A 121,896-nucleotide genomic window follows, 5' to 3' on the forward strand; every position below is an offset into this window, starting at 1 on the left:
ACATGGTGACAAATATGTACTTCAATACTAAATCAACTTTGTATTTTTGAACTTTGAAAAAAAAATCTACTCAGTGCCCAGTTTATTAGGTACACCTGTACACCTGCTCATTAATGCAAATATCTAATTGGCCAATCATGTGGCAGCACTCAATGCATAAAAAACATGCAGATATGGTCAAGAGGCTCAGTTGATGTTCAGACCAATCATCACAGTGGGGAAAAAGTGACTTTGATCATGGAATGATAGCTGGTGCCAGATGGGGAGGTTTGAGTATCTCAGAATATGCTAATCTCCTGCAATTTTCACATACAACAGTCTCTAGAGTTTACAGAGGATGGTGTGAAAAACAAAAAAAAAACTCCTTCTCTCTCATTCTCTCCCTATCCTCAGCCATAACAAATGATGCTGTTTGACCCGCTGATTTCTTCAGATGTACCGTGGAGAGCAATCTGACTGGTTGCATCACCATCTGGTGTGGGAGCTCTGATGTTGAGGATCAGAAAAAGCTGCAGAGGATTCACCAGCTTTTACGTCAGTACTAGCATCCCCAGCATCAAAGGCACATTCAAAAGATACTGCCTCAAGAACGACTGCTTCTTTTACACTGTATATCAGTGATTTAGGTGATGGAATGGATGGCTTTGTTGCCAAGTTTGCAGGATACAAAGATTGGTGGGGGGGGGGGCGAATAGTGTTGAGGAAAAAGATAGGCTGCAGAAGGACAAAGAGGTTAGGAGAATGGGCAAAAATGTGGTAAATGAAATACAATGTTGGAAAATGCATGGCCATGCACTTTGGTAGTAGAAATAAATGTGCAGACTATTTTCTAAATGGGGAGAAAATCCAAAAATCTGAGACTTGAGAGTCCGTGTGCAATACACACTAAAGGTTAACTTGAAGGTAGAGTTGGTGGTGAGGAAGGCAAATGCCATGCTAACATTCATTTCAAGAGGTCTAGAACATAAAAGCAGGGATGTGATGCTGAGGCTTGATAAGGCACTGGTGAGGCCTCACCTTGAGTATTGTGAACAGTTTTGGGCTCCTCATCTAAGAAAAGGTGTGCTGGCATTGGAGAGGGTCCAGAGGACGTTCACAAGGATGTTTCCAGGAATGAAAGGGATATCAGACGAGAAACATTTGATGGCTTTGGGTCTATACTCACTGAAATTTAGGATGAGGTGGGATCTCATTGAAAGCTTTTGAATGTTGAAAAGCCTAGACAGAGTAGATGTGGAAAGGATGGCTCCCATGGTGGGGGTTTAGGACAAGAGGATAGAGGGGCATCCATTTAAAACAGAGGCATGGAGAAATTTCTTTAGCCAGAGGGTGATGAATTGTGGAATCTGTTACCACAAGCAGTTGTGGAGGCCAGATCACTGGGTGTATTTAAGGCAGAGATTGATAGGTTCTTGATTGGTCACGGCATCAAAGGTTATGGGGAGAAGGCTGGAGTGTAGGGCTTAGGAGGAGAAAAAAATGATCAGCCATGATTGAATGGCAAAGCAGACTTGATGGATCAAATGGCCTAATTCTGCTCCTATATCTTATGGTCTTATGGTCTATAATAGGCCAGTGAGTCTTAAAATGGGAGCAATCAAGAAATAATAGGGCAGTGAGCATTAAAATGATGGGAGATTAATTATGGGGGGAAAGTTCTTAGGAATAGGATATTCATGTCTGGAAAAGCGTGAACATATTACGGATAGCCAGTATTGTTTTGTGCAGGGGAGGTCATATCTTTGAAATTTAACTGAGTTTATTGAGGAGGTTTCAAAGTGGATTGATGAGGGTAAGGCAGTGGCTGGGCTTTAGCAAAGGCTTTGACAAAGTCCCTCATGGTAGGCTGGTCCAGACAATTAAGATGCATGGGATCAATGGGGAGTTGGTAGACTGGATTCAAAATTGGCTTGGACATAGAAGTTGGAGTGTGATGTTGGAAGGGTGCTATTTTGACCACAGGCATGTGATCAGTGGTGTTCCACAGGGGTCAGTACTGGGGCTCCTGTTGTTATATATACATGATTAATTGTGGATTCATAACTGTTTTTGAGTCCACTGACTCTGGAGCAGATGCTACGCACCCTCAGAAGGAAGCTCTGTAGCTTTCACCAGACAGAGACTTTCCGCAAGCAGCAAGATTGCTCAATACATAATCAACCACTAACCCACCCTTCACATCCCCAACCACCACTACTTCATCATTTCCTGTTCATCACCTTATGTACAGACACTCCTGTGCCTGTATATAAGCTATCTTGTGTATTCATATATATTGTGGGCTTTATCTTATTAAGTTTTTTTTGTGCAGCTTCAGATCCAGAGTAACAATTATTTCGTTCTCCTTCACACCTGAGTAGAGGAAATGACATTAAGCAATCTTGAGTCTTGCAGACAACTCAAAGATTGGTGGTGTTGTGAATAGTTGGAGGGTTGCCGATGGATACAGCAGGATAGAGACCAGTTAGAAATCTGGATGGAGGAATGGCAGATGGAGTTTCATCCACACAATGTCAGGTGCTGTTCTTGGGAGGTCTAGTGTAAGAGGAAGTGTACAGTAAACAGCAGGACCCTTTGTGCATAGACTGACAGAGCCATTCCTGATACAAGCCCAGTGCCGTTGAGGATGTTGGTATAAATGATGCCAAGACAATTCACCATTGTATAAAACTATGGTCAGGCTGTACTTGGAGTATTGTGTGTTGTGCTACTCACTGCATTATAGGAACGATGTGGGCACTTGGGAGAGGCTGCAGAAGAGGTTCACCGGGATGTTGCCCAAATTAGAGAGCATAAGGAAAAGTAGGGCAAGCTTGGATTGTTTTCCCCGGGGTGTTGAAGGAAGAGGGGAGACCTGATAGAAATTTATAAAACTTATCGGAAAAAGCTGCAGAGGGTTGCAAACTCAGCCAGCTCCCCCGTGGCCACTAGCCTCCCCACCACTGAGGACATCTTCAAAAGGTGATGCCTCAAAAAGCTGGCGTCCCTCACCCAGGGCGTACCCTCATCTCATGGCTACAGTCAGGGAGGAGATACAGGAGCCTGAAAACGAACTTGCAATGCTTTCGAAACAGATTCTTTCCCTCCGCCATCAGATTTCTGAATGATCCATGAACACAACATCACTATCTTTGCTGTCTTTTTGCACACATCTATTTTTTATATATATTCTCATTGTCAGTGATAATGAACCTGATTCCAATTCTGAAAGGGATAGAAAGAGTAACTGTCAAAGTGTTTTCCTGACACTGGGCACCTAGAGAAGGGGGAAGGGGAAAAGTTTGAAGAAAGTTTTCACAGTAGGTTTTACTTTTAAACGAGTGGTGGTTGCCTGGAACACACTGCCCAAGGTGGTAGTGGAAGTAGATATGATATTGGCATTTTAGAGGCTGTAAAACCCATGAACATACAGGGAACGGAGAGATATATATCGTGAGAAGGGACAAGGGGTTAGTGTAAAAACAAAAGAGATCCTGCAGGTGCTGGAAATCCAGAGCAACACATACACAATGCTGGAGGAACTCAGCAGGTCAGGCAGCTTCTATGGAGATGAATAAAGAGTTGAAACGTTGACAGTTCATTCCTCTCCACAGATGCTGCCTGACCTGCTGAGTTCCTCCAACATTTTGTGTGTGTTGCTCTGGATTTCCAGCACCCGCAGGATCTATTATGTCTATGATTTGCCTCTTCAATGCATGCCTTCCCTGAAGAAATTTAAACCTTCTCCCCCACCCATCCACCTTCCTCCTCCCCTGATCTCGCCTATCACCTGTCCGCTTGTCCCCCTCCCTTCCTTTCCAATAAGATGTGGACTGTTTATTCATTTCCATAGATGCTGCCTGACCTGCTGAGTTCCTCCAGCATTTTGTGTGTGTTCCTCCTCTCTGACCCATCACTGACAAAGGGGCACAATCCAGAAACATTAACCATTCCTCTTCCCGCAGATAAACCTGCTCAGTTTATTCCTGATTTCCAACAGCCTTGGGTTCAAGGTGCTACATAAATGCAGCATGTCAGACAATAGGTTACAGGCACTACATGAATATAAACTGAATCGAGGCGGAATGGAATTGGTACACAAATGCAAGCTGTCACCGGTTGGTACCAGGCGACACGAATGCCAACTGTCACAAGCTCGGAAGGGCAGAGTTAAAGGAATCGGTTCTGCTTCTGTTTCCCCGAGTGTTGAGACTGGAAAGTTGACAAGAAGTTGAGAGTAGGGAGAGAGAATTTCCTGCCCTCCCGGGGGCGTCTCCCGGATAATTAATGGGCCCAGCATTCACTGATGCTGCCCTTTTGCGAAGTGTAAGTTGAGACATTTCCTGACACCTTCATAAACAAAGGAATGTTGGATGGGATTGAGCTAACGGGAGTCAATTTCTGCCCCTGGTCCACCCCCGCACTCTGGGCTGGAACGGGGCCCCGTCTTTACAGCGGAATCTGATCAGGGCGATTTCCGGGAAGGATCATCGTTGTTGGCGGAGTTAACTCCGGACTCCCGTTTCGTCAGATTCAGCAAGTGGTCCACGGAGGAAAAGCGAGGGGAGGGGGTTGTCACTGGGGCCCCGGGACTGGTCGCCTCGTCTCAGAACTCAAGTGCTGTCTTTACCCCCCACCCGGTAGGATAACCCCATTCTACCCCGTGAGTGAGGCCAGGGGGGTTAGTGGTTCCCTCGCTCCCGAAGGGTGAGACACTTACCTAATGAATGGTACGAGCGGAGAAACGTGCCCGTCGCTCATAGCGATGATGAATGATATAATGAAGGCTGTGGATGACCAGATGACTAGTGCGGCCGGTAGGCAAGATATCTCGCACTTGAAGCGACACATCTCCTCTGCTCTGCCTGTGTTTGCCCCTGTGTTTCGCTGGCAGCCGCTCTCCTTCCTTACCTCTTCTTCCGGGTCTGGTACCGTCTTCACATGGAGCAAAACTTTAAACGGGTCAGCTCGCCACAAGACAGCTTCAGATTCGACAGGGAGTTTGGATACTCAGCAACTTCCTGCTGGCTCTCGCGTGATTTAATTGTAGCGGTAAAGAACTCTCAGTGTTCCGGGCAGCCCTGCGGTCTCTGCAAAGCTTTAGGTTTGCCGAAGATCTTCAGAACTGACAGGGCGATGGTGATGACAGGGACAATAAATCTGAAATAACAGAGCAGACGATGGGCCGATCGGCCTAATGCTGCTCGTGTGTTTTATGGATTACCGTTAAAAGGGTGTATCGATTTCAGTATAGTATCCCAATGCACCGTGTAATGGATTAAGCAGCCTTGCCGTTCAGGACACGCCCTTTTCCCATCACTGTCAGCGGGAACCTGGGGAAACACCAACGCCCAGGAATGGAAACGCTACAGAAAGCGGTAGATAGAGGCAAATGAGCATCCACAGGGAGTGCTCCCCCTAGAAAGCAGGGACCCCACCACCCAGGCCATGCTCTCTTCTCAGTACTACCACTGGGGAGGGAGGTTCCCACACCACCAGGTTCACCCATCAGGCTCCTGAACCAGTGTGAATAACTTCACTCACCTCAACACTGAACTGATTCCACACATCAGGCTCCTGAACCAGTGTGGATGACTTCACTCACCTCAACACTGAACTGATTCCACACATCAGGCTCCTGAACCAGTGTGAATGAATTCACTCGCCTCAACTCTGAACTGATTCCACACATCAGACTCCTGAACCAGTGTGGATGACTTCACTCACCTCAACTCTGAACTGATTCCACACCTCAGACTCCTGAACCAGTGTGGATGACTTCACTCACCTCAACACTGAACTGATTCCACACATCAGGCTCCTGAACCAGTGTGAATAACTTCACTCACCTCAACTCCGAACTGATTCCACACATCAGGCTCCTGAACCAGTGTGGATGAATTCACTCGCCTCAACTCTGAACTGATTCCACACATCAGACTCCTGAACCAGTGTGAATGAATTCACTCACCTCAACACTGAACTGATCCCACAGCCTACAGACTCACTCTCAAGGACTCAAAGTTCAAAGCAAATCTGTTATCAAAGTACATGTTATCAGCTTCTCTGGATGCAGAGATTGAGTCAAGAAGCAGAAAAGCCTGCTTTGTCCTTTGGCCAGCTGAAAGATCGCGTTTGGTCACAGAACATCAGGTTGGCCACCAGTTGCAAAGTATGCAGGGCTGTTGTCATATCAGCCTTGCTGTACAGATGTGTGACATGGTGCCCGTATCAGAGTCACTTACGCCAGCTTGACCAACTGCAGCAGCATCACCTACGTTCTCTGATGAAGATCACCTGGCGAGACAAGGTCTCCAATACCGAGGTCCTCTCTCAACCCAGAGTGCCAGCAGTTCCAACCTTGGTGATGTACGGCCAACTGTCCAGTGGTACCCAAAAACGAGGAGGACAGCAACTACGGTACAAGGATGTTCTGTGCAGGAGCCTCAAGAAAGCTGACATTGCCCCAACAACATGGGAGGATCTGGCTCAAGGTCACTCACAGTGGAGGAACACCATCAGAAAAGGTGTGGACGCTGCTGAGAACAAACTCATAGAGGCAACAGAGGAAAGGCACAAGAAGCACCACAACAGAGCTTCTGCCCCTGCTGCCCCTCCAGGCCTCACCTGCCAAGTATGTGGCAAGTAGTGCCTGTCGAGGATCGGCCTGTACAGCCACTCCAGGGGACACTCCACTGACTGACTGAAAGGAACCGTCATCATCCTATGGGATAGATAGCCAGAGAGACATGTATATCACCATATTCATTCACTTCCTTGTGGGCATACTCAACAAATCCATAGAGTGATAAACAGAACAAAACTCTACAACTCATGTTCTCATTATTTTTGCACAACTGGTCTTCTTCTGACAGTCTTTGTAATCCATTTTCATAAATTCTATTGTATTTCTTTATTTCCCTGCAAGAAAACAAATCTCAGAGTTGTATATGGTGACATATACCTACTTTGATAATACATTTACGTTGATTTTCATGTGAGAAAATATTGGAGAATTGGAGAGAGATACAGAGGCTGAAATCCTGCAGAAACTTGCAGTATCTATGGGAGACAGAGCTGACTACTTCAATGTAGTCCCCATGAAGGGTCAGCTCCTTAGTTTCTCTCTCCATAGTCACCACCCACCCTACAGCGTGTTCTCCATCTTTTCTTCAGGATCGTAGCATCTGCAGTTCTTGTTTCCCACTCGCTAATTAAATTGGAAAATTAATTCATTATTGTCACAAACATCAAGCTGTCATACCGGGGGGAGATGGGGTGGGAATGTAATGCAAGTAAATTCCCGCTACCTATTAAATGCTCCCAATGGGTGCCAGGGTGGAGATATGTCTCTACCAAAGGAGGTGTAAGGTGCTCCTTCCCTCCGCTAGCCTGCAGGTCGCCCTTGGGCAACATGTAGCACACCTGCTTAGCCCCCCCACCCCCCGATCATGGTCACCCACATCACATGACATGGCATATAATGAATGAATGAATGTCATGCATATCAAGTAGCCTCTGACAGCCAAGTCTGACTCTTGGCCTTCATCTGGGGCTTAGCTACTAAGCCCAGCAGAACTGTTCCTGCTGGTGGGAAGGGGCGAAGGTGGGTTACTGGTGCCTTAAAACCAGTTATTACAGGCAGATGGGGCTCATCAGCCATGGTTGGCAGCTACCTAGGAGAAGAAAAACTCTGATCTCAAAGTTCCACTGCCTTGTGGCTAGACCCACTCATGGGGCAGGCTGTAGCAGTAAAGCCTGAGGAAAAACTGGGAGCTCGAGTCCCAAAGCTGCGTGGACAACAGCTTGCTCTCCAAATCGTACTGCCCTGGCTTGCATATCATAGCTAGGACCCAATGTCCATGGTGGACCCGGACCAACAGTGGGCCTCAGAGACTGAGGTACAGTGAAAAGCTTCTCTTCTATACAGATCATTTCATTGCACTGAGTTAGTGAAGCAGAAAAGTGCAGCAAGTGGAACAGGTCTAGGAGTTTAATGATTGGTTTTGATTTACTGATTGTGTTGAATACTGAGCTGAGTACCCAGCTGTATTCATCTTCGCTGTCCAGACGTTCCAGTGCTGAGTGAAGAGCCAATGAAATGGCATCTGCTTTTGACTTGCCCTCTCCTTTCCAATCAAAATCCTCCTTCTTCAGCCCTTTAGCTTTTCCACCTATCACCTCCTAGCTACTTACTTCATTACCCTACCCCCTCACCTGACTGCACCTATCACCTGCCAGTTTGGACACCTCCCCTTACCCCACTTTCCTAACCTGGCTTCTGCAGAATTCGGCAATTTGACCCATTGAGTCTGCGCCACCATTTCATCATGGCTGATCTGAGTTTCCTCCCAGGCCCAATCTCCTACCTTCTCCCCGCATCCCTTCATGTCCTGACCAATTGAGAATCTATCAATCTCTGCCTTAAATATACGTAAAGATTTTGCCTCCACAGCTGCCTGATTCACCACTCTCTGGATAAAGAAATTTCACCTCATCTCCATTCTAAAAGGACACCTCTCTATTCTGAGGCTGTGCCCTCGCCCATCACAAGAAACAGCCTCTCCTCATCTATGTAGTGCTTGCAACCTGTTGTCTGATAGGCCTTTCACCATTTGATAGGTTTCAATGAGGTCTCCTCTCCATTTTCTGAATTCCAGTGAGTACAGGCCCAGAGCCATCAAGTGCTCTTCATGTGACAAGCCATTCAATCCTAGAATCATTTTTGTGAACTTCCTTTGAACCCTCTCCAATGTCAGCACATCCTTTCTTTGATAAGGGGCTCAAAACTGCTCACAATGCTCCAGGTGAGGCCTCACCAGTGCTTTATAAAGCCTCTGCATCACATCTTTGCTTTTGTATTCTCGTCCTACAAAATGAATGTTAACATTGCGTTGGCCTTCCTCACCACTGACCCAACCTGCAAATTAACCTTTGGGGAATCCTGCACAAGGACTCTCAAGTCCCTTTCCACCTCAAATTCTTTGAATTTTCTCTCCATTTGGAAAATAGTCTCTGTGTTTATTTCTATTTCACCACAGCCCCTGCACTTTCTCAGTAACTGTAACACTACATTCTGTCTCTGTTCTTTCTCTCATTTCTACTACCTCAATGCAGTTATGCCTGCAATGATCTGACTGGATGACATGCAAACAGAATCCTTTCACTATGTATGTGGCAATAATAAGCCAGCCTTCAATTATCAGAAGAACGAGGGGTGACCTCAGTGAAACCTATCGAATGGTGAAAGGCCTTGATAGAGTGGATGTGGAGAGGATGCTTCCTTTGGTAGGAGAGCCTAAGCCCAGAGGGGACACACTCAGAACAGAGGGGCATCCTTTTAGAACAGAGATGAGAAGGAATTTCTTTAGTCAGAGAGAGGGGAACCTATGGAATTTGTTGCCACAGGCAGCAGTGGAGGCCAAATCTTTATGTATATTTAAGGCAGAGATTAGTAGGCTCTTGATTGGTCAGGGCATGAAGGGATACGGGGAGGAGGCAGGAGACTGGGGCTGACAGGGAAAATGGATCAGCCATGATGAAATGGCCTCATTCTGCTCCTGTAACATATGGTCTTCTCAATTAAATGAAAAATTCATAATTTCTGATGACATAGAAGGAGGCTACCAGTCACATCAAGTCTAGGCTCGCTCCCTGTTACTCACTCAGTCTATCCTTAGATCAGGAAGGGCAGGGCAAGGCTGGCAAGAGTAGAGAGGTTGGATTGTGGTTTAACTGATCTCAATACGATGGAAGGACAAAACCATAAATCAGAGCAGAGGATGGGGGAAATAGCTGTCTGGTCACAGAAAGCCAAATCCCAACCATCAGGCAGTTAAACACAATCCCTGCAGAAAGAGACCAGAGATGCAATGAAGAGTGGGCCGCTGATAAATTTGTGACATCTGTGTGTAAGTATTACATTACAAATACAAGAAATTGTTCATCTTCTTTCTTAAGATCAAAGAAAACTCCAGGGCTGGTTTGGTGTATAACAATCCCATTGTTAATGATAAAGAAAATAAGACTATGAGACATACAGTAGAAGTAGAGTTAAGCCATATGGGCCATTGAACCTTCTCCACCATTTTATCATGACCCATTTATTTTCCCTCACAACCTCATTGTCTGCCTTCTCACTATAACCTTTGGTGCCCTGACTATTCAAGAACCTCTCGACCTCTGTCTTAAATATACCCAAAGACTCTACAGTTGTCTGTGACAATGAATTCCACAGATTCACCACCCTCTGTCTAAAGAAATTCTTCCTCACCTCTGTCAAAAGGAATGTCCTTCTATTCCGAGCCCGTGCCCTCTGGTTTTAGATTCCCCCATTATTAGAAACATTCTTGGCACATTCACACTCGAAGCCTTTCAATATTCCTTACTACCGACTCGATCTGCCAGTTAACATTCAGGAAATCCTGCACGAGGGCTCCCAAGTCACTTTGCAAGTCTGATTTCTGAAATTACTCCTCATTTAGAAAATAGTGCTACGCTTCTGTGCTAAGTACAGAAAGAGAGTGGGGAGGGCTTTACCCAGAAGTTCAAGAAATCGATGTTCATGCCATCAGGTTGGAGGCTACCCAGACGAAATATAAGGTGTTGTTTTCCAACATGAGTGTGACCTCATTGCAACAGAAGAGTGGACATAATGGAATGGGAATGGGAAGTGGAATTAAAATGGTTGGCCACTGAGAGATCCCGCTTCTTCTGGTGGACAGAGCGTAGGTGCTTGGTATTTTTAGATGGTTTTTGAGTGATCCAGCATGTCTGATATCTGTGTTGGGCGGTGGATTGGCGACCCTGCCTCATCAACATTTCTGCAGCTTGCATGACACAGATGATATACACAGCCAAGCTCTTGACACCAGTAAGAAAGCTGAGGCCTTAAAAGGCATTGGTCAGTCTGCACTTGGACTATTTATTTGGGCCTTCTACATTCAAAGTTCAAAGTAAATTGTATTGTCAGAGTACGTATACAGTATGTCACCACATACAAACCTGAGATCTTTTACCTGCGGGCAGACTCAGCAAATCTATAGAATAGTAACCATAACAGGATCCATGAAAGATCAACCAGAGTGCAGAAGACAAACAAACTGTGCAATTGCAAATATAAATAAACAGCAATAAGTAATGAGAGCATGAAATAACAAGATAAAGAGAGTCCTTAAAGTGGGATCATTGATTATGGGAACATCTCAGTGGATGGGAAGTGAGTATAGTCATCTTCTTTTGTTCAAAATCCTGATGGTTGAGGGATAGTAACTGATGGTGCTACAAGAGAGGGACTTATTGAACCTCTGTTGAAGAGAAGATTTAAACTTTTTCAGGGTAGACATCCCTCAAGGAGACCTCAGCGGAGTAGCAAAACATAAACATGAAAGATTCTGCAGATGCTGGAAGAATCACTGAAATTGTTGTAATGTACATTTGCACAAATACAAAATCTCAGTTTGGCACATCACTGCTGACCTTCGATGATCTTGCACATAGAAGTCACAAGTTGTTTCGTAATGATGACCTATTCAACCTGAAACTTCAGTTCATTTCTTAAAAGGAACTAAACCAATCTCAAGTTAGCTGTATTTCAGAATCGAAAGTATTCACAAGCTTGACCAGATGTTCTGATGGATCTTAAGTCAGATATCAGAGAACTTGGCTATTGATTGAAAGAAAAGTTTGCAATCCAGCTGCTAGATGGTCATAGTTGTGCATGTGATAATAAACCAAACTTTGGCATTGTTTTGCAGGCAGCAGAACAGGGCAAGTCATAAAAAAGTTAAGTTACAACAAGAAATAAGTAGTGCAAAAAGAGATTAAAATAGTGAGATGGTGTTGATGGACCATTCAGAAATCTGATGGTGGGGGTGAAGAAGCTGATCCAGAAGGTTCGGCAGGGTTTAATTCTAGCCATGACCAACCTCTCAAAGCACTTCATCACAGTAGATGTGAGTCCTACTGGGCAACAGTCGTTGAGACAGCACACCCTGCTCTTCTTGGGCACTGCTATGATTGATGCCCTTTTTAAACAGGTGATTCCTGACTGCAGCAGTGGAAGATTGAAGATCTCTTACAAGGCTATTGTCATGGCTACCAACATCTCCACAGCTTGGAAAGAGTTCAAGTTTATTGTCATTCATCAAGGACTCCAGCATCCAAGCCATGTTCCCTTTTCACTGCTGCCATCAGGAAGGAGGTACAGGGGCCTCAGGAACCGCACCAGCTTCAGGAACAGTTATTACCCCTCAGCCATCAGTCTCCTAAACCAGAGGGGATAACTCAACTACACCCACCCCATCACTGAACTGTTCCCACACTATGGTTTCACTTTCATCTCATGTTCTTGATACTTACTGCTTATTAATGTATTACTATCTTTATTTTTATTTTTTCTCAGCTCAAGCTGGAAAAACCTGACATTTGGCCATTTCCCAGCACACTCATTTCTCAATTGCTAGCAACTGCCAGACTATTTGAGCGGTGTTTACTATTGTGGCTTTCTGGAGATTTACATAAATATTACTGTGTAGGCCCAACCGTTTGATGTTATTGTGTAGTGACTTTGGATGATACCAGTTTGGGACAATATTGGGACCATCCATGTTTCATAATCTTTCAATTTCTGGTGGTTTTCATTTGCTGATTTCTGTATGTTGTTATTGTTATTAGTACTACTTTCTCTCTTGTATTTGCACAGTTTGTTGTCTTTTGCACACTGGTCATTTGTCCATCTTCTTCATTGTAGTCTATCATTGATTCTACTGTATCTTGGATTTACTGTGTTTGCCCACCAGCAAATTAATCCTAGGGTGGTATAAGATGACATATATGTACTTTGAACATAGAAATCTACAGCACATTACAGGCCATTTGGCCCACAATGTTGTGTCGATCATGTAACCTACTCTAGAAACTGCCTAGCCCTCTATTTTTCTAAGCTCCATGTACCTATCTAAGAGTCTCCTAAAAGACCCTACTGTATCCAATAGGATACAATAGATACAACTTTGATAATAAATTTTCTTTGAACTTGCAACTGCCATAACAGATGGTGATTCATCTAGTCAGGACTGTAAGCTCGGCCAACTCCGCCATGGGCACTAGTCTCCCCAACATCCAGGACATCATCAAAAGGTGATGCTCGAGAAGGCACCATCCATCATTAAGGAACCCCATCCCCCGGGACATTCAAACACAAGGAAATCTGCAGATGCTGGAAATTCAAGCAACACACACAAAGTGCTAGTGGAACGCAGCAGGCCAGGCAGCATCGATAGGAAGAAGTACTGTCGATGTTTCAGGCCGAGACCCTTTGTCAGGACTAACTGAAAGAAAAGATAGTAAGAGATTTGAAAGTAGGAGTGGGAGGGGGAAATGCGAAATGATAGGAGAAGAAAGGAGTGGGTGGGGGTGAAGCTGAGAGCTGGAAAGGTGATTAGCAAAAGGGATACAGATCTGGAGAAGGGAAAGGATCATGGGATGGGAGGCCTAGGGAGAAAGAAAGTGGGGAGGGGAGCACCCAAGGGAGATGGAGAACAGGCAAAGAGTGATGGGCAGAGAGAGAGAAAAAAAAAGGAGTGAAAAATGAATAAATCAGGGATGGGGTAAGAAGGGGAAGGAGGCATTAATGGAAGTTAGAGAAGTCAATGTTCATGCCATCAGGTTGGAGTCTACCCAGACGGAATATAACACATTGTTCCTCCAACCTGAGTGTGGCTTCATCTTGACAGTAGAGGAGGCCACGGATAGACATATCAGAATGGGAATGGGACGTGGAATTAAAATGTGTGGCCACTGGGAGATCCTGCTTTCTCTGGCAGACAGAGCGTAGGTGTTCAGCGAAACGGTCTCCCAGTCTGCGTCGGGTCTCACCAATACATAAAATGTCCCAGGACATGCCCTCTTCTCATTGCTAATATGAGGGAGGAGGTACAGGAGCCTGAAGACACACACTCAGTGTTTTAGGAACAGCCTCTTCCCCTCTGCTGTCAGATTCCCAAACAGTCCTTGAACCTGTGAACACTACCTCACCATTTTTGCACTTATTTACTTTTTATGTTGAATTGAACTGAATTGACTTTATTTCTTACATCCTTCACATAATGAGGAGTAAAATTCTTTACGTTACGTCTCTGTCTAAACGTGCAATGTGCAATTTATATGAATTTATAATAAATAGTATGTACAACAGGACAGTCAATATAGCATATTGTGACTTATATATTGCACTGTCCTGCTGGCACAAGACAGCAAGTTTCATGTCATAGGTCAGTGATAATAAACCTGGTTCTGATTCCACTGGCCAGGTCAATAGAAGGAGCACCAAAATCTGCAGATTCCTTTCCATTACATGCCATTCCCTCTTGGAAATATCCACACTTGGAAACTGACCACAATTCCTTGATTGTCTTTTGGTCTAATTCCAGAACTCTGATCGCAGCGCGGGAGCATGCTCACCAGGTCAAGGAGGTGTCTGAGCACCGGCTGTTGAAGGTTTGCTATAGAGATCGGTAATGAGCCTATCTTGAGAGTCTTTTAAATACACCTGAAGTATCTGCCTCTAAAACCACCCCAGCAGGGTGTTCCATGCACCCACCCCTCAGTATGTAAAAAAAAATACTTCCTTCTGACATCTTCCCCCCTATACTTTTTCCAATCTCCTTAAAGTGATGCCTCTTGGTATTAGCCATTTCTTCCCTGGGAAAAAGATTCTGTCTTTCCACTCTACCAATGCCTCTTATTATCTTGTATACCTCTATCAAGTCACCTCTCATCCTCCTTTGCTCCAAACAGAAAAGCCCTGGCTTGCTCCACCTGTCATCATAAGATGATATTCACACAGCGAACCTCCAGGAAAGAGAGAATGCAGGAGAATGCTCGAGAACCTCACTCTTCCGACAGATTTACAGAGATGGAGAGGAATTTCTTTAGCCAGAGGGTGGTGAATCTATGGAATTCATTGCCACAGGCGTCTGTGGAGGCCGAGTCTTTGGGTACATTTAAAGCAGAGGTTGATAGGTTCTTGATTGATCATAGCGTGAAGTGATGCTGGGGGAAGGCAGGAGATTGGGGCCGAGAAGGAAATAGCAGAGCAGACTCGATGGACCAAAAAGACTAATTCTGATCTTATGGATGTTTTATACATCTCCAACACAAAGGTAATAATAAATGATTAGGCAACACACACAAAATGCTAGAGGAACTCAGCAGACCAAGCAGCATCAACAGAAAAAAGTAAACAGTCGATGTTTCATGCCGAGACCCTTCATTGGGATTCTGTGAGCCTGGCCTGCTGAGTTCCTCCAGCATTTTGTGTGGGTTGCTCTGGATTTCCAGCATCTGCAGATTGTCTTTGTTGTAATAAATGATAAGTACAGTTTCAATGGCTATAAACATCTACTTAACATTAACTTTTGGAATCTAGTCAGGTAAATGTACAGAATTACATGTTTACGTTGGTGGCACTTCCCAAAAAATCCCTTTTGTAACAGTGTTGAAGGAAGGGAACACCAATGTTATGAGTGGAAAATCATACACAAGGTAGTAAATTCGGCCCAGTACATCACAGGTAAAGCCCTCCCATCCGTTGAGGACATCTATGTGAAATGACAAGGTATAAAAGCAACGTTGGTCATCAAAGCTCCTCACCACCCAGGCCGTGCTCTTTTCTCACTGCTGCTGCCATCAGGTAGAAGGTGCAAGAGCCTCAGGACTCACTCCATCAGGTTCAAGAACAGTTACTACCCCTCAGCTATCAGGCTCTTGAACAAAATGGGATAACTCTACTCATTCCATTTCTGATGATCCCACAGCAGATGGCCTTACTTTAATAACTCTTTAAATTGTTATTTCATGCTTTTGTTGTTTATTGCTATTTACTTATATTTACATTTGCACAGTTTGGTATTCATTGATCCTGTCTGCAGTTACTGCTCTATACATTTGCTAAGTATGCCCACAGAAAAAGAATCTCGGGGTTGTATGTGGTGACATGTATGTACTCTGATAATAAATATTAGTTTGACTTTGAATTTCAGGTTGTATATTGTATACATTCTCTAATATTAAATGGAATTAATGAATAATTGTTACTCCAGATCCAATGCAGCACAAAAAATACAATTAGATAAAGAAAAACAACACAAAAAAAATCTATTGTGGTTGTACATCCCTAAGGTTGTGGGTGTAGTGGACGGCAAATGAGTCTATCAAAGCCTACAGCAGGATGTGTACCAGCTGGAAAAATGGCAGATAGAATTTAATGAAGGTTAAATGATAAACAGATCTGCCCTGAACTGTGCATTAATTGGTCAGAAGAGACAATGGGCTACCAGCAGGAACATTCATCTGTTGTTTCCCCATTGTTTTTCAGTGGGACTGAATCAGAATGTCCCATTACATTGTGAACAGGTTTCATTTCCTAAGAATTGGTTCTCATTTTAGTTCACCCATTATTATGCTGTCCATAATTTCATCACCCCACAACAATCAGTAACAGGACACACTGCAGTTATTAAATGAAGTGAGATGGATTAACAGGACTCAACTTAGCTTGACCTCGAAGAGGACCACAACCTTGACGTGGTTTGGAGGTTTGTGTGCCTCAGTGACCCAGAGAGCTATGTTGTCTGGAGTCAGGGCTTTATGCTCCGACTCCTGATAAGGTCACCCTTGCCAAACAGGCCAAAGGGTAGAGGTCAGACTAAGAGTGGTCCTCTGGTCCTCCAGGTTCAGGGGCTCAGCTCAGAGCTAACAACCCTGACTGGTAAAACAAAATTGTTATGGAATCCTTCTACATCTGAGTGTGACAGTATTCCTGAGTCTCCACCCAGGACTTGCATGACTGACAGTAGTGAAAACCGAGAGGAAGCTACTGGCACGTTGAAGGAAGCTGTGATGGAGAGCAGAAATGGAGGACGTTGCTTTCTGCCCCCAGTGCCAACGGTGTAACAAACAATGCTGCTTCTGCAGCTGTAACCTACGTAGCTTGACTGTTAGGTATCACAGAATAGAGCTGGAGGAACTCTCTGGGTCACACAGCAGGTAAGGAGGGATGAAGAGGCAATGTTCACTTCCCCTGAATGTGGGTGGCAAATGCAATGTTAGCATTCATTTCAAGAGACTGGAATAATAAAGCAAGTGTGTCATACTGAGGATCTGAATATACCTTAACATATCATCATCACATCATCATTATGTACTGTGTCATATAACGTAGGTGATCACAGTCTCATGACCATGTCGGTTATTGGCAAATTTTTCTATGGAAATGGATTGCCCTGATCGGGGGGGCTAGGCGGATGATGCACCTTGCCTGCAGGCTAGCAGAAGGAAAGAGTGCCTTACGCCATACCCAATCATATAGCCTCCAAGGCCATCTGTGGTAATGAATTCCACAGATTCATCACCCTTTGGCTATAGAAATTCCTGCTCCTATCTGTTCCAAATGGGCATCTTTGTATTCTGAGGCTGTGCCCTCTGGTCCAAGACTCTCCCATTATAGGACACATCCTCTATCTATGCCTTTCAGTATCCCATAGGTTTCAATGAGATCTACCTCATTCTCCTAAATTGCAATGAGCACAAGCCTAGAGCCATTAAATCTTCCTCAAATGTTAACCCTTTCATTCTTGTCAACCTCCTCTGGACTGTGACAACAACGAAGAATTCAATTGACCTTTGTTTGGCAACTTTCAGTCTTGAAGCACAACGGATGATTGTTTTCATCATCACAAGCCTGAGCGGAAGGTATGGACATCCTGAGATCCCCAGTTCTCAAGATCTCCCTCTCAGCCTCACCAAAGGAAAACTTATGAAGCGATATGTTTGGCACCAGCTTGGCTGCAGGAGCTGCCGGAAGGATGTTCTGTGATGCCCAGCCATCTTAGGGGCTCCACTCCAGATTTATTATCTGGGTTTACTCCCGCAGCCTTTGTCTGTCCCAAGGCTGCCCACAAGTCAGTGGGGCTATTTACCCAGAGCGAGGGATCTGGTTGATGAGCACCAGGGCCTGAGCACACATCATTGGGCCTAGGGGCTACGTGTGCAGGGGCCAGACCTCCACCCTGTCCTCTGTAGTTCAGCCTGAGTCCAAAAGGAGTTCAGTTTCCATGTGTCGCCAGAACTTTACAGTGTGAAGCTGACCTTTACTAGCTGAAGAAAGGGCAGCAGAGTCCACTACAACTTGAAGTCATTGAGTCATAGAAAGTACATCACAGAAACAGGCCCTTTGGCCCATCTAGTCCATGCTGAAAACATTTAAATTTTTTTCTCCCATCAACCTGTACTGGGACCATAGCCCTCCATACCCCTATCATCCATGTATCTACACAAACTTCCCTTAAACATTGAAATCGAGATCATATGCACCTTTCACCCTTAACCTATGACCTCTGGTTGTAGTCCCACCTAACCTCAGTGGAAAAGGTCAGCTTACATTTACCCTATCTATACCCCTTTATAATTTTGTATAGCTCCATCAAATCTCCCCTCAATCTTCTACATTCTAGGGAATAAAGTCCTAACCTATTCAATCTTTCTTTATATCTCATGTCCTCCAGACCCAGCAACATCCTTGTTAATTTTCTCCGTACTCTTTCAACATTAAGCATTGCTTGTTGTTTACGTATTTCATTATGGTTATTTTAAAAATACTTGAATTTCTGCCACAAAACAACAAATTTCACAGCATATGCCAGTGATATTAAACCTCATTCTGATTCTGAATAAAAAATAAATTAAAACCATCCCAGGATGGAGGGAGTGCCCCTCGCTCAGAGTGAGTCACCATGGCTTCACGTGACTCTACGCGTCGGCTCAAGATTCATTTTTCAAGCATTCGGCTTACTAAACCGGCAGATTGATTCAAGGTCTCTGCCAAGAAAATATGACACAACCCTGGGTTAAAGGGAATTTGAAAAACTTACTTTACACAAGAATTGGAACGTAGAATTCTCTGATGCAAAATCTACTTAAGTACACAACGCTGTTTAGCTGTACACTCCAACTCAATACACAATGCATCTCAACTATATACACTGTATAATACAACTACCATATACAGACATACACAGCATAGTCATTTCTAAGTTGTTCCATTCAGGTCTAAGCACTTAATCACTGCTCTTGTGGCATAACGTCTTTCCGGACAAGGGGTCTGTGAAACGACCTCAGGTCCTGGGGCCTTCTCCACGGTGGTTGTAGCAGTTGACTCTGAGACTGCAGGAAGTGGTTCAGACAGCCACAGCAGATGCTATTTTGTGCAATTTGATCTTGGGAAGGTGCATTTAGTTCACTGGAGTTTTCTCTTATTAATCCTTCTTTATGATATGATGTCTCCTCTTCGTTTCCGCATCCACAACATCATCTGATGAATCCTCTGTTTCCGTATCTCCATTGATTCCTTTATTTTTGGCCTTGCATTCATCCAGCTGGGCTTTGGTTTTGGCATTGACTTTTACAAGCAGCATTTTGTCTCCCACTTGCAGTTCATGCAGTAACCTGAATGCACACAGGGTAGATTCTGGTTCTTCATACTCACAAAAAACAAATGCCTGCAACTTTCCTGAAGCCCCTTGAACTCTTGAACAAAACCAAATCACATTTTGCAATTGCCTCATTCACCTATCAGAAACTTTCTCAGAAAAGTTGCCGACAAAGACTGTTGTAGACAGACCACTGTTATCATCATTCTCAAAATCCCTCTGAGCACCATGGCTCTTTCTTGAGCCAATGAGCTCTCCGACCAGAGGCACAGATGCTGACACCACTTGTCTCAATTGGCCAATGGTTCATGGCGTACGGCTTGGGATAGTCATGGCATCAATCAGTATCCTTCTTAGCAAAACACAAAATACTGGAGGAACTCAGCAGGCCAGGCAGCATCTATGGAAGAGAGTACAGTCGACGTTTCAGGCCGAGATCCTTCTGTAGGTCTGGAGAAAAAAGATGGAGTATATTTAAAAGGTGGTGGGAGAGGAGAGAGAAACACAAGGTGATAGGTGAAACCGGGAGGGGGAGGGATGAAGCACAGAGCTTGGAAGTTGATTGGTGAAACTGATACAGGGCTGGAGAAAGTGGAGTCTGATTGGAGAGGACAAAAGGCCATGGAAGAAAGAAAGGGGGGAGAAGAACTAGAGGGAGGCAATGGGTGGGCAAGGAGATAAGGTAAGAGAGGGAAAAAGGGATGGGAAATGGTGAGGGGTCAGCCATTACCAGAAATTCAAGAAATTTTGCTACGTGTATTTTGTCAGTTTTTAATTCATGCACAATATCGAAGATTGGAAGTCCAGACCTGTCAGATTCAAATTCACATTTATTTACCACCAGTGTATTGACACACACAGTGAAATGCAACATTTGTGTCAACAACCAACACAACTAAAGATGTGCCGGGGGCAGTCCACACATTCCAACACCAATATGGCATGTCCACAATGTTCCGCACAACACACAACACAACGAGCAACAAAGCAGCAACAAAACAAGCTCCTTTCTCAGCTCCCCCCCCCCACACACACCCTCCTTCCCACCCATAGACATGGACAATCCTGCAACCCAAGGAGAGGCCTCTGGTCTCCAGTCTGCAGACTAAGGCCACTGGGACTTGACTGCCAGACCTCTGACCTCTGATTGACACATAAAATGTCACAAGTTGAAAGTTGTGCAAAGAGGACCAGCGAGGCAGTGTTCCTGGACCGTTCAGAAATCTGATGACGAAAGGGAAGAAGCTGTTCCTGTACTTCCTCCCTGATGCCAGCAACGAGAAGAGGGATATTCCTGCATGCTGTGCATCCTTAATGACGGATGCTACCTTCTGGTTGGAAAGAATGTCACTAGGTTTTCTGTCGCCTCCCTATACTCCGATTCGTCGTTATTTGAGATATAGCCCACTACGATGCTATCATCTGCAAGTCAGAGATGGAGTTAGAGCAGAATGTGGCTGCGTAGTTATGAGTGTACAGGGTGTGGTGTAGGAGGCGGCAGTGAACTTGGGAGGCATAAGTATAACCTCAGAATATACTTCCTTCTTCTCTCTCTCTCTCTCTCTCTCTCTACTTCTGCTAATTTAGTTATGTGTATCTTGTTAGTTTTTAATTTATGCACAATATCGAAGACCAGTAGATTCAAATTCAGATTTATTTAGATAAATCTGAATTTATTTATTTATTTATTTATTTAGATTCAAACTAGAGGACATGATTTGAGAGTTAGGGGGCAGAAGTTTAAGGGAAACACGAGGGGGTATTTCTTTACTCAAAGAGTGATAGCTGTGTGGAATGAGCTTCCTGTAGAAGTAGTAGAGGCCAGTTCAGTTGTGTCATTTAAGGTAAAATTGGATAGGTATATGGACAGGAAAGGAGTGGAGGGTTATGGGCTGAGTGCGGGTAGGTGGGACTAGGTGAGATTAAGGGTTCGGCACGGACTAGAAGGGCCAAGATGGCCTGTTTCCGTGCTGTGATTGTTATATGGTTATATGGTTATCACCAGTTGTAATGCAGTGAAATGCAATGTTTGTGTCAACAACCAACACAACTAAAGATGTGCCAGGGCAGCCCACACATTCCAACACCAATATGGCATGTCCACAATGTTCCGCACAACACACAACACAACGAGCAACAAAGCAACAACAACAAAACAAGCTCCTATCTCACCTCCCCCCCCCCCCCCCACACCCTCCTTCCCACCCATAGACATGGACAATCCTGCAACCCAAGGGGAGGCCTCTGGTCTCCAGTCTGCAGACTAAGGCCACTGGGACTTGACTGCCAGACTCTGATTGACCTTCGGGCTTTGATCTTCGGTATTGATCCTGGCCCAGCCGATAACGTGACTCTGAATGCCGGGCTTGAGCTCCATGCGCACCATCTGACCAGTCCGTCAGTCTCCCTGATCCGATCTGGGATGCATCGTCCTGGGTCGGGCAACATTCACAGATGGCCTTCATCACTTGCTCATGCTGCTGGCTTTTGAAGACGGGGCACAGAGCTGAGGCCTGACGTCCAACTGCTCAACATCCCCAACCTGCCCTAACTCACCTCTCTGTCCCCAAATCCAACACCTATCAACTAAAAAACAAATAAATCTGAGCCACGAGTTCAATACACACTGCAGCCCTGTGACATCTTGGGTCCATAAGTTATGTTAATCTCCTGATGGCCACCCATTTCAATTCTACTTCCCATTCCTGTTCTGACATGTCAGTCCGTGCCCTCCTCTACTATCACGGTGAACCCACACTCAGGTTGGAGGAGCAACACCTCATATTCTGTCTGGGTAGCCTCCAATCTGATGAGATGAACATCAATTTCTTGACTTGATTATTTCTCCCTTCTCCATTCCCCATTCCTGTTTCCCTCTCTCTCCTCATCACCTTACCTGCCCATCACTGGTGCTCCTCCTCCTTCCCTTTCTTCCGTACTCTTCTATTCTCTCCTATCAGATTTCCCCTCCGCCAGCCCTTTACCTCTTTCACCAATCGACTTCCCAGCTTGTTACTTCACCCGCTCCCTCTCCTGGTTTCCCCCTTCACCCACCACCTTGTGCTTCTTTCTCCTCTCCCTCCACCTTCTTACTCTGGCTTCTCATTATTTTTTCCAACCCTGAAGAAGGGTCTCAGCCTGAAACGTTGACTGGTTATTCGTTTCCATAGATGCTGCAGAACCTGCTGAGCTCCTCCAGCTTTTTGCTCTGTTGCTCTGGAACTCCAGCATTGGCAGAATTTCTCATGTTTGTTATGTTTACTTATGTTTCTGTTAACTGTGTTATACTTACAATAAACTGTTGTGCTGCTGTGGAATGCTAATTTTCCTGGCATTTTGCCGGGTGTAGATGCCTCAGACAATAAAAATAAATTGAACTTAACTCAAGTATCTTATTGGGTATTTGTCCAAGCTTCCTTTGTGCTTATCGGCTGCCATAATTCTTCCCTGGTGACTTCACTTTGAAAGTATATCATCAGCTTTGGGTGGTCCTGAGGTTTCACAAGTCATTAAATGCTAAATTTCTCTTTTTAATCCCACTCACCAGTATTTGTTTCCCAAGCTTCTCCCTCCTTGTAGAAGTTTTTTTGAAAACCATTTTTGGGTTGTGATAGAACATCAAATAGGACACACAGAAACAGGCCCTTCAGCCTACAATGATGTGCCAAAATAATTAAATTAGGAGTCAAATAGCCAACTATACTATTACTCTCTGCCCACACAATCTTCACATCCTTCAATTTCCTCACATTTATAAGCATATCTAAACGTCTCTTAAAAATCTTTAACGCATCTGCTACTATCATCAGCCCAGGCAATGAATTCCAGACATCCACCACTCTGTGTAAAAAACTTGTCCCCCACACCTCTTTTCAAATTAACTTCCCTTATCTTAAGTATCTGTTAGAAGACATTTTAAAAAGCTATTGTCTGTCTACTCTATCTATGCCTCTCATGATCTTATAAACCACAATCAGGTCACCCTCAGCCTCAGCCTCACCGGAGATTTGTCTGTCCTCTTGTGATAGCACATGCCCTCTAAACAGGCAGCATCCTGGTAAATCTCTTCTGCACCCTCTTCAATGCCTCATCATCCTTATAATGGGGCAACCAGAACTGTGCGCTTTACTCCAAATGCAGCTTAACCAGAGTTTTATAAAGCTGCAGCATAACTTCCTGACTTTTGAACTCAATAGCTCAACAAATAAAAGCAAGCATGCTGTTTGCCTTCTCAACCACCTTATCAACAGTGTAGCCACTTACAGGAAGCTATGAACTTTAGTTTTTGCTTATGTATGTCTTTTAGTCAACTCCTCAAAGTTTGTAATTACTGAAATATTAAATGCACAACAACTTTTATGAGCAAGTTCCCTTCTATTGAAAGCATGTCTTACATAGAGTTAATGAAAGCTGCAACACAGAAACAGACGTGGACCATAGTCCTCCAAACCCCTCCCATCCAAGCACATTTGTAAACTTCTCCTAGTTGTTGCAATTGAACCTGCAACCTTCACTTGTTCTGGCAACTCGGTCCACACTCTCACCACCCTCTGAGTGACAAAGATCCCCCTCATGTTCCCCCTCCTCTTTCACCCTTAACCCATGACCTCTGGTTCTAGCCACACCCAGCTTTAGTGGAAAATCTTGCTTGCATTTACCCTGTCTATACCCCTCATCATTTTGTATACCTCCATCAAATCTTCCCTCAGCCTTCTTCACTCCAAGGACTAAAGTTCTAACTTCTTCAGCCTTTCCCCATAACTCAAGTCCTGGCAACATTCCTGTAAATTTTCTGTGCATTCTTTCAATCTTATTAATTTCATTCCTGTAGGTAGATGGCCAGAACTGCAGACAATACTCCAAATTAGGCCTCAACAACGTCTTATGCAATTCCAACATAACATCCAAATCCTGTACTAAATACTCTGATTTCTGAAAAGCAATGAACCAAAAGCTCTTTTTAAAGGTTCAAAATAAATGTTATTGTTTTGTGGTCCTATCGACCTGTGACACCGCTTTCAATGAATGATTCATCTGTGATCCCAGATCTCAAAAAACAAGGACAGGAACACGCAGTCGGCGTTTCAGACCGACACCGTTCATCAGGACTGGAAAGGAAGGGGGAGGATGCCAAAGTGAAAAGGTGGGGGGAGGGGAAGGAGGAGAGCTAGAAGTTGACAGCTGAAGGTCACGGGTTGGAGAAGAAGGAATCTGATAGGAGAGGAGAGTGGGCCATAGGAAAAATGGAATAAGAAGGGGCACCATGGGGCGAGGGGGGAGTGATAAGCAGGTGAGGAGAAGAAGTAAGAAATGGGTGAAGAGGGAAGGAGTGGGAGAAATGACCATCAGAAGAAACCGGTGTTCATGCCCTCGGGTTGGAGGCTGTATGAGGAGCTGCTCCTCCATCCTAAGAGCGGCCTCATCATGGCAAAAGAGGGGTTATGGACCGACATCTTGGAATACGAATGGGGGTAGGTTTTTAAATGGAAATTCTGCTTTAGGTGGAAGGAGTGGAATTGCTTGATAAAGCTGTTTCCCAGTTTATGACTGGCATCTGGATTAGAGGACACAATATTCAACCCCAACTGATACATAGATGTAGGCCCTAGAATGATTCACCAAGAAGGCCCTGAATGGAGGTGAGGGAAGAAGTGAATAGCAGGGGTAACATTTCCGGTGTTTGCAGGGATGTGCCAGAAGGGAGAATAGTGGGGAGGGATTAATGGACAAGGAAATCACAGAGGGAGCAATCCCTGCAGGAAGCGGAGAGTGGGGAGTGTAATAATATCATAAGATATAGGAGCAGAATTAGGTCATTTGGCCCATCGAATCTGTTCTGCCATTTCCTCACGGCTGATCCAATTTTCCTCTCAGCCCCAGCCTCCTGCTTTCTCCCTGTGTCCCTTCATGCCCCAACCGATCAAGAATCTATCAACCTCTGACTTAAATATACATAAAGACTTGGCCTCCACAGCTGCCTGTGGCAAAGAATTCCACTGATTCACCACTCTGGCTAAAGAAATTCCTCCTCATCTCCATTCTGAAAGGACACCTCTCTATTCTGAAGCTGAGTCCTCTGGCCTTAGACTCTCCCACCATAGGAAACATCCTCTGCACATTCACTCTATCAAGGCCTTTCACTATTCGATAGGTTTCAATAAGGTCACCCAAAAAGCTCTTCGGGCTTGTGAGGGGCCAGATGGTGTTGAGCTCCAAGGCTTCTGGAGCACCTGAATAGGTTAATTGTTGTTTAACTAGAGTCATTAATCATTTAGAGTTCTTTGTGATTTTCTCAAGTGACCCTCTCTTTGTAATGTGGTCTCCTGGTGCCTTCAGTTTAAACTTGTTTATTTTGATAGATATGGGGATTCTGTGTTATTTAAGCAGATGCCCCATTAATTGTGGGTCTCCAATTTGAGAATCTTACATCTCATGGTGTCACTCAGCCGAGCACTCGATGTCCTGTTGGAATTCTTATGAATAAACTCTTGTCAGTGTCTCTACATCAGAGTTCATAGTTCCTCTGCCCGTGGGTTCCGACAGGGGAGGAGGGCAAGATGTGTGTTAAAGATGGCGGAAGTTGTGCAGAGACTCATGGGGCTGTGGGTGAGGACAAGAGGCACTATGCCTGTTAAGGAAGTGGGAATATGCGGTAATGGCAAATGTCTGGGAAATGGAGGACATGTGACACCCCATATTCCATCTAGGTAGTCTCCTACCTGATGGCATGAACATTGATTTCACCTTCCGATAATTTTTTTTTCCTTTTTTCCCCCCTTTTCCTTCACTCTTCTGTTCCCCAGTCTGGCCTCTTAACTCTTCTCAACTACCTATCACCTCCCCTGGGTCCCTTTCTCCTATAGTCCACTCTTCTCTCCTATCAGGTTCCTTCTTCTCCAGCACTTTATCTTTCCCACCTACCTGGTTTCACCTATCACATTCTAGCTGTCCTCCATCCCCTTCCCCCCACCTTTTTATTCTGGCATCTTGCCCATTTTCCAATCCTAGTGAAGGGTCACAGCCTGAAGCCTCGACTGCTCATTTATTCTCATAGATGCTGCCTGACCTTCTGAGTTCCTCCAGCATTTTGTGTATATTGCTCTGGACTTCCACCATCTGTGGAAAGTTGTGTTTCTCAAAATACATGGTTAATTTTGGAAAAACTTTGATCTCTGCTCACCTGAGCAGAATAAATTCCTGATCTATTAATAAGAACAGCTGTTGACAATGCACTTCCAAATTTTCAGTTATAATTGGTAATCTATTAACCTTGAACTTCAATAAGTCCTCTAATTATGGAACAATATTTGTTAATGATTGAGCAGAACACCTAATTCATGACTGAGGCATGGCCAAGGTAATACGAACAAGCACTGCCCACAGTTTTTGGAGAATTATGTCCCATGTTTTCTCATTTTTTTGTTCTATGTGTTTTTATTTAGAGATTCAGTGCTGAACAGGCCCTTCCGGCCCAATGAGCTGCACCGCCTGACAACCCAGAAAATTTAACCTGAGCCCAATCTACGATGGTTAGTCAACCTACTAACCAGTACATCTCTAGGCTGTGGGAGGAAACCCATGCACACGTGGGAAAGAACGTACAAACTAACTTATTAGAAGACCGTTGAACTCTGATGTCCGAGCTTTAATAGTGTTGCATTAACTGTGATGCTACCAGGGCACCCTTATGGAACTCTATTCTAAAGAATGGGGGCTGTGCAGGTATTGTTGGTGCTAGTTTATCTGGTAACCTGATAATCCAGGATATTTATAATCAGAGTCAGATTAACTATCACTGATTTATATGACGTGAAATTTGTTGTTTTGTGACAGTAGTACAGCACAGTACATTTAAGTTACAACAGATGGTGCATGAGAGGGGTTTGTGGACCATTCAGATATATGAAGTTTGAGGAGAAGAAGCTGTTCCTGACTCATTGAGTGAGGGTCTTCAGGCTTTTGTATCATCTCTCCAATGCGAAAATGAGAAGAATACATGTCTTGGATAGTGAGGGTCCTTAATGCCTCTTGAAACATCATCTTTTGAAGATTCAGATTCAGTTTATTGTCATTTACAAACCACAAATGCAATGCAGTTAAAAAATGAGACAATGTTCCTCCAGAATGATATCACAAAAACATATGACAAAACAGACTACACCAGAAAATCCACGTAACGTTTGGCAATCCCCAATCCAGAGTCCGGAGAGGATGCTGCGTATTAATATCACGCTACTGTCTTAGCATGTTCCCCGGAAAGGAGCTCCAATCCCACCAGGCAAACAAGACCAAAAACTAAAGCTACAAGACCGGCACAAAACCACATAATTACAACCTATAGTTACAACAGTGCAAACAATAGCATAATTGATTAAAAACAGACCATGGGCAAAGTAAAAATAGTCCAAAGATGTTAAAGAACTATAAGTTCAAAAGAAACCACCACACAGTTTCCACAAGTCCTGAGGGTCCCGACAGACTCGCCATCCCACGCCGGCAGCAGAAGGGAATACCCCCGCTATGGACTTCCATGGAGCCGCCCGACTCAGCCTCGCAGACGCAGCACACACTGAAAGCGACCTGACTGCAACGGACTCCGAGTCCGTCGAACCTCCGAGCCGAGAACCATCCCCTCCAGCACAGCTTCTCCGAGCACCATCCTCTGCCGAGCGTATTAAGATGGCCCCACCAACGGCCACCGGCAATGTGACCCTGAGGACTGGGGGCCTGTTCTTCCCAGCAGAGTCCCGGACCTCACAGCAGCAGCAGCAACGAAGAAGGTCTTCCTGGAATTTCCCGATGTTCCTCCGTGCTCCCACGTCCATTTTCAATCGATTATGATTGCGCACGGCACCCCACTTCACAAACAGCAGATAATCAGCACCGGAGCGGGCGCTGCAAGCTGTGTCGTGCCGCCATCTTGGAATAGAAGATGTCATTGAAGGCAAGGAGGGTTTTGCCCGTGATGGATCCTGTTGAGTGTACAACACTCTGTAGCCTCTAGCCGTACTGTGCGGTGGCCCCTCCGTACCAGATGGTGACGCAACCAGTCAAAATGGTCTCCACTGTTCATCTGTAGGAATATGGGTGTAATTGGGCAGCATGGACTTGTTGGGCTGGAAGGGTCAGCTGTATCTCTAAAACAAATACTGGCTCAGGCAACTCTTGAGGTTCAGCACTCTCTGAGAGAACAGAATGTAGGTCTGTACAGCACAGGAAAAGACCATTCAGCCCACAGTGTTATGTGAACCAATAGGATGGGACCTCAGGTAATGTGTGCACAGCTGCAAAATGGAAGCATGGTCTTTCTCTTTTATTTATCTGACTGGCTGGGTCAGATGGAATAGAAGCAATTGTAAGAAGCAGCATACATCAGAATTAGAACAGGAACAGGACACATTCTGATACAATGTGTATCCTTGGATGTTAAAAAACCGAACTCTGGTCTCCTTTCAGCCACAACTCAGTGATGCCCACAATACCATACCTGCCAACTTCTAAACATGCAACATCTACCCTATTCCGTATATAGTGTGCATTCACATATAACACTTTCAGTCCTGTATTCATCACCCTTTGCAATTTTGCCTCCTTGTTACTGGATGTTAAATTCTTTTCTCTTTCTAAACTTAGTCTTTTTATTTATTCTGGCGACTTTCATAACATCTCCAGCACTCTCCTTCCCTTTTACCTTACCCTCACTCTTCCAAACTTGAACTGTTGAGCCAGCTGTTCTGTTTAAAGACCAATCCCATGGACTGCACATTTGCCCTGTTATCTGCCTATTCCTCCTCACACTCTCACTACACACTGCATCTACTTGTACACCAACTTCCCCGTGGTCAGCTCTATCACTCCTGTCCCATCCCTCTGCCAAATTAGTTTAAACCCTCCTCAACAGCTCTAGCGAACCTGCCTGCAAGAATATTGGTCCCCCCTCGAGTTAGGGGTGATCCATCCAGGACGGGTCATCTGATATGTTAACACCAAAGAACGTAAAGCTGCTGACTCTGTCCCCCACAGCAGACTGGTCCATGGTCCTCAACAATCAGATCCTTAGTTTTACTGGCATTGTGTGAGAGCAAGTCCCAAAGAGGCAACCACTGATTACAGTGGGGTTGCAGGGACAAGCAGACAGAGAGTGGCACTGGATCTTAGTGCCATTACAGCACCAGTGACCAGGATCAATTCCACTACCTTCTGCAGGAGTTTGTATGTTGTCCCCATTAGTGAATCCTCTGGATGCTCCGGTTTCCTCCCACATTCCAAAGACATACAGGGTGATGGGTCACATGGTGTAATTGGGCCCGAAAGGCCTGTCACTGTACACTAAGCCCCCTCCTTTACTCCCAGTATACCCATGACTGTGTCGCCACCTACAGCTCCGATCTGCTAATTATATTTGCCAACAATACTACACTGATTGGCCTTATCTCAAACAATAACGAGGTGGCCTACAGGAAAGAAGTCATTTCTCTGATACAGCGGTGTCAAGAAAACAACTTCAATGTCGCAAAATCAAAGGAAATGGCTGTGGATTACAGGAGGAATGGCTAAACCCAATTGACATAAATGGATCTGGGGTTGAGAGGGTGAACAGCTTCAAGGTCCTCAGCATCCACATCACTGAGGAGCTCACGTGGTTTGTACACACCAGCTGTGTGGTGAAAAAGGCACAACAGTGCCTCTTTCACCTTAGACGGTTGAGGAAGTTTGGTATGAGCCCCCAAGTCCTAAGAACTTTCTACAGGGGCACAATTGAGAGCATCCTGACTGGCTGCATCACTGCCTGGTATGGGAACTGTACCTCCCTCAATCACAGGGCTCTGCAGAGATTGTTGCGGACAGCCCAGCGTATCTGTAGTTGTGAACTTTCAATGATTCAGGACATTTACAAGGACAGGTGTGTAGAAAGGGCCCGTAGAATCATTCGGGACCCAAGCCATCCTAACCACAATCTACTATCCAGGAAGCTGTTACCATCTGGAAAGTGGTACCACAGCATAAAAGCCAGGACCAACAGGCTCCAGGACAGCTGCTTCTCCCAGGCCATCAGACTGATGAACTCACGCTGATCTGAGTGTACTCTATATTACATTGACTGTTCTGTTTATTATAAATTACTATGATTGCACATTGTACATTTAGATGGAGACATAATGTAAAGATTTTTACTCATGTACGTGAAGGATGTAAAAAATAAAGTCAATTCAATTGCATCTCTAAATAGGTAGATAGATAGAAAGATAGATGTCAAAATTCAAATTGTTTAATGTCATTTCTAGTATGCAAGTGTAAAGGAGAATGAAGTAATTGTTACTCTGGATCTGATGCAGCCCAGAAAAACAACACAAGATAAAGAACACAATAATTAAAAAAGCTCAATAAATAAATACATAAGATAGCTTATATTCATAGATTGATTGTTTGTCCATAAAGTGACACTAGGCACAGGAGTGTCAGTACATAAATCTGAGCAACACACACAAAACGCCGGAGGAACTCAGCAGGCCAGGCAGCATCTAAGAAAAGAGTACAGGCAACGTTTCGGGCCGAAACCCTTTGCCAGTCCTGCCTAAAGGTTTTGGCCCAAAACATTGACTGTGCTTTTCTCCACAGATGCTGCCTGGCCTGCTGAGTTCCTCCAGCATTTTGTGTGTGTTGCTCAGATTTCCAGCATCTTGTTTGGCATTGACAAAGTGGGTGGGGTCCTTCATGACATTACTACAGATAAATGAAACTTAGATTCACAATTTTTATCTAGAACTGTGCTGATAATACTGGAGGATTAAATACATACTGTGGATAAATATACTGTAAATAGATAGATAAATAAATAAAAATGGAAGGCTTGGGGAATGGAGAGGTTTATCAGTGCGCAGATGACGAGGGGAGATTTCGCATCAGAAGGTTTGCCTTTCTGTTACGAGACCACAGGTTCGAGGGCTGACCCCTGGCTGTGTTGGAGACAGAGACGCAGCTTCTGAACTCCAGGTTTGATCGTGGCTTTGGCACTCTCTGTGCGGAGTTTACACTCTCCCTCTGTGACCATGTGTGTTCCCACATCCCAATGCGTGTGTGTTGGTGGATTAACCGCCCACTGTGACTTGTTGCACATGTAGAGCTCTTTATTTTTTTCCTTTTTTTCAACAGAAACAGAAGTTCAAAGATTAACATAAATTTATTATCAAAATACATATATGCCACCAAATACAACTCTGAGATTCATTTTCTTGTGGGCATACATAGTAAATACAAGAAATACAATAGAATTAATGAAGAACTGTACATGACAGCACCCAATGTGCGTCTACAAAAATAAATAATAATAAATAAGCAATAAATATCAAGAACAAGCGATGAAGACTCCTTGAAAGTGAGTCCATAGGTGGTGGAAACAGTTCAGTGATGGAGCAAGTGAAGTTATCCCCACTGTTTCAGCAGCCTGATGGATGAGGGATAATAACTGTTCCTAAACCTGGTGGTGTGAGTCCTGAGGCTCCTGTTCCTATTTTGGCCCACAATGTCTGTGCTGAATATGGTGTCAAATCAACTCAACCAAGTGGTAAAACCTGGAGTGGGGGCAAGAGTTGACGGATGTGGGGAGAATAAAACAAGGTTAATGTGGTGAATAGTGGTGTGCCACAAGGATCAGTGCTGAGTCATTTGTTTGGCATCTATATCAGTGACCTTTTTGATAATGTGGTTAATTGGATCAGCAAGTTTGCAGATGACACCAAGATTGGAGGTTTAGTGGACAGTGAGAAAGTCTATCGTGGCTTGCAGTGAGATCTGCCTCAGCTGAAAAATGGCAGATGGAATTTAATGCAGACAAGTATGAGGTTTTGGATATCGGTAGGGCCAACCAAGGTAAGTCTTATACAGTGAACGCTAGGTCACTGAGGAGTGTGGTAGAACAAAAGGATTTGGGAAAACAGGTCCATAATTCATTGAAAGTGGCATCGTTGGCCTTCATATTGAGCACAGGAGATGGGATGTTATGTTGAAGTTACATATGACATTGGTGAGGCCTAATTTGGAGTATTGTGTGCAATTTTGATCACCTACCTACAAGAAAGATGTAAGCAAGCTTGAAAGTTGCCTGGTCTGGAGGTCTTCAGTTATGAGGAAAGATTGAACAGGTTAGGACTGTATTCTTTAGACCATAGAAGATTGAGAGGACATTTGATAGCGTTATACAAATTAACAAACGGTATAGATAGTGTTAATATCAGCAGGCTTTTTCCACTGAGGCTGGGTGAAAGGTGAAAAGTTTAAGGGCAACATGGTGCAGGACGATGGGAGTAGGCAGCTTAACTAGTTTTAGCATGGACTAGATGGATTGAAGGGCCTGTTTCTGTACTGTACTCTATATGATTCTATGACTTTGTATATGATGCACCATCAGTAACTCTTGGAGATGTGAGGCGAGATATAGGCTTTTATTGGCTGGAAGAAAGAACAAGCAGCAATTGACCACCACACAACATCCAGGAGACTGAGGCCAGGGCTGTGTCTCCAATCGCCTTTATACCGGGGTCCGTGGGAGGACCCACGGTGAGTGGGAGGAGCCACAGGAGCAGTCAGCGGGGGGGGGAGGAGGCATGTCCAGACAGGTATATGTAGTTCACCACATTCACCCCCCCCCCCTTTGTTTTAAAAGAGAGTCCCCATGGGATGAAGTTTCTTACAAGTATATTTACAGGTTAAGTCTATCAGGTGGTCGAATCTGTCGCTGCGATCTATGTAGCTCCGGCTGTGATTGCACCGGAGACGGTGGTTGTGCTGGTTCCGGCCTAACTGGAGGTATCAGCCCACTAGGCATCAGTGATCCCTCATGCGTGTGCGAGACGCCCGGTATAGGAGTGTCGTGAGGAGTCTGTATAGGGCTCGGTGTGCGTGGTGTCACCTCGGGTACAGGGTTCATAGTTACCATGGAGTGTTCAGGGTAGTGGCCTGCTGCTCCTGTGGGCGCCAGGTCGCGGATAGAGACCGTGTCCTCCCGCCCATCAGGTAAGACCACGTAAGCATACTGGGGGTTCGCATGTAGAAGGTGAACCCTCTCGACCAGCGGGGAGTATTTATTGCTCCTCACATGTTTCCGGAGCAGCACTGGCCCTGGGGACGTCAGCCAAACCGGTAGGGTGGTCCCAGTGGCAGACTTCCTGGGAAAAGAGAATAGGCGCTCTTGAGGGGTGGCATTGGAGGACGTACATAACAGGGAGCGGATAGAGTGGAGTGCCTCGGGGAGGACCTCCTGCCATCAAAAGACTTTTGACTTAAGGGCTAAAAGTGTGGCCTTCCACACTGTGGCATTCTCCCTCTCCACCTGTCCATTTCCCCGGGGATTATAACTCGTGGTCCGACTAGTAGCAATGCCCCTAGCCAGCAGGTACTGGCGCAGCTCGTCACTCATAAAGGAGGACCCTCTGTCACTGTGGATATAGCAGGGATATCCGAACAGAGTGAAGAGCTGGCGTAGGGCTTTTATGACAGATGCGGCAGTGGTGTCGGGGCAGGGGAAGGCAAAGGGGAACCGCGAGTACTCGTCGATAATGTTGAGAAAGTAGACATTGCGGTCGGTGGAGGGAAGGGGGCCCTTAAAGTCAACACTCAGTCACTCAAAGGGGCGGGTGGCCTTGATAAGTTGCACCTTTTCAGGACGGTAGAAGTTCAGTTTGCACTCAGCGCAGACTTGGCAGTTCCTGGTCATCGTCCTGATGTCCTCAAGGGAGTACGGCAGGTTCCGGGCTTTCACAAAATGGTAAAGTCGGGTGACCCCCGGGTGGCAAAGATCTGCATGGAGGGCGTATAACTGGTCGAGCTGTGCGCTGGCACATGTTCCCCGGGATAGGGCATCAGGGGGCTCACTGAGCCTTCCAGGCCAGTGCAGGATATCATAGTTGTAGGTGGAGAGCTCTATACTCCACCGCAAAATTTTATCATTTTTGATTTTGCCCTGCTGTTGGTTGCTGAACATGAACGCAACTGAGCGCTGGTCGGTCAGCAAGGTGAACCTTTTGCCGGCGAGATAGTGCCTCCAGTGCCTAACAGCCTCCACTATGGCCTGGGCTTCTTTCTCCACTGCGGAGTGCCGAATTTCAGGGCCTTGAAGTGTACGAGAGAAGAATGCTACTGGCCTGCCTGCCTGATTGAGGGTAGCAGCCAGCGCGAAATCGGAGGCGTCCCACTACTTGGAAGGGAATGGTCTCGTCCACCGCATGCATCGTTGCTTTGGCAATGTCCCCTTTAATGCAGCTGAAGGCCGCGCGGGCCTCAGCAGAGAGGGGAAATGTGGTAGACTTGACCAGGGGGCGGGCCTTGTCTGCGTAATGGGGGACCCACTGGGCGTAATAGGAAAAGAAGCCCAGGCACCGTCTGAGGGCTTTGAGGGTGGTGGGAAGTTCCAACAGGGGGCGCATACGGTCAGGATCGGGGCCAATGATCCCGTTCTCCAAGACATACCCAAGGATAGCAAGCCGGGTGGTTCCGAACACACACTTGTCCCTGTTATAAGTAAGGTTCAGGGCTTTGGCCACTTGGAAAAATCGTTGGAGGTTGGTGTTGTGATCCGGCCAGTCGTGACCACAGATGGTGATGTTATCCAGATATGGGAGCGTGGCCTTCAGTTGGCACTGGTCCACCATCCGGTCCATTTCCCTCTGGAAGACCGAGACACCATTTGTGACACCGAAGGGGACGTGCAGGAAGTGATAGAGCCTGCCGCCCGCCTCGAAGGCAGTGTAGGAGTGGTCCTCTGGGCGGATGGGGAGCTGGTGATCAGCGGATTTCAGATCTATTGTCGAGTACACCTTGTACTGAGCTATCTGGTTGACCATATCCGCGATGCGGGGTAGGGGGTACGCATCAAGCTGCGTGAACCTATTGATGGTCTGGCTATAGTCCACGACCGTCCTATTTTTCTGCCCGGTCCGAACAACAACCACCTGGGCCCTCCAAGGACTTGTGCTTGGCTCAATGATCCCCTCCCTGAGCAACCGCTGCACCTCTGACTGAATGAAGGCCCTGTCCCCCGCGCTGTACCTCCTGCTTTTAGTTGCCACAGGTTTACAGTCGGGGGTCAGGTTGGCGAACAGTGGTGGGGGAGGGATCTTGAGGGTGGAGAGGCTGCAAGTGGTGTCGGTAGCGCAGCTGTCGGCCTGGTGCTGGGTGGGATGTGTGGGTCGGTGTGTGTGTGTGGTCAGTAGCAGGGTATGTGGCGAAGTCCCACAAAACTGAGGATTCCTGACAGTGAGTAAACTTTGGGGCTGACCCTCGAAAAAAGGATTCTGACTTTATGTCTGGAAAAATTAGACTTGGACCCCCAAACTCCAGAAGCAGCTCTTGCCTTTGAACTCTGGCTTGCATGCTTCCAATCATACTTGGAAGTGATTCCAGTGACTGAGCCTGCCACAAGGTACAAAATCCTCCTATCCAGAGTAAGTCGGAAAGTATTCTCCCTTATCAGAGACCTGCCGACCTACCAAGGGGCACTGGACGCCCTCAAAAGACAGTATCTGCGGCCGGTGAACACCGTCTACGCAAGATATCGCTTAGCAACGTGGCGGCAGCGACCCAATGAGTCGAGCGTCGGGTTTCTCCGAGCCCTACAGACACTCGTGTGGACTTGCGACTGCAAAGGACTGACGGTGGAGCAGCATTCGGAGCTCCTCGTACGAGACGCCTTCATTACGGGGATCAGGTCAGTGTACGTGCGCTAGTGGCTGCTGGAAAATGCCGATCTTACCTTACGCTCGGCAATCGAGACGGCCGACATGCTGGAGGCTGCTCTGCACAACACTGAAGCTGTCCAGCCATGCGATCTCCCGCCGGTCCCGTGGACACTGCAGACCCTGCCACCCGTGAGCGAATTCACTGCCGCTGCTGCCAGTCGCGAGTCCACGAACTCCCCGAATCCGACCATAGCTGCAGCCAGTCACAACTCCGCGCAGTGTTACTTCTGCGGTCTCGAAAAGCACCCCCGAAAACGCCGCCTGGCCCGAGAAATGACCTGCTCCTGCTGCGGGAAGAAGGGCCATTTCGCCCGCCAGGGTCTGTAAGTCTGAACCATGAGCGGGGTCGGGCAGCACTGCGTGCGATGCATGGGGGCTGCCATCTTGGCCGCCGCCATCTTGCCTGCCCGCCTCATGCGAGGCATGGGGGCCGCCATCTTGCCTGCCTGGATGGGGGTGGCCATCTTTGTCGGCGCCACCTCGTCCCGCCCCCCAACCCACCGGTGCTTACCGGGCACCAAGACGGCAGTTTAACTCTGGCCTCCGTAACCTTCGACTAAAGCGCCCCACACCAGCTTGCAAGGTCAGTGATGGACATCCTGGTGGAGGGGCACAGGACTAGCTGCCTGTTTGACATGGGCAGCACTGAGAGTTTTATTCACCCAGACACGGTGTAACGCTGCGGACTCATGACATGGCCGGTAAGCCAGAGGGTCACCATGGCTTCAGGGTTGCATTCCACAAACATCCGGGTGGGTTGTGTAGCGACATTGGTGGTGCAGAGCACAGAATATCGGAACTTTGCGCGCCTGTGCTATTGGGGCTGGACTTCCAGAGCCACCTCGAAAGTGTCACTATGGTATAGGATGGGCCCCTCCCACCACTCACTGTCTGGAATCCTCATTTTTGTGGGACTTCGTCATATACCCCGCTACTGACCACACACACACACCGACCCACACATCCCACCCAGCACCATGCCGACAGCTGCGCTACTGACACCACTTACAGCCTCTCCACCCTCAAGATCCCTCCCCCACCGCTGTTCGCCAACCTGACCCCGACTGTAAACCTGTGGCAACTAAAAGCAGGAGGTACAGCGCGGGGGACAGGGCCTTCATTCAGTCAGAGGTGCAGCGGTTGCTCAGGGAGGGGATCATTCAGCCAAGCTCAAGCCCTTGGAGGGCCCAGGTGGTTGTTGTTCGGACTGGGCAGAAAAATAGGACGGTCGTGGACTATAGCCAGACCATCAATAGGTTCAGACAGCTTGATGCGTACCCCCTACCCCGCATCGTGGATATGGTCAACCAGATAGCTCGACAATAGATCTGAAATCCGCTGATCACCAGCTCCCCATCCGCCCAGAGGACCACTCCTACACTGCCTTCGAGGCAGGCGGCAGGCTCTATCACTTCCTGCACGTCCCCTTCGGTGTCACAAATGGTGTCTCTGTCTTCCAGAGGGAAATGGATGGTGGACCAGTGCCAACTGAAAGCCACATTTCCCTATCTGGATAATATCACCATCTGTGGTCCCGACTGGTCGGATCACAACGCCAACCTCCAACGATTTTTCCAAGTGGCCGAAGCCCTGAACCTTACTTATAACAGGGACAAGTGTGTGTTTGGAACCACCCGACTCGCTATCCTTGGGTATGTCATGGAAAACGGGGTCATTGGCCCTGATCCCGACCATATGCGCCCCCTGTTAGAACTCCCTCTTCCCACCACCCTCAAAGCCCTCAGACGGTGCCTGGGCTTCTTTTCCTATTACGCCCAATGGGTCCCCCACTACGCAGACAAGGCCCGCCCCCTGGTCAAGTCTACCACATTTCCCCTCTCTGCTGAGGCCCGCACAGCCTTCAGCTGCATTAAAGGGGACATTGCCAAAGCAACGATGCATGTGGTGGATGAGACCATTCCCTTCCAAGTAGAGTGACGCCTCTGATTTCGCGCTGGCTGTTACCCTCAATCAGGCAGGCAGGCCAGTAGCATTCTTTTCTCGTACCCTTCAAGGCCCTAAAATTCGGCACTCTTCCAGCCAATAAAATTGATGCACCATCAATAACTCTCTGAGGCGTGAAGGCAAGATATCGGCTTTTATTGGCTGGAAGAAAGAACAAGCAGCAATTGACCACCACACTGTATCCTGGAGACTGAGGCCGGGGCGGAGTCCCCAATCGCCTTTATACCGGGGTCTGTGGGAGGAGCCACAGGAGCAGTCAGCGGGGGGGGAGGGGGGGTCCAGACAGGTATATGTAGTTCACCACAGTGTAGAATGGTAGAAATAGATGTTTGAATGTTGTCACAGTGTTCAAAGGCCAAAGGCTCTCTCTCTCTCTCTCTCTCTCTCTCTCTCTCTCTCTCTCTCTCTCTCTCTCTCTCTCTCTCCCTCTCCCTCTCTCTGTCTTGTTTGACACTAGCTGAGAGACATAAAGCTGACACAAATTGTAAAGAATGTTACTCGCTGAACTACCATTCAGTTTTGTGCATCATCCTGTTGTGATGGGTTACGCTGGTTGTCGGGAAGTTCCCACAATCTTTCCTGAATCAAATTGCAGCAACACACATGGTTTAATGGTAAGTGCTCGTGTGTCTGAGTCACGGGTCATTGCCAGTCCTCAGCATTAGAGGAACTTAAAATCATCTGACATCCCTGGTCCTGTGGAAGATCCCGTGGCATTGTCTGTTTCACCATTTAAATTCATTACATTTAAACTTGGCTCAGTAACACTGACACCACTAGGCTATGGTGGTATGATGAAGATGTAGAGAAGCTGCAGGAATGATCGTCTATCTGTTACTCTGGATTTCCTGCACCTGCAGAATCTCTTGTGTTTATGATTTGCTGCTCCACTGCGAAGTCTCTTTGAAGGATATCTACCCAGAAGAAATTTAAATCTTCTCTTTGACGGGAATTCAGTGAAACCCTCTCTCACCGCTGCTGCCCTCTGACTCTCCGACCATGTGCTCAGCCAGAGTCGCTACCACAGTCGTGTATCTCGCTTGTACCCCTTCTCCTCCCCCACTTTCTTATTCCGGCTTCTTCCCCCTTCCTTTCCTGTCTTGATAAAGGCTCTCAGCTGAAAACTGTGACTGTTTATTCATGTCCATAGACACTGATTTCCTCTGGCATTTTGTGTGTGGGTTGCTCTGGAATCAGAATCAAGTTTAAAATCAATGGCAAATGTCGTGAAATCTGTTAACTTTGTGGCAGCAGTACATGATAATAGAGAAAAAAAGAAAATTGTGAATTACATTAAGTCCATACAGGGTGTAAGGCATGGTAGGCGTGGTAACACATGATAATGTATGAAGGTAAGGAGAAAATTTACATAAATAACAAACTCAAATGCATTAATATTGAATATTGTAAGGTACAGAACATATTAATCAGTAACACCTCGAACACGATGTGGCCTAACGGCCTGAGGAAGAAACTGTTTCCCTCCTGACTGTTCTTGTTTTATGCATTGTAGTCCCCTGCCTGATGGTAGAAAGTCAAAGAGGACACTGGATGGATGGGTGGGATCCGTAATAATACTAAGGGTCCTGCGTATGCAGCGCTCCTGATAAATGTCCCTGATGGACGTTGGGGAGCCTCCCATGATCCTCTCATCAGTTCTCACTGTCCTTTGTAAGGTCTTCTGGTCCGATGCTTGACTGCTCCCATACCAGACGGAGATACAACTTGTCAGGACGCTCTCAATGATGCTCCTGTAAGTGCAGTTAAGATGGGGGGGTGGTTGATGGAGCCTTGCTTGCCTCAATCTTCTTAGGAAGTGGAGCTGCTGCTGTGCCTTCTTGTTCAGGGAGGTGATACTACGGGACCAGTTGAGGTCTTTCATGACGTGAACTCCCAGGAACTTGGTGCACTTCGCTCTCTCTGGAGGAGTGATGTATTCAGAGGGGGTGGTTTGTCTGCACCTTCCTGAGTCCACAGTGTCTCCTCCACATTCAGGCTTAGGTTGTTTTCTCATACCACTCCACTTCCTCTCGATACTCCGTCTCGATAAGGCCAGCCACTGTCGTGTCACCCACAAGCTTGATGACCTGGTTTGAGCTGGATCCTGCGGTACAGCCGTGTGTCAGCGGTGTGAACAGCAGCAGGCTGAGCACACAGCCCTGCGGAGCGCCGGTGCTCAGTGTAATGGGGCCGGAGACGTTGCTACCCACACGGGCGGACTGTGGCCTTGCTGTTCAGAAGTCCGATATCCAATTGCAGAGGGAGGTGTTGAGACCAGCGAGGACAGTTTCCCCACTAGGTTCTGGGGTATGATGGTGTGGAATACCGAACTGAAGTCTAGAAACAACAGTCTGGCATATGAGACCCCGTTTTCCACGGGAGACAGGACAGAGTGGAGGCAGAGGCTATTACAGAAGGCGTGTATCAATTTGAATGATAAGTGAACTGGAAAGGGTCCAGTGTGGCTGGAAGAACGGCTTTAATGTGCTCCATGTCCAGCCGCTCAAAGTATTTCATAATGGTTGATGCTAATGCCTCTGGACGAAAGTCATTTAGGCAGGTTACTGTCATCTTCTATGGCACCAGAATGATGTTGCTACCTTGAAAATCAAGGGGACAATGGATTGTTCCAGAAAGATGATAAATATATGCGTCATCACTTCCGTCAGCTGGGCTGCGCAGTCTTTCACAACCAGACCTGATATGTTATCGGGCCCCAAAGCTTTGAGTGGGTTGACTCTGACCAGGGTCTTCCTGACCTCAGCTTCAGCCAGACAGAGTGTCTGCTCCCCTGGGGGAGGGGGGCCTTCCTCACCAGCACTTTGCTCTGTGCATCAAACCGGGTGTAGAAGACATTCAGCCTGTTGGGGAGTGAAGCATCCTGGTCTCTGACATGCAGGGTAGACTTGCAGACTGTAAAATCTTCTGAATTTCTTGCCACATGTGCCTCAAGTGTCTGGTGTCACAGAAGTGACTGTAAATTCTCTGAGAATGCTCCCATTTCATCTTCCTGATGGAGTGGGAAAGCAGAATTCCTGCTTCCCTGTTGCATCCTCCGATCTAAAAGCTGCATCACGATTAGTCAGCCATGCACGGACCTCTGCAGTGAGCCATGGCTTCTGATTTCCCTCACCAGGATGAGCTTCATGATGGTAACATTCTCAGTACACTTCTCTATGTAGCTGGTCACAGAATCCACATATTCCTCGACGTTAACATGGTTTCCATAGCCAACAGCCTCCCTGAACATTCTCCAGTTTGTATGATCAAAGCAGTCCTGCAGTGCAAAGGTTGCACCCTTTGGCCAGGTTTTCATCACCTTTAGAACTGGTTTGACCCATTTGAACACCGGTTTGCATGCTGCGAGTAATATTTCAGATAAGTGATGTCAAAGTCCAACGTGGGGTCGAGGGACTGCTTTATCGTCACCTGGTATGTTAGTGTAAACCAGCTATCGTGTATTTTCACCTCTACTAGCAAAAAACAACTAGTGAAGTTTAGGCAGGGATTGTCCTCAGGTTCACATAGTTAAAAGCACTTGCAATAACAGTATATATTAAATAGCTAAATTAAAAAAGAAGGTGCAAAAATAGGATATAAAAAAAGTAGTGAGGCACACCTCGGACTTCAACTACTGCACAGAGTCTTGCCATTTTCAGAAGTTTTCTGATGACTCTGCCATAGTTGGATGCATCAGCAAGGGAGATGAGGCTGAGTACAGGGCGACGGTGGGAAACTTTGTCACATGGTGCGAGCAGAATCATCTGCAGCTTAATGTGAAAAGACTAAGGAGCTGGTGGTGGACCTGAGGAGGGCTAAGGCACCGGTGACCCCTGTTTCCATCCAAGGGGTCAGTGTGGAGATGGTGGAGGATTACAAATACTTAGGGATATGAATTGACAATAAACTGGACTGGTCAAAGAACACTGACACTGTCTACAAGAAAGGTCAGAGCCATCTCTATTTCCTGAGGAGACTGAGGTCCTTTAACATCTGCCGGACAATGCTGAGGATGCTCCACGAGTCTGTGGTGGCCAGTGCTATCATGTTTGCTGTTGTGTGCTGGGGCAGCAGGCTGAGGGTAGCAGACACCAACAGAATCAACAAACTCATTCGTAAGGCCAGTGATGTTGTGGGGGTGGAACTGGACTCTCTGACGGTGGTGTCTGAAAAGAGGATGCTGTCCAAGTTGCATGCCATCTTGTACAATGTCTCCCATCCACTCCATAATGTACTGGTTAGGCACAGGAGTACATTCAGCCAGAGACTCATTCCACCGAGATGTAACACTGAGCATCATAGGAAGTCATTCCTGCCTGTGGCCATCAAACTTTACAACTCCTCCCTCGGAGTGTCAGACACCCTGAGCCAATAGGCTGGTCCTGGACTCATTTCCACTTGGCATGATCAACTTATTATTATTTAATTATTTATGGTTTTATATTGCTATATTTCTACACTATTCTTGGTTGGCGCAGCTGTAACGAAACCCAGTTTCCCTTGGGATCAATAAAATATGTCTGTCTGTCTGTTCATGGGTTCAATGACCATTCAGAAGTCAGATGGTAGACAGGAAGAAGCTGTTCCTGAATTGTTGAGTGGATTTCCAGCATCTGCAGAATCTTTTGTGTTTAAGATTTTCATGTTCTGTGCAAATTTCAGCAGAAACCTAAGACAATGGAGACTTGCATCGTCCTCCTTGCAGGGGATATTGATAATAGATCAGGAAGAGATGTACAAAATTCTATGATATGCAAAACTGTAACTCATTTACATATGATGAATCAGAATCAGGTTTATTATCGCAAATATGTGTGGCGAACATGTTAACCTGAGCAGCCATGTTCAGTGAGCTGTGGAATTTGGATGCAATGTCACTTAGTATATCAACATGAGAAAATCTGCAGATGCTGGAAATCCGAGAACACACACAAAATGCTGGAGGAACTCAGCAGGCCAGGCAGCATCCGTGGAAAAAAGCACAGTTGACATTTCGGGCTGAAACCCTTTGGCAGGACTGGAGAAAAAAAGCTGAGGCGTAGATTTGAAAGGTGGGGGGAGGGGAGAGAGAAATGCTAGGCGATAGGTGAAACTCAGAGGGGGAAGGATGAAGCAAAGAGCTGGGAGGTTGATTGGTGAAAGAGACAGAAGACCTTGGAAGAAAGAAAAAAGGCGGGGAGGGATCAGTGGAGGAGCACCAGAGGGAGACGATGGGCAGCAAGGAGATAACATGAGGGAGGGACAAGGGGATGGGAAATGGTGAAGGGTGGGGGGAGACATTGCTGGAAGTTTGAGAAATCAATGTTCATGCCATCAGGTTGGAGGCTACCTGATGCACCATCAATAACTCTCGGAGACATGAGGTGAGAGATAGGCTTTTATTAGCTGGAAGAGAGCAGTCAGCAGCAAGAGACCATCAAACAACATCCTGGAGACTGAGGGAGGAGCAGTACCTCCAATCGCCTTTAATACAGTGCATTATCCAAAGCAACGCACAAAATGGTGGAGAAACTCAGCAGGTTAGCAGCATCTATGGAGAGGAACCTATGGAGTTGACATTTCAAACTGAGACCCTTCACCAGGACTAGGACCCATTATTAACTCTGCTGGATCTGAAGACCACCATTTCAAATGCAATTTTGATTATTTAATAATCTTTATATTCTATAATAAGATTGAAGTCATCAAGACGAGTGGGTGTTCAGTGCTGTCTACCAGCCTCTTGCTCGCTGCCGCTGGAGTGAGGTGTCTGCGTGTGACAGCCTCTCCCTCTCTTTCCTTCTTGCTTACTGCACCGAGTCGGTCCGTGTCTGAATGGTCTCTCTCTCCCTCGGTAGTGTCAGAGGGTGGTCCCGGAGCCCCAGCTTTGATCAATACGGTTTGTGGGTTGACAAACCGACAAATGATATTCACGTAATGATGTGTTTCTGATTTTCGGTCACTCCATTTGTTGTTATTTTATGCGATTTTGATTGGGGCAGTCTGCAGATAACAACTGACGCAGCGCTAGATTAAACAGAAGTGAGCTGAGCTGAATATGCCTGTGCTGTGTTTTATAATCTGTGTTTTTTGCTCATTTTCTTTGCCGTTTGTGCGATTTGTTTTTCTTTTGTGCGGGGTTATGGGGATGGGGGGGGGGTGATGTTTTTTTTTGAATGGGTTGCTTCCATGGATTTCTTCGTTTTGTGACTGTCTGTGCAGAATACAAATCTTATGATTGCACACTGCAAACATGCGTTGATAATAAATGTACTTTAAATTTTTGAATCTTTTTGCACCAGGTTTTATTATCTGTGTGTATGAATGCTGATTGGCTCCATGGGTTCTACACGCTGTACGTCCAGCTTCTCCCATTTGGAAAACGTTCATTCCTTAACTTTCTAAGCTTGAAGCTTGAACTGACAAACAAGCGAAGACAAATTGTGCAAATAGAAAAAATAATAAATAATACTGAGAACATGAGTAGTCGAGTCCTTGAAAGTGAGTCTGTAGTTTGTGGAGTCAGTTCAGTGTTGGGGTGAGTGAAGTCATCCACACTGGTTCAGGAGCCTGATGTGTGGAATCAGTTCAGTGTTGGGGTGAGTGAAGTCATCCACACTGGTTCAGGAGTCTGATGTGTGGAATCAGTTCAGAGTTGAGGTGAGTGAAGTTATCCACACTGGTTCAGGAGTCTGATGTGTGGAGTCAGTTCAGTGTTGAGGTGAGTTATCCACACTGGTTCAGGAGCCTGAAGTGTGGAATCAGTTCAGAGTTGGGGTGAGTGAAGTCATCCACACTGGTTCAGGAGTCTGATGTGTGGAATCAGTTCAGTGTTGAGGTGAGTGAAGTCATCCACACTGGTTCAGGAGTCTGATGTGTGGAATCAGTTCAGTGTTGAGGTGAGTGAAGTTATCCACACTGGTTCAGGAGTCTGATGTGTGGAGTCAGTTCAGAGTTGAGGTGAGTTATCCACGCTGGTTCAGGAGCTGGATGTGTGGAGTCAGTTCAGAGTTGAGGTGAGTTATCCACGCTGGTTCAGGAGCTGGATGTGTGGAGTCAGTTCAGAGTTGAGGTGAGTTATCCACGCTGGTTCAGGAGCTGGATGTGTGGAGTCAGTTCAGAGTTGAGGTGAGTTATCCACGCTGGTTCAGGAGCTGGATGTGTGGAATCAGTTCAGAGTTGGGGTGAGTGAAGTCATCCACACTGGTTCAGGAGCCTGATGTGTGGAATCAGTTCAGTGTTGAGGTGAGTGAAGTCATCCACACTGGTTCAGGAGCTGGATGTGTGGAATCAGTTCAGTTTTGGGGTGAGTGAAGTCATCCACACTGGTTCAGGAGTCTGATGTGTGGAATCAGTTCAGTGTTGAGGTGAGTGAAGTTATCCACACTGGTTCAGGAGCTGGATGTGTGGAATCAGTTCAGTTTTGGGGTGAGTGAAGTCATCCACACTGGTTCAGGAGTCTGATGTGTGGAATCAGTTCAGTGTTGAGGTGAGTGAAGTTATCCACACTGGTTCAGGAGCCTGATGTGTGGAATCAGTTCAGTGTTGAGGTGAGTGAAGTCATCCACACTGGTTCAGGAGCCTGATGTGTGGAATCAGTTCAGAGTTGAGGTGAGTGAAGTCATCCACACTGGTTCAGGAGTCTGATGTGTGGAATCAGTTCAGTGTTGGGGTGAGTGAAGTTATCCACACTGGTTCAGGAGCCTGATGTGTGGAATCAGTTCAGAGTTGAGGTGAGTTATCCACACTGGTTCAGGAGACCCGGCTAATAATTGTATGCATGCCATGTGCTTTCTTCACCGCCCTGTTCCGCGTTGAGCGAGCTGTGGACTTGGTCACTTGGTATATCAACATGAGAAAATCTGCAGATGCTGGAAATCCAAAGCAACACACACAAAATGCTGGAGGAACTCAGCAGGTCAGGCAGAATCCATGAAAATGAATAAACAGTTGACGTTTTGGGCCAAGACCCTTCTTAAGGGCTGAATGGTAGGGCGAAGATGCCAGAATAAAAAGATGGAGGGAGGGGAAGGAGGTGAAGTTGCTGAAGGTGAAAGGTGAGGCCAGATTGGTAGGAAAGATGCAGAGGAAGGAATCTAATAGGAGAGGAGAGTGGACCATGGGAGAAAGGGAAGGAGCAGGTGACCCAGGAGTAAAGTGATAGGCAAGCAAGAAGAGGCAAGAGGCTACAGCGGCAATAAAAGAAGAAGGGATTTATTCTACTGGAAGGAGAAATCACCATTTATGCCATCAAGATGGAGGCTACTGAGGCAATTATAAGGCATTGCCCCTCCACCCAGAGGTAGGCCTCATCTTGGCACAAGTGCAAGTCATGGACAGATATGTCGGGATGGGAATGGGAATTAAAATGTTTGGCCACTGGGAAGTTCTATCTTTGGTAGATGAAGCGGAGATGTTTGATGAAGCGGTCCCCCAATTTGCAACGGGTCTCAGCAACGTAGAGCAGGCCACATCGGGAGCACTGACACTATAACCATATAAACCATATAACAATCACAGCACGGAAACAGGCCATCTCGGCCCTCCTAGTCCATGCCGAACTCTTAATCTCACCTAGTCCCACCTACCTGCACTCAGCCCATAACCCTCCACTCCTTTCCTGTCCATATACCTATCCAATTTTACCTTAAATGACACAACTGAACTGGCCTCTACTACTTCTACAGGAAGCTCATTCCACACAGCTATCACTCTCTGAGTAAAGAAATACCCCCTCATGTTTCCCTTAAACTTCTGCCCCCTAAATCTCAAATCATGTCCTCTCATTTGAATCTCCCCTACTCTCAATGGAAACAGCCTATTCACGTCAACTCTGTCTATCCCTCTCAAAATTTTAAATACCTCGATCAAATCCCCCCTCAACCTTCTATGCTCCAATGAATAGAGACCTAACTTGTTCAACCTTTCTCTGTAACTTAATTGCTGAAACCCAGGTAACATCCTAGTAAATCGTTTCTGCACTCTCTCTAATTTATTGATATCTTTCCTATAATTCGGTGACCAGAACTGCACACAATATTCTAAATTTGGCCTTACCAATGCCTTGTACAATTTTAACATTACATTCCAACTTCTGTACTCAATGCTTTGATTTATAAAGGCCAGCGTTCCAAAAGCCTTCTTCACCACCCTATCTACATGAGACTCCCCCTTCAAGGAACTATGCACTGTTATTCCTAGATCTCTCTGTTCCTCTGCATTCCTCAATGCCCTACCATTTACCCTGTATGTTCTATTTGGATTATTCCTGCCAAAATGTAGAACCTCACACTTCTCAGCATTAAACTCCATCTGCCAATGTTCAGCCCATTCTTCTAACCGGCATAAATCTCCCTGCAAGCTTTGAAAACCCACCTCATTATCCACAACACCTCCTACCTTAGTATCATCGGCATACTTACTAATCCAATTTACCACCCCATCATCCAGGTCATTTATGTATATTACAAACAACATTGGGCCCAAAACAGATCCCTGAGGCACCCCGCTGGTCACCAGCCTCCATCCCGATAAACAATTATCCACCACTACTCTCTGGCATCTCCCATCTAGCCACTGTTGAATCCATTTTATTACTCCAGCATTAATACCTAATGACTGAACCTTCTTAACTAACCTTCCATGTGGAACTTTGTCAAAGGCTTTGCTGAAGTCCATATAGACTACATCCACTGCCTTACCCTCGTCAACATTCCTCGTAACTTCTTCAAAAAATTCAATAAGGTTTGTCAAACATGACCTTCCACGCACAAATCCATGCTGGCTACTCCTAATCAGATCCTGTGTATCCAGATAATTATTAATACTATCTCTAAGAATACTTTCCATTAATTTACCCACCACTGATGTCAAACTGACAGGTCTATAATTGCCAGGCTTACTTCTAGAACCCTTTTTAAACAATGGAACCACATGAGCAATACGCCAATCCTCCGGCACAATCCCCGTTTCTAATGACATCTTAAAGATCTCCATCAGAGCTCCTGCTATTTCTACACAAACTTCCCTCAAGGTCCTGGGGAATATCCTGTCAGGACCTGGAGATTTATCCACTGTTAAATTTCTTAAAAGCGCCAGTACTTCCACCTCTTTAATTGTCATAGGTTCCATAACTTCCTTACTTGTTTCCCACACCTTACACAATTCAATATCCTTCTCCTTAGTGAATACCAAAGAGAAGAAATCGTTCAAAATCTCTCCCATCTCCCTTGGCTCCACACATAGCTGACCACTCTGATTCTCTAAGGGGTCAATTTTATCCCTCACTATCCTTTTGCTTTTAATATAACTGTAGAAACCTTTCGGATTTACTTTCACCGTATTTGCCAAACCAACCTCGTATCTTCTTTTAGCTTTTCTAATCTCTTTCTTAAGTTTCCTTTTACATTCTTTACATTCCTCGAGCAATTCCTTTACTCCATGCTGCCTATATCTATTGTAGACATCCCTCTTTTTCCAAACCAAATTTCTAATATCCCTTGAAAACCATGGTGCTTTCAAACCTTTAACCTTTCCTTTCAACCTAACAGGAACATAAGGATTCTGTACCCTCATAATTTCACCCTTAAATGACCTCCATTTCTCTATTACATCCTTCCCATAAAACAACTTGACCCAATCCACTCTCTCTAAATCCCTTCGCACCTCCTCAAAGTTAGCCTTTCTCCAATCAAAAATCTCAACTCTAGGTCCTGTCCTGACCTTCTCCATAATTATATTGAAGCTAATGCTATTGTGAACACTGGACCCGAAGTGCTCCCCAACACATACATCTGTCAGCTGACCTATCGCATTCCATAACAGGAGATCCAACACTGCCCCATCTCTAGTTGGTACTTCTATGTATTGTTGCAAAAAACTATCCTGCACACATTTCACAAACTCTAAACCATCCAGCCCTTTTACAGAATGAGCTTCCCAGTGTACGTGTGGAAAATTAAAATCTCCCACAATCACCACCTTGTGTTTGCTACAAATATCTGCTATCTCCTTACACATTTGCTCTTCCAACTCATGCTCCCCATTAGGTGGCCTATAATACACTCCTATCAGTGTTACTACACCCTTCCCATTCCTCAATTCCACCCAAATAGCCTCCCTAGAGGAGCTCTCTAATCTATCCTTCCAGAGCACCGCCATAAGATTTTCTCGGACAAGCAATGCAACACCTCCTCCTCTTGCCCCTCCTACTCTATCACACCTGAAGCAACTAAATCCAGGAATATTTAGTTGCCAATCACACTGTAGACTCTTAACACAGTTATAAGTTCTGCCATTAGCTGAGAACTCTTCCATTACATTTGCTCTTCCAAAGTGCAGCATCTCGCATTTACTTTCCCTGGGAAACTTTGTTGTGGAGGGGCCCCGTGGATTTAGGCACAGTGCTGAGATAGGACCAGCAATATATTTCCAATATTGTTGATGTCTTTATTTTTCTTTGAGTTAGAGGGGTCTGGATTTGTATTGTTGTTTTTTTTTCTGCGGGGAGGTGGTGGGGGATTCTGGGGTCCGTGAGTTTTGGTTCTTTTTCTTTTTGTGTGTATTTCATGGCTATCTGGAGAAGATAAATATCAGAGTTATATTGTAATGGATACTTCGACAATAAAATTAACCTTTGAACCTTTGACGTGAGGAGGGTGTGTGATTAAAGGGGAACCTGCAGGTGGTGGTGCTCCCTGCTCCTGCCACTCTTAGTCCTCTTAGTGGTGAGGGTCACCGCTGTTGGGGCAATCACCACAGTCAGAACCAGAATCAGGTTTATTCTTAACATGAGAGATTCTGCAGATGCTGGAAATCCTGAGCAACACCCACAACATGCCAAAAGAACTCAGCAGGCCAGGCAGAATCTATGGAGAAGAATAAACAGTTGATATTTTGGGCCAAGACCCTTCAATCAGGACAGATTAAAGGTAATATTGATAGTATTTTAAGATTAACTTTGGTAGTCTGGTAATTTAATTTATCAGAATTCTGGTAATATCTGCCCCCTCCCCATCAATTTGTATTCTGGCTCCCGACTTACCCCTTCTCTTCACCTCACCTGGCCATCACCTCCCTCTAGTGCCCCCTCCTCCTTCCCTTTTTCCCATGGTCTGCTCTCCTCTCCAATCAGATTCTTTATTCTTCAGCCCTTTACCTTTTCCACCTATCCCCTCCCAGCTTCTCATTTCATCCCCTCCCCCACCCACCTACCTACCTCCCCCCTCATTTAGTCTCACCTATCACATGTGAGCTTGTCCTCCCCCCCCTCGCATTCTTACCAGACTTCTCTCCCTTTCCTTTCTAGCCCTGATGATGTCGACTGTTTATTCCTCTCCAGAGGCACTGCCTGACTTGCTGAGTTCTTCCAGCAGTTTGTGTATGTTACTCAGGTTTATTATAAGTGACAGATGTCCTGAAATTTGTTGTTTTCCTGCAGCAGTACAGCCCAAGATATAAAATAACTATAAGTTGCAAAAACAAGTAAATGTTCTAGGTCAAAAGAGGAATAATGAGATAGTATTCATGGATTCTTGGATTGTTCAGAAACCTGATGGCAGAGGGAAGAAGCTTAGATGTTTAGCTAGGCACGTGAATGAGAGAAATGTCCATGTGCAAGAGATTCGTTTAGTTAGCCATTTAATTGTACAGCAGAACATTGTGGGCTAAAGGGCCTGTCCCTGTGTTGTACTGTTCTATGTTGAAGTTGTATAAGATGTTGGTGAGGCCTAATTTGGAGTATTGTGTGCAGTTTTGGTCACCTACCTACAGGAAAGATGTAAACAAGGTTGAAAGAGAAAAGAGAAAATTTAAAAGGATGTTGCTGAGACTAAAGGATCTGAGTTATCAGGAAAGATTGAATAGGTTAGGACTTGATTCTTCGGAGTGTAGAAGATTGAGATATTTGATAGAGGTATACAAAATTATGAGAGGTATAGATAGGGTAAATGAGAACTTTTTTCCACTGAGTTTGGGTGGGACTACAACAGAGGTCATGGGTTAAGGGTGACAGAGAGTGGTGACAGTGTGGAATAAGCTACAAACTACAAATGGTGTATGAAAGCTTGATCTCAACATTTGAGAGAAATTTGGATAGGTACAGGGATATGGAGAAATATGGAGGGCTATGGTCCAGGTGCAGGTCGATAATTTAAACGGTTTAGCATGGACTGGTTGGGCCAAAGGGTCTGTTTCTGTGCTGTAGTTTTCTATGACTCTATGTTCGAGGCAATTCCTAAATCATTGCGTGTAAAGCACTTGTCGCTGTTAACACTGTCACTGTTTGCATCACCTCGAAAGTAAATACAAACTGCAAGTGGGCATGTAGATAAAATATGATAAAGGTGGAGATGACTACGTTATAGTCACATGAGAGATTTTGCCTTTGCAGGCTAGTTAGATGATTACCGTCAAAATTGCGGAAACTTAACCAAGTTGCTGTTTATAGAGATAATTGTTATACTTTTGCAAGATTCAAGATTCCAGATTATTTCCAGTACACAAGTGTAAAGGAGAACAAAATACCCAGAAAAGATAAAGAACATAATAATATTACTCAAACATACACAATAAATATCAATGCATAAGATAGTTTTTATACATTGATTGTATGCCCATAAAGTGACACTAGGCCGTACATAAGGTGACTGACAGTAAGTTTTAAAGTAATGGTGGAATTAGTGGGTGGAGGTATTGATCAGTCTTACTGCTTGGGGAAAGTAACTGTTTTTGAGTCTGGTGGTTCTGATGTGGATGCTATGTAGCCTTCTCCCTGATGGGAGTGGGACAAACAGTCCTTGAGCAGGGTGGGTGAGGTCTCCATGATGTTCCTGGCCCTTTTCCAGCACCTTTTTGTGTGGGTAGGCTGGTGCCGGTGATGTGCTGGGTGGCAGAGCCTTCCTGTGCTCCGCCCAAGTGCAGTTTTCATACCGAGCAGTGATGCTCTCTGCTGCACACCTGTATTTACATATTTATCGATATGCAGAGTGGAAAAGGGCCTTTCAGCCTTTTGAACTGCTCTGCCCAGCAAGCCTCCGATTTAACCGCAGCCTAACCGCGGGACAATTGACAATTAACCCACATGGGGAGAATGTACAAACACTTCACGGGCAGTGGCGTGAGCATGATGTAGAGTATGGATGTGCAAGTTCCAGCTCTCTTCAGCCTCCTCAGAAAGTAGCGGACTCAATCGGCTTTCCTGGATGTGTCTGGGACCATGAGAGGTTCTGTATGATTTGCAGTGACAGGGGTTTGAAACTATATATTGTTACAATGTCACAGTGCTCCAATTATAAACGTATCCAGGAATACAGCTGGAAGAGAGTTCTCCTAACTATTCTCCATTCTCCTAACTAATTTGTCTAAGTCAACCTGTGTGGATAACTTAACTCACTACACGTGTTGAGCTGATTCCACACTTTGCAGGTTCACAAGGACTCTACAACTCATGTTAAGACCAGAGACCATAAGACATAGAAGCAGAAATAGGCCATTTGGCCAATCGAGTCTGTTCCACCATTCAATAATAGTTGATCCTTTTCTCCCCTCCTCATCTCAGTAGTATTTATTTAATTTTTAAATGTGCGCTAATTGTCTTCTTTTGTGCATTGGTTACTTATCAGTCTTTACGTATAGTTTTCATAAATTCCAATGTATTTTTATTTTCCTGTAATTACCGGAAAGAAAGTAATTTTCAAGCTAGTGAACGGTAATATATACACCTTTTGATAATAACTTTGAACTTGGTCGGAGACGAAGCCAACGTCACCGCGCAACTTGCTCAGAAGCCCCGCCCTTACTCCGATGCCACACCCAAGATGACGGCTCCAATCACATCACTACTAATAGAGAAGAGTGGCATCGCAGAACAGACATGCGCTTACGTTGGCGACTGACAACGCATGCGCATGTTTTGGACAGTCTGGTGACCTCTGACGTAGTGCGTTGATGGAGTCACGTACCGTCCGACAGCGCCGGTTGGCAGCGCCGTTTGAATCCGGTGAGCCTGCGGCCGCGGCTTTAGTAGAACCTGGGGAGGAGAACGGGTGGTGTGAGGAGATAGGAGCGAACTGGAGGGGATAGTGGTGGGAGGGGGAAGACGGAAACGACAGAGGAAGGGAAGGACAAGGAGGGAACTAGATGGAGGGTAGTAGAAGGGAGATGAATGGAGGGTACTGAGGGAAGAGGAAGGTAAGTTGAGGGATGGGGACCTGAGACGCAGAGAGGGAATCTGTGAAGAGGAGATGATAAGGTAACCTGAGATGGGATGAGGGCAGGAGATTGGGGAGAACCTTAGAAGAAGGAATCAGGGGAGGGGGTTTGAATGGAGTCATTGGTTGTATTTAAAGCTGAGGTGACTTCCTCTAGCATTTTGTGTGTTGATAGGGTTTTGATTAGTCAGGGTATCAAAGGTCAGGACGAAGGTAAGAGAATAGGATTCAGAGGGAAAATAAATAACAATGATGGAATGCTGGAGTAGACTTGATGGGCCAAATGGCCTAATTCTGCTCTTATGCCTTTCGGTCTTAAATGTTTAATTCAGGTAATTCTAACCCCTGCTCCCATCTGCTAGGCAGAATTGAAACAGAGCATCTTAGTGAATCTCTACACCCTCACCAGTGTGGCTGTGGAGATCACATGTACACTAAAGCATTGTGAATTGTGTAATTTCCATTAACGACCAACACAATCTGAGGATGTGCGAATGTTGTCACACACATTTTTGCACCAATACAGCAGGTGTACAATGTTCAGCTGAGCAACACACAGCCAGCATACAACAAGCAACATTAACCCTCACCATCACTCCACCCTACTACAGACCGTAGTACTCTGGCTATGGTCTACCCAATTTTTTGTGCAGTGGCACCATTACCTCCCTGATCAGGTACTTAGATAATCTAACTAATATATCTCATGTGGTTTCTTCCCAACATTGACACCTTCTAGGGATCTTTGGATTTAAATACTGCAGTTTCCCTGTTATTTATTATTTGGCCCTACTAAGGGGAAGGGTGGAGTGCAGGGGACGTACAGGAAAAGTTATGGGGAAGGTTGACATCAGGGTGGGTGGAGTCTCAGTGAGAGGGATCAGAAGACAAAACACAATATGTTTATGTGTGGAGGGGGTGTAACCAAGGTGGAGATTAGATTTGGTGTAGGGGAGGGAAAATTGGGGTTCAATTTATAGCCTACTGTTCAATTTGGGTTTTTTTTAAAGGATGCTGTTGGTCTGCAGACCTGGATTTTGTTCTGCTGGAATGCTTAGTTGCTTTTTGAAATATTTGTATAAGGTTAAGTTTGGCAGAACAATTGGAGTGACTTTCAAAAAGGTGTGTTCGTGCTGCATGAGAACATGATCTTCAAGAAATAGCAGAGCTGTGAAGAAAATGCTGAGGAACAGGAATCAGTGAATTGGCTTGGAATTAGGCTGTGATTCTGTGCTCTGTCCTTTGGTCTGTTTGCACAACTTTTGCTGTTTTAAAACAATGAAGGAGGCTAGGCAAATACTGTAACATTAATGTAGGAAGTGGTTCCATTTTGCAGCAGTTTCTGTTCTCTGATGCTTGATGCTTCTAGTTTAGGAGTTTCAGTACTATTGAATGAAAAATGTTAATGGTTTTATCTCCATCAGTGCAATCAAATGTTACCTTCATCTTACTCAAACATTAAAATTAACGACAGAAGAGTTAAAACCATCAAGAGTCTTGAAAGCAATAGCTCTCCATACATAATTTTTTAATCTGCATTCAGCATTTAATTTAGTTTAAACTCAAAACATTGCTGGGTGTTGGATTTTACCTTGCCTAGGATTTTGCCGCTGAGGTTACATACAGAAACGAGTATTTTAACAGCACAGAACAAATCTTCTGGCCTTCAAGCCATGTTGCCAGCAACTCGCCGATTTAACCCTAGCCTAATTACAGGACAATTTACAATGACTAGTTAATCTACCAACCAATATGCCTTTGAACTGTGGGAGGAAGGCGGAACAACTCTGGGGAATCCACACAGTCAGGGAGAAATGTACAAACTACTTACTTTTGATAAGGGTGATTGAAGGTAGAGCAGTGGATGTTATCTATATTGAACAATGAATTCTGGCACCTTGATCCATTATAGCGTTGTGCTGGCTGCTACGCTGTACGTAATGTCTTTAGACGTTCCAGTGTGTTTGTCACACCTGCATTTTTGTAATTGGAGTCTCTGTCAGCAATCTTTCCACAACAAACAATGAAGACCAGATAACCTGGATTTTGATGCTATTTGCCAGCATACTGGAGAAAATGCTGTTTGCTCTTTGAAGAAGAGCCTTGAGAGCTTTTTCATTCATCTCAGTGGAAATGAGGTGTGGGCTGAATGCTTTATCCTCTGATAGTGAACAACTTCCTCATGACTGCACTGCAGACTGTTGAGGTCTCTGTGGTGCCATGTCCAAGTTAGAAGGCAGCTCTAGATTGACATTTAGTCCTGACGAAGGGTCTCGGCCCAAAACGTCAACAGTGCTTCTCCCTATAGAAGCTGCCTGGCCTGCTGTGTTCCACCAGCATTTTGTGTGTGTTGCTTGAATTTCCAGCATCTGCAGATTTCCTCATGTTTGCTCTAGAGTGACAAGTATGGTTTCCAAACAATTGAAGTGCTAAAACGGGCTAGTAGCTTGGCAAACTATTGAACAAGTTCAATAGACTGTTGACAAATAATTTTCATTAAAAGGGGTTACAGTTTCTTTATTTGCAGTGGATTAAAAAAAATCCTTAATTTCACACATTTATTAAACCCCCGGCCATTTTGGTTCCCTTCAGGTCCATGAGAACAACAGCAGCTACATATCTTCCTCTGGACTTGTACAGTCGGCCCTCCTTATCCGCGGGTTCCACATGCGTGGATTCAACCAACCTGGATCGGGAAAACCCAGAAGTTCTCTCTCCAGCAACTCGTTTGAGCATGTACAGATTATTTTTTTCTTGTCATTATTCCCTAAACAATACAGTATAACAATTATTTACATAGCATTTACTTTGTATTAGGTATTATAAGTAATCTAGAGATGATTTTAAAGTACAGGCAGTCCCTGGGTTATGAACAAATTCCGTTCCTGAGTCTGTCTAAGTCAGATTTGAAGTCAGAACAGTTACATCCGGTATTATTTAGCATCAGTTAGTCAAACATTTGTCTTAGTATATAGTATATATTTTACCTTTCTATGCATATAAAACACTTAAACGTATGTATTTCAATAATTAAACCACCGCGTTGCTTAGATATAATTGTAACTTTCATCGGGGTAGGGCCTTTCATATGCTGCATTAAAATTGTTCCAATCGTTGACCGACTAGCCTAAAGCTTTTCCACTGACCGATGGTACTTCAGCTCTTTCTGATCGCTTTATTACTTCCACTTTATTTTCAATCGTGATCATGATTACTTTCGCGAACAGAAACACTGCTGATTTAGAGCTGTGCCTGGTCCACTGCACTGAGACAGGTTAAATAAGGTCCGGGGTAAATGGTAGGGCATTGAAGAATGCAGTAGAACAGAGTGATCTAGGAATAATGGTGCATAGTTCCCTGAAGGTGGAATCTCAAGTGGATAGGGTGGTGAAGAAAGCTTTTGGTATGTTGGCCTTTATAAATCAGAGCATTGAGTATAGGAGTTGGGATGTAATGTTAAAATTGTACAAGGCATTGGTAAGGCCGAATTTGGAGTATTGTGTATAGTTCTGGTCACCGAGTTATAGGAAAGATATCAACAAAATAGAGAGAGTACAGAGAAGATTTACTAAAATGTTACCTAGGTTTCAGCACTTAAGTTAAAGGGAAAGGCTGAACAAGTTAGGTCTTTATTCTTTGGAGTGTAGAAGGTTGAGGGGGGACTTGATAGAGGTATTTAAAATTATGAGGGGGATAGAGAGAGTTGACATGGATAGGCTTTTTCCATTGAGAGTAGGGGAGATTCAAACAAGAGGACATGAGTTGAAAGTTAGGGGGCAAAAGCTTAAGGGTAACACAAAGGGGAATTTCTTTACTCAGAGAGTCGTAGCTGTGTGGAACGAACTTCCAGTAGAAGTGGTAGAGGCAGGTTCAGTATTGTCATTTAAAGTAAAATTGGATAGGTATATGGACAAGAAAGGATTGGAGGGTTATGGGCTGAGAGCGGGCCAGTGGGACTAGGTGAGAGTAAGCATCGGTATGGACTAGAAGGGTCGAGATGGCCTGTTTCCGTGCTGTAATTGTTAAATGGTTAATAAGGGACTTGAGCATCTGCGTTTTTTGGTATCCATGGGGGTCCCGGAACCAATCCCCCGCGGATAAGGAGGGCTGACTGTACATGTGTCTTCAGGACCACCTAGTGACTTTTTGAGAGATTAAAAGGTGCCGTGATCAGAAACTTTTGGGTGTCCCAGTGAAAGAATCACTAAAAATTAATATGCTGGCTCAACAGCGGTAAGACAAAAGTTACGTGGCCTTTACTGCATAAGGATTTGGTTTCTAGCGTGCTTCAATTATACAGAGCCCTAGTGAGATTCTGGTATGGAGTGATATCTGAGAGATTGTGTGCTGATCGATCATTCCTACCTTGGGAACTATATTCCTAAGATGGAGAGAATGAAGCAAAGGGTCGCTAGGTTGATTCCCAGAGCAGTGTGCTTTTCGCAGGAGCCAGGATTAGCCTCAGGAGAAATTGACAAATGTTCAGCGTTAAGGAGCTTGAGAGGGTAGATGCAGGGGTGATGTTTCTTTTGGCTAGGAGTATCAAATAGTGGCCACTGTGACAAAATAAATGGCCAGTCATTCAGGATGAAGCTGAGAGAAACTCCTTCACTCAGCATGATGAATCTACTAGACAAGTGGAAACTGAATTGCTGTTAATAAAGACAGATCAATAAATTTTTAGCTGGGGACTTAAGGTACAGTATATGGGATTAGAACGTGAAAGTGGCACTGGGGTAAAAGATCGATCTTGATTCCATTGGACAGCTGGCATGACCTACGTGCTCCTGTTTATGTTATTTGGGCCAAAATCCCTACCGATTAGTACTGTGTAGGTATCTCTACCATGGACAACAGTTCAAGAAGGAAACTCAGGTTTTTTTTAGAGAAACTTAAGAGATGTCATCACTGCCCTCATCACCTCTGGAGATCTCTCAACTACAGACTTTTGTCTGCATATCTTGACTCTATTTTGTACCCCTTAGTTCATTCCCTTCCCACCTCCATTTATGCTTTATATCAATTCAACTTTCAGTTTCCTGGTCCTGACTTACTTATTTTTACGTGTCTGGTCTCTGTGCACTTCCACCTTCCCCTTCTCATCTGTACTCGCCTTTTACATACCAGCTTGTGTCCCTCTCCCTCCCCTACCTTTTTATTCTGGCTTCTGTCTCTTCCTTTCGAGTCCTGATGATGAGACTTGGCCTGAAATGTTGACTGCTTATTTCCCTCCACAGGTGCTGCCTTCTGAGTTCCTCCAGCATTTTTTTTTGTGTTGCTGAAGATTTCCAACACCTGCACAATCTCTTGTAACTGAGTTTTTCATCTTTAACTGCAAATGATTAATGATGTCTGCACTGGCATGGCAACTACCTATGGATGAGTAGCAATTTTAGACATAGAACCAAAGGACACCAGGCCCCTCAAGCCCGCTCTGCTTTTCAATATGATCTTGGCTGGCCCATGCCAATCTCAATTCCTTTTCTGTGTTGACACCTCAATGAAGATTGGTGCATGTTCTCCTGACTTCTCTTTCCTGATGTCCACTATTGCATACCTGGACTTGCTGATGTTGAGTGCGAAATTGCTGTTGAAATGTTCTCACTCCTATGCACCCACCTTGTCTGTATTTATCTATCCTCTAATATTTATTCCACCTTAAGTATATCTAATGATATATTTAACTCTAATATATTTAGACTCTAATGATGGTGGAGAATTCTGTGATACCCTCAGAGGTAATTTCACTGTACTTCACTCTTAAATGACTAGCCCATTATGTTGTAATTATGTTTCCCTGTTCATGACTGTGTAGACATAAGCTAATGTTACAGCAGGGGTTCCCAACCTGGGGTCCATGGCATTAAAAAGGTTGGGATTGGAACCCCTGCTTTAGAAGGTGTGCATCATCATTGTGTAGCCAGTATAAAATATTCATTTGTGTGGATAACATCTTGAATCTCTTTTCCACTCTGTAGTAAGCGGCCTCTGGTCTCCCTGCATTTGTGACTGTTGGACTTCTGGTTTGTAATGAGTATGCTGGCTTGGTCATGGTCCTCAATTCAGTGCTGAAGTTGGTTCAGAGGCAGACTTACACCTGCCTGTCCCACCGATATGGCCTTTACCTTTGTTTCGGAGGAATAGTGCTCATGATTGTGTCTGCCTTCCAGTTCGGAGAGGTGGGTAACTAAACTATTATCTGGGGGTTTGGCTGTTCAAAAGGTGCTACATTAGAAGCTAGATGACGTAGCCATGAGGAGGTGAAAATTGGATGGATGATGCTGAAGGCGGGTTTATGGGAAAGGGGACAAATTGGACCAGAGATGAGAGCGGGTAACTGAGGGTAAAGATTAACTGAAATTTAAGAAGTCAGCATTCAAAATCTTGCGTTGTAGGCGTTAATTCCAACATTTGCTCCATTTGATGCTGTTGATGTGGCCTTTTTAAGGCTAAATGTAGACTAGGCAACCTTCAAGCTGCTTCACAAATACTTCCAACAAAAACTTGGTGTTCCATATACACTGACAGCTAAATGAGTCAATTACAAGTCAGAAAGTATTTAGTTTCCCTAAGGACCCAGTAGAGTTAAATTCTAGGCTGTAATTCAGATGATACTGAACTGCGCTTGGAAGTGTGTGTTAATAAAAAAAACAATTTACATTCATTTTTTAATTTGATTTTGTTTTCATAGGTGTTCTTGGAATGGAGTCGGGATCAATATCATGTCATGTTTGATTCATATCGTGACAATGTAGCAGGAAAATCATTTCAAAACAGGTAAAAGTAAAATCAAACCCTCCTTGATTACTGGTTTAGAGCATTAGAGTCAGAGACATACACCACCACAGAACAGAAACAGGCAGTTCCACCCATCTAGTACATGCCAAGATATTAATCTACCCAGTCTTATCGACCTAAACCCGGACCATAACCGTCCCATCCGTGTCATTATCCAAACTTCTGGTAGTTCATTCCATGTTCATACCCACCTCTGAATGAAGGAGCTTCCCTTCAGGCTCCCCTTCCTTTCACCCTTAACACAATCTCTAGTTCCAATCTCACACAACCTCAGTGCACTTACTCTATCTATACCCCTCATACAGATGGCTTGTGTAGGGGCTGACCATAGTGTAGCAAAACTAATAACCTTGTATCCTTGAATCTTCTGTGCCAAACATTTCTGGTCCACTGAATGGTGCAACTATTAATATCTCCGAATCAGATTTATCATCACTGGCATGTGTCATGAAATTTGTTAACTTAGCAGCAGCAGTTCAATGCAATACATAATATAGAAAAAAAAAGTAAATTACAGTACACTTATTTTGAATAGATTAAAAATCGTACAAAAAACAGAAATAATGTATATTAAAAGTGAGGTAGTGTTCAAAGATTCAGTGTCCATTTAGGAATCGGATGGCAGAGGGGAAGAAGCTGTTCCTGAATTGCTGAGTGTGTGCCTTCAGAGAGGGGATACTCTCTGGAGTTCAGAAGAATGAGAGCGGATCTTATAGAAACATACAAAATTTTGAAAGGGATAGATAAGACAGAAGTTGGAAAGTTGTTTCCATTGGTAGGTGTGATTGGAACTAGGAGACATTGCCTCAAGATTCAGGGGAGAAGATTTAGGATGGAGATGAGGAGAAACTGTTTTTCCCAGAGAGTGATGAATCTGTGGAATTCTCTGCCCAGGGAAGCTGTTGAGGCTTCTTCACTAAATATATTTAAGATACAATTAGATAGGTTTTTACATAGTAAGGGAATTAAAGGTTATGGGGAAAAGGCAGGTAGATGAAGCTGAGTTTATGGACAGATCAGCCATGATCTTATTGAATGGCGGGGCAGGCTCGATGGACTGGATGGCCTACTCCTGCTCTTATATCTTGTGATCTTGTGTGTTTTTGTGTTCAGGCTTCTGTACCTCCTACCCAATTGTAACAGTGAGAAAAGCGCATCTCCTGGGTGCTTGAGGTCCTTAATAATAAACACTGCCTTTCTGAAGATGTCCTGGGTACTTTGTAGAACAGTAGCCAAGATGGAGCTGACTAAATTTACAACCCTCTGCAGCTTCTTTCGATCCTGTGCAGTAGCCCCCCCCCCCCCCGCCGCCCCCATACCAGACAATGATGCAGCCTGTCAGAATGCTCTCCACGGTACAACTATAGAAGTTCTTGAATGTATTTGTTGTCATCCCAAATCTCTTCAAGCTCCTAATGAAGTATAGTTGCTGTCTTTCCTTTATAAATGCATCGATAAGTTGGGACCAGGTTAGGTCCTCTGAAAACTTGACATCCAGGAACTTGAATCTGCTCACTCTCTCCACTTCTGATCCCTCTATGAGGATTGATATGTGTTCCTTCGTCTTACCGTTCCTGAAGTCCACAGTCAGCCCTTTCGTCTTACTGACGTTGAGTGCCAGGTTGTTGCTGCAGCACCACTCCACTAGTTTGCATATCTCACTCCTGTACGTCCTCTTGTCACCACCTGAGATTTTACCAGCAATGGTTGTATCATCAGCAAAGTTATAGATGGTTTTGGGCTATGCATAGCCATACAGTCATGGGTATAGAGGGAGTAGAGCAGTGGGCTAAGCACACACCCCTGAGGTGCACCAGTGTTGATGATCAGCGAGGAGAAGATATTATCACCAATCCACGCAGATTTGGTCTTCCGGTTAGGAAGTAGAGGATCCAATTGTGGAGGGAGGTACAGAGGTCCAGGTTCTGTAACTTCTCAATCAGGATTGTGGGAATGCTGAGCTATAGTCGATGAACAGCATACTGACATAGGTGGTTGTGTTGTTCAGGTGGTCTAAAGCCACGTGAAGAGCCATTGAGATTGCGTCTGCCGTTGACCTTTTGTGGCGATAGGCAAATTTCAATGGGTCCAGGTCCTTGCTGAGGCAGGAGTTCAGTCTGGTCATGACCAACCTCTCAAAGCATTTCATCACTTTGGATGTGATTGCTACTGGGCAATAGTCATTAAGGCAGCTCACATTATTCTTCTTAGGCACTGGTATAATTATTGCCTTTTAAGCAAGTGGGAATTTCAGCCTAAAGCAGTGAGCGGATGAAAATGCCCCTGAATACGCCTGCCAGTTGATTGGCACAGATTTTCAGAGCATTACCAGGTGCTCCATCAAGACCTTCTGCCTTGCAAGGGTTCACCCTCTTTAAAGACGACCTGACATCAGCCTCTGAGACAGGCCACAGGGTCATCAGGTGCAGCAGGGATCTTCACAGCTGTAGTTTTGTTCTCCCTTTCAAAGCAGGCATAGAAGGTGTTGAGTTCATCTGGTAGTGAAGCATTGCTGCCAATTATGCTATTGGGTGTATTGTCACTGATGCATGTTGTCTTGTGACAGCAGTACACTATCATACATAAAATATACTGTGACTTATAATGAGAAACATTAAAACTAAATGCAAAAAGAGAGGTAAAAATAGTGAGATAGTATTCATGGGTACATTGTTCAGAAATCTGATGGCAGAGGGGAAAAAGTTGTTCCTAAAATGTTGGGTGTGTGTCTTCAGGCTCCTGTACCTCCCCTCTGATGGTAGTAATGAGAAGTGGGCATGTTCTGGGTGATGAAGATCCATAATGATGGATACCAGCTTTTTTGAGGCATTTCCTTTTGAAGATGTCCTCGATGCTGGGGAGGCTAGTGCGGGAGCGGGTTAAATTTGCTATACTCTGCAGCTTTTCTGATCCTGTGCAGTGGCCCCTTCATGCCAGACGATGATGCAACCATAGAATGCTCTCCACAGTACATCTGTAGAAATTTCCTAGTCTTTTGTGACATACCAAATCTCTTTATGTTCCTAATGAAATATAGCTGCTGGTGTGCCTTTGTAATTGCATCAATATGTTGGGCCCAGGATAGACCTTCAGAGATATTAACACCCAGGAACTTGAAACTGCTCTCTCTTCCCACTGCTGACCACTTCATGAGGACTGGGCTTTCCCTTTCTGAACTCCACTATCAATTCCGTGGTCTTATTGATATTGAGTGCAAGATTGTTGTTGCAACACCATTCAACGAGCCGATCTGTCTCACCCTTTTAATGCCACCTTGTCACCTTATGAAATTCTACTTACAGCAGTTGTGTCATCAGTGAATTTATAATGGCATTTATGCTGTGCCTCACCACACAGTCATGGGTGTAGAAAAAGTAGAGCAGTGAGCTAAGCACACATCCTTGAAGGCGCCAGTGTTGATTCAACACATTTTTAATTTACTTAGTTTTAAGGTTTATATTGTGATATAATAAACATAGCAGTCAATCCATTAAGTTTAAAAGAAGCATTAGAAATGGGGTCCAAGTAATTCGAAGCAAGGATGGATAAGAGACCTAGTGACTCAGATGCAGAATCATTGGGATTACTGAACAATGGGATAAAAGGTTATCAGAATTTTATTGTACTATTTGCTTCAGTACTGACATATGTAAACCTATTCCATATCTCTTGTTCATTTTAGCTAATGGGCTTATCACAAGTTTGCTCACTTGAGGGGACTTGTCAATTTATTCTAATAAACAAAATGTGGTCTTTTAGAAACCATGTTATCTATTTCAGAACACGGCTTATTGAGGGCTGTACAGAAGAGAGAATGTGAACCTGTTGAATGAATGAGGCCTCTGTTGGTTAGGGTTGACTATGGATGTTGCATCCTAGCTGTCTAGACACACAGCCTGATTAATAAGATATGAAGAGCAAGCTGTTGCTCATGTAGCAAGTTCCCCCCTCTCCACACATCTGATGAACCCAAAGGAACGGCAGAGACTGATACAGTTTGGCACCAGCAGCTTTGGAGGAGTTGCCAGTCAGCGTTGAACTCAACGTAGGACTGCTTTAGGGACTCCAGCTCTGGAGTTTTTTCTTGGGATTTACTTCTGAAGCCTTCCCCATGACTGGATGAGGCTGCAAGGCAGTGAAGGTTTGAGATTAGAGTTCTCCTCCTTCTAGATGAACTGCCAACCACAGTTGACGAGCCCCATCTGCCTGAAGCAACTTGTTTTAAAGCACCAGTAACCTTCTGTCAGGAATGGTTCTGCCGGGTTTGGTAACTAAGCCACACATGAAGCTGGACTTGGTTGTCAGAAGTTAACTGAGTTGCACACCACTGGGAGCATTTAATAGGTAGTGGGAGCTTGTCCCCACTATCACTCCCGGCTATAACAACCGTAAAGGAACCAAGTGAGCATATTAATGGAACATAAATTGAACCTTTAAAGCAAATAGTTGCATTTGTGTAGGAATTACAGCTCCAAAAGGGCCACAAACTTGTGGTTTAGAGGCTCATGTGCCTCAATGACCCAGAAGGCTACGTTGGCTGAAGTCACAGCTTTGTGCTTTGACTCTTGGTTGTGTCACCCATGCCAAATAGGTCAAAGGGTAGAGGCCAAACTAAGAGCGGTCCACTAGTCCTCCGGTTTCAAGGGTTCAGCTCAGGGCTAACAACCCAGATTGATCAAGCAAAGCTGTTACAGAAACAGCAATAAAAAAATCCTATATCTGAGTGTGGCGGTATTCCTGAGTCTCCACCTGGGATTTGCATGGCTGACAGTAGTGAAAACTGAGAGGAAGCTACTGGCACGATGAAGGAAACCCTGAACATTGCGGAGACGATGACCAAAGGTGTTTTCTGGATAGAAGACTGAGATGGAGGACCTTTATTGCTGTCTGATATACCAGCAGGCGTAACGGGCAGTAACTAAGAAGGAAGGAATTCAGTGGGTTGATCATTGGGGGAAAGGGAAGGAATTTTAGATTGAGACTGTCAGGACTGCGAACGGAGAGAGAAGACAGCCAGAATAAAGAGAAGAGTGGGGACAGGTCTTTCAGGAGCCGGTAGTGATAGGTGGACCAAGTAGCGGTGATGGGCAGACGGAGCCAGGTGTGTGTGGTGGTGTGGGGGGGGGGGGGGGGCAGGGGTTTGGGAGAGGAACCGGACACTAGATTCTGCAATCTGGAGCAACAACCTATCTGCTAGAGGGCTTCAGTGGGTTCAGCAGCATCTGTGAGAAGTAGATAGTAAGGAAGTCTCATTCCTGCATCAGGCCAGAGACGGGAGAAGGCTAGTATAAAAAGGGGAAAGGGGGAGTGATGAGGCAGGAGCCTAAGGTGATTGATGGACTGAGGAGAGGTGAGGGCTGATGGGTTGATCAAACTAAGTGGGGGAGGAGGAAGATATAATTAGGAGGCAGCAGCTGGTTGATAGGTGGAAGCAGACAAAAGAATTTGTGTATTTGCATTTAAATAGTTTCTTACCTCCAAACCACCCAAACTAGTTTGCACACAGTCCTCATTATCCAACAAATTGCTCTCTATCAATTGGTATATAAGCAAAAGCTCCTTGTGTGTAGATGTGTGTTTAAAACAAAAGTGTTTAATCATTGAAGAGTCAATTTGTTTAAATATCTGTTTCTAAACCACTATTATTGATGGTTTTCTGCTGTGTGGATTCTAACAGAAGGGAAAGGGGTGGAGGGTTCTGGCCTGGGTGCAGGTCAATTGGATGAGGGAGAATAATAGTTTGGCACAGATTAGATGGACTGAAGGGTTGGTTTCCATACTTTGTGACCCTAAGCGAGTGCATTCTTGACACAACTGCACAGTGATTTTTTGAAACCAATCCTGCTTGTAAGCTTCAGTGGAAATCATTTGTTGACCAATATCATTTCATTTTAGGTGTTTAAGCATTTTAATGTGTTTATTAATTTAGGCCGATTCCATGAGGACAATTATAAGGTACACTTGTGCTCATTTGAAGGTTGGGTTCGGTAGGAAGCAGAAGATCATTTGTAATATTGTTGATTTTGTTGTATGTGCGAAGTCCATATCCTTATTCATAGAGCCAATTAAGTAATTTTGAAGTGGAGGCAATACTGTAAGAAGAGGATCTAATTAACATGTGGAAGTCTTCATGAAAAAGCAATGTGGAAATAACATCACTAATGTAGCTTGTGGCCATCTGAAATAAATATCGGGCAAGATATTTGAGAGATTCCCTTTGCATTTCACTGAAGTGCAACTGATTATTTTCCTTTGGAATGGAGCTTAGTATTTTGTAACTCAACACTTTTGATTGTGGATGGCTTCTTGAATGCTGTGCTGGAGTCTAAAACTACTCTGAAACTGGGTGGGACTCTACTTTCAGCCTTCAGGCTAGAGTTGGTTAGCTACTACTGAGCCATTTCAATTTGTGGTAGCTTTGATTTATGTGTCAGTATATTCAAAATAACATGATGGATTTGGAGGTTGTATGGATGGGTGGTACCATAAATATTACTTCATACAAGTATGTGTGGAATTCTTGAAGGAGTGGTTAAGAAACATGGAGCCTTGCTGAACATTTGACTCTTGATATCTGGTTTAGTGAGGAATAACTCTTAAATCGAGTTTGTTGAAATGCTTCAAATAAGACATTGAGTTTATTAATATTGAACTTATCAAGTCAGTTTTACTGTAATGTAGCAACTTTATAGCTGCTTTGAGGAGAGGAAAGTGTGAGATTGTACTACAAGGCAGGACCTCTGTATGGGTCTCCAGCTTTCAATTCTTAGGAGTGAACATCAAAAGGGGGATCCCTTGGGCCACCACCAATACTTCCATGATAGTAGGGAAGGCTCAGCTGTGCCTATACAATTGTAGGAGTTTAAAGACAGCAAATCTGCCTCAAAAGCTGCTGGTAAACTATTGATGTGTGATTGAGAGCATACTGACCTACTACAATATGGTATACTAGCTGCCACAAGATCGACCAAAAAGCATTGCATCAAGTGGTCAGGACTGCACAAAACATCACTCAGACACAACTATCAGATAGGGAAACCATCTACAGCTCGCGATGTCTACAGTGGGCTTGCAAAACTGGGATGGACTCATCCCATCCTCCCTCCCAGCAATCACCTGTTCAATTTCTTACCATTTGGCAGAAGTTACAGAAATATCTCTGCACAGACATCCAGACCAAAAAACAGCTTTGTCCCCATGGCTGTTCTGCAACTGAGCAATAACCCCCCCCCATAGTCCAAAGGCATTATAGACAACCTCTATGTGCAATATATGGGTATGTGCAATATTTGGGTTTAAATGAGACAGCTACCTTCCTTTGATATCAAAGCTCTTTTTTAAAATCTTAGATTTAATTCTTGATGCTATTTTATATTTAATCATTGTATTTTATAACATGGATATGTGCAATAATTAAATGGGCTGTGACTGTTTCTTTTAATTTTAGATTTGATTGTTTTTAATCCAGTTGTAATTTAGATGTCATTCTAAATAACTCGGACATTATTTTAAATGTAGTCATTGTGATTTTAGTAATTGAATTGACAGTATGTTGTGACTGAATGGAGTAGCACTGCAATCTGGTTGTCTTTAGACTGAACTGAAATTAACAGTATACTTTCTTATTACCATTTTTGTTATACCAGGTTATGTCTACCAATGCCAATTGATGTGGTATATACGTGGGTCAATGGTACAGATCCAGGTTTGCTAAAGGAACTACAAGAATTAAGGGAGCAGATGAAGAAAGACCAGCATAAGCTGAGGTATATTTTTCCTTCAACTTTTTAAACATGTCTTTTGACATTTTATTGCAAATGTATGTATTATTTTCACTGTCAGTGTTTCTGCATAGATCTAGGTTTCTGTGGCAGGTCGGTACTGATCTGAATGCAATAGTTCCTACTTTTGTTCATTCCATTAACATCATTTTCTTTCTTTTAGAGAAAGTCTTGGAAATGTCACAGAAGCTACTATGAAAAGGTAACGTATGTTAACTTGTTTTACTGTACAGACATTTTCTAATGTTAAATTTTGTCTCTTGGTTTGTATTATTTTAGGTAAGGAAGCAGCGGAGACATCTTTGTATATACCTTGTCACTGTGAATATTTTTCACAATAGTACTAGCAGTAAGATCATTTGTAAAAGATGTTACATTTTGTAGGATGCTTTGCTTATTTTCAAATGCCACGATGATGCTAAATGATATCAAGTCCTTTTTAACCTTGCTCTTTTCAGAATGTTTTGTAAATACATACTGTAGTTTACTAATGACTAACTATGTGACTAGTTGCTTGCAGTTTTTGAGATGGCATGAACAGGGACTAAAGTCAATTGGTTTAGGATAGGCAGGCTTTATTCTTAGTTCAGCTGAAAGCTAGAAAAGTTCTCATTTCATAAACATAAGAGATTCTGCAGATGCTGGAAATCCAGAGCAACGCACATAAAATGCTAGAGGAACCCTGCAGTTGAGGCAACATCTATAGAAGTATAAAGAGTTGACGTTTTGGGTCAGAACCCTTTATCAGGACACTTCTTCTGTCCTGATGAGCGATCTCTGCTCAGAACGTCGATTGCTTATTCCCCTCAATTGATGCTGCCTGACCTGCTGGCCTTCAACATATTGTGTGTGTTGCTCAAAAGTTCCTGTTTTCTCATTTGAATTAAAACTTTAAGCTGTGGGGATCAAAATAGATTAGTGCATATAGATTTGAAGTGGGCACTTCTCTCCTGGAGTGGAGAATGCTTTACTTTTATAAAGAATATCTTGACTGGGGGGTCTTTGATTTACCAAGTTCTTTAGAGGTAGAAGCAAGCAAATCTCTTTGTTGATTGGAAATTGAATTGAAGCTGCCTGCTCCAAAACTAATCATAGCAACAAACATTTATTTAGGACTGAGGACACTAAACAGTGAGTCCAGTAATTGCTTTTAATATGACTACAATAAATGCGGTTTTGTTTATTACAGTGAGAAGCAACCAGAATGTTTGTTATCGCACTGTGTAAAGGGACCCCTGATCGTTTTGGATCCAAGTTTACCAGCAAACATTACAGTCAAGGAGTTGCCTTCAGTCTTCCCTCACTTCCGTGCTGTAAAGCATCTGTTTCAAATACCAAAGCTGAAAAGCCCATCATCCAATATTACTGTAGTTATGTTTGATAATCAAAAAGAGGGTAACTATAACACAACTTTAAACCATATATTTGGTAAAGTAGGAAGTTGATAAAAATTGTTGGCATTTTATTATTTTTTAAAGCTATAAATCATCGAGAAAATGGATGTAAAGTTAATCTTTGAGATATTGGACAGTGTAAGAGAAATTTTTTCAAAGTTCTAAAATTGTAGAGTCCACTGTGGTTGAAGCAGAATGTATGTGAATGAGATTGTAGTTTTGCCCATTATATAAGATCTTGTGGAAGTGTTCAAAGGAGAGTTCTGCAGAAGATTGGTCGGTTGGTTTATGGCTTTTGTGGGATGTTGCTTTGAATGATTATCTCCATGATCGCCATGACTGAACTTCTACACTAATTTATGTGAATTGTTTTTGGTTTATGCAAAATTTGGCTTGCTAACTTCTAAATTCATCTGTGAAACTTGTATTGGGCCATAAAGCTCATTTAATACAGGTACTTGAGCAGGTCCAGGCACGATTCATATAATTTTATCTCCACACAGAAATGTAAAGCTTTAAATTACCAGTGACCAACGTTAATTTCCCTCCGCTGTCTGTAAAGAGTTGGTACCACCTTCCTGTGACATGGATTTCTCCAGGTGTGCCCACATTCCAAAGATATATGGATTAATAAGTTAATTGGCCATGTGTTGTCACTTTCAGATAATCAATGGGATAAAATTTTTCATTTGGTAAATATCTCTTCAACTTGTGCCTGTCTCTCCTTGGTACAGTTCAAGGTGTAGTGCATTGGGCCCATATGTCAAAGGACAAATTAGCCTGTATTTTTTCTAATATTAATCGTATTTGTGACAGATGTAATATTGAGGTGGCTACTTTAACACCTGTTCTGGTCTTGTATCAAATTAGATAATTTTTGGAAAGAAGTCTTCAAAATTTTGTCAAAGGTTCTGAATTGGGATCTACAACCGAATTTACTTACAGCAATTTTTGATATCATTCCTTTGGAAGCAGGAGATATTCCTGCTTCCGCTCAATGGATGATAGATTTTACAACTTTATTGGCTAGAAGAGCCATTTTGCTTAAATGGAAGGATTCTAATCCAGCTACTGTTATTCATTGGCTTACCTCCATTATGTCCTGTTTAAGTTTAGATAAAATAAGAAGTTGGACATTTGATACATCCTCTAAATTTGAGGAAACTTGGTGACCTTTTATTCAGTATTTTCATATGCTCTGACTTATGGCCCTTCCAGTTACCTTTTTGAAGTTTTGGATTTGATCAGAAAGATTTTCCTTTTTTTCTTGGCTTTCACTCTCAGTTTGAGCTGCCTAGTTCTTTTTTCTTTTGTTTTTTTTAAATGTTTTGGGTTTTTTTTTACTGTTTATGTCAATTATAAAAGTTTCTTTATCTTTTTTTTCTTTTTATGGATAAGAGGAGAATCAATTACCTTATTCTTTATTATATACTATTAGATTAATACTTTGATCCTGATAATGTTTATTTTTCCTGCATTCAAACTGTTATTGATGTAGATATTTGTGATAATTCTCCATATGTGTGTGTGTGTGTGTGTACTTTTTTATTTAACTAGTAAAAAGATTGATAAAGGAAAGGAAAGGCCATGTGTAAATGGGCAGAGAGGGCTTGTTGGGTCAGAAGAGCCTGTTACCATGCTTTGTCTGCAAACAAACAAGTAATGTAATGGTTGTATTAAGAAGCAAATAAAGCTTTATGCAGTCAAAATGTATTATCGATAAATCTGCATGAGTATAATAGTCAATATTTTTTTTAGTGGATGATGCCCTTTCAACAACACAAAACCAAAATGATAAACAATTGGCGTGGAGAGGTTATCTGGTATGTGCTTGTTTTCATATCTAATTCTTGGAGCAATATTGTTATTCCATTTACTTAAGTAGGTTCATGCTTACAGTGCTTGCTTAAAAAGCTTAAGTTATTACAGATTTATTGAGTATGCCCACAAGAAAATGAACCTCGGGGTTGTTTAAGGTGACACATACTTTGTTAAGTTTACTTTGAAGTATTGTATTCTTCTAATAGTTTTGAAACCTTGCTAAATATTGTATTGTATTGTGGACATCCTATGTTGATGCCAGAATGTGTGGCATGTTAATACAACTGACACATTTCATCATTTTTTGATGTACATGTGATAAATAAATCTGAATCTGAACTGATTACATGGACCTGAATATGATGTGAATGAATTGTGATTGAGGTCCTGCAATCTTATCCAACAGCTCACTGTATGAAATGAGCAGCCTCTTGAGGATGGAAGGAATTATTGACTTTTACACAATTCCTTTCCTCCCACAGACACTGCTCAACCCACTGAGTTCCTCCAGCAGATTGTGTGTTGCTCCAGAGTCCAGCATTTGCAGTTTCTTATGACTCCTATCATATTTTGTTAGATTTTGAAGAAGCAATTTGCCAGTACTGTCTTTGCAAAGCATACACCAGAGAAGCATGGATAACTATTAGGTCAAATATGATGGCAGAATATTGTATTAATGGTAAGACTCTTGGCAGTGTGGAGGATCAGAGGGATCTTGGGGTCTGAGTCCATAATATACTCAAAGCGGCTGCGCAGGTTGACTCTGTAGTTAAGATGGCATACGGTGTATTGTCCTTCATCAATCATGGAATTGAATTTTGAAGCCGAGAGGTAATTTTACAACTCTATAGGACCCTGATCAGACCCCACTTGGAGTACTGTGCTTAGTTCTGTTTGCCTCACTATAGGAAGGATATGGAAACCATAGGAAGGGTGCAGAGGAGATTTACAAGGATGTTGCCTGGATTGGGGAGCATGCCTTAAGAGAATAGGTTGAGTGAATGAGGTCCTTTTCTCCTTGGAGCAATGGAGGTGACCCAATAGAAGTGTATAAGATGATTAGGGTCATTGATCATGTGGATAGTCAGAGGCTTTTTCCCAGGGCTGAAATGGCTAGCACAAAAGGGCAGTTTTAAGGTGCTTAGAAGTAGGTACAGAGGAGATGTCAGGGGTAAGTGTTTTTTTTAAATGCAGAGAGAGGCGAGTGCATGGAATGGGCTGCCTCGGCACAGCTTTGTGAGCCAAAGAGCCTGTGTTGTGCTGTAAGCTTTCTGTGTTTCTCTTAATTTATTTTATTTTTGGTGTATTTCACATTAATATAATAAGACCATAACTCATAGGAGTGGAATTGGGCTATTCAATCAAGACCGGTTTACATTCTGACTGAACCCCATTCTTCTGCCTTTCCTGGTAAACTTTCACACCCTTACTAGTCAAGAACCAATCAATCAGAGCTTTAAATATACCCAATGATGGCCTCCACAGCCGTATGTGCCAATGAATTCCACAGATTCACCAAACTCTGGCTAAAGAAATTCCTCCTCATCTTTTATTCTGAGGCTGACATCCCTCCACACTATCCACAATGACTGAACTCATCATCATATGAAGTGTTAAATCTTTGATGACCTTATCAGCCTACAACTGTATTGCCCTGATGTGTAAGCATAAATAAACTAAAAGTTGAAATAATGCTACAGTAAGGCTTTTGGGTAGATGAATGCAGAACTTGAGCCAGTTTCATTGTACCTTGAGCTGCACTTGGTCACTTTATTAGGTACGGGAGTGGAACCCAGTGCTACTGTCACCTATCCACTCAAGATCCAACGTGTTGTACATTTAGAGATACTATTCTGCACACCACTATTCTAACGTGGTTATTTGAGTTACTGTTGCCTTCCTTCTTATTGAACAGCGGAGGAGGCTCGACGGGCCAGATGACCTACTCCTGCTCTGATTTCTTATGTTCTGTCAGCTTGAACCAGTCTGGCTATTCTCCCCTGTCCTTTCTTTAATAACATGCTTTGATCCACTGTTTGCTCATTGGATGTGTATTTTTATTTTTAGCACCATTTTTTTGTAAACTCTGGAGTAGGGGTTCCAAACTTTTTTTATGCCATGGACCCCTACCATTAACCAAGGTGTCCATGGACCCCAGATTGGGAACTCCTGCTCTAGAAACTGTTGTGTGTGAAAATCCCAGGAGATCAGCAATTCCTGAGATACTCAAACCACCCCGTCCAGTACCAACTATTATTCCACAGTCAGAGTAACTGAGATCACATTTCTTCTTCATTATGATTGGACTGAAGAATAACTGAACCTCTTGACTACACCTGCAAACTTTTGGGTATCGCGTTGCTGCCACATGATTGGCTGATTAGATATTTGCATTAACGAGCAGGTGTACCTAATAAAGTGGGCACGGAGTGCATTTTACAGCTCCGTTAGGGAGATGGAAGTTATTTACACCTATTTTGTATAACAAAATAAAATTTGCTGAGCTTATTTTTCAATTAAAAAAGTTTTTGCCAGTTACATGAGAATTGTGAATAGCAGTGAGAGTTTTCTGTAACTCTACACAATTAACAGCAAGTAACTGTTTTTGTCTAGACCACAGATAAAGACTCTCCTGGATCCATTCTAATGCAAAATCTTGCTTTCTTGAGTGGTTTTCCAGCATCCTGCAAAGAGGAGGAGCAAATTCGAGCCAAGCTTCCACCGTTTATTGCAGGCAAAATGAAACAGGTAATATCTTTACAATTGTTTTGAATCTTAAGGGAAATGTGTTATTTCATTGATTGCAAAAGGAAATCAGACTGGTACTAGCTCAGTATTCCATGGGAACATAAGAATAGAAAGGAACAGACCCATAGTCGTCATTCTTTATGTAACCCATAATGCTCTATATCCTACCGGTTCAAACTTTGATCTCAGCCCTGAATATATTTAGTGATGTGATTCAAGTGCTCTAGTAGAAAACTTTCACAACACTAGCAAGGTTCTTCCTTGTTTTCATTGGTGATTCTTTTTCTGAAAATTTTCTCTTAAGCTTGATTTCACTAAGAAAAGATGTGCTGGCAATGGAGAGGGTCCAGAGGAGATTCAAGAGAGTGATTCTCAGAATGAAAGGGTTAATGTATGTGGAATCTTTGGCCTTTGGCCTGTATGCGCTGGGGTTTAGAATATTGAATGTCATTGAAACCTATCGAATATTGAAGGGCCTAGATAGAGTAGATGTTGAGAGGATGTTTCCTATAATGGGGGAGTCTATGTACAAAAGGTGATGAATCTGTGGAATTCATTGTCACAGGGAGGTCATTGAGTGTATTTGATTAGTCAGGGCATCAAAGGTTATGGAGTAAAGGCAGGAGAATGGGGTTGAGAGGAATAATAAATCAGCCATGATGTAATGTTGGAGCAGACTTGATGTGCTGAATAGCCTAATTCTGCTCCTATGTCTTATGATCTTAATTAAAAACTAGTTAAAGTGATTTGACTTTGTTTCCAACTTGACGGTTGATCAGACTGGTTGTTTTAATGCTTGCTTTCAGCAACCCTGAACATCACTAAATTATCCTGAATCTTCATTCAATTGTTATGGCCTTCCAAAACTTATTTCCTTTCTGATTCCCCTCATTATGTTTTCAGACGTACTCCAGTACAAAGAAATTTGTGACAATGTGTCAAGGTCAGTCTGTCCTTCCTACACCTTTGACATGGTTCGTTTTATTTTCATGTTAATTTCCACCATCATAGCTTGCTGGGTGAAACTTGACCAATTAGCTACAAAACCACTTGCATATGTTTCTATTTCGCCAAGGGCAATCTGTGATCTTTGAACTTCTCCACTATAGATTGATTGTCCATCACAATCTCATTGGAAGATACTTTGTTATTTCCTACATGGTACTGGACGGATACTTGCCTCCTAATTATCTTGCTTGTTTTGGACATGACTGATTTCAGCCACTAGATGGCACTCTGCACATTTTCACATCCAGCACATTATAGCATGGGATTTATTGTTTCACTATCTAACCTTAGTCACAAGTTCTTTTTGGAAAAATAGTTAATTAACTCTGGCAGCAGTACAAGTTAGAATTTAATTTGGCCATTAATAAAGTATGATCAAGGTTCAACATTGGTTAAATCTCTCCTGCACAGTGTGTTAACAGTGCATCAGTTCTACATGTAACACAATGTATGGTACAGAAACAGGCCCTTCAGCCCATGATGTCTATGCTGACTGTACCAATCCAAACTAATCTAATCTAATCTGTACAGGCACGACTGCTACTTTCCATCAAAAATTGTGGAGGTACGAGGGAGAAATTGGCTGTGATAGATTACATTAGTGAGAATGATGCTGGGTAGACAATGATTAATATTTGAAGACGTTTGCAACAAATATGCATTGCTTTAAAATACTTCTAGAAAAGTGGGCCACTCATGGATTACAGAGGAAATTAAAAGGTATTAAAATTAAATCTAAAGATTTGGTTTATAAAATTGCTAGAATAATCAGACTAGGGACATCTTAAAAAATCAACAAAATACGATCAAGAAATTAAGAAAGTGAAAATAATGTGGGTAAAGTAATAAGATAAATATTAGTAAAAGTTACTTTAAGTATATATTTAATAAAGGCCTAATGAGGATAAATGTGGTAAAAGACAGGAGAATTTACAATGGAGAGTAAGGAAGTGGCAGAGGATTAAACTAATGCTTTGTCAGTTTTAAATAGCAGGATCTTTCTAACTGTATGACATCAGGCAATGTACAGGGAATGGAGAGAGAGGCATCGTGCAGGCAGAAGCGATGTGGCATCACGTTCAGAGCAGACATTGAAGGCTGAAGGGCTTGTCTGTGTGCTGTATTGTCCCATGAAAGTCAATTACTGCAATACAATATTTTATTCCACCTTTAAAATTCCAGCTGAGCAGAAGCACAATTTGCCTTTACAACAGTTATTTAATTACTAATGTAAAGATGACAGGGTCTAATTGGAAATTGTTTGATCATTGCTCAGGATTTTAGAAATTTGATACTTGATCTGTGTATTCTCTTAAATGGGTCTATGCATTTCAACAGCGTAGTATTGGAAATTCAAATCAGGCTTGGCAGAATATCAGTCAGCCAATGCTGGGGTCATCTTTCAATTGTCCTGGCTATTCTTGACCTCTTTCCATGAAAAGCCTCAACAGACATGCTAGATCTTTAGGCCTTAGCGAAAGGAATATTTTTAGCGTATTATCTAAAAGTCATATTGAACATAGGATGGCATTAAATTATTCTGTTTGTGGCTTACCAATGAACTTGAACTTGATGCAGTGAATGTTTCCAAACTTGTTTAAGTAGTTTCCTACTTTTGTGAATAATGCCTGAATGTTTCTTTGTTCTGTTCTTCCACATGCCATGCAAGTTTTGTTTAATTCATATTGTCTCTGCTTTAATGCAAGTTATTTTGTAAACTGTCAGATTGGTTTATTTGTCCTGCTATGTAAATTTCATAATTAAGGTGTATTATGCCACATAAACATTAAAAAGGTGACTGTTGTTCTGTGGACAGAATTCATTAGCTGTGAAACTGACTGTTCAGAGGGTCCACAGGAGGTTCACAGTTTTGGGTCTCTTATCTAAGAAGAGTTATGCTGGCATTGGACAGGGTCCAGAGGAGGTTAGCAAAACTGATTCCAGGAATGAAAGGGTTAACGTGAGGAATGTTTTGATGGCTCTAGGCCTGTACTCTCTGCAGTTTAAAAGAATGAAAGGGGATCTCATTGAAGCCTATCGAATATTGCACAGAATACTGCACAGAATGCATGTAGAGAGGATGTTTCCTAGAGTGAGAGAGTCTAGGACCAGGGGACAGAACCTCAAAATAGAGGGATGTCCTTTTAGAACAGAGATGAGGAGGGATTAATTTAACCAGAAGGCTGAATCCATGGAATTCATTGCCACAAATGGTTGTTGGGGCCATGTCATTGGGTATATTTGAAGTCGAGGCTGATAGATTCTTGATTAGTCAGGGTGTCAAAAGGTTACAGGGAGAAGGCAGGAGTATGGGGTTGAGAGGGCTAATAAATCAGGCATGATGGAATGGAGCAGACTCAATGGGCTGAATGGCCGAATTCTGCCCCCATGTCTTATGGTCTTGCGGGCTCTTGTTATAAGTTGCATGGATATTTTTGTTGACCTTCATTTAGTCACACTTGTGCCTTTACGATCCTCTTCAGATTGGTCTGTCAAACCTGTAGCAAGATCCTGATCAACTTAAACCTTGCACCAATATGGAATGTAAACCTGTTCCATGTTAATGGCTACAAGTACCTCAAGACAAACATTAATATGACATAAACAGCTTAAACCAAAGTATGTTGCTAGTGGCTAGATCATAGAAACATAGAAAATAGGTGCAAGAGTAGGCCATTCGGCCCTTCGAGCTTGCACCGCCACTCAGTATGATCATGGCTGATCATCCGACTCAAAACCCTGCACCTGCTTTCTCTCCATACCCCCTGATTCCTTTAGCCACAAGGGCCATATCTAACTTCCTCTTAAATATAGCCAATGAACCAGCCTCAACTGTTTCCTATGGCAGAGAGTTCTACAGATCATCAGAATTTCTTTCCCTGCTCAAAAATCCAAATATCTTGCATATCTTGGACATTTAAATATTTGTAAATGAATTCTGAACCTTGTAACAATAGTGTAAAAACAAACTTAATTGTCTTGTGGACTGAAGATCAGGCTTTCCAACAAGTAAGTATTTCAAATCTAGGCTCTTGGACAGAGGGAATTTTGGCAGGTAATTTGGATTTGAAAAGCACCATTTTTATTTTACTTTTTTGAGAGATACAGTGTGAAATAGGTCCTTCCTGCCTTCGAACCACACCGCCAGCAACCCACTGATTTAACTCTTGCCTAATCACAGGACAATTTACCTACTAAATTACGAAACGGGATGACGTCCGAGCAAATGTCACTGAAAATTGGGCATCCATGATTGTTGTGACCTCTTCAGTAGCAGAAATCCATGTTGCAAAGTCATTAACGTTCTGAATTTGATTTTTCCTCTCCAGTTTCTGTTATATTCTGAAGCTGGTATTGTGCTGTTGTTACTCAAAAATCCTAGAGATTTTGTAGAACTAACCAAGCAGCCTAAGAACAACATGACTATGGAAGGAAAAGAGATAACAATCAACCCAGTCTATTTAGTGTGGGACCTCAGCACCATCAGCCAGGTACGTCCTTCAAGCTGTTACAGGACTGCAAATGTATATGTGGACTTTTAAATTATACCTTGTGTTAAGAATTTTTAAAAGTATTTTAATACATCAAATATATTTTTGCAGTATCTTGTGTGACCTGCATTTTATATTGTTTAACAGGAGTTTCATGCTGCATATTTCATTTGAAGGGTTTCTCTCCACTAAGCACCAAAATAACGTGGAGAATCAAAGCCAAAAAATAAGTTGCACTAGATGCTGAAAACTTAAAATGAGGACAAAAGTGGGAACCAACAGCTGGTTGGGCAGTATTTATGTAGAATATATGCAAGCCATTTCATCCATTCGAGAGCAAGAGGGCATGTGTGCTTGAATGTAGTTGAGGTCCTAAATGAAAACTTCGTCAGTATTATCAGGAGAAGGTCATCGATGATCATGAGATCAGTGTGGAGATGCTAATATGCGAGGGCATTTTGAGATAACAAGGTGGTGTTGGGTCTCATGAAGAATGTTAATGTAGTTAAGACCCAGGAGCTTTGTAGGATATACTTCAGGTTATTGAGAAGAGGCAATGATCACTCGAGCCTTGCCCAAGATCTTTGTGTCCTCTCTTGCCACTGAAAAGATCCTCAGGGACTAGTGAGTAACTAAAGTTCATTTTGTTCAAGAAGAGAAATGGGGACATTTCTGACAATTACAGATGGGTGTGTCTCATCTCAGTGGTTGGGAAGCTGTTGGAGAGAATCAAGGGACAGAATTTATAAACATCTGAAAAAGAATGGAATGTGTTCATTAGTCGAGGTATTGAGTTCAAGAATCAGGAAGTTATTTTACAGCTTTATAAAACACTGGTTAGGCTGCATTATTGTATTTACTTTGACTTCCCATTTTAGGAAGAATGTGGAAGCTTTGTAAAAGGTGCAAAAGAGTTTTACCAGGATGCTGTTGGGATTAGAGGACATGTGCTATAAGGAGAGGGTGGACAAACATGGATTATTTTCTCTGTAGCAGCAGAGGCTGAGGAGAGATCTGGTGCAAGTTTATAATATTAAGAGTCAAAATGTCTAACACCAGAGGACAGGCACTTAAGGTGAGAGGAGAGAAGTTTAAAGGAGATGTGTGGGGAAGCTTTGTTTTAAATATATAGTGGTGAGTGTCTGCAATGTACTGCCAGGAAGGTGGTGGGGAAAAATACAATTGCAGAACTTAAGGGGCTTCTAGATAGGCCCATGAATATGCAGAGAATGTGATATGGACCAGATGCAGGCAAAAGTGATTGGATGTCAGTTGCTCAATTAGTTTGGCACAACATTGTGCACTGAAAGGCCTGTTTCTCTTCTACGCTATTGTATGTTGTAAATATTAGATTGAAAGGCTTGAAGTTGTGTAATTAAAAAAAACTGCAGTTGGTGAAAATTTGAGATCTGAACAAAAAACTACTGCTCAGACTGCAAGTGTGGAAGGTGAACTGGAGATAAAATACTTCTTCAATATTCTCAACATTATTAAATAATATGTTGAGGTTATAGTATGTTACAGTTGCATTAAGTGTTATGATGGTACTTCTGGATTGGATCTGGAGATGAGTTGATGTTTACTGCGGTGATTGTGTACAAGCAGTTGAAAACTGTAACACAGAAAGTCCATTCCTCACCAGCTTCACTCTTCTCCACAAGTCCAAGCAGGACGACGATATTTCAGCCAGTCGATTTGAGGACAATGAGGAACTACGATACTCTTTGCGTTCTGTGGAGAGATATGCACCTTGGATACGGCATGTCTTTATCGTAACAAATGGCCAAATTCCTTCTTGGTTAAACTTGGACAATCCTCGTGTTACAATAGTAACACACCAGGCAAGTATATTTACAACCACCGCTCTAATTTTGTGGGTGAAAAGTGGCAAATTGAGAAAAAATAAATGCATTAAAATCAAAAGCAAGGAAAAATACAGTGGATTTCCCTTAGGGCTTCGATTGATCAGAGCAGCCATTTACTTGGGACAACAGCTAACAGAGAAAATTACTGCGGTTCCCTTTGGTTATTTGGGACACTGTGCCACTTAATTGGGACAGCAGAATGGGAGACTATTGCCAAACAGGTTCTGTTTAGCATCAGTCCTGTGCACTTGTGTGGCCGTTAGACACTACACCTTGCTCAGAGTTCTTAACAGTGTCAGTTACGCATGCTTGTGCTATGTTATCCATTCGGGCTGATAGACACCCATTTTTAAAAAATCAGTGATTTGACTTTTTGAAAAAAAATTCTGACCCTTGCCAAGGTAGCACAAAAAAAAATTGACTCTTGCTGGAAAAAATTGCCCTATATGGCAGGGTACATTGGATGAATTCCTCTGTTTGTAATTATTAGGAACTAATACAGTTTTATATTGCTTTAGTAGTATTGGTGGTTTAGTTTGTTCTGTATTTCATCGTAACTTGTTACTCAGTTAAACAATAACTTGTTTTTAAACCTTTTTCACTATATCCATGAAACTTTGGCTAATTAGGACAGCTGCTTAATTGGGCCAAAATGTACTGGTCCCAATGTGTCCCAGTTAACCAGAATCCACTGTACTGCACTTTGTTTCATATATGTACCTTCTGAAAAGCAATCAACAATATGAGATCATAAGACATAGGAACAGAATTAAGCCTTTTCCTGCTTCCTCTATGACTCAGTGACTCAACACTGCTTGCCCCTCTGCCTGTCTTTGTATCATCCGCAAAATTGGCCACAAAGCCATCAATTCCATCATCCAGACTATATCTTAATTGGCCAGATGGTCAGGATCGACCATGGATGTTGTGAACTTGCTGTCGGAATCAATACTGGAGTCAGTATGCCAACCAAGACAGTACAATATGGAGTGTAAGCTGTTGCCCATGTACCAAACTTCCCCTCTCCACACACCCAGTGAATCCAAAGGAATGGCAGAGACTGGTACAGTTTGGTAATAGTGGAGTTGTGGGAGTTACTAGTCAGCAGTGGACTCAGTGTAGAACTACCTTAGGAACTGCAGCTCTGGATGTTTCCTCGGGGTTTACTGCTGAAGCCTTCCCTATGATTGAGTATAATTGCAAGGCAACGGAGGTTTGAAATAGTTTTCCTGCTACTACATGAGTGGCCAACCACAGCTGATAAGCCCTATCCACCCAAAGCAACTAGTTTTAAAGCGCCAGTAACCCATCTGTGCCCCTTCTCCTGTCCGTAGAAATTGTTTGGCCAGGTTTAGTAGTTAAGCCACACATGAAGGCCAGGAGCTGTCAGAGGCTATTAGAGACACACGACATTGGGAGCATTTAATAGGTAATGGGAACATATCTCCATTACCCCCTCCTGCGATGACAACCTGAAGAAACCAAATCCTATATAAGATCATTAAGAAGATTGAAAATGGCTTGGATCTCAAGTGATGCTTTCTGCTTATAGTCCTGAATCTAATTGGTTCCATTTGTTTAAGTTAACTCTGTTGATGACAATTCCCTTCTGTGGAGACTGCATCATTGCAATCTTATATAGTTTTGCATCTACCGCTGTACACTGTTTGGTTTCATTTCACATGCAATGCTTCTGTTTTTTAGTTTGTATTATACCTGTTCTTAATCCTTTCCAATGGTCTGGGACTGAAGTATATTACAAAATCACTTTTATTTTGTAATCCCACTCTAGCTCAGGTTTTCTTCTGCTAGTCTCTTGAGTTTAAGCAATCTGTCTCGAATTATAATTAGCAGGTCAGCTTTTTTGAATTAAGCTCCTAAACTGTGGGATTCAATACCTAAAAAGATAAGGGATGCAAACTTTTAAATGCCAGTTCAAAACCTATTTATTTAACCTTGTTTTTAACTAACATCTTTTTGTCTTTTATTTTTATGTTTGCTCTTTATCCCATTGTAAAGCACTTTAAACTATATTTCCTGCATGAAAAGTCCTCTATAAATAAATTGTAAAGCTTGTATCATGATAAGTATTATTTCTAATACTTGCTTTGAATTTGTCAGTTTGATACATTAACCTATCAAGGTCTTTTTGTATTTGTTTAGAATTATTAAACTGGCATTTGGTATTTCAGTGCACATTTGCTGTGAAACTGCTTTCCAGGAATCTAGCTTCAAACGGTAATAAATTTTGTTTATTCAGATTGCCTTTCATGTTTGACCTTCCTCCCTTAGGAAGTTTTCAGGAATCTCAGCCATTTGCCAACATTCAGCTCCCCAGCTATTGAAACGCATCTGCATTGCATTCCTGGCCTTTCTCAGAAATTCATCTATTTAAATGATGATGTAATGTTTGGCAAGGAAGTCTGGCCTGATGACTTTTACTCTCATTCAAATGGACAAAAGGTAGGCAGTATTTTAAATTCAGTACATGATATACTATTTTGAGTTTTAGAGATGCAGCACAGTTACGAGACCTTTTGGCCCAATGAGACCATGCCTATGTGACCAATTAACCTACTAACCCATGTGTCTAGGACTGTGGGTGGAAACCGGAGCACCACAGGGAAACCCTAAAGGACTGGTCATGGGGAGAAGGTACAGACTCATTACAAATAGCAGCGGAATTGAACCCGGATTGCTAGTGCCGTAACAGTGTTGCGCTATTCAGTACACATTTGCTACCATGCCACCCTTGAACAAAATTGTGTAGATCTGCAAAATTGTTTATGGATTTTGATTTGATTTATACAGTGTAATTGTCTTTTCAGTTGCACTAATTAGATACAGTAAATATATTCTAGTAAAAATTGAAATCTCTCACTTCTAGAGATCTAAGGAAATTTCCAAGGCAACTAATTTAGCAATTGATACTTTTTTGATATTAATTTAACAAATTAAATTTTGCAATATATTCACCCTGCCAGTTAATGTTACAGAAGCCAATATTTTTTTTATTAGATTTATCTAACCTGGCCAGTTCCAAATTGTGCTGATGGATGTCCTGGGTCTTGGATTAAGGATGGCTACTGTGATAAGGCTTGCAATAATTCAGCTTGTGATTGGGATGGAGGTGATTGCCTTGGTAGGTTAAACCACTTAGATTAATTCTACTTAATCATAAAATGTGATAATGTGATGCTGAGGCTTTATAAGGCACTGGTGAAGCCTTACCTTGAGTATTGTGAACAGTTTTGGGGTCCCTCATCTTAGAAAAGATATGCTGGCATTGGAGGGGGTCCAGAGGAGGTTCACAAGAATGATTCCAGGAATGAAAGGGTTATCATACGAGGAATGTTTGATGGCTCTGGGTCTTTACTCAGAATTCAGAAGGATGAGGGGGGAATCTCATTGAAACCTTTTGAATGTTGAAAGGCCCAGATGGAGTAGATACGGAAGCGATGTTTCTCATGGTGCGAGAGCCTAGGACAAGAGGGCACAGCCTCAGGATAGAGGGGTGCCCTTTCAAAACAGAGATACAGAGAAATTTCTTTAGCCAGAGGGTGGTGAATTTGTGGAATTCGTTGCCATGTGCAACTGTGGTGGCCAGATTATTGGGTGTATTTAAGGCAGAGATTGAAAGGTTCTTGATTGGACATGGCATCAAAGGTTACGGGGAGAAGGCCGGGAACTGGGGTTGAGGAGGAGTTAGGAAAAGAGAATCAGTCATGATTGAATGGTGGAGCAGACTCAATGGGCCAGATGGCCTAATTCTGCTCCTGTATCTTATCGTCATAAAAGTAATGTAGGTGGGCCTATTCACCCCATGGTTCAAGATACAAAATATGTAAGCTTACCCACTTTTGTGTTTCCTGTTCCAACTTTGAACATTGCACTGTGGAATTCTCTGCCAAAGGAAACAGTTGAGGCCGGTTCATTGGCTATTTTTAAGAGGAAGTTAGATATAGCCCTTGTGGCTAAAGGGATCAGGGGGTATGGAGAGAAAGCAGGTACAGGGTTCTGAGTTGGATGATCAGCCATGATCATACTGAATGGCAGTGCAGGCTCGAAGGGCCGAATGGCCAACTCCTGCACCTATTTTCTATGTTTCTGTCTCCTGCCTCTTCTGTTCTAATAGACTGTTAATAACGTCTCCTCAATCACTTTGCTCACCCTCTGTTACTCACAAGTGTCTATTACAGATTTTCATCTCTCCAGAGAACGTTGGATTGCAGGTATTCTTGCTGCTTAGTAGAGTACTATGATCCTCCCTTCCCCAGGTTTTATGCTTTACTGTGTAAAAAGGTGCTAAATTAATGTAAATTGTTAAACCTTTCTATGTCTTTTTGCCCTCACTGTAAATCCATGTATTTGGTTCTTCCTCCTTTAAGGTTTTACAAATTTTCTTTGATCAAGCTTTAGACAAACTTTGGAACAAGTTATGTACTTTATGGCTTGGTATCAAATTTTATTGAAACATTTTGGGGTATTTTGCAATGTTAAAGATGCTCTAAATGCAAATTGTTGAAGAGATTCTTGATGTTTGGTGTTACAATTACAGGGAACACTGCAAGTAGTCGTGGTGGTGCTGGAGGAATGGCAAATGGACAGGTGTGGCAGTTTGGCGGTGGTCTCCCTGGATTAACGTATTGCAACCAAGGTTGTGCTAATTCCTGGCTGGCTGATAAATTTTGTGATCAAGCTTGTAACATCTTGTCATGTGGTTTTGATGCTGGTGATTGTGGGCAGGGTAAGTTGAACTCTGACCTTGAAATATGTTGAAATACAAAACGGATTTATTGCAAGTTGGATTTGATTTCTTTCCACCATCACCCTCCTCTGTCTGCCAGAACTGGTCCTCACCCTCAACAGTTTTTCCTTTAGCTCCTCCCACTTTCTCCAGACTCGAGGAGTAGCCATGGGCCTCAGCTATGTCTGTCTTTTGGTTGGCTATGTAGAACAGTCTACTTTCCAAGCCTTCCCCGGTAATGCTCCCATACTCCTCCTCCGCTACATTGACTACTGCATTAGTGCTGCTTCCTGCACCCATGCTGAATTTGACAATTTCATCAACTATGCCTTAACTTCTACCCTGCCATAAATTGATTTCGTCCATCACCTCCCTCCTTTTTCTCAATCTCTCTGTCTTCATCTCTGGAGATAAACTGTTGACTGATATCTTTTATAAATCTACTGATTTTCAGAGCTTATCTTAATTATACCTCTTCACCCTGTCTTCTGTAAAAATGGTATTCCCTTTCCTCGGATCCTTTGTCTCCGCTGTATTTACTCCCAGGATGCGACTTTCCAGGACATTAGAGCTGTCCTCCTTCAAAGAACAGGGTTTCCTTTCCCCACCATTGATGCTGTCCTCACCGTCATCTCCTCCATTTCCTGGACATCTGTGCTCACCCCATCTTCCCAGCAGCTTAACAGTGCTAGAGTTCCTCTTGTCCTTGCCTACCATCCCGTGAGCCTTCAGACCAAGCACATCGTTCTCCGCAACTTCCATGTGACTCAGTGATGCATGGGTACGGTGAGAATAAGTGACGTACAGCTAGGGTCAGTATGATTCTGGTTCAACCAAACAGGAAAGTTGTAATGTTCTGTTGAGGGGGTGCAAGTTATGGTGAATGCTGTATAAGTACTGCCTTGTGCAAAATTTATTGTTCGTCTGGAAATAAAGTAACTTACACCGGCATAAACTTAAAGTTGAAGTATATTTACAGATATTTCAGCTTTAACTTTCAGTTAACAGAAAAAGGGCCCATTATAGTTAAGCCAGTCCATGATGCGCACATGAATGTTGGAACTCATTGCTGGGTAGCGGGATGTTTTTTACAGTGCTAAACCCACATTCAGTGTGAAGGGCACCAGCCACAATTTAAACTTTCCTCGAAGTCTGTTTTGAAATAACTAGCTAACTTAGAAATGTTGGCACTTCCTCTGTGAAACCGTTTGTTTGCACAAAGAAGGTCTTACAACAGGATCTATCCTTCGGGCAGGGTTTCACAAGCGTCTTCTATTATCTCTGCTCTGCACCTCACTTCTTCTCCAACTCCTGCAAAAGGACCTCTTCCCAAAGCTCACTTTCTCCAAGAAATTGGATGTCACCAATCACATTTCCTTGCTGTAATTGTATTTTGCAAGCTAGTTTTTGAATTTAAACACTTTGAATGTACTGTACAAAGTGTTTGCAGCTTTTTATGGTCTATTATCTGATGCCTTTAGAACCACATCACTTTTTAACCTTGCATTATTTCTCCTTTCAATCACTTTAGTTACATTTATTTCAAGGGTTGCAAGATTGATTTTGCATTTACTGTTTATTTCTATTATTGCCAAAATTTTATGAAATTATTTTGTATCTGATTTTAGTTTTGCAGAAATGGGAGGACAAAATTGATAGAAATCTTTTGCTGCTTAAAGGCATTTTGTGTTGACTTGGTTCTCAACAATTTTTCACAGAACACTTTGATCAGATGTACCGCGTGATTCTCCATCCCAACCAGACCCATTACGTGCTTCCGAAAGGTGAGGCTTTACCTTACTTCAGTTTCGAGGACTTTGCTAACAAGATCATAGAGGCATCATACGTGGATAATGCAATTATTCGGCATGCCTCAGTGGCTAACAAATGGAAGACCATTCACTTGATCATGCATACAGGAATGAATGCAACTACCATCCACTTTAACCTGACTTTCCTGAATAAAAATGACAAGGAGTTTAAAACGCACTTTACTGTAGATGTTGATACCAGGGAAAATCCAAAATCAAACCAAACTGCCAGCATGAAGGAAGGAAAGACAATAAATGTCACTGCATCACCACTGGAAATAGAAGTACCTTTCAAAGACATTGCTGAAGAACTGCTTTATCCCAAAATTCAGGAAAGAACTCTGGATCACTTGAATATCAGCCGCCAGCTTCTTGACCTTCAGTTTATTAATATGTCACTTCTGCCTATTACTGTTCAAAATGAGTTGAAAGAACTAGATTCAAAATTAAAAGATGGAGATATCACACTTAAAGGGTACAATCGTACAAAGTTGCTAATCTTAGAACCTTTTAGAAATCTTATCCATTCTTCAAAACAAAATGAAAATAAAGAGGTCTCTCAGCACACAGGAATGATTACTTTGGTAAAGGATCAGGACTTGTTGAAAAGAGTATTTGCTGTTACAGTACATCAGGGTAAGGATGAAAAAGCTAAGACTTATTTGACAAAAGAACAAGTTGAGAAAGAGCAACCTGGAAGAAATGAACCAGCTGACAATCCAGTGACTCTAAATAGTTTGCTCACTGTGAAAGTGAGCAGCATGCTAAAACACCCAGCCAAAGACATCCCAGACTTCCAGAAGGCTGACGTCAAGCCCGTAACTTCACAGAAAATTCTTAATATTCTCATACCAAATGAGAACAGCAAACTGAAACAGGATCCGAGTGCAAGAGAAATTGAAACCAAGTTCAAGCACCAAGAGAAAAAGGAGAAAGCATTGAGAGGAGGCAATACTGTGGCTCCAAAAGCTGAATCTAAAAATATGGATGCAGGTCATGCTGGCAGAAAACTGCATAATTATGTGGAAAATTATGTTGGCTTTTTACCTTGGGAGAAACAAGGGTATTTCCAAGATCTGTTGGAAGTAAGTAGTTTATAAAATTCACTATTCACTTGAAAGCCTTGATACAAAATTATCAAAAATGGGTAATTCTGTGTTTATGCAATAAGCATTTTAAAAAATGCGTAAGAGATTAGTTAAAGTTAATGTGGGTGCCTTGGAACTGAGACAAGAAAAATTATACTGGAACCGGAAGCAGAATATTAGAGAATACAGAATACAGTGATGAGGACCAATTTCATTAGCCAAGAGGTGGTAAATACGTGAAATTCAATACCACAGGTGGCTGTGGAAGCAAGGTCACTGGGAATATTTAAAATGGAGGTTGACAGGATCTTGATTAATCAGGGCATCAATGGTTATGGGTAGTAAGTAGGAGAATGGGATTGAGAGGGATAATAAATCAGCCATGATGGAATGGCAGAACAGACTTGATGGGCCGAATGGCCTAATTCTGCTCCTACCTCAGGGTTTCCCAACTTTTTTTATGCCATGGTCCCTACCATTTACTGAGGGACCCATGGACCCCAGTTTGGGAACCCCTGTCCCATCTCTTATTGTCTTAATTCCTTTGCTATTTTTATAGAAAATACTAGAGAGCCACTAGTCTAATGAATGAGGAGCTCAAAGAAATTGGCTGTATTATTTAAAAGATATAGTATTGAAGAAAGTAATGGAATCCAGAGGCATTAAATCCTCAGGATTTACTAGTATCCCAGAATTATGGGAGGTGGCCAAGAAGAAGGTGGATCTTCTGATGGGGACCTTCTAAAGTCCCATAGAATTTAGAATGCTTCCAAACAGTTACTTAAGAAGGGAGGAAAAAAAAAACAACTGGAACTATAGACCAGTTAGCATGACAGTTGGAGTGAAAAATATTGGTCTATTATTGAAGAAATGGTAGAGCATTTGACAAATGATACGATTAACCAAAGTCAGCTTGTCTATTATAGAGAAATTGTTTGGCATATGTTTTGTTTGAGATTATACCTAGCAAAGTAGGTTTTGTAGATCCAATTGATGTGTGTATTCGGAGTTCCAGAACTTTATCACATATCTACCCCTCAATTATTAAACTCTTGGACCAGAGGAATAACTTCACTCACCATAACGCTGAACTGTTACCACAACCTATGGACTTGCTTTCAATGACTCATCATCTATGTTCTTGATATTTATTGCTTATTTAATTATTATTATGAATATTTGTGTTTCTTTTTATTTACTGTGAATGCCCATAAGAAAATGAATATTTTCTTATGTGTTTGTATATGGTGGCATATATGTACTTTGATAATAAATTTACTTTGAACTTTGAAAATACATTAGACAGCTGGAATTCCAGCACAGATCTTTGAAGCACCTCTCCTGTTATAATCTCCCATCTCGAAAACCATGTTTATATTTTTAACTCATTAGCCATTTCTCAGTCCAAGACAATATATGATGTCCATATCTACTTGCTGCAATTTTAATAATCAAGCGCCATCTTATCAAAACGGTACATGTTTGGCACAGCATTGTGGGCCGAAGGGCCTGTATTGTGCTGTAAGTTTTCTATGTTTCTGTGTTCCTAAAGTGTCTTTATGTGTGATGGACTGGGCCATATCCACTACTTTTTGTAAGGATTTTCTATTCAAGGGCATCGGTGTTTCCATACCAGGCCCTGATATAACCAGTCAATATACACTCCCCCACTCATCTATACGAGTTTGTCAAAGTTTTAGATGACAACCCATATCTTTGCAAACTTCTAAGAAAATAGAGGCGCTGCCTGCTTTCTTCGTAATGGCACTTGGACCATAAGACATAGGAGCAGAATTAGGCCATTTGGCCCATCAAATCTGCTCCACCATTCAATCATGACTGATCCTTTCTTCCCCTCCTCAGCCCCATTCCCAGCCTTCTTCTCCCTGTAACCTTTGATGCCGTCTCCAGTCGAAACCTATCAACCCCTGCCTTAAATACACCCAACAACCTGGCCTCCACAGCTGCTTGTGGTAACGTGCATCACCACCCTGTGAATTTACATGATAAAGTAGCTGGTGAGGGGTTGTGGAGGGGTGAGTTAGTGATTGGAGCTATTGATCAACCTTACTAATGGTTGGTACAAGATTTAAAGGGAAGGTGACAATGTTTCCTGCCCTCCCCATGCTCATAAGCTGAAGTTTACTACTTAATACGTAGTAAGGGTAGAAACTCGTCACATTGAAATAGAAGTTGCATGTTGAATGAACCTTGACCAGCAAAACTATGGACTTAATGCTGGAAGATGGAATTAGACTGGGTAGTTCTTTCTAAGCCAACATGGCCGTATTGGAACATGCAACATTGTTTTGTAAATTTTATGTCATTTTGAGATGCTGGTGAGATCAAAAACTTGGTCAGGGTGCTCATGACTAATAATGGCCTTAAAAATGACTTCAGACAAATGCAGTTGAACAAAGTCTCCGCATTTGCTTGTGTTTATCTACCTCCCCTCACTATACACATGATTGGTTACATTAAATGACGGATGTATGTGCAAATTGGGATAACTGGCATTGAGCTTTGCTGTCCATGTTGAATTGAAAACTATCGCATGGCAATAGTGTTGACTGGTTTCTCCATTTTTAGTTCAGTCTTTGAAAAATGTATGTCATCAATTCACATCTGAATACTTAACCTAAAATCTCATGAACTATAACATGTTTATTTTAGGAGAAGGAAATGCTGGAGAAGGCAAGTGCATATTACACTGATGGTAAACAAATGCGAAGAAAACTCCAGGACACGTTTGCAGACTCACTGCGCTATGTTAATAAACTTCTCAATACAAAATTTGGATTTACTTCTCGTAAAGTTCCTGCTCACATGCCTCATATGATTGACCGCATAATCATGAGTGATCTTCAAGATCTGTGAGATATTGTCAATTTCACTTTTCCAGCTTTGTTTTTTTTTAATAAATATCTCTTATGGAATTCTGATTTTCACTGCAATATGTTCTAATGTTAATTTGAGAAGGAGCATGACACAAAATGCATGATTTAAAATATTATCTAAGTACGGTTATTCTTTCTGTGAGGAGATGTGGCTTGACATACCATGTGATGCACTTGTCTAGATTGTTATTCTGTGAAGTGTGCAAGTCCAAGGGGTGATTTGTCATCAGGCAATGGAGCCTGATGCTACACTCTGACTAGCCTAATTATCCTTTAACATCTTTTAAGGTCCTTTTAAATGTTTCTAAACATCTCTGGTAGTTAGACCATGACCGTAAGATATAGGAGCAGGATTTAGCAATTTGGCCCATTGAGTCTGTTCTGCCATTTCATCATGACTGATCCATTTTCACTTTCAGCACCTATCTCCTGCCTTCTCCTCGTATCCCTTCATGCCCTGACTAATCAACCTCTGGTTTAAATATAACCATTGACTTGGCCTCTAGAGCCGCCTGTGGCAACAAATTCCACAGATCCACCACTCGTTGGCTAAAGAAATTCCTCTTCTGTTCTAAGTTGAGGTCCCTCTCTTCTAAGGCTGTGTCCTCTGGTCTTAGACACCTCCATCATAGGAAACATCCTCTCCGCATCCACTTTATCAAGGCCTTTCAACATTTGATAAGTTTCAATGAGATCTTTAAATGCCTTTCAGTGAATTGAAGACATTTAAAGAGTAAAAATACAATTAGATTTTGAATTATAAAAATATATTAACTGTTAGAAATTAAAATAAAATAGACTACTTCATTTATCTTTTCCATTGGGGTCTAGGAGGCATGGCCAGGTACAAATGTAACTAGTTCCTCGGTTTAAGACAAATCCCCCCTGTCCCAAACTTGGAGCTGAGCAGAACAATATCACAGCCTGCAAATCAGGATTGTGGGTGTACAATGGCCTGCAAAAAGCACTCCTCTGTTTCTTCTAACTGTCAACAAAAGATAGCTAGGTTTGTGTCCATTCTCTTAAATTTTAAATACTTAATATACTAACCCAAGACAGATCTGAGGGTGAGAGTACTTGGTCATGTAAGCATAGAAAGTTTCAGATTTAATTTTGGTTTTAACCTAAATTTACAGTATAAGTTAGGTACCTTGGCAGGAAGTTCAAACAGCGAAACCACCACACATCCCCGAGAACAAAGAACAGGAGCAGGCCCTTTGGCTCACAACGTTGCCCTGATCCAATTCAATTAATAATCACGTGGCTAACTAATCTCCTTTTTATATACTATGTCCACATACCTCCATTTTCTTCACATTCATATGCCTATCTAAACCTCTCTTAAAAGGCCCTAGTATTTCTGCCTCCACCACCATTTCAAGCACCCACCATTCTCCATGCAAAGAAACTTGCAACTTGCATCTCCTTTAAAATGACCTCCTTTCACCCTAAGTGCATGCTCTCTGTATTAGACATTTCAACACGGGGGAAAAAAGATGGGTCTGTCTACTCTATGTATGCCTCTCATAATTTTATAAACCTCTATTAGATCTCCCGCAGCCACCTCCTGAGATCTGTAGCTTCTTCACCTTCAAGGTTTCCATTTTTGTTCTTCTCAACCAATATCAGACTGATTTATCAATCTGTTTGCCTGTGGCCATGGCTGTTCTCAGAGTCTGTATTTGCATAATACAGGAAGTGTGGTAGTGGAGTGGCTGGTTCTATGCTATTACATCTCAGGGCTTCGGAGTTCAATTCCAGTATTATCTGTAAAGGCTCTGTACATCCACCCATGAAGTGAATGCGTGGGTTTTCTCTAGGTGCTCCGGTTTCCTCCCACAGTCCAGAGGTGTATCAAGTAGGTTAATTGGTCATTGTAAACTGTTCTATGATTAGGTTAGAGTTAAAGTGGGGTTTTGGGGGTTTGCTCGGCAGTGCAACTCAAAGGGCTGGAATGGCCTATTCTACACTATATCTTTAAATAAATGAACAGAATAAAACCTGTTCTGAATGGTAGAGTTAGACTTTGCCTTGTGATCATTCTTCTTTGCTCTGAGCGTGGTTGGAAGCACTGAATGGCTAGAATGGCTATTTAAGGCAATGTCTGGTGGCAACAAAGTATACACGAGACTTGAGTAAGACTCCAAATAACAGGAAGATATAGGAAATTGAAAAAAAAGCGGCTTTACAGAATTCATTACTTAATATTTTAACATGCTCAGAACTCAGCATTATTTAATTCACTAACCAAATTTGTATGTTTTTGGACAGATTTCCCGAAGCGTTTGACAAGACTTCTAACCATAAAGTTCGTCATTCTGAGGACATGCAGTTCGCATTTTCATACTTTTACTATGTCATGAGTGCACTCCAGCCATTTAACCTATCAGATGTTTTTGATGAAATTGACACGGATCGATCAGGAATTCTCTCTGATCGAGAAATCAGGACATTGGCAACTCGGATTCATGAGCTCCCCCTGAGCTTGCAGGTAAAATTTGTATCCTCTGCTTGGATTCTGAATCATGATTGTCATCTGGAACATGTGTATGTTGGAGCAGATCTACTAATACCAAGACCATTGATGCTTAGACCACTTTTTTTCCAGTGACGGTCTCTCAGCAGAATGGAGTCCATTAATATGGGTATATTTAAAGTGGAGGTTGATGAATTCTTGATTAGTAAGGGCATCAAAGGTTATGGAAGAGAGCAGGAGTAAACAGTTGTGAGGGATAATAAATAGCCATGATTGAATTGCAGGACAGACTTCATGGGCCGAAGAGCCATAAAACACTACAGGGGTGAAATTGTTGGCTCATCTAGCTCATGCCAAACTACTAATCTGCCTTGTCCTATCGACCTGCACCTGGACCATAGTCCTCCATACACCTCCCATCCATGCACCTATCGAAATTTATCTTAACTGTTGAAATTGAACCTGCTTCCACAACTTCTGCTGGCAGTTTGTTCCACACTCTCACCACCCTTTGAGTGAAGAAGTTCTGTCTCATATTCCCCTTAACTATTTCACCTTTCACACTTAACCCATGACCTGCAGTTCTAGTCTCACCCAAACTCCGTGGAAAAAGCTTGCTTGCATTTACCCTAACTATACCCCTCATAATTTTGTATATTTATCAAGTCTCCCCTCATTTTAATTCTGAACCTATGCTTTATGTTCTTAATGGAGATCTGTAATCACAAATGACCAGCTGCCTTTCCTGAGAAGCCATCGTTCAGAAGATTGAGGAATGCGTTTTAAAAATCAGTAATAATGCAAAAAAATCAACCTAAAATTAATTTATTTACATCTGATTTAAATGTAAGAAAAAGATCTACTTCCCCTTCACCCTGCAGCCAGTTGTTCCCACTGTCTTTGTGGGTGTTTATTGGGAGCAGTTTCCTTCTGAACAGGAGTCCGTGATGCCCCATTTTATTCCCACTGCTAGATTTCTGGTGCTTGGGACTTGATTATGGTGGAAGGTTGCAGTTCAGCCTACACTGAGGAATCCCAAGCATCTGCTCCATTTAATTGCTTAAAAAGAGCAGATCTGAGTGAATCGCCTGGTTTTTAAATGGACGGCTGAGGGCATTCTTTAACAAAGAACATTTTAAAATCCATACCAATTTAATAATTTTACTAAAATAGTTGTTAGGTTGGATTGCATAATTATCAAGTAGTACTAAATCAAGGCAACTGGACTTGTGTTGTCTAGACGACATTTCACCACTCATCCGAGAGGCTTCTTTGGTTCTGATTCATGGTGGGTAATTTTCCGGTTTATAAACTCCCAGTGAGTTGTTTAAAGGTATAGCAATCACATGAGGGTCATTAAGAGTTTTAGAGGTGATTAGTCTTATCTTTGCATGAATGGAGGTGTGAATTCATGTGATTGCTATACCTTTAAACAACTCAGCGTTTATAAGCTGGAAAAATACCCACCATGGATCAGAACAGAAGAAGCCTTGGATAAGTGTGATACAGTAAGTCCAGTTGCTTGATATACAATGAACTGGATGACTGAGAACCTTCATTGACAGACTGTATAATTGTTACTTTCTTTGCAATTGAAAAATTTATGCCTGTTTGTATTTTATATAACAGCACAATAGCATAGTGGTTAGCACAACATTTTACAGTACAGGTGACCAGGGTTCAATTTCTGCCGCTGCCTGTAAGGAGTTTTTATGTTCTCCCCTTGTCCATGTGAGTTTCCTCCGGGTGCTCCGGTTTGGTTCCTCCTACAGTTCAAAATGTATGGGTAGGTAGGTTGATTGGTCATTGTAAATTGTCCTGTGCTCAGGTTAAGAAATCAGGGGATTGTTGGGTGGCGTGACTCAAAAGGTCAGAAATACTTATTCAGTGCTGTATCTCAATACATAAAAATATAACTTTGTTTTTTTTGTGGTCACAGTGTGTATATACAATTGTTCTGTGTCCCCCGTAGATGAACAGTTGTCTTTCTGGAAGCTTGGTATCACCTTATTTGAATAATTTGATTGGTTAACACTTACCTGCAAATTTGAGTGGAATGTTTTTTATCTATGAAGTTTAAGAAGGGCAGGATGTGTTGTCCCACCATTTTTACTTTTTTCCTGTTCTTTAATTTTAGCTACTAGATTTTTGCAGCTCTACATTTCTGAATCTTTGTTCTATAACACTTAATTAAATGATCGTGGTACAACAAATATCAGAAACATCAGAATCCAACATGGGGTTGAGAATGCAGTGATGTCTCTTGTGAACAGGATTTAATGCTACTTTCTGTTTCAGGATTTGACCAGTCTGGAACAAATGCTGATCAATTGTTCAAAGATGCTTCCAACAAATGAAACACAAATTGACAGAGTTCCTCCCAGTCAGGAAGCGTATTATGACCCCAACCTGGTAAGAATTACAAATAAACTAATCCATGCCATTTGTTATTCAAGTATAATTAGAAACTTTATACTTTACAAATTAAATACTTTAATTGGTGAAGTAACATTTCAACCAGTGCAATGGGCTGAATGCTTTATAAATTAATTGTATTGCTAACATACAAAATAATTAGGAATCCCAACAAAGTTCAGAAGTTAAAAGTAAAATTTATTGTCGAAGTGCATACATGTCACTTCGTACAACCCTGAGATTCTTTCTCTTGTGGGCATATTTAGCAAATGTATAGAACAGTAACTGTATGCAGGATCAATGAACAACAAAATGTGCAAATGCAAATATAAATAAATAGCAATAAGTAACAAGTATGAAATAACGAGATATAGAGTTCTTGAAGTGAAACCATCAGTTGTGGGAACACCAGGATTAGAATGAATATAGTTATCTACTTTTGTTCAAGAGCCTGGTGATTGAGGGGTAGTAACTTTTTCTTAAACCTAGTGGTGCGGGTCCTGAGGCACTTCTACCTGCAGCAGCGAGAATGGCCTGGGTGGTGAAGTTCTTTGAATGTTTCATGTAGATTTTCTCAATGATTGGAAGGCTTTACCCATGATCTACTGGGCTGAATCCACTACCTTTCATAGGATTTTCCGCCTAAAGGCATTAGTGTTCCCATACCAGGCTGTAATGCAACGCGTCAGCACATTTCTCACCACACATCTATAGATGTTCGCCAAGGTTTCTGGTGATGTGCTGAACCTCCACAGACTTCTGAGAAGCAGAGGCGCTGTCATGCTTTCTTTGCAAATATATTTATACAATGGTTCCAGGACAGGTTTTCTGAGATAGTGACACCCAGGAATTTAAAGTTATTGACCCTCCCTACCTCTGGTTTTCCTTTGCTGAAGTCTACAATTAGTTCTTTGGTCTTATTGACATTAAGTGAGAGCTATTGTTTTAACACCACTCAGCCAAATTTTCAATCTCCCTCATGTTTCTTTGTCATTGTGTGTTTCCTTTTCTTCAGACTCTGAAATAGTGAATTTTTATTCTGTATTACAAACATATTGATATTGGTGAATTCTGTTAGGGCAAACTTCCTGTCGTAGAACAGGGATGTATTTGGCTTTTCCTCATTGGTGAAAATCACTGCTTTACTGATGACATTGTATACAGTACTGTGCAAAAGTCTTGGGCACCCTAGCTATATCAATGTGCCTAAGAGTTTTGCACAGTACTGTATTTGCCTCATAGAGCAGAGAGTGAGTTTTTAAATCTGGTGAGAGGAAAGGATGTTGGGAATAGCAAAGGGGGGGCACTGAAGGATGAAGTGCCGGTGGCGGGGGTGCAGGCACATAATTTGATTCCAAACAGTTGGTTTATTGATCATTACAGAACGTGTCTGTGGTGCTTCCTGGTCCCTTCCATCTCCCTTCCCTTTTTCCCAACCATGATTCTCCTCTCCCTGCCCCCCTTCCCACTGTCAGTCCACGATAGAGACCCGTATCAGTCTGGCATGATAGATGAATTCTGGGAAATGTATTAAATAGGTAAAATTGCAAAGCATTCGCATTTGAGCCATGAGATGGAATCTCTTCATGTTTGCTTTACTTGTAGTAATATTAATGTGGTAAATGCTGTTCCTTCCTTTGAGTAATGTTTGAATTTCTTTAAAAATCTTTGCTCTAGCCTCCAGTGACTAAAGGACTTGTGATCAACTGCAAGCCCGTTACTGATCGTATTCGTAAGGCTTACAAGGACAAAAATAAATACAAGTATGTACAAAGCTATATAGATAGTTTTTTGGATATAAGCACTTTGAGTTTGATTATCCAATTATATTCATTTGAAACCACTAGTGTTTGTAGATATGCAATAATTTTATTCCTTTTAAAAGCATCTCATGGGGGAAAAAAATCAATTTTGAGCAGTATGTCATGTCATACGTATCCAGAATTAAAGTCATAGAGTCATAAGCACAGAAACAGACTCTTCAGCCTAATTCATTCTTGCCGACTGTTGTCCAGCGAGCTAGTCCCATCTGCCATAGCCCTCCAAACCTTTCCTATCCATGGACTTATTTAAATGTTGCTAATTTGTCTGCCTCAACCACTGTTTCTGGCAGCTCATTCCAAATGCACACCACCCTTTGAGTGAAAAAGCTGCCCCTGATGCCCCTTTTAAATCTCTTGGGATCTTAAACCTGTGCCCTCTTGTTTTTAGCATCCCCTCAGTGGCAGAAAGACCCTGTGCTTTCACCTGGTCTATGTCCGTCGTGATCCTGTATACCTCTATCAGATTTCTCCTCAAGCTCCTACTTTCAGAGAATAAAGTTCAAGTCTACACAACCTCTCCCAAGTCTAGGCAACGTCCCGATAAACCTTTTCTGCATTCTTTAATCAGTGGTGGGGCAGTGGGGGAGAGAGAGGGAGCAGACTATCTTAACATGAACTATTCTCTGCTCTGCTCAGGAGCTTTCCTCTCTGCTCTAGTCTTCAATAAATTAAGATGAGCTGTTTCACTGGTTGTAATCGAAAGGATGCTGGAGGAACTCAGCAGATTGGGCAGCATCCGTAGAAATGAGTCGTCAACGTTTCGGGCTGAGACCCTTCGTCAGGACAGTTTTGTCAGTTTATGCTGAAGTAGCCAAATTAAACATTAACGTTGGAAATAAGATCAATACCAGCAGTTGTTGCATGTGGGATCACTGATGGGATTTTATCCCATTAGAGTAAGCTGCAATCAAACATAACAATGCTTCAAAAGCAAACATGAGGAAATCTGCAAATGCTGGAAATTCAAGCAGCGCACACAAAATGCTGGTGGAACACAGCAGTCTTGATGACGGGTCTCGGCCCAAAATGTCGAGAGTGCTTCTTCCTATAGATGCTGCCTGGCCTGCTGTATTCCACCAGCATTTTGTGTGTGTTGCTTATAACAGTGCTTCACGTGTTTTTGTTGGTCCCCATATCATCTACTCATCCTTTGTTTAATATTTCTGCTTGAGGATGAGCCAGTAGATCCACACCGCCGGGTTCAGGAACAGTCAATACCCCTCAACCATCAGGCTCTTGAACCAGAGAGGATAACTTCACTCTCCCCCATTACTAATCTGTTCCAACAACCTATGGACTCACTTTCAAGGACTCATGTTTTTGACACTTAATGCTTATTTATTTATTATTATTTGTTTGTTTTCTTTGTATTTGTGCATTTGTCTTTGCACATTCGTTGTTTGCCCTTGGATGCAGTTCTTCATTGATGTTATTGTTTCTCTGTACTTTGAATGCCTGCAAGAAATTGAATCTCAGGGTTGTATGTGGAGACATATAGGTACTTTGATAATAAATTTACTTTGAACTTTAATGTATAGAGCTTCTCATTGAGTTTTAACACACTTAATAGTCTATAATTTATTTGTTTAGCCCTTACTCTCGATTATTGAGGAAGAGTTTCTGGACTAATTTCCCCTTTTATTTAAACACAGGTTTGAAATAATGGGTGAAGAAGAGATTGCTTTTAAAATGATTCGCACTAATGTTTCTCATGTTGTTGGGCAATTGGATGATATCCGAAGAAACCCTAGGTATGAATGTGATAATAACCATGGCAATATTTTCTCTGAAGTTTCAATAAATTGTTATGAATTATGTAACATCCAGTGATATATTGTATGGTCTTTGTATGTATGAAGACTTCTGCGTTTGGAAAATGGTACAACCATAGGTTCAAAGAGATCACTTTTCCTAGCCCTGACAAGGCTAGTCTAAACCGAATTTTATTTCATATGCACCAAGGTTAAGCTCATAAACCAAGTATATGTTTGAATGAATGGAATAAAAATTCCAAATTAATTCTAGCATATCAAGATGTTTAAAAAATATCTTAGCCACCAATGCTAACAAAATTAAGCAATCAAAGCTCCCAAGGTCATGCTGAAATTACGCAAAGCTTGATTTTTGCAATAGTTTCAACAAAGTGCTTGTCGAGCACCTTAACTCCGTTTGCCAAAAGTGGAATTTCCTGGTAGCCAACCTTTTAAATTCCTAACCCCATTCTGATCTGACATGTTGGCCCATGGCCTCCTCTTTTGCTGCGATGAAGTTACTCTCATTGTGGTGGAACAACATCTGATGGCATAATCACAGATTTCTCCATTGGTTTAAAAAAAATCCCTTTCCTCTATCCCCCACTATAGCCTGTTACCTGCTCTCCTCACCTGTCTATCAACCCGTGCCTTCCTTCTTCCCTTTCTCCTATGGTCCACTTTTCTCTCCTACCACTCTTCTTCCATCTACTTGTCTTCATCTATCACCTTCTAGCTAGTCCTCCTTCCCCTCCCTCCATCTTTTTATTCTGATCTAATTCCCCCTTCCTCTGCAGTCCTGATGAAGGGTCTCAGCCCGAGACGTTGACTGTTTACTAATTTCCAAAGATCCTTCCTGACCTGTGAGTTCCTCCAGCATTGTGTGTGTGTGTGTGTGTGTGTGATTTATTTGTTGATGCATTATGTAATCAAGGAAATTTGTCACAAGATGGTGGTATGCCTGGTCACAGTGGCCACTCCAGCTCCAATCAATATTGAAATTTATTGTCCTGTTCATCTTTTCTATGACTGAAAAACGCTAGAAATGATTTATGTTGAAAAATGCAGAGAATGTTTGAATTTTCAAAAAGCATTTGGTAAGCTACTGCAGAGGAAGCTGATATAATTGTGAGTTATGCCAGAGAGTGTTTGAAAACAAGCTGGACAACAGTATTGATTAAGAAGTTTTTAATTTTACAAAAATGATCTAGTAATTTCCTGGTGTATATAATGAGTAAACTCTTCTTGGGCTTCCAGCCAGATATAGGTATTGAATTTAACCAATGTTTTGATAACAGAATCTACCATTTTCATCAGAAATGATGCCTGGACAGTCTAGTCCAGTAGTATTTATAACCTTGTCATCTGTCCCTCCTGATTGGTTAGTCCTCACCCAATCAGATCTCTGCTGTCCCACCTTCTTTTTAATAGTTAAAAGATGCAGATTTTGACCACCAGATGTCACATTGGGCCCAATAATCCTCTCAGTTTATAAATAATAAGCACTGTTGAAATTACAGTGGCTGCAATCTGTGTGCTAGGAGCCTTAATTTAGAAAATTACAGAAGAGATTCATGGATACTATGAAGAGCTTTAGTAATGAGAAGAGAGAAAATGCTAATGATAGAAATATTGAGATAAGTTGGCAAGTGGAATTCATTAGCTTGAGATTCTGCAGATTCATTTTTCTGGTGTTTCCTATTGGAATTAAGTTTTCCTGTAAATTTTTAATTTAGAGATACAGCACAGTAACGGATCCTTCTGGCCCAACAAGCTCACACTGCCTAATTCCACTCATGTGACCAGTTAACCTAATAATCCATGTCTTTGGAATATGGGGGGAAAGCAAATTACCCAGAGGAAACCCATGCAATCACGAGGAAAACGTACAAACTCCTTACAGACAGTTGCAGGAATTGAACCCTGGTCGGTGGTACTGTAAAGCGTTGTGCTGCCCCATAGTACTGCTGTCGGTTCCAACTGTATAAATTTAAGCTAATGTCAAAAGGCTGAAGAGAACGCAAAATACTCTCTGCATAATGAATTGCTTTGGCCAGAAACAGGTGCAAAAGCAGTCTCTGTTACAACCTTAATATAGGAAGTGGATGAATGTTTAAAGTGTGTACATTGTGGGACTAAGGACTTGCAATGATGGACTGATTTAAAACCAAGCCTCCTGTGCACTAGCATCATAATTCCAGCATTCAACAAAACCAATGACCTTTTGAAGCAGATAAATATTAAGTATGTGGCATAAATCCTTTGAGGAGGGAAAATTCTCAGGAAGCATCTAAACTATGCAGACAAACTGAACACCATGTAAAAATGTGTATTAGAGTCACGTGGAAGCAGCATGTTTCAACTCTTTCTCATAGATTTGAGAAATATGCTTAAAATAATGAGCTCCTACAACTGAATTGAGTTTTCAAATAGTTAATGAGCAAACGGTCCACCATTGATTTGAATATATACTACATCTTCATGCTCCCACAGGAAGTTTATTTGTCTGAATGACAATATTGACCACAATCACAAAGACGGAGCCACAGTGAAGGCAGTGCTTCGTGATTTCTATGAGTCATTATTCCCAGTAGCGTCCCAGTTTGAACTGCCAAGGGAATACCGCAATCGATTTCTCCACATGCATGAGCTTCGTGAATGGTAAGTGCTGTCGGATCACAGAAACAGCCCTTCTATTATTCCATGCCCAACAGTTATTCTACCACATTCCATCAACCCATACCCGGACCGTAGTTTAACATACTCATCCCATCTATATGGTCATAGAGTACTGCAACACTGAAGTAGGCCCTTCAGCCCATCTAGTCTATGTCAACTACTAATCTGTCGAGTCCCGTTGACCTGGACTTGGACCATAGCCCTCCATGCCCCTACCAACCATGTACTAACACAAACTTCTCTTAAGTATTACAATTGAACCTGCATCCTCTACTTCTACTGGCACCTCGTTCCACACTTACAGTACATTCTAAGTGAAGAAGTTCTCTTCATGTTCCCCTTGGACATTTCACTTTTCACCCTTAACCCATGACCTCTAATATAGGCTTACCCAACCTCAATGGGAAGACCAGCTTGTATTTATCCTATCCATACCCCTCAACATTTTGTTTACCCCTATCAAATCTTTCCTCATTCTCCTATGCTCTTGCAAATAAAGTCCTAACTCATTACTGAATTGTTCCCACAACCTATGGAATCATTTTCAATGACTCTTCATCTCATGTTCTTGGTATTTTTTGTTTACTTGTAATTCTTTCTTTCTTTCTCCTCTGTTTGCCTGTTTCATTGTCTTTTGCACAGGGATTGTATGTCCATCCTGTTGGGTGCAGCTTTTCATTGATTCCATTGTGTTTCTTGTATTTACTATGAATGCCTGCAAGAAAATGAATCTCAGGGTTATACAGGATGACATATATGTATTTTGATAATAGATTTACTTTGAACTTTTTGAACCTATTCAACCTTATTAAAAGGTGATACTATGGGAGCCCACTTTTCTATTTTATAGGAAATACTTTGTTCAGAATATTCATTTTGTACTTCACACTTCAATTTAATTTCTTTCATTGGTACTATTACTTACTGCCCATTATGCCAGCTGGCATTTTGGGCTGCAATGAAGGCCCTCCATCTCTGTCTGTCTTTGGCAGCCATTTTAAGCCTAGAGGAGACTCAGGAATACCATCACACACAGATGTAAAATAATTCTTTATTGCTGTTTCCCTAACAGTTTTGTTTTACCAGTCACGTTTGTTAGCCCTGAGCTGAAACCTGGAGGACAGGTGGACCGCTCTTAATCTGGCCTCTACCCTTTGACCTGTTGGGCATGGGTGACCCTGCAAGAGCCAAAGCAGAAAGCCAGCACAGATCTCTGGGTCATTGAAGGATGCAAGCCTTCAAACCCAACTATAAGGTTGTGGTCCCCTTGGAGGATTGGAACTGTTAGTTCATGTTTCTCTCCTGACTCACCCATTCTGATATTGCCTGGAAACAATGTGATCCAGCTTCATGTCAAGAGATACAGAGCCCAGCTTTATGCCAGCCTGCAAACCAAAGCTGGAGTGCTGAGTCCCAGAAAAAAATGTGGTTTGATGTTAGGGTTTGGATTCACCTGTAGGGTTTGGATTCAAGTTTATTGTCACCTGATTTTACTTATATCCAACCAAACAAAACATGGTCTTCTGGATAACTGTGCACCCACAAAACATGTATCACACACAGCATATAAACCAAAATATTACCACAAATAAGTTAATAAAATATAATTCAAAATGCACGTAGTGCTAAGCAGAGGTAAACAATAAACAGTACGATGAACATTTATGGCACCAGCCATTACCCAAGTGGCAAGTGCCTACAAAGTCCTTACAGTACTGACTTGCTCAGCCTCTAGATAATAATTTTACATCTTTGCCACCTAGAAGGGAGGTACCAGATGACTAGAGGATGGTAAATCTTCAAGTAGGGACTGCAGGGGAAAAGCCTAACAGCTATAGACCTGTGAGTCTGATATTAGTCTTAAGGAAGTTACTGTAAGAAAAAGAGCAGTGGGAGTAGTTAAAGGTAGGGTCATGCCTGACATGGAGAGCATTCTGATATGCTGGTATGAGGGGGAGCTACTGCACAGGATTGAAAGAAGCTACAGAAAGTTGTAAAATCAGTCGACTCCATCTTGGGTACCAGCCTCCATAGTATCCAAGAGATCTTCAAAGAACGATGCCTCAAAAAATCGTGCCAATTATTAAGGACCGCCATCACCCAGGTCATGCACTCTTCTCATTGTTACCGTTAGGAAGGAAGGAAGGCACATATTCATGATTCTGATTCTAATCAGAGATGGTCAACATGGTTTTGTCAAGGGCAGATCTGGTCTTGCCAATCTCTTTTTTTTTTTTGAGGCGGCAGTGCATTAGATGTGTTTACGTATTCTTCGATGATGTCCCACATGGGATACTGATCCAAAAGGGACCATGGGATCCAGCAGAAGGTGACAAATTGGATCCAAAATTGGCTTGGCGATAGGAGACAGAAGATGGTGGTAGAGAGTTGTTGTTCTGATTGGATACATTTGTGTTCCATAGGTATTGGTGCTGGACTCTTACTGTTCTTAATGTAGAAGAATGGTTTGGAGATGGATGTTGGTGGCATGAATAATAAATTCACAGATTGTACTAAGATTGGGGAACCAGTTGACGGTGTGGAAGGCAGTCTTGGGCTTCTGGGTGATATTGATGTATTGAAGTGGATTGGAAAATGACAGATGAAATTTATTCTAGACAATCGAGGTGATGCCTTTAGGGAGTACTAATGAGGCTTAGGCATGCACCATGGATGGTACCATTCCAGGGCATGTTAAGGAACAGAGGAACCCAAGAGTACATCCAAAGATCTTTGAAGATGACAAAGGTAAATGTCATGAATGGGATAGCATATGGGAGACTGACCTTCGTTTGTTGGAGCACTGAAAACAAGACATGAAACACTGGCCAGAACTCGAAGTCTGGGGCACTGTATGTAGTCTGGTCACCAAGGTACAGGAAGAATGTGATAGCGCAGAGACAGTGTAGAGTGGATTCACCAGGATGTTGTCTGGAATGGAATCAAATTTATCATTGACTTAAATAACTTGAAATTTGTTGGTTTTTTTACAAAGACGTAATATTGGTATAAATTACTAAAAATTTTGCAGTGTGTTGCAGACTAGTGAGAGACTAGTCTGTTTTACCAAATAAATAAAACTGAGGAGTACAGATGAGTTAGCCTGCAGGCATCTTTATCACATCCCCATAAAAGAGGTGAATTAACCTAAAGGAAACATCGATTTTCAGTAAGATGTTAGCAATTTAGAGGAGTGTTTCTCCCATTGACTGCTGCTTATCTGGTGTACCTTATCTGGTGTACGTTGCTGAAGAGAGTGGTGGAAGCAGACGCAACAACCGCATTCTTTTGATCAAGTGATGAGAGTGATTGATGAAGGCAGAGCTGTGGACGTTGTCTTTGTGAACAATAGTAAGGTGTTTGTAAAGGTTCCCCAGGGGAGGCTCATCTAGAAGATGAAGTTGCATGGAATCCCTGATAAATTGCCTGTTTGGATTCAGAACTGGCTAAATGTCAGAGGGTACTGGTCAAAGGGATTTGCTGTAGCTGAAGGTTTGTGATTAGTGGTATTCCTCAGGGTTCTGTACTGGTTTCTCTGCTATTTATTTGTCATGTGTATAAATGACCTGGATGAAAATGTAGATAGGTGGGTTAGTAAGTTTGCAAATTATACAAAAATTGGTGGTAGTGTGGATAGCGTAGAAAATTAGTAAAGAGTACAACAGGATGTAGATCATTGGCAGATATGAGTAGAGAAATGGCAGATGGAGTTACCCCTGTAAAGAGACAGTACACTTAAGGGCAGAGCAAGACCCTTAATGGTGTTGATGAACAGATAGATCTTGGAGTCCAATTTCATAGCTCCCTGAAAATGGCCACTCAATTTGAGAAGGCTTATGATGTGCTTGCCTTTATTAGTCGAGGCATTGAGTTTAACCCTATACTTTTTGTTCCCTCGTGACTGTGTTTTTCTGAAATTGTAACCATTTGTGCTATGTGCTATTGGTAACATATTTCAACTTGGCCTTGAGGAATGCTGTTTCATTTGACTATGTTCATGTATGGATGAGCAATAATCAACTTTGAACTTGAAAAGTCAGAAAGTTATGTTGCAGCTTTGTAAAACTAGTTAGGTTGCATACAGTTCTAAACGCCCCATTATAGGAAGGATGTTGGGGCTTTGGAGACGGTGCAGAAGAGGTTTACCAGGATGCTGCCTGAATTAGAGGGCATGTTCTATAATAGGGGTTGGAACACTTGGCTTGTTTTCTGTGGAAGGGCAGAGGCTGAGGGTAGATCTGATAGATCTTCAACAGGTTTGACAATTGCCCTCCTGTTTACAGCCCCCTCAGCACTCCTGTCCAATGCCAAGGCTCCCAATGTTCCCTCAGCATCAATGCCTCCCTTCCTCCCTCCTACCCCCTCCAGTTCTACACGTGGAAGAGCATCACGGGATACTACTGTCTCCATCCCTTCCTTGCCCTGTGTCTATCATCCACACCTCCACATATCAACTGTTATCAAACCGATCTTCCCCTCCCACAGCCCCCACTTTCCACCAACACCCCAGTCATTGTGGACTCACCTTCACTACTGAGCAGGTGAGAAGGGCTCTGGGGAATCTCAGACACGGCAAAGCATCGGGACCAGATGGTGTGAATCCCAGGGTCCTGAAGGAGTGCGCTGAGCAGCCGTGTGGAGTTCTCCAGCACATTTTCAATCTGAATTTCAGCCTGGAAAGCATCCCAACTGTGTGGAAAACATGGTGTGGTCCTAGTACCCCAGAAGGGCCACAGAAACGACTACCATGCAGTGGCCCTGACTTCACACATCATGTGAGGCTGGTCCTTTCTCACCTTTGATCCCTGATCAGACCAGCCCTCGATCTCCCAGGAGTGCATTGGAGTTGACGATGTTGGTATCTACCTGCATAACAGAACCTACTCCGATTTGGATAAGCAGGGCAGCTCAGAGAGGATCATGATTTTTGATTTCTCAAGTGCCTCATTTCTGGGGAAAAGCTCTGTTCAATGCAGGTTGACACTTCCATTGGATAATGAACTACCTGACTGCAGTTTGTGCAAAATCAGAGTTGTGTGTCAGACATGGCTACCAGCAGCACTGGGCTATAACTCCTTCACATGTTCTACCAGTCTGTTGTCACCAGTACAGTCTTGTATGCAGTTTTGTGCTGGGGCAATGACAACGACATGGGTGAAACCATCAGGCTCAATAAATTGATTAGAAAGGCTGGCTCTGTTATAGGACCCACTGAAGGCTGTGGTAGAACAAAGAACCCCATGGAAAACCCTGGCAGTTCTGGACAATGTTTCTCACTCTTTGCATGCCACCTTGGCTGAACAGAGGAGCACTTTTGGTAATAGACTAAGACAACTGTGCTGCTCCAAAGAGTACTATATGAGGTCATTTTACCCTTGGCCATTAGCCTCTATAATGAGTCAACCTATAGCCAGGGAAGAGATGACCCCCTCCTGTTAGACTGTTAGAGGTAACTTTTTTTTATTCTTCCGTGCATCTCTACTAATATTTGTCTGTCTGTGTACTCGTAGTGCCACTGTGACACTAACACTTCCTGTGGCATCAGTGAAATATCTACCTATCCAGAAGTTTATAAGATTATGAGAGGCGTAGCTGAAGTGGACAGGCAGCATCCTTTTCCAAGGTTTAAATATCTATTACCAGAGGATATCCATTTAAGGTGAGAGGAGTAATTTCAAAGGAGATGTGAGGGCAAGTTTTTGTCACAGTGATGAGTGCTTGGAATGTGCTGCACGGGGTTTTGGTAGAGGCAGTGAAATCGAGAAAGAGAAGGGGGTTGTCAGAAATGGATCAGGTGAATTTGAGGCCAGGATGAAAGTGGATCAATGACTGCATTGGTGCTGCTTCCTGCACCCGTGCTGAACTTGTCAACTTCATCCACTTTGCCTCCAACTTCCACCCTGTCCTCAAATTCACCTGGTCCATTTCTGACACTTTCCTTCGCTTTCTTGATCTCACTGTCTCTAACTCCGGAGACAGGTTATCCACTGATGTCTATTACAGACCCATGGACTCTCACAGCTACCTAGACTACACCTCATCCCACCCTACTACAAATGCCATCCTCTTTTCTCAATTCCTCCATCTCCTCCATATCTGCTGTCAAGATGAGGCTTTCCATTCTAGAACGAAGGAGATGTCCTTTTTCAAAGAAAGGCGCTTCCTTTCCTCCACCATTCACACTGCCCTTAACCACATCTCTTCCATTTCACGCACATTTGCTCCTACCCTATCCTCCCACCACCCTACCAGCGATAGAGTTCCTCTTGTCCTCACCTACCACCCCACCAGTCTCCACGTCTAGTACATAATTCTTCAGAAACTTCTACCACCTCTAAAGGTGTATAATGAGTCAACCTATAGCCAGGGAAGTGATGACCCCCTCCTGTTAGACTGTTTGTGGTAACTTTTTTTTATTCTTTTCCTCCCCTCATACTCCCCTTCCCCTTATTCTGCTTTTCATAGGGAGCTCTCCCTATGCGATTCCCTTGTCCATTTGTCCCTCCCCACTGATCTTCCTCCTGGCATTTATTCTCCTTGCAAGCAGAACAAGTGCTACACCTGCCTCTATACCTCCTCCCTCACTACCATTCATGGCCCCGAACAGTCCTTCCAGGTGAGGCAATACTTCACCTGTGAGTCTGCTGGGGTCATATACTGCTTTCGGTGCTCCCAATGTAGCCTCCTGTGAATTGGTGAGACCTGACCCAGATTGGGAGACCACTTGGCCGAACATCTACGTTCCATCTGCCAGAACAAGCAGGATCTCCCAGTGCTTACCCATTTTAATTCCACTTCCCATTCCCAATCCGATATGCCCATCCATGGCCTCCTCCACTGTCGTGGTGAGGCTATACTTAGGTTAAAGGAACAACGTATTCCATTTGGGTAGCCTCCAACCTGATGGCATGAACATTGATTTCTCAAACTTTTGGTAATGCCCCTCAATGCCCCCCCTTCCATTTCCCACCCCCTTTTCCCTCTTATCTCCTTGCCAGCCCATCACCTCCCTCTGGTGCTCCTTCCCCCTTTTTCTTTCTTCCATGGCCTTCTGTCTCTTTCACCAATCAACTTCCCTGCTCTTTACTTCATCCCTCCCCCTCCAGGTCTCACCTTTTGCCTGGTGTTTCTCCCCTCACCCTACCTTTCAAATCTACTCCTCAGCTTTTTTTCTCCAATCCTGCTGAAGGGTTTTAGCCCAAAACGTCGACTGTGCTTTTTTCTATAGATGCTGCCTGGCCTGCTGAGTTCCTCCAGCATTTTGTGTATAGAACCTTTAGACTTTATAACCATGAAGGTGATGAATGGTAACACATCCCTATTCCATTTCTCTTGAGGGGCAGTGCACTGTCTGCTATACTATTTCCGTTTGTAAAATCATCATAAATTGTACTTCATTTTATTTCTCCTTGTACAACATAATAAAACATGCTGGTCCTCACTTGACCAGTGGTACTCACAGATTAGTCCAGTGTGTTGCCAAGAATAGCATTTGTCTTATTTATACTTACTGTTAATGAGTGTGATTACAGACTATTACACAGCTATTTATATACAGCAAGGTAATGATATAGTAATTTTGATTCTAAAATGTGGTGCATTTTGTTAATATACAAAAGGATGTGATTTACTGGAGTCAGTAAGTTTTTAATTCCATTTGTGAGCACTTCAAAATAAATGTAGTCATTTACTAGGTCTTTAGCCCTTGTCAAAGAAATGGTATGCTCATTTTGAATGGGTGCAGATAAAGGTTCACAGTATTGCTTCTTGAATGGCATGCTTCAAACTAGGAAAGAATGGAGATTAAGATGGCATTGAAATAGCAGATGGAATTTAATCCTAAAGAAATTTTGGAACGACCAGAAAGTCTAGGAGAAATGCAATAAATGGTAAGGCGCAAGGGAATACTGAGGAACAGAGCGAGCTAGGTGTGCAAGACCAAGGATTCTTGATAATGGCAGCACAGGTAACTTTGATGGTTAAAAGGCATGTGGGAAAGCTAGGCTTCATTAGCTAGGGTTTGGAATGGAAGAACGGGTTCCACTAGATAAAACATTTGGTTAGTCTACATCTGATTGAAATCTGTTCATTTCTGGTTACCACATTATAAGAGGGATGTGATTGCACTGGAGATAGTGAACCTCCTCTGCACAAGGATGTTGCCTGGGATGGATGGTTAGAAGGTGAAAACCATGGGCAAACTGCTGGTAAATAGATACATGACACCCACTTTCAAATCTCTTACTATCTTTTCTTTCATTTAGTCCTGACGAAGGGTCTCGGCCTGAAACATAGACTGTACTTCTTCCTAGAGGTGCTGCCTGGCCTGCTGTGTTCCACCAGCATTTTGTGTGTGTTGTTTGAATTTCCAGCATATGCAGATTTCCTCGTGTTTACATGACACGAAAGTCATGTTTCTGTGCTGTATGATTCTGACGCAGTAAATGTGATGCTGTCTAATTGAGACATGATATCCCTCCTGGATGCCTTTTCTCTTCTAACTTCATTCTGAATCCCTTCAGTCCATAAAATATAGGTGCACAATTAGGCCATTCAGCCCACTGAGTCATTCCATCATGGCTGGTTTATTATCCTTCTCAATCTTATTCTTATGCCTGCTCCCCATAATCTTTGACACCCTGACTAATCAAGAAGCTGTCAATCTCCACTTTAACTGTACCCAATGATTTGGCTTCCACAGCCATCCATAACAATGAATTGACCAGATTCACCAGGCTCTGGCTAAAGGAATTCCTCCTCATCACTGTTCTAAAGGGATGTCCTTCTATTCTGATGCTGTGTTCTTTGGTCCTAGACTCCCTCACTATTAGAAACATCCTCACCACATCCATTCTATCTATGCCTTTCAATATTCGAAAGATTTCAGTGAGATCTCCTCTCATTCTTCTAAACTCCGGTGAGTACAGGCCCAGTGCCATCAAACACTTATGTTAACCCTTTCATTCCTGGAATCATTCTTATTAACCTCCTCTGAACCCTCTCCAATGCCAGCACAGTCTATACGGATGGAACAAAAAAAAGGAAGAATGCGATCACTCTGGGATTGTATTGCAGATACCCCCCCATTGCCACTGGTATTTTGAGGTACAGATGCACAGGCAGATTAATAAAAGGTGTAAAAACAATAAGGTTGTTGTCATGGAGGTCTTCAACTTCCCTAATATAAACTGGCACCTTCTTAGTGCAAGAGGTTAGATGGGGCAGAATTTGTTAGGTGCATCCAGGAAGTTTCCTTAAATCATTATGTAGATAGTTCAACAAGAGGGAGGGGCTGTTTTGGACCTGGTGTTCAGTCATGAGTCTGGCCAGGTGACCGACCTTTCAGTGGGTGAACAGTCATGGAACAGTGACCACAGCTCCGTAAGTTTTAAGATAGCTATTGATACGGATAAGTATGGACTTTGTGGGAGAGTGTTTATTTGGAGCAGGGCAAATTACGAGAACATTAGGCAGGAACTAGGGAGAGTTAATTGGGGCTATATACAGTGCTCAGCAGGCCAGGCAGCATCTGTGGAGAAGAGTAAACAGTCAACCCTTCATCAAAATAACTGTTTTTGGGCAACTCCACACCTGACATGTAGAGAGTGTTAAAGACCAACTGCGCAGAGTACAGGACAGGAATGTTCCTGTAGAAGGAAGGAGAAGATAAGGGAAACCTTGGATGTCGAGACACGTGATGAATTTAGTCAGTAAGAAAAAGGAAAAGTATGTAAAGCTTAGGAAGCTCGAATCAAACACAGCCCTTGAGAACTATAAAGAAGCCAGAAAAGAACACAAGAAGGGAATTAGGAAACCCAGGAGCGTCCATGAAATGTCCTTAACAAGTAGGATTAAAATTAATCCCAAGGCATTCTATACATACATCCGGAGCAAGAGAATAATTAGAGAGAGGGTGGGACCACTCAGAGATGTAATTATGGGGACAGTAGGGAAATTATCCCTCTTGTGTCTCTTCATCTCATTACTGGAGACTCAATGTCACTTGACCCTGCCACTTTGATCTGGCCCACGTCTTCACTATTTGCCTTTATTGAGATCTTTCTCCTCCTTGTATCTATCTTAAGGTTTAGGGTTATGAATATACTGAGGGTTTGTGGGGTGGTAGGGTTGGGTCAGGAAGTAGCTGTGATTGTCGAAATCATGGGTGAGAAATTTAATTTGCAAAGCTGTTTGAAAGTCTGGATATATGGCCATTGAAGATGTTGACTTAATAAAAAAAACAACTGATTAAGTTTGATAATTTGAGTTCCTATTCACTCATATTTGCTATAGCTCAGAACATTGCAGTGAATGAAATCATAGAATGAACACAAATAAGAACATGAAAATTAAATGTGGGTGCAAATAGGACATCTTTCACTCGCGCGCATGTGCACATATGGGTAAAGTTTTATCAGATGCTTATCAAGGTTTATGATGTCAGCAATAACAAACACTTTTGAGAATCAATCAGCTGCCAAGTCTATGATTTGTATTTAAAATAGTTAAATGTAATAGACTGTTTTCCTTATAGGAGAGCTTACAGAGACAAGTTGAAGTTCTGGACACATTGTGTGCTTGTGACTCTCATCACTTTCACTGTTTGTTCTTTCTTTGCTGAACAGGTGCGTAAATCTTGAATTTGTTATGGATATTGTTTGATTGAAAATCATGATATACCTTCTGGTAGCTGGGGCAATGTTTCCAGTGGAGAAGCAACTATTTAGATATTATAGAATTTTTGGTTTGTGAGTCTTGAGAAGATTTGGCGTAATGGGAAGTGTATGAGGTTTGGTTTTGGATTCATAAAACATACAATATCTCATGCTCTTCATTTTTTTTAATAATCTGAAGTCACAGAGCAATACAGCATGGTGACCCATCCATCTGACCATGAGGCCCTTGTAGTTAGTCCCAACTTCCTGCGTTTGTTCCATATCTGTCCAAGCCCCCCTTCTCTGTATATATCCACATACTACTTAAATCACACTATTATACCTTCCTTAACTGCTTCCTCAGGCAGCCTGTTCCATATACTCACCACCCTCTACCTAGAAAAGATGCCCCTCCTTTCTTTCCACCTTAAAGTTATGGCCCTTCGTTTTGGACTCCCCTATCCTGGGGAAAAGGCTGTTATCATTTAATTTTTTTAGTATTGTTTTACAGCATGGAATAGGGACTTTCACCCCAGCCTAATCTCAGGGCAATTTACAATAACCAATTAATCTGCTAACCTATGTGTCTTTGGACTGTGGGAGGAAACCCATGCAATGCAGTCACAGAGAGAACATATAAACTCCTTACAGGCAGCAGCAGGAATTAAACCCAGGTCGCTGGTACAGTAAAGCATTGTGCTAACTGCTACCCTACCGTACCTCCCCAGTCTACTTTATCTATGCCCCTAATCATTTCTATAATGTTGCTCCTCACTCTCCTAAAGACCTAGCCTGGCCATTCTCTCTATAATTCAAGCCCCGGGTCCTGGCAGCATCCCCGTAAATCTTTTCTGTGCTTAACCACACTTTTCCTGTAGCAGGAGTCCAGAAATGTCCACAATGCTCCTCCTGTGGCTTCCAAGCACCAAAATTAAACATCTTGTTACTCACTCCATACCTGGTAAATAAGCTTTAGGAAAATTCATATTCCATTGCTATGTAGGAATTCATATTCACAAGTGCCATCTGGTAATATAATTCCCTCATCTGTGACATCTTTTGTCATTTTCTTCCCAACTTTATCAGCAGTATTGTGAAGGGGTATTCTTCAGTTTAATTTCAGAGAGGGCATAATTTAAAAGTATTACGGGGATGTCAGGTAAGATCAGTACAATATCGTCGTCTGAAGGACCTACACAGTGCTATGTTCTATGTTAATACAGCCCTTTTTGTTAATCCCTTTTCTTAAATCCAGCTGAGTTTGATTAGTGCATCTCTAAGTAATGCTAATCAGCCGTGAACCCACTGCACAAATCTTACAAAAGATGAATTCTGGCTTGTTCAGCCAAGCAATCTTGTTCAAATTGCAAAGCTTTACCTAAAAGCCAGGACAGGCTTTTATCATGTTTCAGCTAGCTGATCATTCCAGACCTCTGCACAGTGTGCAGAGTGAATCATCGAATCGTCTTGAAACTCTGAAACCAAACCTTGACAACTGGATAAAGTGTATTGTGGCTTAAATTTTAAAAATGGAGATATTTGCAAACTATTAAAATTGGAAGTAATATTTTTTAAATTAAAGCAGTTAGCAAAAAATACCTAAATTGACAACATTGAAACACCAGACAACACTTTGCTTCTTGAAGCCTACCAATCCCCATTAATATCAATGGAACTCAGATCTAAACCACTACACTTGGGAGTCCTGACCTCCCATAGTCCACTGTCCTGTTCTATCAGATTCCTCCTCTTTTCAGCCCTTTACCTCTTTCAGCTAGCTCCTCGCAGCTTCTCCCTCCCTTTCCTCACCCTCCAACCTTTCCCTTCACCTGGACTCACATACCACCTGCCAGCTTTACTACTTCTCCTCTACTCTCCCCCCTCCCCCCCACCTTATTCTGGCATCTTCCCCCTTTTCAGTCCGATGAAAGGTCTGGGCCAGAAACATCAGTTGTTTATTCCTCTTGATAGACGCTGCTTGACCTGCTGAGTTACTCCAGCACTTGCTGTGTGTTGCTCTAAATTTTCAGCCAAGATCCATTTCCGTAGTGAGTACTGAAGCAAAGTACTCAAGTACCTCTGCTATCTCCCCCAGTTCCATACACTTTTCCACTGTCACAATTGATTGGTCCTATTGTCTCACGTTTTATCCTCTTGCTCTTAATGTACTTGTAGAATGCCTTAATCCTGCCCGCCAAGGCCTTCTCATGGCCCCTTCTGGTTTTGCTAATTTCTTTCTTGAGTTCCTTCCTGCTAGCCTTATAATCTTCTAGCTCTCTATCATTACCTAGCTTTTTGAACCTTTCATAAGCTCTTCTTTTCTTCTTGATTAAATTTACAACAGCCTTTGTACACTACCATCCTTTCCGTCTCATTGGAACGTACCTATGCAGAACTCAACGCAAATATCCCGTAAACATTTGCCACATTTCTTCCACTCATTTCCGTGAGAACATCTATTTCCAATTTATGCTTTCAAGTTCCTGCCTGATAACCTCATATTTCCCTTTACTACAATTAAACGCTTTCCTAACTTGTCTGTTCCTATTCCTCTCCGGTGCTATGGTAAAGGAGATAGAGTTGTGATCACTATCTCCAAAATGCTCTCCCACTGAGAGATCTGACACCTGACCAGGTTCATTTCCTAATACCAGATCAAGTACAGCCTCTCTTCTTGTAGTCTTATCTACATATTATTTCAGAAAACCTTCTTGAACACATCTAACAAACTCCACCCCATCTAAACCCCTAACTCTAGGGACATACCAATCGATATTTGGGAAATTAAAATTTCTCTCCACGACAACCCTGTTATTATTACACCTTTGCAGAATCTGTCTCTCTATCTGCTCTTTGATGTCCCTGTTACTATTGGGTGGTCTATAAAAAAAAACACCCAGTAGAGTTATTGACCCCTTCCTGTTCCTAACATCCACCCACAGAGACTCCGTAGACAATCCCTCCATGTCTTCCTCCTTTTCTATGGCCATGACACTATCTCTGATCAACAGTGTCATGTCTCCACCTCTTTTGCCTCCCTCCCTGTCTTTTCTGAAACATTTAAAGCCTGGTACTCGAAGTAACCATTCCTGCCTCTGAGCCATCGAAGTCTCTGTAAAGGCCAAGTACTGATCCACACCCTAATCTCATCCGCTTTGTTCTTAATAGTCTTTGCAATAAAATAGACTCATCTCAAACCATCGGTCTGAGCGCATCCTTTCTTGATCACCTGCCTATCCTCCCTCACACACTCTCTCCAACCACCAGTCTCTTCAGTTTGGTTCCCAACCCCCAACAATCCTAGTTTAAACTCTTCCCAATAGCCTTAGCAAACCTCCCCACCAGGATATTGGTCCCCCTGAGATTCAAGTGCAACCTGTCCTTTTTTTACAGGTCACTCCTGCCCCAAAAGAGATCCCAATGATCCAGAAATCTAAATCCCTTTTCCCCCACTCCAATCCCAGTCACACATTTATCCTCCACCTCATTCTGTTCCTATACTCACTGTCGTGTGGCACAAGCAGTAATCCCGAGATTGGGTCCTGCTTCTCAACTTCCTTCCTAACTCCCTGTAGTTTGTTTTCAGGACCTCTTCCCTCTTCCTGCCTATGTTGTTGATACCAATATGTACCACGACCTCTGGCTGTTCTCCTTCCCACTTCAGGATATCGTGGCCGCGATGAGAAACATCCCAGACCCTGGTTCCTGGGACGCAAATTACCATCCGTGCTTCTTTCCTGTGTCCACAGAATCCCTGTCTGACCCCCTAACTATAGAGTCCCTATCACTGCTGCTATCCTCTTCCTTTCCCTACCCTTCTGTGCCACAGGTGCAGCCACTGTTGCTTCCCCCAGGTAGGCTGTCTCCCCACTGCCCCCAACTGTACTCAAACAGGAGTACTTATTGTTAAGGGGTACAGCCACAGGGGTAGTCGCTAGCCTCTGACTCTTGCCCTTCCCTCTCCTGACTGTTACCCACTTATCTGTCTCCCGAGGCCCCGGTGTGACTACCTGCCAACAGCTCCTCTCTATCACCTCCTCACTCTCCCTGACCAGATGAAGGTCATCGAGCTGCATCTCCAGTTCCCTAACACGGACCCCAGGAGCTGCAGCTTGATGCACCTGGCACAGATGTGGTCGTCCAGGAGGCTAGAAGTCTCCTGGACCTCCCACATCTGACACCAAGCACAGAAAACCGGCCTCACACACATACTTCCTGTCTGTATTCCTACACAGGCAACCTACCTTGTCTCGACCCGTTAACGCCAAAGCCTTCCTACTCTGTTGCTCACTCCACTGACACCTGCTCTATAAGGCTGTCTCCTTTTAAACCCTTATTGCTGTTTTCACTGGCTGACGTCCACACACTTGCAGAGTTGTGCCCTGGTCAAAATGCTGAAGGAATAGCCGTCTCCCTTTAAAGTCTTCTCGCTGATCTCCTCTCATCCTTCTGAATTCCAGTGAGTACAGTCTCCAAAAAAAGTCTACAATTTTCTGTAGATCCAGTTACATCCATAGATGCTGCTATGATTGCAAAGTGCTGTTTTCATCAACTTGTTCACAATACCGTAGTAAAAAGCACCATAATTAAACATCCCAAACCAAATCTATGAAGCACATAATCTCATTGTGTGTAAACTTACCTCGTTTTAATGCTGCTTTGTATGTCCTTTGTTCCTGTTAACAGATGTTTTGTGGACAAGCACTTATAGTTTGAAGTAGCACTCAAAAAGATTTCATTTCACAATAAAGATTGCGGATTGCTTCTTGTTTTCTCAGTTGATTGCACTAAAGCGAAAGATCTTCCCAAGAAGACGAGTGTACACAAATGTTGCTCCTGATCGAAGCAGTGTGTAAGGGGAATGATGACAAACTTCTGTTTTTGTTCTTAAACCAAAATTCAGCTGTTTCTCCAGCAAGAAGGAAGAAAATGATTAATGATCACAGGATGACAGAGGCAAACAAGGCTCTGAATGAAGCAAAAGGAATGGAACTGGGTAGCAGCATTACCCAGGAAAGTAGTGGACCAGAAACTGAGTGTATTTTACAGAAACAACTTGACAGTTGCCTTTTGGGCTTTCTCACAAGCTAAAAAATTATTGAAAGCATGAAAGTGCATCAGGGATGGGAAATCAGTGTCACAAATAGAATTGGTGGAGGTGTTTTCGAAAGGAGTCATTGAAGTGCTGTTCTCAGTGAGATGCACCTACGTACATTGCAGAAATGGTATTATACTGTGTTTGAACTACTGCACTATTAAAAAAAACATTGTGAAATAAGGTGATCATACTGTCACTTTGAGGACTGCGAAGAGCCTGTATTGTCAATTCGACTGTAGGGTCTTTTATGGCGTTTGAACTTTGCAAATGTAGTTGCATTTGATACGATGCTTCATCTATGTGTGCATCAGAGTACTGCTTGTATTAATGTAAAATACATTAACTGATGTAATTTAAATATTTATACTTCGGGTAATATGTTAAAATACACTAATTTTAACATGCTATCCAAAAGTATAAATATTTAAATCTGATCACATCTTTCATCTCAATCTGTTCTTCTCCGCACACTCCGTACCTAAGTGCCTGTCCTGGATATTACAGGTGACAGTGGCGTTAGAAATTTTATTTATTTTAGAGGAATTGGTGCAACTGTGTGACAGGGTGATCGTAATTTTTATTGTATTTGTATGTTCAAAGTGATCCCCTTCTTGAAGCAAATCCATTTTTTATATTTTATCAGAGATTGATGTTTTATCTGTAAATGTGCAATTAACCTTTATGGTTATTAATTTTAAAATAAAATTCTGCCATCAAGATACTAACTGTTTAAATTTTGAATGTAAATTCTTGTCTTTTGCCAGAATACCAGAATCAGGTTTATTATCATTGGTATGTGACGTGAAATTTGTTAACTTAGCAGCAACAGTTCTATGTATTACATAATCTAGCAGAGAGAAAAAAATAATAAATAAACAAGTAAATCAATTACGTACATTGAATAGATTTTTTAAAAACTTGCAAAAACAAATACTGTATAATTTTTTTAAAAAGTGAGGTAGTGTCCAAAGGTTCAATGTCCATTTAGGAGTCAGGTGGCAGAGGGGAAGAAGCTGTTCCTGAATCACTGAGTGTGTGCCTTCAGGTTTCTGTACTGATTCTCACTGATGGTAGCAGTGAGAAAAGGGCAAGCCCTGGGTGCTGGAGCTCCTTAATAATGGACGCTGTCTTTCTGAGACACCGCTCCTTAAAGATGTCTTTGTAGGCTAGTACCCAAGATGGAGCTGATTAGATTTACAACCTTCTGCAGCTTCTTTTGGTCCTGTGCAGTAGCTCCTCCATATCAGACAGTGATGCAGTCTGTCAGAATGCTCTCCATGGTACAACAATAGAAGTTTTTGAGTGTGTTTGTTGACATACCAAATCTCTTCAAACTCCTAATAAAGTATAGCCACTGTCTTGCCTTCTTTATAACCACATCGATATGTTGGGACCAGGTTAGATCCTCAGAGATCTTGATACCCAGGAACTTGAAGCTGCTCACTCTCTCCACTTCTGATCCCTCTATGAGGATTGGTATGTGTTCCTTCGTCTTACCCTTCCTGAAGTCCACAATTAACTCTTCCATCTTACTAATGTTGAGCGCTAGGTTGTTGCTGCAGCACCATTCCACTAGTTGGCATATCTCATTCCTGTACGCCCTCTTGTCACCACCTGAGATTCTGCCAACAATGGTTGTATCATCAACAAATTTGTAGATAGTATTTGAGCTATGCCTAACCACACAGTCATGTGTGTATAGAGCAGTGGGCTAAGCACACACCCCTGAGGTGCGCCAGTGTTGATCGTTAGCGAGGAGGATGTGTTATCACCAATCTGCACAGATTCACCTCATCCTGAATGCCAAGTAAGTGAGTTTTCTTGAGCAACCTCCCATGCAGGACCTTATCAAATGCCTTGCTAAAGTCTATGTAGACAACATTCACTATCTTGCCTTCATCAACTTTCCCTGTTATCTCCTCGAAGAACTCTGTAAGATTTGTTAGACATGACCAACCATGCACACAGCCATGTTGACTAACTCTAATCAGTCCCTGCCTATCAAATACTTGTATATCAGCCCTTTAGAATACTTCCCAATAACTTGCCAATTACTGATGTTCAGCTCACTGGCCTACTATTTCCCAGCATATTCTCAGAGCCTTTCTTCAACAAAGGAACAGTAGTAGCTGTCCTCTAGTTCTCCAGCACCTTGCCTGTGGCTAAGGACGTCTTAAGTTCCTCTGCTAGGACCTCTGGAATTTCTGCTTCAGTCTCTCTCAGGGTCCAAGGGAGCATCTTGTCAGGCTGTGGGGATTTTCTATCCGTGCTCAAAGTACTGCCATTATGATCACTAGATCCACAGTATTCCCTTACATGCCTGTCACCTGTCCTGTCTTGTTCCCTAATAAGAGATACAGTATTGTACTCTCTCTAATTGGGACCTCTGTATATTGATTCAGGAAACTTTCATCTGCACAATTGACAGACCGTCACATCCAGCTTTTTTACAGTGTGGAAATAACTCAATATGTGAAAAGTTAAAATCACCTATCATAACCATGTTATGTTTCTTGTAGCTGTCTGTGATCCTACAAATCTGCTCCTCTAAATCCAACTGACTACAAGGTATTCTGTAACCCCAGCATCTGCAGAGTATTCTATAATACCTCACCTGCAAGTCTGTTGGAGTCATCTACTGTATCTGGTATTCCCAATGCAACCTCCTGTACATTGGTGAGACTCAACATAGATTAGATGGGGGCACCGCTAAGTTGAGCACCTTCGGTCCATCTGCAACAGGCGAGACTGCGCAGTGGCCAACCATTTTAATTCCCATCCCAACCTGTTGGTTCATGGCCTCTACTGCCATGATCAGACCACTCTCAGGTTGGAGGAACAACATTTCATATGCTGTCTGGGTATGTACAGCTCCAAAGTCATATTTAAGTTTGCTGATAACACCACTCCCATTGGGCGAATCAAAGGTGGTGATGAATCAACATATGGAAAGGAGATTGAAAATCTGGCTGAGTGGTGCCACAACAAAAACCTCTCACTCAATGTCAGCAAGACCAAGGAGCTGATTATTGACTTCAGGAGGAGGAAACCGGAGATCCATGAGCCAGTCCTCAGTGGAGGGATCAGAGGTGAAGGTCAGCAACTCTAAATTCCTTGGTATTATTATTTCAGAGAACTTGTCCTGGGCCCAGCATGTAAGCACAATTTCGAAGCAGACATTGCAGCACCTCTTTCTTTAAGAGTTTATGAATATTCAGCATGACATCTAAAACTTTGACAAACTTCTATAGATGCATGGTGGAGAGTATATTGACTGGCTGCATCACAGCTGGGTATGGAAGCACCAATGCCCTTGAACAGAAAATCCTACAAAAAGAGTGGATACAGCCCAGTCCATCCTAGGTAAAACCCTCCCCACCATTAAGCACATCCATATGGAGTGTCCATCATCAGGGACCCCCACCACCCAGGACAAGCTCTCTTCTTTCTGCTGCCATCAGGAAGAATGTACAAGAGCCTCAGGACTCGCACTTCCAGGTTCAGGAACAGTTATTACCCCTCAACCATCAGGCTCTTGAACCAATGGGGATAACTTTACTCAACTTCACTTGTCCCATCACTGAACTGTTCCCACAACCTGTGGAGTCACTTTCAAGGGCTCTTCATCTCATGTTCATAATATTTATTGCTTATTTATTTATTATTATTTTTCTTCTGTTTTGTATTTGCACTATTTATTGTCTTTTGCATGTTAGGAGTTTATCTGCGCTGTTGAGTGTGCTCTTTCATTAATTCTATTCTTGGATTTACTGTGCATGCCTGCAAGAAAATGAATCTCAGGATTGTATGTGGTGACATATATGTACTCTGATAATAAATTTACTTTGACATTTGAACTTTGGGAAGTCTCCAACCTGATGGTATGAACATAGATTTCTCCAAGTTACAGTGATTATTCCCAATTACCCCTACATCATCTTCCATTCCTCTCTGTGGCTCCCCTCTTAATTCTTCTTCCCACCTTACTTGCCTATTACTCCCTCTGGTTCCCCTCCTCATTCCCTTTCTCCCATGGCCCACTATCCTCTTCTATTAGATTTCTTCCTCTTCAGCCCTCTACCTTTTCTAGCCAACCCCTCCCAGTTTCTCACTCCATCCTTCCTCTCCAACTCACTTGGTCTCACCTATCACTTTCCAGCTTGTACTCCTTCCTCTCCCCCACCTTCTTTCCCCT

At 42.8% G+C, this 121,896-nt stretch overlaps 2 protein-coding genes across 9 annotated transcripts in view; one reads left to right on the forward strand and one right to left on the reverse strand.

Moving 5' to 3' along the window:
- The window catches only part of dram1 (DNA-damage regulated autophagy modulator 1), a 533,733-nt gene extending 528,743 nt beyond the window's left edge, over nt 1–4,990 (reverse strand). For 4 of the 6 annotated variants that reach the window (XM_059978519.1, XM_059978518.1, XM_059978516.1 and 1 more), the window contains exon 1: nt 4,700–4,990. In XM_059978519.1, the coding sequence (XP_059834502.1) occupies nt 4,700–4,830 (131 nt within the window). In that variant the 5' untranslated portion in view covers nt 4,831–4,990. The remainder of the gene's footprint in view (nt 1–4,699) is intronic. The other 2 variants (XM_059978517.1, XM_059978521.1) reach the window with 1 other exon arrangement.
- A 48,084-nt stretch (nt 4,991–53,074) lies between these two features.
- gnptab (N-acetylglucosamine-1-phosphate transferase subunits alpha and beta) lies at nt 53,075–121,525 on the forward strand. Of its 3 annotated transcripts, XM_059978526.1 has the most exons (23): nt 53,075–53,144; nt 55,948–56,091; nt 59,334–59,534; nt 60,047–60,132; nt 67,800–67,919; nt 68,098–68,136; nt 69,124–69,329; nt 71,087–71,151; nt 73,763–73,897; nt 78,235–78,396; nt 80,058–80,241; nt 82,558–82,724; nt 83,280–83,403; nt 84,820–85,008; nt 86,727–87,904; nt 90,581–90,780; nt 93,076–93,295; nt 95,579–95,692; nt 97,373–97,458; nt 99,171–99,269; nt 101,763–101,930; nt 112,483–112,573; nt 117,382–121,524. In XM_059978526.1, exons 3-23 carry the CDS (start codon nt 59,406–59,408, stop codon nt 117,457–117,459), a joined length of 3,840 nt encoding a protein of 1,279 aa, XP_059834509.1. In that variant the 5' UTR covers nt 53,075–53,144; nt 55,948–56,091; nt 59,334–59,405; the 3' UTR covers nt 117,460–121,524. The 3 variants fall into 3 exon arrangements, with proteins under 3 accessions (XP_059834509.1, XP_059834511.1, XP_059834510.1); XM_059978528.1 differs by lacking the exons at nt 112,483–112,573; nt 117,382–121,524 and adding an exon at nt 110,764–112,442; XM_059978527.1 differs by lacking the exon at nt 55,948–56,091 and having other exon boundaries at nt 53,077–53,144; nt 117,382–121,525.
- Nucleotides 121,526–121,896: the final 371 nt, after the last annotated feature.

Source organism: Hypanus sabinus, chromosome 8 (assembly GCF_030144855.1).
Source record: "Hypanus sabinus isolate sHypSab1 chromosome 8, sHypSab1.hap1, whole genome shotgun sequence".
NCBI lineage: Eukaryota > Metazoa > Chordata > Chondrichthyes > Myliobatiformes > Dasyatidae > Hypanus > Hypanus sabinus.

What these genes read in the sequence shown, in the direction of transcription:
- gnptab (XM_059978526.1), top strand. Translation starts at nt 59,406, where the DNA reads ATGGTCCTCAATTCAGTGCTGAAGTTGGTTCAGAGGCAGACTTACACC. An exon ending in TGCTGGTGATTGTGGGCAGG is followed by an intron (nt 85,009 to 86,726) that starts GTAAGTTGAACT and finishes AATTTTTCACAG; the next exon opens with AACACTTTGATCAGATGTAC. An exon ending in ATGCATGAGCTTCGTGAATG is followed by an intron (nt 101,931 to 112,482) that starts GTAAGTGCTGTC and finishes TTTTCCTTATAG; the next exon opens with GAGAGCTTACAGAGACAAGT.